We start from the raw sequence: 144,179 nt of genomic DNA, 5'->3' as shown, positions 1-144,179 counted from the left end.
ATGGTTCCTAGATCTCTTCACATCGAGTAAATCTTTCGCCTTTTACTAAAGATTGGAGCGATATCCGATACTCACCATCCTACAATGTCATCTCCTAGCATGATGTCATACGAAGATATTGTCAGAGTCAACAAAGGGGTTGCGCCCTTGGATTTTTCCCCTGGGTCGAGAGACTAGGGGAGGAGCCACCCGGACTACGGTTCGGGTGGCTTAATGAAATCCAAGGTCCAACCCTTTTCAGCCACAACTGCCACTTTGGATCTACCAGATGAAGACTGCCCAGAGCTATACCCAGTCGACACACCTACCATCCAAGTTCGAATCTCCTCCAAAGGCCATCCCAACCTACGGGGTCACGTCCTAAGGCAAATCATAAGCAACGAACAAATCCTGCTCCTTAACTACGGCCGAGCAGACACTTGGTTTTTCTCATCAACAGCTTTTGACGTCACCACGTTTCATAATACACAAAATACACGGCCCATACACACTGCATTCCACTATACACGAAAAAGACATAATAAACGGAACCCTTAGATGGGTCCCCCCCCCCCCCACACTCAACGATCTCACACTCATACAAGCACTACAGCCTTACAGCAATAAAGAGCCAATCATTACCACAATTCCTCACACCAGTAATCGCAACTTCTCCATACACACTGACAATCCAACAAACATCCCTCATTACATTCAAATAAATTACAAAAACAAATCCCTCAACATCCTAGTCACCATAAATGGAAGAAAACAAGCCTGCCAAACCTGCTCGTCAACCCTGCACTGGACCAGTCACTGTCCAAAATCCAATGTACACATGACAGCACCACAGGAACCAGTCACGCATGCACAACAGCAAACAACAGCAGCAAACAACAGAGCCCCCCTAAGCCGACTTCAGATTCAACACCCAACGCACCCCTGACAACATCAAAGGAACCAGCACCAACCACACCGCAGGTCCTAGAACCGATGGAAAACCAGACAACCCTAAACATGACTACAACAAACAGTCAACCAACCAATCCCCACAAGCTGCATAGTAAGCCAACAACCTCCAGTACAAGCATGACGAAATCACCAATCACCAAAACAAATGCTTCAAGAATCCTCATACCAACCTTTGCTGCATCATCCTCGCTGAGACCAAACTCTTTCAAGTTTACAGCGACGCCAACCTCTACAATTAACAACCCCAGCCTAAATGTGGAAATGAGCGACGGCACAAACTCAAAAAGAAAGAAAAAACAGCCCTACAGACGCGAAGCAGTCAAAAAATCTTAAAACCCAAAAGCGGGATATAACAGCAAAAGATGCAGATTTTGCGCCCAGAAATATAAATCAATCGACGATAGGGAAGAATACGAGGATGCAGTACACCAGGAATTGTTAATGTGTCACATATGCAACAACGAGTGTGGATACATGGACATATGCCAGCACTACAAAGAGTACCATCCCGACGAAACGACGTATACCTGCCACCATTGCAGAATATGCCTCCCCCTAAAGGGTATGAAGGTACACACAAAGAATCATCATCCATGAGTTAAATAGATCGCCAAACATAGAGTCTAAAATGAAAACTTAATTAAAACTTAGTAACTTGAGACGTTTTGTATAAGGGAACTTAAATATATAGGTTTTGTATTAGACACATAATAAAACTTGTATGATATGTATATATATTATGTTCATGTAAACCTGCTCTTGCTGCCTACCCTGGCTTGAATAGGAAGCAGCAAGAGAGGAACAATTAAAAAAAAAAACTAGATCAAACGATAACCTTTCCTCTTAATCAACGATGCCATCACAAAAAAAACTTATGCAAATAGTACCAGCAACCCTTGTTTGTTCCCTCTGAGTCGAGAGACCTGGAGAGGAGCCACCTGGACTACGGCTCGGGTGGCCAGACTACGGTTCGGGTGGCCGGACTACGGTTCGGGTGGCCGGACTACGGTTCGGGTGGCTTAATGAAATCCTGGGCCCAATCCATTTCAGCCAAGACGACAGCTATCCTGGATATACCTGAAGAAGAATGCCCAGACCTGTACCCAACACCCACTATTCAAGTTTTGATCACCTCTTGATGTCTACCTAACCTGAGGGGCCACATCTTGAGACAACTAATCAGCAGCCAGCAGATCCTTCTAAATTACGGCAGAGCTGACACTTGGTTTTTCACCTCTCAAGCTTGTGATGTTACAACGCTACACAGCACACACAAAACTCTACGAAACAAACAAAATCAATGGGACCCTTAGATGGGTACCCCCCCCCCCCCCCCCCACACACACAGTTATCTCAGACGTTTTGTAATTTGTAATGCTTAAGTATAATTGAATGCAATGCCATGTATTGTACTATTTTAACATGCAACCTATCCACACACCTAGCTCCTGACTTGAGGGAGTGAACTGTGTGGAAGGAAATCTATTAAAAAAAAAATCGAGATTTTTACAAATCTCGACGATTTACACCTCACTGATACGGAAAAACATAATTTTGCAATCTTGTCCGTATGTCTGTGTGTGTGTGTGTGTGTCTGTCCGTGTGTAAACACGATTACTTGAGTACCGTTACAGCTAGGTTGATGAAATTTCATATATAAGTATTATATCAAAATCGTAGATCCGTATCAACTTTTGAACGATTTCCGACAACCGGAAGTGGTACTTTTTCTACTTTGAATTTTTCAAAAGCCTATAACTTGAGTACTATTTCAGATAGATAAATGATATTTCACATGTAAGTAAAAGATCTAATTCTCTACCTTCTGTAAAATTTTGAGTAATTTACGTTGACTGGAAGTAGTACTTTACGCTACTTCCGATTTCTCAAAAAACTAATGTAAATTTTAAAAGTATTAATAATATTGCGCACTATTATGCGTTTTTTATTTAGCGTTCACTTGGTGTGCAATTAATTTGTCCACGAGATTTTATTCTATTTTTAAAACTTTAAGTATTTAAAATGGATTAAAAATCATTTCTATAGCCCGAGTTCCCATCCCCTGTTATTTTATATAAGAATATTCGAGAAAGTTTAGGGGAGATCACTCCCGGTTTATTTATAAAGTAACTTCCTAATTCATCACCACAAATTGGAACACAAACAAAATCCTGCAGTTTGCTCGGATACATTTTTGAAAGGAAATCTAAAATTAGCAAAAAGTAAAAACAAAAGTCAGACCCAGAGAACACAACTTTTCGCTGAATATTTGAATTCATTTAACATATATTGAATGACTTGATGTTGTGCTTCTAATGTTGTTAAATGTTGCATGTTAAATGTTGCATTTTAAATGTTGCATGTTAAATGTTGCATTTTAAATGTTGCATGTTAAAATCTGCATGTCTAATGTGCTTTTGTTATGAACTGTTACTGACATCTTAACTGTATGTTATATGCTTTGTTGTATGTTGTAAAAAAAAAAACATTAAGCATAGTTTCCATGACCTTGGCATATGACCTTGGCATTTGATGGGATAGAGGTGCTGGTCCTTGTTATATGCTTGTTTTATATTGTCTGCCTTATATTGTCTGTCTTATATTGTTTGTCTGCCTTTTTATATTGTCTGCCTTATATTGTCTGCCTTATATTGTCTGTCTTATATTGTTTGTCTGCCTTTTTATATTGTCTGTCTTATATTGTCTGTCTTATATTGTCTGTCTTATATTGTCTGCCTTATATTGTCTGTCTTATATTGTCTGCCTTATATTGTTTGTCTGCCTTTTTATATTGTCTGCCTTATATTGTCTGCCTTATATTGTCTGCCTTATATTGTCTGCCTTATACTGTCTGTCTTATGTTGTCTGCCTTATATTGTCTGCCTTATATTGTCTGTCTTATGTTGTCTGCCTTATATTGTCTGCCTTATATTGTCTGTCTTATGTTGTCTGCCTTATATTGTTTGCCTTATGTTGTCTGTCTTATATTGTCTGCCTTATATTGTCTGCCTTATATTGTCTGTCTTATATTGTCTGCCTTATATTGTCTGTCTTATATTGTCTGTCTTATATTGTCTGCCTTATATTGTCTGTCTTGTATTGTCTGCCTTATATTGTCTGTTTTATATTGTTTGTCTGATGTTTTCTGCCTTTTTATATTGTCTGCCTTATGTTGTCTGTCTTATATTGTTTGTCTGATGATTTCTGCCTTTTTATATTGTCTGCCTTATGTTGTCTGTCTGATGCCTCTTATGTTTGATGTGTTTAGTGTAAAAAAAAGGTGGCATCAGACAGGTACTAATGGCCCTTTGAGCATTGCCACAGTTACTGGCCACTGGTCAGGTTTGTAGAGTTTGGCCTCCGTCTCTTCCTGCGACTGAGATGGTGTCGTGTGGATTGGCGCGGGCTGGCCTGTGATGCTTAGCAGCTTCAGCTCCAGGGGACCTAACTTGAGATAATCCTGAAGCAAAGTTTGAATTGTCATCGAGGTAAACATCGAGCTGGGGTTAGGGTAAAAAGTTAGGGTTAGATTTAAGTTTAGGTTAGAGTTAGGGTTAGGGTAAAAAGTTAGGGTTAGATTTGAGTTTAGGTTAGAGTTAGGGTTAGGGTTAGGGTAAAAAGTTAGGGTTAGATTTGAGTTTAGGTTAGAGTTATATCAGTTGGGAAGACATTTAATACCAACGTCTTAGCAGGTGAGCCTTTGTTTCAATGATTTGGTCGTTTTGTATTTATAAAAAAACTTTTCACTGTGGATCATTTCATAATAAAATTGAGTTTTAATTTTTGTTGGTGCTCCTTTTCCTCTTAAAGTAGGGTTGGGGTTATGGTTATGGTTAGGGTTATGTTTATGGTTAGGGTTATGGTTAGGGTTGGGGTTATGTTTATGGTTAGGGTTGGGTTTGGGGTTATGGTTATGGTTGGGTTTGGGGTTATGGTTAGGGTTATGATTAGGGTTGGGGTTATGTTTATGGTTAGGGTTGGGATTGGAGTTGGAGTTAATCTCTAATTTTCTTTTTTCTGACGTGTTAAGAGTTGATACTAATAGTGTATCAAACCAAATCGTGACATTTTATTATTTTAATGGATTGGGGTAGAGTAACAAAAAATGTTTAATGCCAAGAAAAATATTTCCTCAAAACTTTGGCATGTATGCCTGAGGGTTGGGATGGCACTTCCAGTGAAATCGAGCTATAGAAACATAGAAGTTATTCAAATTAAGATGAAATGTACTTTGAATATGCTACATGAGAATATAGAAAAATAGAGTGAAGTACCTCTGCTGATTACAGGAAATAGCACAAAAGTTAAAACAAGGTGTTAAACTTCAAGAGTTTTAGGGTTAATATAGGACTACTTTCTCCTCTCTACGAGGTGGATAGCAAAAATATTTTAAAACAATAAGAAATATTTGTATAACAAAAACTATACAATTTGAAAAGTCAGTGGTACTTACATCAAAATTTTCTTCTTCAAAATAATAATTTTCATAGATTCCACTTTCTGTTTCTGATGTTTCATCTAAAACACATGTTAAGTTAGGTAAGTAACTGGGTTAGAGAGTTTGGTGAGGTAAGTGACTGGGTTAGAGAGTTTAGTGAGGTAACTGGGTTAGAGAGTTTAGTGAGGTAAGTGATTGGGTTAGAGAGTTTAGTGAGGTAAGTGATTGGGTTAGAGAGTTTAGTGAGGTAACTGGGTTAGAGAGTTTAGTGAGGTAAGTGACTGGGTTAAAGAGTTTAGTGAGGTAGCTGGGTTAGAGAGTTTAGTGAGGTAAGTGACTGGGTTAAAGAGTTTAGTGAGGTAGCTGGGTTAGAGAGTTTAGTGAGGTAAGTGACTGGGTTAGAGAGTTTAGTGAGGTAAGTGACTGGGTTAGAGAGTTTAGTGAGGTGACTGGGTCAGAGAGTTTAGTGAGGTAAGTGACTGGGTTAAAGAGTTTAGTGAGGTAACTGGGCTAGAGAGTTTAGTGAGGTAACTGGGTTAGAGAGTTTAGTTAGGTAACTGGGTTAGAGAGTTTAGTGAGGTAAGTGACTGGGTTAGAGAGTTTAGTGAGGTAAGTGACTGGGTTAGAGAGTTTAGTGAGGTAAGTGACTGGGTTAGAGAGTTTAGTGAGGTAAGTGACTGGGTTAGAGAGTTTAGTGAGGTAAGTGACTGGGTTAAAGAGTTTAGTGAGGTAACTGGGTTAGAGAGTTTAGTGAGGTAAGTGACTGGGTTAGAGAGTTTAGTGAGGTAAGTGACTGGGTTAGAGAGTTTAGTGAGGTGACTGGGTTAGAGAGTTTAGTGAGGTAAGTGACTGGGTTAAAGAGTTTAGTGAGGTAACTGGGCTAGAGAGTTTAGTGAGGTAACTGGGTTAGAGAGTTTAGTTAGGTAACTGGGTTAGAGAGTTAAGTGAGGTTAGTGACTGGGTTAGAGAGTTTAGTGAGGTAAGTGACTGGGTTAGAGAGTTTAGTGAGGTAAGTGACTGGGTTAGAGAGTTTAGTGAGGTAAGTGACTGGGTTAGAGAGTTTAGAGAGGTAAGTAACTGGGTTAGAGAGTTTAGTGAGGTAAGTGACTGGGTTAAAGAGTTTAGTGAGGTAACTGGGTTAGAGAGTTTAGTGAGGTAAGTGACTGGGTTAGAGAGTATAGTGAGGTAACTGGGTTAGAGAGTTTAGTGAGGTAAGTGACTGGGTTAGATAGTTTAGTTAGGTAAGTAACTGGGTTAGAGAGTTTAGTGAGGTAAGTGACTGGGTTAGAGGGTTTAGTGAGGTAAGTGACTGGGTTAGAGAGTTTAGTGAGGTAAGTGAATGGGTTAGAGACTTTAGTGAGGTAAGTAACTGGGTTAGAGAGTTTAGTTAGGTAAGTAACTGGGTTAGAGAGTTTAGTGAGGTAACTGGGTTAGAGAGTTTAGTGAGGTAAGTGACTGGGTTAGAGAGTTTAGTGAGGTAAGTGACTGGGTTAGAGAGTTTAGTGAGGTAAGTGACTGGGTTAGAGAGTTTAGTGAGGTAACTGGGTTAGAGAGTTTAGTGAGGTAAGTGACTGGGTTAGAGAGTTTATTGAGGTAAGTGACTGGGTTAGAGAGTTTAGTTAGGTAAGTAACTGGGTTAGAGAGTTTAGTGAGGTAAGTAACTGGGTTAGAGAGTTTAGTGAGGTAACTGGGTTAGAGAGTTTAGTGAGGTAACTGGGTTAGAGAGTTTAGTGAGGTAAGTGACTGGGTTAGAGAGTTTAGTGAGGTAAGTGACTGGGTTAGAGAGTTTAGTGAGGTAAGTGACTGGGTTAGAGAGTTTAGTGAGGTAACTGGGTTAGAGAGTTTAGTGAGGTAACTGGGTGAGAGAGTTTAGTTAGGTAAGTGACTGGGTTAGAGAGTTTAGTGAGGTAACTGGGTTAGAGAGTTTAGTGAGGTAACTGGGTTAGAGAGTTTAGTTAGGTAACTGGGTTAGAGAGTTTAGTGAGGTAAGTGACTGGGTTAGAGAGTTTAGTGAGGTAAGTGACTGGGTTAGAGAGTTTAGTGAGGTAAGTGACTGGGTTAGAGAGTTTAGTGAGGTAAGTGACTGGGTTAGAGAGTATAGTGAGGTAACTGGGTTAGAGAGTTTAGTGAGGTAAGTGACTGGGTTAGATAGTTTAGTTAGGTAAGTAACTGGGTTAGAGAGTTTAGTGAGGTAAGTGACTGGGTTAGAGGGTTTAGTGAGGTAAGTGACTGGGTTAGAGAGTTTAGTGAGGTAAGTGACTGGGTTAGAGAGTTTAGTGAGGTAAGTAACTGGGTTAGAGAGTTTAGTTAGGTAAGTAACTGGGTTAGAGAGTTTAGTGAGGTAACTGGGTTAGAGAGTTTAGTGAGGTAAGTGACTGGGTTAGAGAGTTTAGTGAGGTAAGTGACTGGGTTAGAGAGTTTAGTGAGGTAAGTGACTGGGTTAGAGAGTTTAGTGAGGTAACTGGGTTAGAGAGTTTAGTGAGGTAAGTGACTGGGTTAGAGAGTTTATTGAGGTAAGTGACTGGGTTAGAGAGTTTAGTTAGGTAAGTAACTGGGTTAGAGAGTTTAGTGAGGTAAGTAACTGGGTTAGAGAGTTTAGTGAGGTAACTGGGTTAGAGAGTTTAGTGAGGTAACTGGGTTAGAGAGTTTAGTGAGGTAAGTGACTGGGTTAGAGAGTTTAGTGAGGTAAGTGACTGGGTTAGAGAGTTTAGTGAGGTAAGTGACTGGGTTAGAGAGTTTAGTGAGGGAAATGACTGGGTTAGAGAGTTTAGTGAGGTAACTGGGTTAGAGAGTTTAGTGAGGTAAGTGACTGGGTTAGAGAGTTTAGTGAGGTAAGTGACTGGGTTAGAGAGTTTAGTGAGGTAACTGGGTGAGAGAGTTTAGTTAGGTAAGTGACTGGGTTAGAGAGTTTAGTGAGGTAACTGGGTTAGAGAGTTTAGTGAGGTAACTGGGTTAGAGAGTTTAGTGAGGTAACTGGGTTAGAGAGTTTAGTGAGGTAAGTGACTGGGTTAGAGAGTTTAGTGAGGTAAGTGACTGGGTTAGAGAGTTTAGTGAGGTAAGTGACTGGGTTAGAGAGTTTAGTGAGGTAAGTTACTGGGTTAGAGAGTTTAGTGAGGTAAGTAACTGGGCTAGAGAGTTTAGTGAGGTAAGTCACTGGGTTAGAGAGTTTAGTGAGGTAAGTGACTGGGTTAGAGAGTTTAGTTAGGGAAATGACTGGGTTAGAGAGTTTAGTGAGGTAAGTGACTGGGTTAGAGAGTTTAGTGAGGTAAGTGACTGGGTTAGAGAGTTTAGTGAGGTAAGTGACTGGGTTAGAGAGTTTAGTGAGGTAACTGGGTTAGAGAGTTTAGTGAGGTAACTGGGTTAGAGAGTTTAGTGAGGTAAGTGACTGGGTTAGAGAGTTTAGTGAGGTAACTGGGTTAGAGAGTTTAGTGAGGTAACTGGGTTAGAGAGTTTAGTGAGGTAAGTGACTGGGTTAGAGAGTTTAGTGAGGTAACTGGGTTAGAGAGTTTAGTGAGGTAAGTGACTGGGTTAGAGAGTTTAGTGAGGTAAGTGACTGGGTTAGAGAGTTTAGTGAGGTAACTGGGTTAGAGAGTTTAGTGAGGTAACTGGGTTAGAGAGTTTAGTGAGGTAAGTGACTGGGTTAGAGAGTTTAGTGAGGTAAGTGACTGGGTTAGAGAGTTTAGTGAGGTAACTGGGTTAGAGAGTTTAGTGAGTTAAGTGACTGGGTTAGAGAGTTTAGTTAGGGAAATGACTGGGTTAGAGAGTTTAGTGAGGTAACTGGGTTAGAGAGTTTAGTTAGGTAAGTGACTGGGTTAGAGAGTTTAGTGAGGAAAGTGACTGGGTTAGAGAGTTAAGTGAGGTAAGTAACTGGGTTAGAGAGTTTAGTGAGGTAACTGGGTTAGAGAGTTTAGTGAGGTAAGTGACTGGGTTAGAGAGTTTAGTGAGGTAAGTGACTGGTTAGAGAGTTTAGTGAGGTAACTGGGTTAGAGAGTTTAGTTAGGTAAATGACTGGGTTAGAGAGTTTACTGAGGTAAGTGACTGGGTTAGAGAGTTTAGTGAGGTAAGTGACTGGGTTAGAGAGTTTAGTGAGGTAAGTGACTGGGTTAGAGAGTTTAGTGAGGTAAGTGACTGGGTTAGAGAGTTTAGTGAGGTAAGTGACTGGGTTAGAGAGTTTAGTGAGGTAACTGGGTTAGAGAGTTTAGTGAGGTAACTGGGTTAGAGAGTTTAGTTAGGTAAGTGACTGGGTTAGAGAGTTTAGTGAGGCAACTGGCTTAGAGAGTTTAGTGAGGTAACTGGGTTAGAGAGTTTAGTTAGGTAACTGGGTTAGAGAGTTTAGTGAGGTAAGTGACTGGGTTAGAGAGTTTAGTGAGGTAAGTGACTGGGTTAGAGAGTTTAGTGAGGTAAGTGACTGGGTTAGAGAGTTTAGTGAGGTAAGTGACTGGGTTAGAGAGTTTAGTGAGGTAAGTAACTGGGTTAGAGAGTTTAGTGAGGTAAGTCACTGGGTTAGAGAGTTTAGTGAGGTAAGTGACTGGGTTAGAGAGTTTAGTGAGGTAACTGGGTTAGAGAGTTTAGTGAGGTAAGTGACTGGGTTAGAGAGTTTAGTGAGGTAAGTGACTGGGTTAGAGAGTTTAGTGAGGTAACTGGGTTAGAGAGTTTAGTGAGGTAACTGGGTGAGAGAGTTTAGTTAGGTAAGTGACTGGGTTAGAGAGTTTAGTGAGGTAACTGGGTTAGAGAGTTTAGTGAGGTAACTGGGTTAGAGAGTTTAGTTAGGTAACTGGGTTAGAGAGTTTAGTGAGGTAAGTGACTGGGTTAGAGAGTTTAGTGAGGTAAGTGACTGGGTTAGAGAGTTTAGTGAGGTAAGTGACTGGGTTAGAGAGTTTAGTGAGGTAAGTGACTGGGTTAGAGAGTATAGTGAGGTAACTGGGTTAGAGAGTTTAGTGAGGTAAGTGACTGGGTTAGATAGTTTAGTTAGGTAAGTAACTGGGTTAGAGAGTTTAGTGAGGTAAGTGACTGGGTTAGAGGGTTTAGTGAGGTAAGTGACTGGGTTAGAGAGTTTAGTGAGGTAAGTGACTGGGTTAGAGAGTTTAGTGAGGTAAGTAACTGGGTTAGAGAGTTTAGTTAGGTAAGTAACTGGGTTAGAGAGTTTAGTGAGGTAACTGGGTTAGAGAGTTTAGTGAGGTAAGTGACTGGGTTAGAGAGTTTAGTGAGGTAAGTGACTGGGTTAGAGAGTTTAGTGAGGTAAGTGACTGGGTTAGAGAGTTTAGTGAGGTAACTGGGTTAGAGAGTTTAGTGAGGTAAGTGACTGGGTTAGAGAGTTTATTGAGGTAAGTGACTGGGTTAGAGAGTTTAGTTAGGTAAGTAACTGGGTTAGAGAGTTTAGTGAGGTAAGTAACTGGGTTAGAGAGTTTAGTGAGGTAACTGGGTTAGAGAGTTTAGTGAGGTAACTGGGTTAGAGAGTTTAGTGAGGTAAGTGACTGGGTTAGAGAGTTTAGTGAGGTAAGTGACTGGGTTAGAGAGTTTAGTGAGGTAAGTGACTGGGTTAGAGAGTTTAGTGAGGGAAATGACTGGGTTAGAGAGTTTAGTGAGGTAACTGGGTTAGAGAGTTTAGTGAGGTAAGTGACTGGGTTAGAGAGTTTAGTGAGGTAAGTGACTGGGTTAGAGAGTTTAGTGAGGTAACTGGGTGAGAGAGTTTAGTTAGGTAAGTGACTGGGTTAGAGAGTTTAGTGAGGTAACTGGGTTAGAGAGTTTAGTGAGGTAACTGGGTTAGAGAGTTTAGTGAGGTAACTGGGTTAGAGAGTTTAGTGAGGTAAGTGACTGGGTTAGAGAGTTTAGTGAGGTAAGTGACTGGGTTAGAGAGTTTAGTGAGGTAAGTGACTGGGTTAGAGAGTTTAGTGAGGTAAGTTACTGGGTTAGAGAGTTTAGTGAGGTAAGTAACTGGGCTAGAGAGTTTAGTGAGGTAAGTCACTGGGTTAGAGAGTTTAGTGAGGTAAGTGACTGGGTTAGAGAGTTTAGTTAGGGAAATGACTGGGTTAGAGAGTTTAGTGAGGTAAGTGACTGGGTTAGAGAGTTTAGTGAGGTAAGTGACTGGGTTAGAGAGTTTAGTGAGGTAAGTGACTGGGTTAGAGAGTTTAGTGAGGTAACTGGGTTAGAGAGTTTAGTGAGGTAACTGGGTTAGAGAGTTTAGTGAGGTAAGTGACTGGGTTAGAGAGTTTAGTGAGGTAACTGGGTTAGAGAGTTTAGTGAGGTAACTGGGTTAGAGAGTTTAGTGAGGTAAGTGACTGGGTTAGAGAGTTTAGTGAGGTAACTGGGTTAGAGAGTTTAGTGAGGTAAGTGACTGGGTTAGAGAGTTTAGTGAGGTAAGTGACTGGGTTAGAGAGTTTAGTGAGGTAACTGGGTTAGAGAGTTTAGTGAGGTAACTGGGTTAGAGAGTTTAGTGAGGTAAGTGACTGGGTTAGAGAGTTTAGTGAGGTAAGTGACTGGGTTAGAGAGTTTAGTGAGGTAACTGGGTTAGAGAGTTTAGTGAGTTAAGTGACTGGGTTAGAGAGTTTAGTTAGGGAAATGACTGGGTTAGAGAGTTTAGTGAGGTAACTGGGTTAGAGAGTTTAGTTAGGTAAGTGACTGGGTTAGAGAGTTTAGTGAGGAAAGTGACTGGGTTAGAGAGTTAAGTGAGGTAAGTAACTGGGTTAGAGAGTTTAGTGAGGTAACTGGGTTAGAGAGTTTAGTGAGGTAAGTGACTGGGTTAGAGAGTTTAGTGAGGTAAGTGACTGGTTAGAGAGTTTAGTGAGGTAACTGGGTTAGAGAGTTTAGTTAGGTAAATGACTGGGTTAGAGAGTTTACTGAGGTAAGTGACTGGGTTAGAGAGTTTAGTGAGGTAAGTGACTGGGTTAGAGAGTTTAGTGAGGTAAGTGACTGGGTTAGAGAGTTTAGTGAGGTAAGTGACTGGGTTAGAGAGTTTAGTGAGGTAAGTGACTGGGTTAGAGAGTTTAGTGAGGTAACTGGGTTAGAGAGTTTAGTGAGGTAACTGGGTTAGAGAGTTTAGTTAGGTAAGTGACTGGGTTAGAGAGTTTAGTGAGGCAACTGGCTTAGAGAGTTTAGTGAGGTAACTGGGTTAGAGAGTTTAGTTAGGTAACTGGGTTAGAGAGTTTAGTGAGGTAAGTGACTGGGTTAGAGAGTTTAGTGAGGTAAGTGACTGGGTTAGAGAGTTTAGTGAGGTAAGTGACTGGGTTAGAGAGTTTAGTGAGGTAAGTGACTGGGTTAGAGAGTTTAGTGAGGTAAGTAACTGGGTTAGAGAGTTTAGTGAGGTAAGTCACTGGGTTAGAGAGTTTAGTGAGGTAAGTGACTGGGTTAGAGAGTTTAGTGAGGTAACTGGGTTAGAGAGTTTAGTGAGGTAAGTGACTGGGTTAGAGAGTTTAGTGAGGTAAGTGACTGAGTTAGAGAGTTTAGTGAAGTGACTGGGTTAGAGAGTTTAGTGAGGTAACTGGGTTAGAGAGTTTAGTGAGGTAAGTGACTGGGTTAGAGAGTTTAGTGAGGTAACTGGGTTAGAGAGTTTAGTGAGGTAACTGGGTTAGAGAGTTTAGTGAGGTAAGTGACTGGGTTAGAGAGTTTAGTGAGGTAAGTGACTGGGTTAGAGAGTTTAGTGAGGTAAGTAACTGGGTTAGAGAGTTTAGTGAGGTAACTGGGTTAGAGAGTTTAGTGAGGTAAGTAGCTGGGTTAAAGAGTTTAGTGAGGTAACTGGGTTAGAGAGTTTAGTGAGGTAAGTGACTGGGTTAGAGAGTTTAGTGAGGTAAGTGACTGGGTTAGAGAGTTTAGTGAGGTATGTGACTGGGTTAGAGAGTTTAGTTAGGTAAGTGACTAGGTTAGAGAGTTTAGTGAGGTAACTGGGTTAGTGAGTTTAGTTAGGTAAGTGACTGGGTTAGAGAGTTTAGTGAGGTAAGTGACTGGGTTAGAGAGTTTAGTGAGGTAACGGACTGGGTTAGAGAGTTTAGTGAGGTAAGTGACTGGGTTAGAGAGTTTAGTGAGGTAAGTAACTGGGTTAGAGAGTTTAGTGAGGTAAGTCACTGGGTTAGAGAGTTTAGTGAGGTAAGTGACTGGGTTAGAGAGTTTAGTGAGGTAACTGGGTTAGAGAGTTTAGTGAGGTAAGTGACTGGGTTAGAGAGTTTAGTGAGGTAAGTGACTGGGTTAGAGAGTTTAGTGAGGTAACTGGTTTAGAGAGTTTAGTGAGGTAACTGGGTTAGAGAGTTTAGTGAGGTAAGTGACTGGGTTAGAGAGTTTAGTGAGGTAACTGGGTTAGAGAGTTTAGTGAGGTAACTGGGTTAGAGAGTTTAGTGAGGTAAGTGACTGGGTTAGAGAGTTTAGTGAGGTAACTGGGTTAGAGAGTTTAGTGAGGTAAGTGACTGGGTTAGAGAGTTTAGTGAGGTAAGTGACTGGGTTAGAGAGTTTAGTGAGGTAAGTGACTGGGTTAGAGAGTTTAGTGAGGTAACTGGGTTAGAGAGTTTAGTGAGGTAAGTGACTGGGTTAGAGAGTTTAGTGAGGTAAGTAACTGGGTTAGAGAGTTTAGTGAGGTAACTGGGTTAGAGAGTTTAGTGAGGTGACTGGGTTAGAGAGTTTAGTGAGGTAAGTGACTGGGTTAGAGAGTTTAGTGAGGTAAGTGACTGGTTAGAGAGTTTAGTGAGGTAACTGGGTTAGAGAGTTTAGTTAGGTAAGTGACTGGGTTAGAGAGTTTAGTGAGGTAAGTGACTGGGTTAGAGAGTTTAGTGAGGTAAGTGACTGGGTTAGAGAGTTTAGTGAGGTAAGTGGGTTAGAGAGTTTAGTGAGGTAAGTGACTGGGTTAGAGAGTTTAGTGAGGTAAGTGACTGGGTTAGAGAGTTTAGTGAGGTGACTGGGTTAGAGAGTTTAGTGAGGTAAGTGACTGGGATAGAGAGTTTAGTGAGGTAACTGGGCTAGAGAGTTTAGTGAGGTAACTGGGTTAGAGAGTTTAGTTAGGTAACTGGGTTAGAGAGTTTAGTGAGGTTAGTGACTGGGTTAGAGAGTTTAGTGAGGTAAGTGACTGGGTTAGAGAGTTTAGTGAGGTAAGTGACTGGGTTAGAGAGTTTAGTGAGGTAAGTGACTGGGTTAGAGAGTTTAGAGAGGTAAGTAACTGGGTTAGAGAGTTTAGTGAGGTAAGTCACTGGGTTAGAGAGTTTAGTGAGGTAACTGGGTTAGAGAGTTTAGTGAGGTAAGTGACTGGGTTAGAGAGTTTAGTGAGGTAACTGGGTTAGAGAGTTTAGTGAGGTAAGTGACTGGGTTAGAGAGTTTAGTTAGGGAAAAGACTGGGTTAGAGAGTTTAGTGAGGTAACTGGGTTAGAGAGTTTAGTGAGGTAAGTGACTGGGTTAGAGAGTTTAGTGAGGTAAGTGACTGGGTTAGAGAGTTTAGTGAGGTAAGTAACTGGGTTAGAGAGTTTAGTGAGGTAACTGGGTTAGAGAGTTTAGTGAGGTAAGTGACTGGGTTAGAGAGTTTAGTGAGGTAAGTGACTGGGTTAGAGAGTTAAGTGAGGTAAGTGACTGGGTTAGAGAGTTTAGTTAGGGAAATGACTGGGTTAGAGAGTTTAGTGAGGTAACTGGGTTAGAGAGTTTAGTGAGGTAAGTGACTGGGTTAAAGAGTTTAGTGAGGTAACTGGGTTAGAGAGTTTAGTGAGGTAAGTGACTGGGTTAGAGAGTTTAGTGAGGTAAGTGACTGGGTTAGAGAGTTTAGTGAGGTAAGTGACTGGGTTAGATAGTTTAGTGAGGTAACTGGGTTAGTGAGTTTAGTGAGGTAACTGGGTTAGAGAGTTTAGTGAGGTAAGTGACTGGGTTAGAGAGTTTAGTGAGGTAAGTAACTGGGTTAGAGAGTTTAGTGAGGTAAGTGACTGGGTTAGAGAGTTTAGTTAGGGAAATGACTGGGTTAGAGAGTTTAGTGAGGTAACTGGGTTAGAGAGTTTAGTGAGGTAACTGGGTTAGAGAGTTTAGTGAGGTAAGTGACTGGGTTAAAGAGTTTAGTGAGGTAAGTGACTGGGTTAGAGAGTTTAGTGAGGTAAGTGACTGGGTTAGAGAGTTTAGTGAGGTAAGTGACTGGGTTAGAGAGTTTAGTGAGGTAAGTGACTGGGTTAGAGAGTTTAGTGAGGTAAGTGACTGTGTTGGAGAGTTTAGTGAGGTAAGTGACTGGGTTAGAGAGTTTAGTGAGGTAAGTGACTGGGTTAGAGAGTTTAGTGAGGTAAGTGACTAGGTTAGAGAGTTTAGTGAGGTAACTGGGTTAGAGAGTTTAGTGAGGTAAGTCACTGGGTTAGAGAGTTTAGTGAGGCATGTGACTGGGTTAGAGAGTTTAGTGAAGTAAGTGACTGGGTTAGAGAGTTTAGTGAGGTAACTGGGTTAGAGAGTTTAGTTAGGTAAGTGAATGGGTTAGAGAGTTTAGTGAGGTAAGTGACTGGGTTAGAGAGTTTAGTGAGGTAACTGGGTTAGATAGTTTAGTGAGGTAAGTGACTGGGTTAGAGAGTTTAGTGAGGTAAGTGACTGGGGTAGAGAGTTTAGTGAGGTAAGTGACTGGGTTAGAGAGTTTAGTTAGGTAAGTGACTGGGTTAGAGAGTTTAGTGAGGTAAGTGACTGGGTTAGAGAGTTTAGTGAGGTAAGTGACTGGGTTAAAGAGTTTAGTGAGGTAAGTGACTGGGTTAAAGAGTTTAGTGAGGTAACTGGGTTAGAGAGTTTAGTGAGGTAAGTAACTGGGTTAGAGAGTTTAGTGAGGTAACTGGGTTAGAGAGTTTAGTGACTTAATTGACTGGGTTAGAGAGTTTAGTGAGGTAACTGGGTTAGAGAGTTTAGTGAGGTAAGTGACTAGGTTAGAGAGTTTAGTGAGGTAAGTGATTGGGTTAGAGAGTTTAGTGAGGTAAGTGACTGGGTTAGAGAGTTTAGTGAGGTAACTGGGTTAGAGAGTTTAGTGAGGTAAGTGACTAGGTTAGAGAGTTTAGTGAGGTAAGTGATTGGGTTAGAGAGTTTAGTGAGGTAAGTGACTGGGTTAGAGAGTTTAGTGAGGTAAGTGACTGGGTTAGAGAGTTTAGTGAGGTAACTGGGTTAGAGAGTTTAGTGAGGTAAGTGACTAGGTTAGAGAGTTTAGTGAGGTAAGTGATTGGGTTAGAGAGTTTAGTGAGGTAAGTGACTGGGTTAGAGAGTTTAGTGAGGTAAGTGACTGGGTTATAGAGTTTAGTGAGGTAAGTGACTGGGTTAGAGAGTTTAGTGAGGTAAGTGACTGGGTTAGAGAGTTTAGTGAGGTAAGTGACTGGGTTAGAGAGTTTAGTGAGGTAAGTGACTGGGTTAGAGAGTTTAGTGAGGTAAGTGACTGGGTTAGAGAGTTTAGTGAGGTAAGTGACTGGGTTAGAGAGTTTAGTGAGGTAACTGGGTTAGAGAGTTTAGTGAGGTAAGTGACTAGATTAGAGAGTTTAGTGAGGTAACTGGGTTAGAGAGTTTAGTGAGGTAAGTGACTAGGTTAGAGAGTTTAGTGATGTAAGTGATTGGGTTAGAGAGTTTAGTGAGGTAAGTGACTGGGTTAGAGAGTTTAGTGAAGCAAGTGACTGGGTTAGAGAGTTTAGTGAGGTAACTGGGTTAGAGAGTTTAGTGAAGTAAGTAACTGGGTTAGAGAGTTTAGTGAGGTAAGTGACTGGGTTAGAGAGTTTAGTGAGGTAAGTGACTGGGTTAGAGAGTTTAGTTAGGTAACTGGGTTAGAGAGTTTAGTGAGGTAAGTGACTGGGTTAGAGAGTTTAGTGAGGTAAGTGACTGGGTTAGAGAGTTTAGTGAGGTAAGTGACTGGGTTAGAGAGTTTAGTGAGGTAAGTGACTGGGTTAGAGAGTTTAGTGAGGTAAGTGACTGGGTTAGAGAGTTTAGTGAGGTAAGTGACTGGGTTAGAGAGTTTAGTGAGGTAAGTGACTGGGTTAGAGAGTTTAGTGAGGTAACTGGGTTAGAGAGTTTAGTGAGGTAAGTGACTAGGTTAGAGAGTTTAGTGAGGTAAGTGACTGGGTTAGAGAGTTTAGTGAAGCAAGTGACTGGGTTAGAGAGTTTAGTGAGGTAACTGGGTTAGAGAGTTTAGTGAAGTAAGTAACTGGGTTAGAGAGTTTAGTGAGGTAAGTGACTGGGTTAGAGAGTTTAGTGAGGTAAGTGACTGGGTTAGAGAGTTTAGTGAAGCAAGTGACTGGGTTAGAGAGTTTAGTGAGGTAACTGGGTTAGAGAGTTTAGTGAAGTAAGTAACTGGGTTAGAGAGTTTAGTGAGGTAAGTGACTGGGTTAGAGAGTTTAGTGAGGTAAGTGACTGGGTTAGAGAGTTTAGTTAGGTAACTGGGTTAGAGAGTTTAGTGAGGTAAGTGACTGGGTTAGAGAGTTTAGTGACGTAAGTGACTGGGTTAGAGAGTTTAGTGAGGTAAGTGACTGGGTTAGAGAGTTTAGTGAGGTAACTGGGTTAGAGAGTTTAGTGAGGTAAGTGACTAGATTAGAGAGTTTAGTGAGGTAACTGGGTTAGAGAGTTTAGTGAGGTAAGTGACTAGGTTAGAGAGTTTAGTGATGTAAGTGATTGGGTTAGAGAGTTTAGTGAGGTAAGTGACTGGGTTAGAGAGTTTAGTGAAGCAAGTGACTGGGTTAGAGAGTTTAGTGAGGTAACTGGGTTAGAGAGTTTAGTGAAGTAAGTAACTGGGTTAGAGAGTTTAGTGAGGTAAGTGACTGGGTTAGAGAGTTTAGTGAGGTAAGTGACTGGGTTAGAGAGTTTAGTTAGGTAACTGGGTTAGAGAGTTTAGTGAGGTAAGTGACTGGGTTAGAGAGTTTAGTGAGGTAAGTGACTGGGTTAGAGAGTTTAGTGAGGTAAGTGACTGGGTTAGAGAGTTTAGTGAGGTAAGTGACTGGGTTAGAGAGTTTAGTGAGGTAAGTGACTGGGTTAGAGAGTTTAGTGAGGTAAGTGACTGGGTTAGATAGTTTAGTGAGGTAAGTGACTGGGTTAGAGAGTTTAGTGAGGTAACTGGGTTAGAGAGTTTAGTGAGGTAAGTGACTAGGTTAGAGAGTTTAGTGATGTAAGTGATTGGGTTAGAGAGTTTAGTGAGGTAAGTGACTGGGTTAGAGAGTTTAGTGAAGCAAGTGACTGGGTTAGAGAGTTTAGTGAGGTAACTGGGTTAGAGAGTTTAGTGAAGTAAGTAACTGGGTTAGAGAGTTTAGTGAGGTAAGTGACTGGGTTAGAGAGTTTAGTGAGGTAAGTGACTGGGTTAGAGAGTTTAGTTAGGTAACTGGGTTAGAGAGTTTAGTGAGGTAAGTGACTGGGTTAGAGAGTTTAGTGACGTAAGTGACTGGGTTAGAGAGTTTAGTGAGGTAAGTGACTGGGTTAGAGAGTTTATTGAGGTAAGTGACTGGGTTAGAGAGTTTAGTGAGGTAACTGGGTTAGAGAGTTTAGTGAGGTAACTGGGTTAGAGAGTTTAGTGAGGTAACTGGGTTAGAGAGTTTAGTTAGGCAAGTGACTGGGTTAGAGAGTTTAGTTAGGTAAGTGACTGGCTTAGAGAGTTTAGTGAGGTAAGCGACTGGGTTAGAGAGTTTAGTGAGGTAACTAGGTTAGAGAGTTTAGTGAGGTAACTGGGTTAGAGAGTTTAGTGAGGTAAGTGACTGGGTTAGAGAGTTTAGTTAGGTAAGTGACTGGGTTAGAGAGTTTAGTTAGGTAAGTGACTGGGTTAGAGAGTTTAGTGAGGTAACTGGGTTAGAGAGTTTAGTGAGGTAACTGGGTTAGAGAGTTTAGTTAGGCAAGTGACTGGGTTAGAGAGTTTAGTTAGGTAAGTGACTGGGTTAGAGAGTTTAGTGAGGTAAGTGACTGGGTTAGAGAGTTTAGTGAGGTAACTGGGTTAGAGAGTTTAGTGAGGTAAGTGACTGGGTTAGAGAGTTTAGTGAGGTAAGTGACTGGGTTAGAGAGTTTAGTGAGGTAACTGGGTTAGAGAGTTTAGTGAGGTAAGTAACTGGGTTAGAGAGTTTAGTGAGGTAAGTGACTGGATTAGAGAGTTTAGTGAGGTAAGTGACTGGGTTAGAGAGTTTAGTGAGGTAACTGGGTTAGAGAGTTTAGTGAGGTAACTGGGTTAGAGAGTTTAGTGAGGTAAGTGACTGGGTTAGAGAGTTTAGTGAGGTAAGTAACTGGGTTAGAGAGTTTAGTTAGGGAAATGACTGGGTTAGAGAGTTTAGTGAGGTAAGTGACTGGGTTAGAGAGTTTAGTTAGGGAAATGACTGGGTTAGAGAGTTTAGTGAGGTAACTGGGTTAGAGAGTTTAGTGAGGTAAGTGATTGGGTTAAAGAGTTTAGTGAGGTGACTGGGTTAGAGAGTTTAGTGAGGTAAGTGACTGGGTTAGAGAGTTTAGTGAGGTAAGTGACTGGGTTAGAGAGTTTAGTGAGGTAAGTGACTGGGTTAGAGAGTTTAGTGAGGTAAGTGACTGGGTTAGAGAGTTTAGTGAGGTAAGTGACTGGGTTGGAGAGTTTAGTGAGGTAAGTGACTGGGTTAGAGAGTTTAGTGAGGTAAGTGACTGGGTTAGAGAGTTTAGTGAGGTAGGTGACTGGGTTAGAGAGTTTAGTGAGGTAAGTGACTGGGTTAGAGAGTTGAGTGAGGTAAGTGACTGGGTTAGAGAGTTTAGTGAGGTAAGTGACTGGGTTAGAGAGTTTAGTGAGGTAAGTGACTGGGTTAGAGAGTTTATTGAGGTAAGTGACTGGGTTAGAGAGTTTAGTGAGGTAAGTGACTGGGTTAGAGAGTTGAGTGAGGTAAGTGACTGGGTTAGAGAGTTGAGTGAGGTAAGTGACTGGGTTAGAGAGTTTAGTGAGGTAAGTAACTGGGTTAGAGAGTTTAGTGAGGTAAGTGACTGGGTTAGAGAGTTTAGTGAGGTAACTGGGTTAGAGAGTTTAGTGAGGCAAGTGACTGGGTTAGAGAGTTTAGTGAGGTAACTGGGTTAGAGAGTTTAGTGAGGTAAGTGACTGGGTTAGAGAGTTTAGTGAGGTAACTGGGTTAGAGAGTTTAGTGAGGTAAGTGACTGGGTTAGAGAGTTTAGTGAGGTAACTGGGTTAGAGAGTTTAGTGAGGTAAGTGACTGGGTTAGAGAGTTTAGTGAGGTAAGTGACTGGGAGAGTGTGTGCTTTTAATGTTAGCTTGTGTTAAATTATTTAAAATACAGAATGCATGTTGCATGTTTATGTGTGATGTTTTGTTAGGTAAAGTTTAGTTGACTAAAAATACACAAGAGGAGGGTGGGTGTGAGGGGATTGTGGGGGCTGGGGGGTCGTAATGTACCACTTTTTAAATGATGGAAATAGTCAAATTGTTGTGGATTTTTTTTGTGGTGTTTAAAAATCTACTTGTGAAGAGAAACTCCTAAAGATTGAAAGGAAACCGCATGTCTGAGAAAAAAATGGTTTGACACCAACCTTCTGAATCTGTGGCAGCTATCAATGAGAAGACTTTCTCTTCAACAGCTTTCTGTGTAGCACTTTGAGGGCGTCCTAAAATTACAGAAGCAATTCAAATTTCAAACACCAACCATGCAATTTTATTGACACATCTTCCAACACCAAGGATATATAAGTTCAGGTGGTGTCCAACCTCTCCCCCCCCCCCCCACCCCACCCCAAAAAAAAACCTAAAAAATATTTAGGACATTTTTTAAAAATATATTTGCATGTAAGGTGTTCAGTTATTGATATTTCAGAGCTATGTGAATATCTAAGAAATGTGATATATATATATATATATATATATATATATATATATATATATATATATATATATATATATATATATATTTATATATATATATATGTATACATATATAAGCTGGCCGGTAGTGTGTCAGTCGGTCCTTTAGTCATCGCTATACATTTTGGAAACATAAAAATTAACACCACATGCTGTGATTTTACTTTCATCACATTGCCTTATTTGAGGTAATGGAGTAGGGTCTATTTATGTAGCAACTTACATTACTTTGATAGTCGGCAAAGTTTTTACTCTTTTGCATAGGTCAACAAAAGTACAAAAAATATTAAATACACGCACATTGCTAAAACATCAAATGGATCAATGCCAAATAATATTTTCGCATATACTCTTAGAACAAATGGCTTCATTTTAGTAACAGCAGTGTGGAATGTAACTAATCAATTGAAATGTTAAATAATCATGTAAGGGGGGGGGGGGGGAATTTAAAAAGAAATACAACTCATGCTAAATATTGCTAAATTTAAGTAATTCTTTTTTTTTATCCCTACAGTATTGATTATTATGTTAGGGCTCATAATTATAATAGATTATTGTTAAGATTTTTTATATTATTTTCTGATTAGTCTGTAAAGAGTTTTATAGTTGTTTTTTTTTAAATTAATGTTATGATCTCTTAAAATCAGTATTTTTTACAAACTGATATTTAAATTACTTTCTCTGTCTGTCGTCAGTCTGTTGTCACAGATCAAAAAGCTCGAGCAAAATTTCAGGCAAGCCTAACTGACAGATTCGTTTAAGAGCTGGCACGTGGGTCAAGAATTGAAGACAATGCAATATGACATTAAATTTGAATTTAGTAGAGGGCGTAATTAATATTTTATGAATTAATTAAAGTTTTGTCCAAAGTAGTAGGCAGTCTTATCCAACTATTATCCACTATTATATGTGCGTTATCATGTTCATTACTTACGCAATACTTTTTAATCATGCAACTCTATTGTAAATAAAAAAACTTGAAGTACTGAATTTTTTTTCATAAAAAATGTTTTAATAACAAGCATTTATGTATAATGCACTAAAAAGTAGAAAATAAATGGTTTTTTTTATATATATATAATAATACACTACTATTAAAATAACAAATAAAGAAAAGCGCGGGTCTCTTCCTAAATATTAGTAAAGGTATTCGATAGATAATAAATGATTACCTGTGGTGAAGCAGGGGTTAACAGCTAGTATAAATATAGACCTCTATGAATATATATGTATGTGTGTAGATATACATATCCGTATATATATATATATATATATATATATATATATATATATATATATATATATATATATATATATATATATATACATATATATATATATATACATATATATATATATATACATATATATATATATATACATATATATATATATATACATATATATATATATATACATATATATATATATATACATATATATATATATATATATATATATATATATATATATATATATATATATATATATATATATATATATATATATATATATATATATATATATATATATATATATATATATATATATATATATATATACATATATATTTGTATGTATTTAGGTATGAGTATATAAATACATATATATATATATATAGGCATGTGTATATATTTGTGATAAAATGTTTTATGGGTGTATTATTAGCTGCATTCACTATACTGTTATTAAAATGTATCTATTTTTTTCTAAGAATCTACGCCAGAATATTATTTGACATTGATCACTTCAATAGGTTTTAGCAATGTGCATGTATTAAATATTTTCTTTAAGTTTTTTTTTGTTGTTAAATTATGCAAAAGAGTAAAAACTCTGCCAACCATCAAACCATTTTTTTGGCGTTATATAAATAGACCCTACTCTATTACTTGTAATAGGACAATATGATGCAAGTAATGCATGACATGTGGTGTTTCCTTTACATTTCTATAATCTACAGTGATGACTGAATGACACACTACCTACAATTTCAAATTTTATATATCTATATATCTATATCTATATCTATATCTATATATATCTATATATATATATATATATATATATATATATATATATATATATATATATATATATATATATATATATATATATATATATATATATATATATATATATATATACATATGTGTGTGAGTGTGTGTGTGTGTATATATATATATGCCTATAAATATATAAATATGCCTTTATATGTGTGTGTGTGTGTGGGGATACAGGCTGCAAACCTGTGCTTGTCATTGGTGCGAAATTTATCTGATAGCTTCTTAGGCACAACACCATCTCTTTGTTTGAAAACTTGTAAAATACATTTTATTTCATATCTAAAATGCAATAGAGGAAGCAAATAAGGAAAGGATAAATGAACTTCACATAAACCTGCATGATATCATAAACCACACACCCATGATACCATAAACCACACACCCATGACACCACAAACCACATACAGTACAAAGTCAAACCACATACCACCTCCTCCCCAACACTGCACCATATGCCGCCTCACCACACCCACTGATCAACACAGGTCACCCCAACGCACAAACTTCATATTTAAACACACCCCCCACACCATTCATATTTAAACACACACCCCAAACTTCATATTTAAACACACACCCCATAAAATTCATATTTAAACACACCCCACAAACTTCATATTTAAACACACCCCCCACACCATTCATATTTAAACACACACCCCACAAACTTCATATTTAAACACACACCCCACACCGTTCATATTTAAACACACACCCCACAAACTTCATATTTAAACACACACCCCACAAACTTCATATTTAAACACACCCCCCACACCATTCATATTTAAACACACACCCCACAAGCTTTATATTTAAACACACACCCCACACCGTTCATATTTAAACACACACCACAAACTTCATATTTAAACACCCCCCACAAACTTCATATTTAAACACACACCCCACAAACTTCATATTTAAACACACACCCCACAATCTTCATATTTAAACACACACCCCACACCGTTCATATTTAAACACACACCCCACACCGTTCATATTTAAACACACACCCCACAAACTTCATATTTAAACACACACCCCACACTGTTCATATTTAAACACACACACCACAAACTTCATATTTAAACACACACCCCACAAACTTCATATTTAAACACACACCCCACAAACTTCATATTTAAACACACCCCACAAACTTCATATTTAAACACACCCCCCACACCATTCATATTTAAACACACACCCCATAAACTTCATATTTAAACACACCCCACAAACTTCATAATTAAACACACACCCCACAAACTTCATATTTAAACACACACCCCACACCGTTCATATTTAAACACACACCCCAAAAACTTCATATTTAAACACACCCCACAAACTTCATATTTAAACACACCCCCCACACCATTCATATTTAAACACACACCCCACAAACTTCATATTTAAACACACCCCACAAACTTCATATTTAAACACACCCCCCATACCATTCATATTTAAACACACACCCCACAAACTTCATATTTAAACACACCCCACAAACTTCATAATTAAACACACACCCCACAAACTTCATATTTAAACACACACCCCACAATCTTCATATTTAAACACACACCCCACACCATTCATATTTAAACACACACCCCACACCGTTCATATTTAAACACACACCCCACAAACTTCATATTTAAACACACACCCCACAAACTTCATATTTAAACACACACCCCACACCGTTCATATTTAAACACACACCCCACAAACTTCATATTTAAACACACCCCACAAACTTCATAATTAAACACACACCCCACAAACTTCATATTTAAACACACCCCACAAACTTCATATTTAAACACACCCCCCACACCATTCATATTTAAACACACACCCCATAAACTTCATATTTAAACACACCCCACAAACTTCATAATTAAACACACACCCCACAAACTTCATATTTAAACACACACCCCACACTGTTCATATTTAAACACACACACCACATACTTCATATTTAAACACACACCCAACAACCCACATTCCACAGTCCCACACACTTCACATACACCCTCTATATCCTAGAATTCATCAAACTACGTCAAAAACACATTGAGTGAAATGGAATGGAATGGAGTGAAATAAAGTAAAGAGAAATGGAATGAAATAAAGTAAAGAGGAATGGAATGGAGTGAAATAAAGTAAAGAGGAATGGAATGGAGTGAAATAAAGTAAAGAGGAATGGAATGGAGTGAAATAAAGTAAAGAGGAATGGAATGGAGTGAAATAAAGTAAAGAGGAATGGAATGGAGTGAAATAAAGTAAAGAGGAATGGAATGGAGTGAAATAAAGTAAAGAGGAATGGAATGGAGTGAAATAAAGTAAAGAGGAATAGAATGGAGTGAAATAAAGTAAAGAGGAATGGAATGGAGTGAAATAAAGTAGAGGAATGGAATGGAGTGAAATAAAGTAAAGAGGAATGGAATGGAGTTAAATAAAGTAAAGAGGAATGGAATGGAGTGAAATAAAGTAAAGAGGAATGGAATGGAGTGAAATAAAGTAAAGAGGAATGGAATGGAGTGAAATAAAGTAAAGAGGAATGGAATGGAGTGAAATAAAGTAAAGAGGAATGGAATGGAGTGAAATAAAGTAAAGAGGAATAGAATGGAGTGAAATAAAGTAAAGAGGAATGGAATGGAGTGAAATAAAGTAAAGAGGAATGGAATGGAGTGAAATAAAGTAAAGAGGAATGGAATGGAGTGAAATAAAGTAAAGAGGAATGGAATGGAGTGAAATAAAGTAAAGAGGAATGGAATGGAGTGAAATAAAGTAAAGAGGAATGGAATGGAGTGAAATAAAGTAAAGAGGAATGGAATGGAGTGAAATAAAGTAAAGAGGAATGGAATGGAGTGAAATAAAGTAAAGAGGAATGGAATGGAGTGAAATAAAGTAAAGAGGAATGGAATGGAGTGAAATAAAGTAGAGGAATAGAATGGAGTGAAATAAAGTAAAGAGGAATGGAATGGAGTGAAATAAAGTAAAGAGGAATGGAATGGAGTGTGAACAATCGACGTACAACTAACGCTATACTCGCACGGAGTGGGACTGATTTCCGTAAAATGTATTGTGCATCTTATCTTTTTGTTTAAAATACATTTTTCAGAAATTATTTAATCTTTGCATCAAATTACAGAAAGTCAATTCTGTTTTTATTAATAGTTGAAGATAAAACCCTTTTACAGCAATATTTTGGTGTTAAATTATTCTTAACCTTGTTAATTCGATTTTAAAGTAATAGGCAAATGAATAAGAATGGTAACAAATTAACGCATTAATATAATTTTTTAATATATATGCGTTGATGCGTAGATATCTATGTCATACAATACATTTTTATAATGATACTTATCTAGTTTAACAGTATATGGTGAGGTTACTGTAAATTCACATTGTAAAGATCCTTACATGAAAATGAACTTAAACGGTAAAATTAAATTATCCACACATTTCATTCTACACCAACCTGAAGATTAAAATTTTAAGTTTTAAATTTTTTGGGCTTAGTTGAGCAAATTCTTATTTTAAGAAATTTTTTTCTCCTTAAGATTGGATTGTCTAACATTCTATTTCTTGAGTTACTTTTCAACAAAAATCTGAATCTTATACCCCTATAATTAGCTGAAACTTTACCTCTGAAAAATGTCCTACATTTGGCTGAAACTTTACCACTGAAAAATGTCCTACATTTGTCTGAAACTTTACCTCTGAAAAATGTCCTACATTTGGCTCAAACTTTACCTCTGAAAAATGTCCTACATTTGGCTGAAACTTTACCTCTGAAAAATATCCTACATTTGGCTGAAACTTTACCTCTGAAAAATGTCCTACATTTGTCTGAAATTTTACCTCTGAAAATGTCCTACATTTGTCTGAAACTTTACCTCTGAAAAATGTCCTACATTTGTCTGAAACTTTACCTCTGAAAAATGTCCTACATTTGGCTGAAACTTTACCTCTGAAAAATGTCCTACATTTGGCTGAAACTTTACCTCTGAAAAATGTCCTACATTTGTCTGAAACTTTACCTCTGAAAAATGTCCTACATTTGTCTGAAACTTTACCTCTGAAAAATGTCCTACATTTGGCTCAAACTTTACCTCTGAAAAATGTCCTACATTTGGCTGAAACTTTACCTCTGAAAAATGTCCTACATTTGTCTGAAACTTTACCTCTGAAAAATGTCCTACATTTGGCTGAAACTTTACCTCTGAAAAATGTCCTACATTTGGCTGAAACTTTACCTCTGAAAAATGTCCTACATTTGGCTGAAACTTTACCTCTGAAAAATGTCCTACATTTGGCTGAAACTTTACCTCTGAAAAATGTCCTACATTTGTCTGAAACTTTACCTCTGAAAAATGTCCTACATTTGGCTCAAACTTTACCTCTGAAAAATGTCCTACATTTGGCTGAAACTTTACCTCTGAAAAATGTCCTACATTTGGCTGAAACTTTACCTCTGAAAAATGTCCTACATTTGTCTGAAACTTTACCTCTGAAAATGTCCTACATTTGTCTGAAACTTTACCTCTGAAAAATGTCCTACATTTGGCTGAAACTTTACCTCTGAAAAATGTCCTACATTTGTCTGAAACTTTACCTCTGAAAAATTTCCTACATTTGTCTGAAACTTTACCTCTGAAAAATGTCCTACATTTGGCTCAAACTTTACCTCTGAAAAATGTCCTACATTTGGCTGAAACTTTACCTCTGAAAAATGTCCTACATTTGTCTGAAACTTTACCTCTGAAAAATGTCCTACATCTGGCTGAAACTTTACCTCTGAAAAATGTCCTACATTTGGCTCAAACTTTACCTCTGAAAAATGTCCTACATTTGGCTGAAACTTTACCTCTGAAAAATGTCCTACATTTGGCTGAAACTTTACCTCTGAAAAATGTCCTACATTTGTCTGAAACTTTACCTCTGAAAATGTCCTACATTTGTCTGAAACTTTACCTCTGAAAAATGTCCTACATTTGTCTGAAACTTTACCTCTGAAAAATGTCCTACATTTGGCTGAAACTTTACCTCTGAAAAATGTCCTACATTTGGCTGAAACTTTACCTCTGAAAAATGTCCTACATTTGTCTGAAACTTTACCTCTGAAAAATGTCCTACATTTGTCTGAAACTTTACCTCTGAAAAATGTCCTACATTTGGCTCAAACTTTACCTCTGAAAAATGTCCTACATTTGGCTGAAACTTTACCTCTGAAAAATGTCCTACATTTGGCTGAAACTTTACCTCTGAAAAATGTCCTACATTTGGCTGAAACTTTACCTCTGAAAAATGTCCTACATTTGGCTGAAACTTTACCTCTGAAAAATGTCCTACATTTGTCTGAAACTTTACCTCTGAAAAATGTCCTACATTTGGCTGAAACTTTACCTCTGAAAAATGTCCTACATTTGGCTGAAACTTTACCTCTGAAAAATGTCCTACATTTGGCTGAAACTTTACCACTGAAAAATGTCCTACATTTGTCTGAAACTTTACCTCTGAAAAATGTCCTACATTTGGCTGAAACTTTACCTCTGAAAAATGTCCTACATTTGGCTGAAACTTTACCTCTGAAAAATGTCCTACATTTGGCTGAAACTTTACCACTGAAAAATGTCCTACATTTGTCTGAAACTTTACCTCTGAAAAATGTCCTACATTTGGCTGAAACTTTACCTCTGAAAAATGTCCAACATTTGGCTGAAACTTTACCTCTGAAAAATGTCCTACATTTGTCTGAAACTTTACCTCTGAAAAATGTCCTACATTTGTCTGAAACTTTACCTCTGAAAAATGTCCTACATTTGGCTGAAACTTTACCTCTGAAAAATGTCCTACATTTGGCTGAAACTTTACCTCTGAAAAATGTCCTACATTTGGCTGAAACTTTACCTCTGAAAAATGTCCTACATTTGTCTGAAACTTTACTTCTGAAAAATGTCCTACATTTGTCTGAAACTTTACCTCTGAAAAATGTCCTACATTTGGCTCAAACTTTACCTCTGAAAAATGTCCTACATTTGGCTGAAACTTTACCTCTGAAAAATGTCCTACATTTGGCTGAAACTTTACCTCTGAAAAATGTCCTAAATTTGGCTGAAACTTTACCTCTGAAAAATGTCCTACATTTGTCTGAAACTTTACCTCTGAAAAATGTCCTACATTTGGCTCAAACTTTACCTCTGAAAAATGTCCTACATTTGGCTGAAACTTTACCTCTGAAAAATGTCCTACATTTGTCTGAAACTTTACCTCTGAAAAATGTCCTACATTTGGCTGAAACTTTACCTCTGTAAAATGTCCTACATTTGGCTGAATTTTTACCTCTGAAAAATGTCCTACATTTGTCTGAAACTTTACCTCTGAAAAATGTCCTACATTTGTCTGAAACTTTACCTCTGAAAAATGTCCTACATTTGTCTGAAACTTTACCTCTGAAAAATGTCCTACATTTGGCTGAAACTTTACCTCTGAAAAATGTCCTACATTTGGCTGAAACTTTACCTCTGAAAAATGTCCTACATTTGGCTGAAACTTTACCTCTGAAAAATGTCCTACATTTGTCTGAAACTTTACCTCTGAAAAATGTCCTACGTTTGTCTGAAACTTTACCTCTGAAAAATGTCCTACATTTGGCTGAAACTTTACCTCTGAAAAATGTCCTACATTTGGCTGAAACTTTACCTCTGAAAAATGTCCTACATTTGGCTGAAACTTTACCTCTGAAAAATGTCCTACATTTGTCTGAAACTTTACCTCTGAAAAATGTCCTACATTTGTCTGAAACTTTACCTCTGAAAAATGTCCTACGTTTGTCTGAAACTTTACCTCTGAAAAATGTCCTACATTTGGCTGAAACTTTACCTCTGAAAAATGTCCTACATTTGGCTGAAACTTTACCTCTGAAAAATGTCCTACATTTGGCTGAAACTTTACCTCTGAAAGGTTTCCTGACTTGCTCCTCTATCTCATCATCAGATGTGACATTTATTTTAGCAAGGTCAAGCTCCAAAATTCCAGAGTGTTCTAGATTCTCAGTGTCATCTAGCTGAGTCAGATAACATGATCTGGGAATAACCAAGTTTATTGTGTCTAATAACCAAGTTTATTGTGTCTAATAACCAAGTTTATTGTGTCTAATAACCAAGTTTATTGTGTCTAATAACCAAGTTTATTGTGTCTAATAACCAAGTTTATTGTGTCTAATAACCAAGTTAATTGTGTCTAATAACCAAGTTTATTGTGTCTAATAACCAAGTTTATTGTGTCTAATAACCAAGTTAATTGTGTCTAATAACCAAGTTAATTGTGTCTAATAACCAAGTTTATTGTGTCTAATAACCAAGTTTATTGTGTCTAATAACCAAGTTTATTGTGTCTAATAACCAAGTTTATTGTGTCTAATAACCAAGTTAATTGTGTCTAATAACCAAGTTTATTGTGTCTAATAACCAAGTTTATTGTGTCTAATAACCAAGTTTATTGTGTCTAATAACCAAGTTTATTGTGTCTAATAACCAAGTTAATTGTGTCTAATAACTAAGTTTATTGTGTCTAATAACCAAGTTTATTGTGTCTAATAACCAAGTTTATTGTGTCTAATAACCAAGTTTATTGTGTCTAATAACCAAGTTTATTGTGTCTAATAACTAAGTTTATTGTGTCTAATAACCAAGTTAATTGTGTCTAATAACTAAGTTTATTGTGTCTAATAACACTCATCTGAAAATTGCTTTGAGCTAGGGAAAGAACTCTAGTGACCGTGACCCACTTTGATCTAGGGCAACATTTAACTGACCTTGATACCTTAAGATCTTCTACAGAACATTCAAAAAGTTCAGCCATCAGGTGAAGATTTTCTTGTTCCAGTCTTGCCACAACCTCAGAAGCTTTGTTGGTTTCCAAGCGATGAAGAGCCACCTTTAAGATCATACAAGCTGCTAGTAAATATTCCTTTAAGAGCAGTTCAAACTCAATGCCTACCACAATATACGTCAACATTGTAAACAAAATAAAACTGACCTCTTTTCTCAGCCAATCATTGTCGATGACTTCTTGTCTATCTGTTTTGTCAAGCATTGACATGGCCCTCTAACCAAGACATGTACAATATTTTATAACATGTACAATATTTTATAACATGTACAATATTTTATAACATGTACAATATTTTATAACATGTACAATATTTTATAACATGTACAATATTTTATAACATGTACAATATTTTATAACATGTACAATCTTTTATAACATGTGCAATCTTTTGTCAGACATGTACAATTCTTTTATCAATGAGATAAATGACCCGTTGAGGAAGGATACAACGGGAGCTAGGTTGATTGTGTTGTCTCTTTTCTCTAAACCAAAACCAAAAGATTGTACATGTTATAAAAGATTGTACTTGTTATAAAAGATTATATCTATAATAATAGTTTCGCTGTCTGTGTATTTATCTATCTGTCAATAACACTATAGAGAAAACACAAGCAGAGTAAAAACATACATAGTAATTTGAAAAAGGAAACATGACATCACATGGAGCATGTAGTAGAAAATAGTCTCAAGCCGGAGAGTGCACACAGTAATATAAAGTCATTGATTCTCGAGTAAACAATGAATTAAAAAGCCAATTTTGTCTAATCTTAAAAGTGGTTTTCTTGCAGAGTTTCTTTCATGCAATTATTTGGGTAGGGGCAATCCCCCCCCCCCCCCAAAGAACGTTTATGCCCCCCCCCCCCCCCAAAAGAAATATAATCTTTTATAACATGCATAGTCTTCCATAACATGTACCATTGTTTATAATATGCACAATCTTTTATGGGTACAAGGCTAATTACATACCTAATCTATGAAAAGAGAGTTTAAGAAAGAGTAGTTTCCCTTACTTGAGCAGCCAGGTCTTTCTGCTGAGACAAAGCTTCTTGTGTTAGGTTTTCCATCTCAGAGATGGAGCCGTCCTTCTCCCTCACTAAGTGGGCTGTCATCAGAGGGATAGAGGGAGTAGATAAAGGACAACACTGCTAGCATCTTTTTACCACAGTCATTTCCTTTCATTGCAACAATGTTTCAGAAACATTCACCCTTTTTAAAAATAAAGTGGGTGTGATCTCCCATAGACTTTTATATTCTTTTTTAACAGTACCGCCCCAATAAAAATGTTTTTATTAGGCCTATATGATTTTAGTATTTAAATTCTCAAAATAGAGTTCAAGCAAGTAAAAAAAGAACAGTGCATATTGTGTACATAATTGTGCCACCAAAATGTGAACATAATTGCGCCACCAAAATGTGAACATAATTGTGCCACCAAAATGTGAACATAATTGTGCCACCAAAATGCGAACATAATTGTGCCACCAAAATGTGAACATAATTGTGCCACCAAAATGTGAACATAATTGTGCCACCAAAATGTGAACATAATTGTGCCACCAAAATGTGAACATAATTGTGCCACCAAAATGTGAACATAATTGTGCCACCAAAATAAAATCTAAAATATGGCCGCCATCACCATGGCAACGGAGGATTTAACAAAATAAAAAAATATTTTTATGCTTAACCCTTTGAGTACTTAGCCAAAATATTAGACTCGGAAATAAGGAAGTTGGTACTATCAACTGCCCATGCCCTTAAGTTTTTTTACTTTCTCGTATACATAGTATAGAGAAAGTATTGTAATCGTGCGCAAAAATCAAATGAAATTTTGACAGTTTTCAGTTTTACACTTCAGTACTTCATCACACACTGAGTACAGGAGACTTATTTTAATAGGGCGAAAATTCTAAATCCAGATTAATCAAAATTTTGGTGTTTTATGCATATTTGAGTCAGAAAAACTGGGTTTTGCAATTCTGTCCCTGTGTGTGTATGTGTAAACACTATAACTTGAGTACTGTTTCAGCTAGGTTGATGAAATTTCATATATAAGTATTATATCAAATTGTCATTCTGTATCAACTTTTCAGTGATTTCCGATAACCAGAAGTGGGACTTATTCAACTTTTAATTCTTTAAAAGCCTATAACTTGAGCACTGGTTCAGATAAATAAACAAAATTTCACATATAAGTCAAAGATCTAATTTTTTGCCTTCTGTCAAATTTTGAGTAATTTTCTTTGAAAGGGAATAGTAATTTAAGCTATTTCCAATTTAAAAAAAAATGAAAATGAACTTATAAAGTACTAATAATATTCCGCACTATTATACACAGATTGTTTTGGCGTTCACTTGGTGCGCAATTCTTTTTTTCTACGAGATTCTATTTTTAAAAATTTAAGTAATTAAAAATGGATTAAAAATCATGTCTATATCCCGCGTTGTCATTCCCTGTAGTGTTATATAAGAATATTCGAGAAAGTTTATTAAAAATAGATTTGTTAATTATGCTGGTTGTAACCTTAAACAGAGCCTCAAAGTTGAGAGGTTTGCGCACATCCCTGACATTGTGATTAACTCTGACCTTCCATTTCCATGAAGCTGGTTTCTATGTCCCGGATCTCCTGCTCTAAAAGCTTGATGTGCATCTGCTGCTGGTGCTGCCCTGAGTCTCTAAAGGTTCTCCACCAGTTCAAGTCCCTCACAGCATGCGAGACTTCTCTCTCTTTAGCTAGTAATTCATTCTTTAATACTGTAACACATACAATTCTTTCTTTAATTCTGTAACACATACAATTCATTCTTTAATTCTGTAACACATACAATTCTTTCTTTAATTCTGTAACACACTCTTGTGGTAGTGCTGCCCAGTGCTGCCTAGTGCTGCCTAGTGCTGCCCAGTGCTACCTAGTACTGCCTAGTGCTGCCTAGTGCTACCTAGTGCTACCTAGTGCTGCCTAGTGCTGCCTAGTGCTACCTAGTGCTACCTAGTGCTGCCTAGTGCTACCTAGTGCTGCCTAGTGCTGCCTAGTGCTGCCTAGTGCTACCTAGTGCTACCTAGTGCTGCCTAGTGCTACCTAGTGCTACCTAGTGCTACCTAGTGCTAACCATACTTCAGCTTAGCCATCAAATATGTGAGTCCACCTTGAGTGCCATTTAAAAGTAAAATGGGTGCCATAGTGTTGATAGATGAGCCAGGTCATCTGACCACGGTGAGGCTGTATGTGGCCACTGTTACATTTTGATAGTTGAATCAAGTAGTGCCAGCACTGTGCTCTACTTCTAGGGTGCCAGATGACCATTTAGTTATTTAATAGACACCCGTGCCCCTGCTAAAGGCAGCTCTTTCAAACAAATTTAGTCAACCCCAATCCTAACCCTAATCCTAACCTTAACCCCAATCTTAACCCTAATCCTAACCTTAACCCCAATCCTAACCCTAATCCTAACCTTAACCCCAATCCTAACCCTAATCCTAACCTTAACCCCAATCCTAACCCTAATCCTAACCTTAACCCCAATCCTAACCCTAATCCTAACCTTAACCCCAATCCTAACCCTAATCCTAATCTTAACCCCAATCCTAACCCTAACCCCAACCCTAGACCAAGTGACAGAAAGACCTATGGTCAATGAAAATAAAGAAAATGTAGTTACTCTCTATCTCCCTCTCCCTCTCCCTCTGCCTCTGCCATTTGAGCAGCATCTCCTGTGTGACATCCTCTCTAGTTGCACTCTCCTGAGCCAGGCCACCAGCCAGCACTTCACGCTGGCTCTTCAGCAACTGTTGGAGCAACAGACCCTGCTCATCTTTCAGTTTCTCATTCTAAACAAAAATGCAACAACTTTATGGGCAGTACATCTTATGGGCGGTACAGCTTTATGGGCGGTACAGCTTTATGGGTGGTACATCTTATGGGCGGTACAGCTTTATGGGTGGTACATCTTATGGGCGGTACATCTTATGGGCAGTACATCTTATGGGTGGTACATCTTATGGGCGGTACAGCTTTATGGGTGGTACATCTTATGGGCGGTACATCTTATGGGTGGTACATCTTATGGGCGGTACATCTTATGGGTGGTACATCTTATGGGCGTTACCGCTTTATGGATGGTACAGCTTTATGGGTGGTACATCTTATGGGCGGTACATCTTATGGGTGGTACATCTTATGGGCGGTACATCTTATGGGTGGTACATCTTATGGGCGTTACCGCTTTATGGATGGTACAGCTTTATGGGTGGTACATCTTATGGGCAGTACAGCTTTATGGGTGGTACATCTTATGGGCGGTACAGCTTTATGGGTGGTACATCGTATGGGTGGTACATCTTATGGGTGGTACATCTTATGGGTGGTACATCTTATGGGCGGTACATCTTATGGGTGGTACATCTTATGGGCGGTACATCTTATGGGCAGTACAGCTTTATGGGTGGTACATCTTATGGGTGGTACAGCTTTATTGGTGGTACAGCTTTATGGGTGGTACAGCTTTATGGGTGGTACAGCTTTATTGGTGGTACAGCTTTATGGGTGGTACATCTTATGGGTGGTACAGCTTTATGGGTGGTACATCTTATGGGTGGTACATCTTATGGGTGGTACAGCTTTATGGGTGGTACATCTTATGGGCGGTACAGCTTTATGGGTAGTACATCTTATGGGTGGTACATCTTATGGGCGGTACAGCTTTATGGGTGGTACAGCTCTATGGGCGGTACATCTTATGGGTGGTACAGCTTATGGGTGGTACATCTTATGGGCGGTACAGCTTTATGGGTAGTACATCTTATGGGCGGTACAGCTTTATGGGTGGTACATCTTATGGGTGGTACATCTTATGGGTGGTACATCTTATGGGCGGTACAGCTTTATGGGTGGTACATCTTATGGGCGGTACAGCTTTATGGGTGGTACATCTTATGGGTGGTACATCTTATGGGTGGTACATCTTGTGGGTGGTACATCTTATGGGCGGTACAGCTTTATGGGTGTTACTTCTTATGGGCGGTACAGCTTTATGGGTGGTACAGCTTTATGGGTGGTACATCTTATGGGCGGTACATCTTATGGGTGGTACAGCTTTATGGTTGGTACAGCTTTATGGGTGGTACAGCTTTATGGGTGGTACATCTTATGGGTGGTACAGATTATGGGTGGTACATCTTATGGGCGGTACAGCTTTATGGGTGGTACATCTTATGGGCGGTACATCTTATGGGTGGTACAGCTTTATGGGCGGTACATCTTATGGGTGGTACAGCTTTATGGGCGGTACATCTTATGGGTGGTACAGCTTTATGGGAGGTACATCTTATGGGTGGTACATCTTATGGGTGGTACAGCTTTATGGGTGGTACAGCTTTATGGGTGGTACAGCTTTATGGGTGGTGCATCTTATGGGTGGTACATCTTATGGGTGGTACAGCTTTATGGGCAGTACAGCTTTATGGGTGGTACAGCTTTATGGGTGGTACAGCTTTATGGGTGGTACATCTTATGGGTGGTACATCTTATGGGTGGTACAGCTTTATGGGTGGTACAGCTTTATGGGTGGTGCATCTTATGGGTGGTACATCTTATGGGTGGTACAGCTTTATGGGCAGTACAGCTTTATGGGTGGTACAGCTTTATGGGTGGTACAGCTTTGGTGCTTTAAAAATATGTTGACTTACTCGTGCTAAGTTCCTCGCATTTTTTTCCTCCCAGCCACGTATTTCATATGACACATCTTCAAGTTTTTTCTCCACAACATTGATTCTGAAAAAAATATCTTCTTACTTTCAGAGATTTGAACATATCCAACACTTCCAATATCAGAGGTTTAAACATATCTAACTCTTCTGATATAATCTTTCTCTCCTCTAGGTTGTCATGTAATATTCAGACAAAATAAACTTTTAAAACTCTAATCAATAATAATAATTATTCAGTGTAGCTAAACAAATCATGGATATTTCTAAAATTATTGATAAAATAAAAACAACTACAGAAAAATCTAAAGCGTTAGTAATAAAAAAAAAAGTGGGCCTACTGATAAAAATAATTTAAGCTAAAAAAATGTTCATGATTGATAAGATGCCAAAAAAATTACTGATAGGCTAAAATGGCTTCTTGTGGTGTCATCTGAGGGGCCTTGCCACTTTTTTTCTCTTTTCGCTTTCCTTTTTTTCCTTTTTTTCCTTTCTTGCCTTTCTTCCCAGCCATCGTTCAATGCTTAAATCAGCTGCTGAATAAAAGTATATCTTTCAAACTATCCCAGAGAAAAATTGGCTTATTTCATCCACTAGCTTTTTGTTTAGACCTATAGAGTTTCTAAGATATAAACATGTCTTCAAATGCTATTGTATTTAAATTCAAACATTAGAATTTATATTTTTAGAAATGAGTAGATTGTTTTATTATTAAATAATTTGTTTCAAATGCCATATTTATTCTAAATATATATGCTAATATCGTGCGGCGTCAATTCGGCCAATGACGAAACGGCCCCGTCAAAACGACCCAGACAAAACGACCCTGTCAAAATGACCCCGTCAAATGGGCCCCGTCAAAAGGGCTAGCGACATATAGACTCCGTCATATAGGCTCCCGACAAATAGGCTCCCGTCATTTAGGCTACCAACAAATAGGCTCCCGTTATATAGGCTCCCGACAAATAGGCTCCCGTCATTTTGGCTCCCGACATATAGGCTCCCGTCATTTAGTTTTTTCCACAAAACGGCCCCCATCATTACGACTCCCAACAAATAGGCTCCCGCCATTTAGTTTTTCCACAAAACGGCCCCCGTCATTACGACTCCCGACAAATAGGCTAGCGTCATTTTGGCTCACGACAAAAAGGCTCCTATCAATTTGGCTCCAGACAAAAAGACCACTGACAATACCGTTTCTGTAGACTAAGTCGCCCGGCAAAGCGGTCTAATTGAATATGACACCTGCCAGTGGGACCCCTTCATCAACATTCTTTAGAGTTAGCTTATCCAACACTCTTATGTAATACAACCAGGGGCGCAACTACAGTGCCGCCAGACCTTGCAATGTGGGGGGGGGGGGGGCAAGCCCTTTAGGGGCCCACAGCCGACCATAATTAAAAAAAATATATAGTTAAAAAATATAATTTTTTTGCATTTTTAACTTGATGGTTGTTATGTAAAAAGATTACTATAGCTGCGATTGGATTATCTTTTTTCTAAAGACACCACCCCGCGCTCTTGTATTCTTTTTCCGTTTGTTTTTAAACCATTGTGAAATTCGAGTCCTCTTTCTCATACAATCAAACTTATCAAAGATAAGTAAACGTTCAAACCACTTCAATGACTTATTTCCCTTTTTAAAATAGTCAAAAAGGGGTGCACATAAGCTCCTTTAAATAGATTTGCACTAAACAAATTAAAAAGTAATTACTTCTCTTAATAATTATTTTTTATAAAGTACTTACTAAAGAATGACATTGTACAAAAAGGAAATGCATTTAAAATTAATAATATAAATTTAAAAAAAAACATAAAAATAAACAAAACGAGACACCATAACTTATACAAAGCTTTCATGTTTTATATACTTTTGACCGTCTAGGGCAGGAGTCGGCAACCTTTTGAGACGAAAGAGCCAAAAGTTACAATTTACAACATTATCCGATCTAGTACTTACCATGTCGTCATCTCATGTTATTAAAATCAGAGCATTATATATAAAGCCTTGATGAAACTTCACAGAGGACTTCCAATAGAGTTTCAACAAATTGGAAATAGTTATCTGAGGGCAGAATTTCAAGCACACAAATCAGCTCAAGCAGAAAATGCAGAAATATTTGTACGAGAATGGACTAAATACTACGTGACACTGGCAAAACAGTTAGGAGCAGTGAAAAAAAATCAAGAACTTGGGTTGCACCTTTCACCCGAAATGCTAGAAAATTTCTCTGATGAACAGTTAGGGAAACTATTTGAACTTTTTAAGGAAGCAACAAAAACTGCAAACCCTAAAATTATAACTGATAATAAAAAACAACTATAAAAATATATATATATATATATATATATACATATATATATATATATATATATATATATATATATATATATATATATATATATATATATATATATATATATATATATATATATATATATATATATATATATATATATATAATTTAAAATAAATAGCTTTGAATATATGAGATAATCTCATTTGAATTTGTGTTGAGAGGATCTACTTTGTAAGTCAGAGTACTTGCATTTGTTTTGAATAGCTCAAATTTATTTGTGAAAACATCTTTCATTTTATTTATATTAATGCTGAAGTGGTTGTATAGTAGCATTGGTTTCATAACGATATTTTTTTTTCCAGATGTTTCGTAATTAAGTAATTTACCGCTCACAATGTATTCAACAAAAAAAAGTATTTTTTTTTCGAAACAAACCACTTCTTCAAGCAAGACATAGGCTAGATTTTCCTTTCAGTTTTATACTTAGTTGGTTAAGTTTCTTTGTGATATCCACTATGATGTTGAATGTTTCAATTCGGAATGGACAATGTAATATGAAGTAAACTGAGATAGGGAGTAACTAAATATTCTAATAGAGTAGTGAATGTTTTTGTTTATAACTATTGTTATATCGTTTATTACCAAGTGTTGCAGACTAATATTTTTATGAGTTTTGGAAATAAAATAAAATATTATTAATATTTTTGCATGGAGCTGAAGAGCCGCAATTGGACACCAAAAGAGCCGCATGCGGCTCGCGAGCCGCAGGTTGCCGACCCCTGGTCTAGGGATCAAGAGATCTGATAGCAGAGATAAAATAAACTAGATATTCAAAACAGACTATTGCACTTACACACATGACATGTTGTAATTTGCTTAAATTGAAAAAAAAAACAATTATTTTTTCAAAACCCGAACAGGCCAGCAGTGAGAATCCTATGTTCTTATTGTGTGTTGCCCATTTTTTCTAGTTCCGCCATTGAACACAACGTATGCATCTCTTGTTCGGCAGGCCTTATTTTTATATTAGTTTATCTATTATAAAATATAGTATGTTTTAATTTAGGGGTCATCTATCTATGACATCCATAATTGAGTCGATAGGCTCTTCCAACTCAGTGTGTGGGGAGAAGGGTCCACGCTATACCTTCCTACCTGCAGTATGCTTGTAGGTTATCAAAACAAGATGCTGTTATCATGTAAACATCATGTATATCATACATTTACACTTCTGTGCTCGCTTTTAAGCAACAGATCTTTTCTGTTGTAAATTAAACATTATCAAAACTTTAGAATTGGTGGAATTTAGCTGTTAAGGGCTCGATTTGTTTGTGAATTAATGTTGGTTCATGAAAAACAATTTCGTTCGGGCATTCAAAAGAATTTATAGTGGCATTGGAGGTAGGACAAAATGGTTACTTTTATGCCAATAATGGTCATTCATTGGTCTGGAGCCAATATGTCGGGAGTCATTTTGTCAAAAGCCAATATGTCGGGAGCCCAATTGCTTGGAGCCAATATGTCGGGAGCCCATTTGTCGGTAGCCAATATGTCGTGAGCCCATTTGTCGGGAGCCCATTTGTCTTGAGTCCTTATGTCGGGAGCCAATATGTCGGGAGCCGTTTTGTCGGGAGCCAATATGTCCTGAGCCTATTTGTCAGGGGTTAATATGTCGGGAGTCCATTTGTCGGGAGCCTACATGTCGCAAGTCAATATGACAGGAGCCTATTTGACGGGAGCCAATAAGTCGGGGCCCTTTTGACGGGGCTATTTTGACGGGGTCGGTTTGTCGGGAGTCGATTTGACGGGGTCATATTAACGGGGCCGTTTTGACGGGGCCGATTTGTCCCAGGTCGTTTTGACAGGGCACCTGCTAATATATATAACATATATATGATATATAACAAACTAATTACAGCGATGATTATAGATGAGGTTTTGTTTCTTGCTTATCTGTATTTTTATTTTCTGAAATTATTAGACTAATTATTTAGTCTTAAAAGAGGTGCAAGAATAAAACTGTAGAAACAAGAAGAAGGTTGACATGAATATTTAAATCATGCCGGTCATCAAGTGGCTTGGTTAAAATAGTTGTGGACACAAGTCAATAGCTGTAGCTTAAAGTAAAAAAGTAGTCATTTTAGTTTTGGGGGTCCGACCCTGCCTACACCACTGTAGCCGTTATTTGGACACGGCATTAAGTATTTACACACTCATATAACCTGTATTAAAGTTATACTTTCTATGTTTATTTGATTTTTCTTGTGGATTTGCTCATATTTTGTTGTGTTTTATAGTGTTTTTTAAAATAGTTTTGTGGATTTGATAGTGTTAACTCCTTGTATTTCTAATACACCATATTCATTTCTATACACAAAATAATTTAACATTTTATAAACAACATAAGACGTCGTGGTAGAGTGGAGAACGTTGTGCCTCCCCAATCTAGGAAGTTAACGGTTCTAAGCCTAACTAATGGAGGATTTCCCTTTGCTTGTTCCTGGTAGATCTTAAACAGTTTTGTCAGAGAAGATTTGTATTCAACTAAGTTTCTAGTTCTGTCTCGGTAATTGCTTTGTATTGTTTTTTTTTTTAAATTGTTGTTTTTATAGATTCTAACTAGATCTAGATCTATATATATATTCTCCGGATTTAGATTTTTAATAAAAATTTGGCAACAGATTGTGTGTTGCCTATCAAAGACGCTTATTCAAAAATTTTAGGAGGGTGACCTTCTTTGTTAACATTACTTTTTATGATCATTCTCATCCACTTCAATTATTTTTATCTTACTCTTTTACTGATATCATAAGCTTGATCTTAGTGAATTTTCATTAAAAAATACCTGCTATTTAAAAAGTTACAGAGATTTTAGTTCGCATCCAAAAAAGTAGGGAAGCAAAAAATTGAGAAAACCCCATAGTAAAAAAACCCGAAAATTAAATACGTTAAAAATTCATAACTCCGTAACCGTTTGAGCTAAAATTAAAATAAAAGTATCTTTGTTCTTGTCTAAATGAGCTCTATAAACTGGTGCTACTAGTAGTACTACATTATTTATTTTTTTAAAATTGAAATTTCATCCAAGTCCCTAGCCTAGATCTATTTATTATATAGATTTAGATCTAGTAGATCTAGATCTAGAATCTAGATCTAGAATTCTAGAATCTAGAGATCTAGAATTAGATCTAGATTCTAGAATCTAGATCTAGATTCTAGAATCTAGCCTAATTTTATAATAATTTATAAATTAAAATCAGCATGGTTTTTTAAATATTTTAAATGATTGAATTATCACATAGATCTAGATCTAGATCTAGGCATAAACAAACCTTGACTATAAAATGTATTGATGTTTTAATAACTTCATTTTAAAATGTTATTTCTTTCTAGATCTAGATCTATACTTTTTTGCTTGTGACGGCCATTTTGGTAACCAAGTAAGCTATTGACTACTTGAAGTTGGTAAAAAGCGAAATGCGAAACAAAGAATAAATTAAGTTTACCGCACGTTAAAATAAATCTAACGAGCCGTTACGTTAAAAACTTAAAATTCTGACGATAATTACTGAACTTTTTAGGTTAAGTTGATAGTGTCATGAGCAGGGTTTCCTTTTGACATTTTAATTTTTTCCTGAAGGGGGGGGGGGGGGGATAACACTGCATGGTTAGTCTATTTTTTTTCTATTACGTCAGGGGTCTCCAAACTTTTCAGTCCGAGGGCCGCATTAACTATCAAATTTCAGTTCGGGGGCCAGTTTCTTCCAGGCATGTCTTTGATTTTTCTGCGCAAAGTTCCTCATCATCACCAATAAAATATTTTTCCTTGGACAAAAAGATCTCCTCGGGCCGGATGAGAGGACTTCGCGGCCGGCCCGCGGGCCGTAGTTTGGAGACCCCTGTAATTACGTCATTGACACCCCCCTGGCACACTCTTCTTAGAGATGCATGAAAAATATGTTTAAAACTCTTTGCACGGATTATTCTCAGTGAAGTGCCCGCAAGCAATCTAGCTCAGAAATATATTGTTTTTTGTGGGAAGGGCCTGATACTTGGAAAGGTATATATTTTCTATATTATTCTCCCCTCCCCCCCCCCCCCCCCCCATTTTTTTCGCGAGTGAATGGATAAACCGCTAAAAACATGGTGGACGGCCGAGATTACAAGAACTTAAAAAATTGTAAACAGGTTTTCTATATTTAGAACTAGTGTAAACGTCTTAAGTCGATGCTATCTAATCCAACACACAGAGACAAAATTCTATACGGGTTTCTACAACACGTTACGCACATTGTATTATTAGACGATGAAATTGTTTTCTAAATTTGTGTTATTTTAAGTTGTTTAGGTGCGTGTTGTCCACATTACCGATCCGGGCGTCACATTTTCCGGGTGTGGGGGGGGGGGGGCGGGGGCGGGTGCCACTCCTGATTCGGTTTAGTCATAGCATATAGAAACCCGACTCATGTTAAAAAGAATGTGGGTGATCACACTTGAAGCTCGGGCCACTCACCAGGGCGCCGTGCGCCGTGCCTGTTGCAGCTTGACAATTGAATCAAGTACACTTGACCCCTTTGTTGGTGACAACGAATCAATGTACCTCATGTGCAGAGGTAGACACCCAACATTACGACCCTAGTTCGTTTTAGTTATTAATTTCATTAAATCTCTATGTCCGCAGTGAAAGTCACACTTTAAAATGACATTTATAAAATTCAAGCGTACCGTGTTTTAAAAGAAAAGTTGTTATTAAAAAAAAGAGTTCTAAAACATATTTTCAGTATGGAAACTTTAGTTACATCTACGTATTTTACACAAACACATATCATATTTACAAGCTTTTATTTAACTTGCTTCCTGTGTTTTGTGCTTGATTCGTCATCGATCGAAACGGCCGAGCGAAATTTCGATCATTTATTACCAACCGATTTCTCTTAAACTTGGCACGTAGGTCAAAACCAGACGACAATGCAATCTGATTTAAAATTTGACATAATAGGATACTTAATTTACTTTTTAAAAATTAATTAAAATTTCCTAAATAGGGGTCATCCATTAATGACGACAAGCTTTTTTTGACAATTTTAACCTTCCCCCCTCCCCTACGTCAAACATCGTCACAAAAAGCCAGACCCCCCCCCCTCCCTTAAAAATGTCGTCACATCTCAGCCTACAACCCCCCTCAAAATTGCAGTTGAATTTTTTTTTAAAACATCGATATTTTTCCAAAATCTTGTCTGAACTCTGTCAAAATACAAAATAGAGTATTTTAATCAATTCCTATTACAATTTATTAAAACGGGTTTCTAAAACGCGAAATAACGGCTACAATTCTTTTTCTAACATTGTTTTTTTTATAATGCAAAAGTGTGACGTCGCACCTCCCCCTCATCACACACCGTCACAAAATTACGCCCCCCCCCCTCCCCCCTACGAGTGTGACGTCATTTATGGACGACCCCATAAAGTACTATTTACCGCGCTATTTAAGACGCATTTTCATGTTTTTTTGGTGCGCAACAGTTTTTAGTTATGGAACTCTATTGTATTAAAAAATTTAAAGTACTGAAAATAAACCGGGAGTGATCTCCCCTCAACTTTCTCGAATATTCCTATTTAAAACAACAGGGGATGGCAACTCGGGAAATAGACATGATTTTAATCCATTTTTAATTACTTAAACTTTTTAAAATATAATAGAGTCTCGTAGAAATAAACCGGGAGTGATCTCCCCTAAACTTTCTCGAATATTCTTATATAAAACAACAGGGGATGGGAACTCGGGCTATTGACATGATTTTTAATCCATTTTAAATACTTAAAGTTTTAAAAATAGAATAAAATCTCGTAGACAAAATAATTGCACACCAAGTGAACTAGTGAACGCCAAATAAAAAAGTGCACAATAGCGCGCAATATTATTAGTACTTTAAAAATTTACATTAGTTTTTTGAGAAATCGGAAGTAGCGTAAATTACTACTTCCGGTCAACGGAAATTACTCAAAATTTAACAGAAGGTAGAGAATTAGATCTTTTACTTACATGTGAAATTTCATTTATCTATCTGAAATAGTACTCAAGTTATAGGCTTTTGAAAAATTCAAAGTAGGAAAAGTACCACTTCCGGTTATCGGAAATCGCTCAAAAGTTGATACGGATCTACGATTTTGATAAAATACTTATATATGAAATTTCATCAACCTAGCTATAACGGTACTCAAGTAATCGTGTTTACACACGGACACACACAGAGACACACAGACATACGGACAGAATTGCAAAGCTCAGTTTTTCAGACTGGATTACGCATAAAACCTCTTAATTTTGATAAATCTGGATTGATAATTTTTGCCCGATTAAAATAAGTCCTCTATACTTCGGATGTGATGAAGGACTGAGGTGTAATACGGTGAAAATTGTTAAAATTTCAAGTGATTTTTGTGCACGATTACAATACTTTCTCTATACTTCGTATATACGAGAAAGTAAAAAAGTGAACGCAAAACAAAATGTGTATAATAGTGCGGAATATTATTAGTACTTTATAAATACACATGCGATTTTTGAGAAATCGGAAATAGTGAAAAATAACTACTTCAGGCCAACGGAAATTACTCAAAACTTGACAGCAGAGAATTAGATCTTTTACTTACATGTGAAATTTCATTTATCTATCTGAAATCCGGTTATCGGAAACCGCTCTAAAGTTGATACTGATCTACGATTTTGATACAATACTTATATATGAAATTTCATCAACCTAGCTGTAACGGTACACACACACACATACACACACAGACACACGGACAAGATTACAAAACTATGATTTTCCAACTCATGGAGGTGTAAAACTTCGAGATTTACAAAAGTAAAAAATGTATTGAAAAGACGTTTCAATTACGAATTCTTACTGATTTTTTGGAAAATTGGAAATAACATTAATTAAGTCACCAAACATCACTCAAAATTTGACAAATTTCTAACTGAAATGGTACTCAAGTTATCAGTATTTTTAAAAGAAGAACTAGAGTAAAGTACTACTTCCGGTTATCGAATGTCCCTTAAAAATGAAACTAATAGCTGAATCCAGTTATAAGATCATATATTTGTCTGCGAAAGCGAAATAGTAATCTAGTCACCGCGTTTCGACGGAAATTGTGTAAAGGAAAAGCTCCGAAAATCGAACAAAAGTGGAAGAAAAAAAAACCTGCCCATACAAACTAAAACTTACAAATGTAATGTCATTCAACTAATTTAACTGGTACTCAAGTTATCAGCATTTGAGAAACCAAAGTAGAGTTTACAGAGTAACCAGAGTTTCTTCCAGGCATCTCTTCGGGGGGGTCAAAGCCCCCCCGAAAAATTTTTACCGCCCCCCCCCCCCCGAACGAAAATATATCCTTTTAACAGTGTCCGCCCCCCCCCCCCGAAGAAAGTTTACCGCCCCCCCCGAAAATTTCAAGTGCCCCCCCCCCCCCCCCCCGGAGAAAAAAGTCTGGAAGAAACACTGAGAGTAACACACCTACATTGAAACACACAGAGAGACAGACAATATTGTAAGTTCATTTTTTCCAAGTCAGGGAGGTGTAAAATGTCGAGATTTGTCAAAATCTCTATTTCGAAATTTTTCACAATTACAATAGACTTACACATAGTTTCGTATTTTATACAGCTATTTATTTCTCTCGAGATAATTTTTCGGAAGAAGAAAAGGCATGGAGAGTTTGTTGCCAGTTTATGCAGGTGAAAGCTTTCAACAAAAAAAAAACTGAACAAATTATCGGGGATGTGTACAATGTCGGGCAATTAAAGACTCTTTTAATGGGCGCCCTAATGAGGCAGCAACAAACACATCGAGTGAACGGTGTCATCAAGATTAGACACTTCTCGTGCACGGCGTCCAGAGAAAAACATGGGCGGAAGGGGTGGGAAGGGGCGCACAGACACCACCGCTACACCACCTGATTCTCGTGCAACCCGCAAGTCGCCATTTGCGAGGGGAACTCATTCATGATGGACAGACAACTCTTATCGCTAGAAGACAATGTCAGCAACTTGCGAGCATCGCATGATCGCCGTTCAAAAGATTTCTCGTTCGCCCGATCACCGGCAGGGTAAACAGTATTAGCATTGAATATTTGAAGCGACCGCCTCGCCTAATCAGTTCTCCGCCATCTCAAGACTTAATGAGAGCATGGAAATTGCCATATGAACATATTGAGGCGTGATAGCTTTATTTGGAGGCCATCACCATGTCCGATGTCGTCAGTCTATTTGAACTTCCATTCATGACACTGATCAATAGAAATCTCTTTTAATAACTCGATAGTCGGCTAGATGGAAAAAATATTTCCAAGGAAAATAAATTACTGACAGTGAGACAAGATGGTTGGTATCGCTAATTGTTAGCAGCGAGATCAGAAGGTTGGCAATTGGAGTAGATGGTTGGTAACGGAGTTAAATGGTTGGCAATTGGAGTAGATGGTTGGTAACGGAGTTAAATGGTTGGCAATTGGATTAGATGGTTGGCAGTCATTTTACGGGTTTCAAGTGTCAACGTATATGTTTGTGCTAGTTTTCATCTATGGGTTTGTGTTGATGTGTATGCTAGTATGGACAAGAATTATGTGTGGCAGTTTTGATCAATATGCTTGGCGACCTGTGTAGAATGCGTGTACTCAACATTCTATTGTTGAAGTATTTGTTGAGCTGTGCACTTTTGGTTTCATTCTAAAAGATTGTTTGAATGTTTGCAAGCACACGTGTGGCTTGACTGGTCGCTCTACGCTGGCACGTGTGTTGCAATAAACGATCACCAAAGTGCATGCGCGTGTTTTGGTCTGGGTCTAGTGGCCTAACAAAACACAAAGTGTGTCCAAATATTTGTGTTGTTCGGATACTCCATGTGCGACTTACGGGCAAGTTCAATATTGAATGATTCATGAAACAAAAACGTTCGAGTTCGATCAGAGAATTTTAAGAAAGAAAAACGTCAAACAAAAGTGAATTTGTCATCCTATGTGGCATGCCCAGTCCATTGTTCTGGCAAGTTCTAATCAAACATGGCGGGGACACTCGAGTCTTTGGAGAGCCCACTTTACATACCGACATCAATACCTCCACGCCATCGGGATATACTGGCCGTTTATGGATTTTGGAAAACTTGAGTTTCTTAGCGTCCGAATTGATTGGACAATTGAATGATTCGGCCAAAGAAACATTGAAAGATTAAGTAGTTCGGGAAAGGAAACAATGAAAGACTAAATTGTTCGGGAAATGAAACATTGAAAGATTAAGTTGTTCGGGAAATGAAACAATGAAAGATTAAACAGTTCGGGAAATGAAACATTGAAAGATTAAGTTGTTCGGGAAATGAAACAATGCAAACTTGAGTAATTCGGACTATGAAACGGAAAAAAATAGTTAAAAAACGATAGATGAACTTTGAAGGTTTTAAAGTCAAATCGCCGGTATTAGGGTTGTGGTTATTTTTAGGGTTTCTGATTGGGTTTAGGGTTAGCTTGCTTTACAGACTACTTGTCCGTCCCAGAGGCGTCGCGAGGCGGGGGCGGGGGGGTGTGGACCGCACCGGATGACACCATTTACGGGGGTGACACCAACACACAAAAAATAGAAAAATAAAAAGAATAAATATGCATTTTGCCAGTTCAATGTATAGTTAGTTAGAGGTAAAAAGTATTTTAAAAAGTATTTTAAGTACAAATTGAAGATCCCGACAGGGGAAGTGGGGGTGACACCATGACGTAAACACGCAAACTGTAGAAAAAACCAAGCTACATCCAGTTGTAGTAAAAACCGAAACCAGATAGAAATGGTTAGTGTTAACTGCGAACACTAATACCAGGAGGGGGGAGGGGGTGACACCAACTGCAAAATTTATAGATGGATTAAAATAATGTGTGCACAAATTGACACCATTTGGCAAAATCAGAGGCAAGTGTTACCAATAGCAACTATATATAAAGGCCTACGTTGGCATATATATATATATATATATATATATATATATATATATATATATATATATATATATATATATATATATATATATATTACACAATTTTTTCTCTTTGGTGGTGGGGGGGGGGTGACACTTTGAGAAGCCGCACCGGGTGACACCCGACCTAGCGACGCCACTGGTCCATCCATAATCACAAGGAAATGTAAGCTTGTTAGGTTTAGGCCTATCTTGTGGATGGGGGGGGGGGAGGGAGAGGTGGCGGTGGTCCGCCATTTTTTGAGGGGTGGGGCGGTGGTCCAATATCAATCGAAGACTCGTGTCCGCCTCCAGCCAATTGGTCAGATGTTGCCATTGCACTGTCAAACTCCCTCTTAGCTCCGCCCACTCAACTGCCTGTACTCATTGAGATTGACAGCTTTTAATTGACACTTTTAAGAAGCTTCATTTCATAAACAAAAGTGATCTGTTCTATAGAAATAGTCATAATGATTACACACACACACACACACACACACACACACGCGCATACACAAATAAGGCAAAGTCGTCTTAATTTTTTTTTACAGTCCTTGTATAGGCACATGCATAGACATCGTCACTGGGTTAGATGTAGAAGTAGACATAAAGCTGATAAACGAGGCAAAAAGCTTAAAGGGCGACAGAACATAAGGCCGACAGAACATAAGGCCGACTGAGCATAAGGCCGACATATTTATAAACAAACTCCGATCAGGTTTACCTGCCCCAATACAGTCACACATCTTTCCCGTATGCAACTTATTTTTATATCTTCGAACTTTTGGAAACATAATTATTATATCTCCTGTATTTTATTGTGATATATGCTGCGTGTGTGTGCGGGGGAGGGGGGGGGGAGGTGGTATGTATATTGAATATTGACAGGTATATGAAGAAATAATGTTTACTGTTGATGAAGTTTAGTGTTGATTAAGTACGAAATGTGTGTGTAATTAATTATCTTCAAACAATTCGAATTGATGTAACATTTTAATAATTGACCATATGTTCTATTGCCTACACCGTACTTAATCTCTCCCAATAAAATCAAATGTTAAACATTCGAACGGACAATATGGCAGTCTGGTAAAAAATGTGAACACGTTTGAAAAAATCTTGCAGCATTTTATATTAACATCAAGCTTTGACAGATAAAAATAGATCCCACTCAACAATATTGTATTTTATTAAAAATGTATTCAAATTATTAAAAACGAGCGTGCCCGTCCCCGTGCGTTGCCGCGGGATCAAATAAAATTCTGACGAAATAAGTTAAGAGAGTTTCATTAATGCGTAACCAATCCTATATTCCTAGACGTGTGAACTTGTTTTCTAAAACTGAGTTATTTAAATCTAAATAATGTCTGCGTTATATTTCTTGGATCATATTTGTCGGGGCACGGGTTTACCAACACTACCCCAGGGCGTGATGTATGAAAGCCTTGAGTGTACGTTAATCCGTAATAGTGAGGAAGGACACACTTCAGCGACATCACAGGTGTCAGGGACGTAGAGGGGCCCTCTTGGGAGCCCCAGTTACACTACTGTGGGGGTGCGGCGTACCTTCTCTGGCTCATCAAAATGTCGTATGCCGCCTTGTCAATATAGTACGGTGCTCCTTACAACTAACTTAGGCGCCATAGTGCTCACAAGAAAGCGCAGGGCGCCAAGTCTCACCCTGCCGGTGTGCCGGCGGACGCGCCTGGTTATGTTTAGTACTTCTCGGGAGTATTCTCATCAACTCCTCAAAGCTTCATGGCACTCGGATAAACGGTGTTGAACCGTATCCGACTTTTATTTTTTATATACCGTATATAGAGAAAAATCGCACCCTCCCTGTGTGCCACCCTTGCGAAAATAAAAATAAGTTAATTAAAAAAGTCTAGTGACATTTATGCGCAATTTCCTTAAGTTATCTAAAAATAGCTCTGACGTATAATGCTGGGGTGCGTTCAAGCTAGAAGAACGATCGGTTTGTAGGTGTCTATGTAATTTTAAAATTTGTGACCGAACGAGAGGATATTTTTGAAAACTTTCTTCGGCAATATTGTTCTAAATTATGGCAGGAATCGATTGGTACATGTTTCAAGTCGCTAAGTGGTCTGGTTGCCGAGATATGGGCCATAAACTGAATTTTTTCGAAGTTTTTTGGCTTTTCCTGGAAATCCATGAAAGAAACCCGGAATTTTTATGGCCTATGTTCATTCTCGTAACTTGCTTAACATAATTGCTTTTGGAACTAGTCATCGATATTGCTTCGTTGAGGAGGAGATACGACTTAAAGCCCGGACACACATTCATACATCCATACATTCATTCATTCATCCATCCATTCCCAGAAATGACGAGTTAATAAACGCAATTCTCCAGAATGGAAATTGCGCTAAAAAATTGTAGAAAAGTCCCCTTTATGTGTTCTAATCAACTCCCCAAAGTTTCATGACGATCAGATGAAATCTGTCAAACCGCAATCGACTTTTATTTTTTATATACCTTACTTAGAGAAGAATCGAATCGCGCCCTGCTGGGGCGCCACCCCTTCTGAATTTCATTTTTTTTTTCCGCAGATACCTCCCTATGAGTATTCTCAAAAACTTCCCAAAGTTTCATGGCGATCGGATTAAAGGTGTAGTAAGGCATAAAAGACAAACAAACACACACACATACAGAGAGAGAGAGAGAGAGAGAGAGAGGGAGAGAGAGAGAGAGAGAGAGAGAGAGAGAGAGAGAGAGTTGCTTTATATATAGATAGATAATACAGTAAGATCGTGGAATATAAATTCCTAATTTATTATTATTTTTTTAATTAAAAAAACAACAACTACCAAACAAAACTTTTGTCAAACTTGGTATCCAACTAGAATTGGAAAATATGAGTTGTTTATATAACCACAACCTGAGACTATCTTTAACCTTAAACTAGTCCTTGTCCTAGTCCATCTTTGACGAGTCGATTACTCCTAGACACGCTAAAGACAAGCGATTACGCTACTTGTTTCAAGTAGTATTGTTGTCGTTCGCTAAGACGATCAGGAGGAATCGATACCATATTCCATTAAGGCCACCGCACGACTACAGGAATAGATCAATGCTCATTTAGTCAGGCATGCCTTGTTGTCGCACCCCCCCCCCTCCCGCGTGTCACCCCATCGGAAAAATTCCCAGCGTCCCACCTGGTGTTTTCTCATCTATACAGACGGCTGTCATTTTTCCAGAACCAGTAAATTGTTGTGAGACAGACAGTCATGGTGTCACCTGGTCTATGACAGTGAGGCTGTCATCTGGTCTATGACAGTCATGGTGTCATCTGGTCTATGACAGTGAGGCTGTCATCTGGTCTATGACAGTGAGGCTGTCATCTGGTCTATGACAGTGAGGCTGTCATCTGGTCTATGACAGTCATGGTGTCATCTGGTCTATGACAGTGAGGCTGTCATCTGGTCTATGACAGTGAGGCTGTCATCTGGTCTATGACAGTGAGGCTGTCATCTGGTCTATGACAGTCATGGTGTCACCTGGTCTATGACAGTGAGGCTGTTATCTGGTCTATGACAGTCATGGTGTCATCTGGTCTATGACAGTGAGGCTGTCATCTGGTCTATGACAACCATGCTGTCAACTTGTCAAAAACAGTCGCGCTGTCATGTTGCCTGAGACAGTCATGATGTCATCTTGTCTATGACAGGCAGTAAAGCTGTCATGGTGTCCCTAGTGAAAGTTGTGTTTTTTTTTTTTAAATTAATGTAAGTGGTCTGAACCATCGGCACAGCTCAGGACACCTTTTCATCGATTAAGTCTTGCTTGCTTCGTTCCCTCGGCAGATAGAGTGGCGTCAAGGTTCTTAAATGCGTCAACTTCACCCATTGTTTCGCAATTTACCCATATATCAGCCGCTATACCATTTGAGTTGTTGGTCATGATAATTGTCTGGTCGGCGTTAACTTCCAAGCCATAGCATATGTTGTTGATGTCCAATATGTCTAATTATTATTATGGCCTGCTATTGTATCTACGTCATCAGCAAAGTTTAAGTTGATCTGACTGAGCCGACATGGGTCTTCCAAGGCTTCAGCCAAAATCCTTCTTATGTAGATATTGAAAAGGATGGTCGAAAGCCATAAGACTTGCCTGGTGACTATCGTTGTTCTAAACCATTACTGCGCTGGTTGCTCTCTCGTATACATCCGTGATCATGTCTCTGAGGTTAGTACTGGTGCTGTATTTGTGCATGATAGCCCGCACTGTATCATGCTGGACTATGTCGAATGTTAGAAAATGTGGTAAAGATGTTGCTGATATTCTAGATTTTTTTCACAAGGTAACCTAAGATCAAAGATTGCTCAGTTTTGGCTAAAGCCTGCCTGTGCTTTAGCTATGATCTTTTCAGCTTGTGGCTTTAGTCTGTTGAGAATTATCTTTAGCAGTATCTTGCTTGGGTGACTTGTTAGTTTTGCTAGAGTAGTAAGTTGCCTTTTTGGGGATGGTGATGATAAACGTTTGGTCAACAGTTTGGGCCATTCTCCTGTCTGCCAGATGTTGCAGATATTTAGCAGCGCACATTTCATGTTTATCTTTCTGTTATTACGTATTCATCTGGTACGTTATCCATTCCGTCATAGTTCCCCATCTTTAGAGTTTGTACGGTACCTCTGTACGGGGAATTGGGTCTTTGTAAGGAAAAGATTTGTGGAACTAGGAACATTTTTCCTGAGGATTTATTGTTTTACATCACAGAACAATACTAAGTCCACCGTGTTATAATTTCTCGCTCTTCAGTTAGACATTTTCCATTTTGGTCCTGTATATTGGTGGTTCCTGCCATCGGTGTTAGAGCCTTGTCGTGGCTTGGCAGCTTGTGTATCCTGACCACCCCCAGAGCTATACCAGCGGGAGTGTAAACTCCTAGTAGGTTCAGACCAAAGCTAACACCCTGGTCCTCCAGGTTGGGGGTTGAAACATAAGGCTAGCAACCTTATCTCGTAAAAAAAATATACCGCTACAGAAACTGCAAGTACACAAATCCAACACCAACTTGGTCGAGGAGGTTCCTCTCTAGAAGAGCCCATGGTGACTACTAGTGAAAGCCTAACGGAAGCTAGTTTGCTGACAAATCTCCTAACGCCCAAGACTTAAACCAGATTAGGGACCTGGAACATCAGAACCCTAAATGAAAGCAGCAGATCAGCCCAGGTCGCCAAAGAAATGAGGAGGTATAAATTAAAAGTCCTAGGATTAAGTGAGACATGATGGAACGGCAGTGGCCAAACTAGGTTGGTCTCGGGAGAGACTGTCATCTACTCAGGCAACGAGGACGAAGATCATGAACACACGCAAGGTGTAGCCATAATGATGTCTCCAGAAGCAACAAATGCTTTGATTGCATGGGAACCAGTCTCGCCACGACTCATAGCAGCTCGTTTCAATGCCAAGGGAAGGAAAACAACTTTAATCCAGTGCTATGCACCCACAAATGCTGCAACAGATGAAGAGAAAGAGGACTTCTACAGCGCCCTGCAAGCTCAAATTGACAAATCACCAAAAAGAGATATAAAGATAGTGATTGGAGACATGAATGCCAAAGTTGGAACAGAAAATAAAGAACGGGAGCTCACAATGGCGAAAAATGGAAAAGGCATAATAAACGAAAACGGGGAACTCTTTGCTGATTTCTGCGCATTTAATGATCTAATTATAGGGGGGACAATTTTCTCTCATAAAGATATACATAAGACCACCTGGACGTCACCGGATGGTAAAACAAAGAGAAGCAAATTGATCACATCACAGTTTCCAGAAAGTGGAGAAGAAGTTGAATGGATGTTAGGGAGAAACGAGGTGAAGATGCAGCCTCAGACCACCAACTCGTGATTGCAACACTAAAATCAAAACTAAAATCCTACAGGGATGAAGCTGATTAACCGCACTTTAAATTCAATACAACATATCTTAGGAGTCCAAAAATAAAGGAAGACTAACTGCGCAGTAAAAAAATAAGTATGAAGCACTCTCCAGCCTGGCAGAGGATACAGTAGAGCAAAAATGGCTAGGAATACAGGGATTATGAAAGTCAACATGCACTGACATATTGAGAAGAAGAAAAAATGAACAAAAAGAATGGATCACAACAGAGACATGGGCGAAAATTGAAGATAGAAAAGAGATAAAGCAAAAGATGAACAAATGTAAGGACGAAAAAGAGAAAATAAACCTCAGAACACATTATTGTGAAGTAAATAGCATGGTCAGGAAAAGTGTAAAAGAAGACAAACGACTGTTCATACAAGAGATGATAGCGGAGGCAGAAAGTGCAGCACGACAAGGAAAAATGAAGAGGCTCTATGAAGTAACCAGGACCCTATCAGGCAAACGTATTAATTCCAACAAACCAGTAACGGATAAAGTAGGAAATATCTTAACAAGTAACACAGAACAGAGAGACAGATGGGTACAGCACTTTGATGAGATTTTAAACCATCCTCTCTCATCAAACACCCCTAATATACTACCTGCAAACCACCTACTAAATGTGTGTACAGATCCACCCACAAAGTTAGAATCAATAAGAGCAAAAAAGAACATGAAAAATGGCAAAGCAGCTGGCCCGGACGGCATCCCACCCAGAGGCACTAAAAGCAGACCCAGCCATATCAGCAGACATACTACATCCTCTACTTAAGCAGATATGGGAAGAAGAGATGATTCCATCTGACTGGAAACTGGGATACCTGATAAAACTGCCAAAGAAGGGAGACCTGACACAATGCAACAACTAGAGAGGGATAATGCTTCTTTCAGTCCCAAGTAAGGTGCTGACAAGAATCATCCTAGAGAGACTTAGAGATGCCTTGGACAAAAAGCTGAGACAAGAACAAGCTGGTTTTCGTCAAGACAGGCCATGTACTGACCACATTGCCACGCTGCGCATCTTTATTGAACAGTCCCTTGAGTGGCAATCCCCCTTATACATGACTTTTGTCGACTTCGAAAAGGCGTTTGACAGTGTGAATAGAGATGCTATCTCGAGGTTAATGAGCCACTATGGAATAACCAAAAAAATTATATCTATCACACAGAAACTATATGAAGACTCCATCAGTCAGGTAATACACAAGGGAAAACTAACAAAACCATTCACGGTGAGTAAGATAGGGATTTATGCTATCGCCAATGATATTCTTGATGGTAATCGACTGGATCATGCTGAAAACCACAAAAAAACAACAACACAGGAATCCAGTGGAGTTTCACCAAAAGGCTGGAGGATCTTGATTTTGCCGATGACATCTGCCAACTATCTCACAAGCATCAACATGCACAAGCCAAACTAAATCGGCTATGTGAAGAAGCCATCAAAGTTGGACTAAAAATAAATAAAAATAAAACAGAGGTCATCAGAATCAATAACAGCCAGGACCTGCCCATACAGCTAAATGGAGAAGATTTACATGAAACAAACACATTCACATATCTGGGAAGCGTGATCAACAAGGACAGGGTAGCAGACGAGGACATAAAATGCCGTATCAACAAGGCTAGATGTGCCTTCAACTCACTGCGCCCGATGTGGAGGTCCACGGCCCTGTCACTCCGGAGCAAAATTGGGATTTTCAACACAAATGTCCAGGCAGTGCTTCTCTATGGCTCGGAGACCTGGAGGGTTACGAAGACAAATACTGATAAGCTACAGGCATTCGTAAACAAATGCTTACGACATATACTTAAAATAAGATGGCCAGACAAAATATCAAACAAATACCTGTGGCGAACTTTAAAGCAACAGCCAATAGAGACATATATCAAGGCCCGTAAATGGGGATGGATCGGACACACATTAAGAAAAGAAAAAGAAAACATCGCAAAACATGCTTTGGAATGGAATCCCCCGGGAAAAAGGAGGGTGGGCCGGCAAAGGAAGACATGGAGAAGAAAGTTTGAAGAAGAGGCGAAAACAGCTGGGCTCACATGGGCACAAATAAAGGGGGCAGCCCAAAACCGAGTCCGCTGGAGATGTGTGGTTGCAGCCCTTTGCTCCCCATGGGCTACAAAGGAATGATGATGATGATAATATTGGCGGTTGTCATTTCCTGTATAAATGATGGTGGTCTTAAATTTATCAATGAATTTCTCGATGTTGTAGTGGTTGCTGTGAATTTGTTCTCTACTGTTGTTCTGAAGATTTCTGTCATTTTGGGGTCCTTCCGTTTTTCAAGTTTGAATCCCAGTCTTACTGCTCGACGATATTCTAATGTAAACGTTAGCTCATCGTGACAAGGTCGTGATCGCTTTCCACGTCAACACCTGGAAAGTTCCTGTCTTGGTAATCTGTACACCAGACCTGTCTTGGTAATCTGTACACCAGACCTGTCTTGGCTGTTCTTCTTCCGTCAAGTCCCGCATGGTAGTTGCTGGTAGAACTTGATAGTCTTTTTATGTCCCGTATCTAGGACTAGGCATCACACGGCGGCGCCTATCCCACCCCGTTCCACCCCATCCCACCCAATGCCTGAACACATCTGATATCATACTTATCAGTTGTCGAATTTCGTCAACCTAACTGAAACGGTACTCTAGTGATCGTATCTGCACACGCACACGCAGGCACGCACACACATACACTTATACATACATAGAAATACAAACAATATTGAAAAAAAAATTTAATCTTTTTATTTGTCTAAATCTCATTTGAATTTTTTACCAGTCACTGTCAATTACATTTTTACTTTCACGTTTTACATCCCCTGAGTCGGAAAAACATAGTTTTGCAATCTTGTCCGTATGTCTGTGTGAGTGTATGCGTGTGTGTGTGTGTGTGTGTATGTGTGTGTGTCTGTAAACACGATAACTTGAGTACCGATACAGCTAGGTTGATGAAATTTCTCATATAAGTATTTTATCAAATTTGTAGTTCTGTATCAACTTTTCAGCGATTTCCGGTAACCGGAAGTGGAACTTTTTCTACTTTCAATTTTTCAAAAGCCTATAACTTGAGTACTGTTTCAGATAGATGAACGAAATTTCACATAAAAGTAAAAGATCTACTTTTCTTGCTTCTTTCAGATTTTGAGTTATTTCCGTTGAACGGAAGTAGTAATTTACTTTATTTCCCATTTCTCAAAAAAACGCATGGGAATTTATAAAGTACTAATTATATGCCGCACTTTTATACACAGATTGTTTGGCGTTCACTTGGTGCGCAGTTCTTTTTTTTTTACGAGATTCTATTCCATTTTAAAAAGTTTAAGTAAATAAAAATGGATTAAAAATATTGTCTATATCCCGAGTTGCCATCCCCCGTAGTGTTATACAAGAATATTCGAGAAAGTTTAGAGTTCACTCCCAGTTCATTTTTTTATATTTTGGTGAGGAATAAAAACTGTTAAATCAGTTCGTAAAGTTAATTTTCTTAACTGTGTAGATTGTTCAGTAATATTGGTCGGAACCGTTTTTTTTTTTAAACATTTTTTTCTACCCCATTCGACACATCCTTAGGTTCTCAGCGGTTGATGAATAACATTTCTGAAAAGTTGCGTTCGTTACCGGAAGTCATTTTTTCTGTAGCATGACCAGCATGGTCAAAGGTTATGACAGAAAGAAATTAGCGTTAGAACTTTATACCAAGTTGTGGTACATTAAGTTTGATGTCTGCATGCAGCCACTCAAACACACACCTAGACACACACATAGACACACACACACAGACACAAACACACACACACAGCTGACGAAAACAGGCGCACACGAGTCACAAGTAGCAGTCAGGAAAAATTGATTCCAATGTCTATACAAGAAGCGACATCAACTGACGGCAGCAGTGCTAGCCGATTGTTAACCAATCAATAGGACTGACAGAATTGCCGAGACAGGCACCAAGCTAAAGGACGCCCCGCCCACAGACTTAACACTGTCTGTCTAGACACGTTTCCCCTCCTCCATGTCAGGAACCTTAACTCCAAGACTTTGAGATCGATGAATGGGCGGGCCAAGCGCAAGTCTTTAAGTTGCTTCTGCCAAAGGAGAATTAAAAGTCGAGGCTTCTTAGCTAATATAGAGACGTTCAAAACTTTGAAATCATCAACATATTTCAGCTTACATCGAAGCGAAACGTCGAACGGAAACCACAAAGAACACTTACCTAAATAAGATAAAAATCAAGCAAAAAACTCAGACGGTATCTTCACAGTCACAATGGCAGCCACGCAAAGAATACCTGCCAAAAGTAAGTTTCGTTTTTTAAGTGTTTTAATTGTATTTTAATAGATTATTAATATGGCATTTTGATTTCGTGGTGGTGTAGATTTTTTAAATGTTAATTTAATTTTTATCTTATCAAATTCCAGCGTTATTTAATTATGTTGTACGTAATGTGTTAGTTTTGTTGTATTACATAATTCATTCAATACAATTTTGTGTAATCATCCCTGTATTTGCAAAATGAGCAGAAACAAGTTTGAGTTGGTTTAGAGTGAGTTGAGAGAAACACGTCATGTATTTAACCTGCTACCCCTGCGCTGTATCAAACACCGACTATAGAGAATAATCATAGCTGTTGTGCACAGTCTATCTCTATCAAACTTGGGAGGGGGGGGGTGACACCAAGTGAAAATTTAGCATTGTTTACAGATTTAAAAATTGAGTATTTTTGTCGTCCAACGACAAAAAAGGAGAGTCAACTTCTAATAATTTACTAGGAAAACCTTTTTTTTTTCACTTGATTTAACAACTGCTTCAGCTGAAAGCCCCTTCACTTAAATTAATAAACACAATTTTATTAATCAACGCCATTCGATATAAAAAGAGGGGGAAGGGAAGTGACATTAATTGCAACTTTTACAGAACTAACAATGCATTTTCAAACTGATCAGGGAAGTGACATTAATTGCAACTTTTACACAACTAACAATGCATTTTCAAACTGATCAGGGAAGTGACATTAATTGCAACTTTTACACAACTAACAATGCATTTTCAAACTGATCAGGGAAGTGACATTAATTGCAACTTTTACAGAACTAACAATGCATTTTCAAACTGATCAGGGAAGTGACAATAATTGCAACTTTTACACAACTAACAATGCATTTTCAAACTGATCAGGGAAGTGACATTAATTGCAACTTTTACAGAACTAACAATGCATTTTCAAACTGATCAGGGAAGTGACAATAATTGCAACTTTTACACAACTAACAATGCATTTTCAAACTGATCAGGGAAGTGACAATAATTGCAACTTTTACAGAACTAACAATACATTTTCAAACTGATCAGGGAAGTGACAATAATTGCAGCTTTTACAGAACTAACAATGCATTTTCAAACTGATCACAACGACGGGATTGGGTGACACGTTATTGCATCATTGCAAATCCGCTAAGATCTAATTACTAACTTATCTACGCTAAGCTCTGTATCAAGCAAATTATTATTTAAATACCCCCGAGTGTGGCGGAGTTTTATGAGCGCATCTGTGTGTGTGTATGTGTGTGTGTATGTGTGGAGGATGCTGACACTAGTAAAACAATAATTATAAATTTTACTTTTTGTCTTCAGTAAATTCGCCTTTTATCGATAGAGTAGATTTTGTATTTTTTTGTTATGCATCATTTATAATATGATTAAAGAGCTTTTTTCAATCGACATTAAACGTTTGGTCTGACAGAATGTATGTTGACACAGTATCAATTGTTTGATGTCTTTTTACTTTCTCGTATATACGTAGTATAGAGAAAGTATTGTAATCGTGCAAAAAAAAAAAATCGAGATTTTTACAAATCTCGACGTTTTACACCTCACTGATACGGAAAAACATAATTTTGCAATCTTGTCCGTATGTCTGTGTGTGTGTCTGTGTGTCTGTGTGTCTGTGTGTCCGTGTGTAAACACGATAACTTGAGTACCGTTACAGCTAGGTTGATGAAATTTCATATATAAGTATTATATCAAAATCGTAGATCAGTATCAACTTTTGAGCGATTTCCGACAACCGGAAGTGGTACTTTTTCTACTTTGAATTTTTCAAAAGCCTATAACTTGAGTACTATTTCAGATAGATACATGAAATTTCACATGTAAGTAAAAGATCTAATTCTCTACCTTCTGTTAAATTTTGAGTAATTTCCGTTGACCGGAAGTAGTAATTTACGCTACTTCCGATTTCTCAAAAAACTAATGTAAATTTTAAAAGTACTAATAATATTGCGCACTATTATGCGCTTTTTTATTTCGCGTTCACTTGGTGTGCAATTAATTTGTCTACGAGATTTTATTCTATTTTTAAAAATTTTAAGTATTTAAAATGGATTAAAAATCATGTCTATAGCCCGAGTTCCCATCCCCTGTTATTTTATATAAAAATATTCGAGAAAGTTTAGGGGAGATCACTCCCGGTTTATTTAACATTGAAATTAAAAGCAAAATCTCTATTTTAGAATCTGCTCTAATTATCTCTCAATGTAATCAATAAAACTTAATAACTTCTTAAGCCGTTTTTTTTAAATGAAGGAGGATTTCTAAAAGTTATACATTCACTGTTTATTTCTTAATATCGCAAGGATTCCAGATTGTAATTACTGTAGTGACATGTTGTAAGCTCGTATCATTTAAGACTTGGGATAGATTTTTTGTACATTAATGAACATTTGTTATCAGGAAAAATATGGTGTCAATTTTTACTCTCTCGTATACAGTGTAAGGGCCTATAGAGGAATTATTGTTCTCGTGCACAAAAATTAAATGGAAATTTGACAGTTTTCACCGTTTTATTTCTCAGTACTTCATCATACTAAGAGTATAGGGGACTTATTTTAATCGAGCAAAAATTCTAAATCCAGATTTATCAACACTTCGCCGTTTTTAGTAGCATACTTAATTGAATATAATTTATAATTATAATCAGAGTAAGAATCATTCCAATACAAAATAATGTGTTCGTATTTCTAAGTGCCTGTCAAAATAGAGCTGACACATTGACAGTTTGACTTTTTGCGTCATTCATCGTGTACTCAATTCTAAATGTACTTTAATTCATGCCCTATATCAGTGTTAATGAGCTAAACTGGTTATAGTCTGATTAAAATTTTGTATACCCAGAAAGGTAAAGAGCTTTTAGGGATGTCAACGTAAGATCAAACTCTTTGGTCGCTATAAAATTCATTTTCCTACTGTTAGAAATTTTTTTAAATTTAGCCCAAAAGTGCACACAATATATCATTATACGCATACATACACGTTTATGGCATATATTTAAATATATTTACGTTTATATATCAGTATATATATATATATATATATATATATATATATATATATATATATATATATATATATCCTTTTTCCATCCTTCCGTCATCGGTATAGTCATTTGGTTAATTGTCAAACTGCGGTCGTGCTTGGAGGAGTCTCTCTCTCTCTCTCTCTCTCTCTCTCTCTCTCTCTCTGCTTTATTGAGCATTGAGCATACCGTAATTGGCTACTCCGATACACAAGTGTCCCAGGCGTTCAACTGTGTCTTTACTAAATGGAAAAACAAAAAAATTGTAAATGGTTTTATCCGGCTTGAGAAACGCAATCCAACCAGATCAACAACGTACTGCACCTAAAAAGTTGATCAACAACGTACTGCACCTAAAAAGTTGATCAACAACGTAATGCACCTAAAAAGTTGATCAACAACGTACTGCACCTAAAAAGTTGATCAACAACGTACTGCACCTAAAAGGTTGATCAGCAACGTACTGCACCTAAAAAGTTGATCAACAACGTACTGCACCTAAAAAGTTGATCAACAACGTACTGCACCTAAAAAGTTGATCAACAACGTACTGCACCTAAAAAGTTGATCAACAACGTACTGCACCTAAGAAGTTAATCAACAACGTACTGCACCTAAAAAGTTGATCAAAAACGTACTGCACCTAAAAAGTTGATCAGCAACGTACTGCACCTAAAAAGTTGATCAAAAACGTACTGCACCTAAAAAGTTGATCAACAACGTACTGCACCTAAAAAGTTGATCAACAACGTACTGCACCTAAAAAGTTGATCAACAACGTACTGCACCTAAAAAGTTGATCAACAACGTACTGCACCTAAAAAGTTGATCAACAACGTACTGCACCTAAAAAGTTGATCAACAACGTACTGCACCTAAAAAGTTGATCAACAACGTACTGCACCTAAAAAGTTGATCAACAAGTACTGCACCTAAAAAGTTGATCAACAACGTACTGCACCTAAAAAGCTGATCAACAACGTACTGCACCTAAAAAGTTGATCAACAACGTACTGCACCTAAAAAGCTGCAGTTGTCACATTTTTGCTTGCACCAAGTTCTTCTTACAAGTTTTTTTTATATGATTTTCTCCTTTTTGGTACATTATAACATAAAAGCTTGTTATTGAAACTGTTTTTGTTTGTTTCCTTTTTACTAGCTTTTTATTTAACTTGTTTCCTCGTACTGTCTGTCTGTCTTTCTGTCTAGATTGAAACGAGTGATCAAAATTTCGAGTAACTCCAACTGACCAATACGTTTCAAAGTTGGCAAGTGGATCAACACTTGAAGACGAAGCTATCGGACATCAAATTTTACTCAGTTGGAAGCCTGATTAATTTTTCATGAATTAATTAAAATTTTCAGAAAATAGTAAGGTGTCCCGCTACTACTATGCCGTACTATTATTCGCGCATTATCATGTTCATTTAGTTTTTAGTCATGAAACTCTATTGTATTAAAAAATTTATTTTTATAAAAACGAAACTACACATTTTTAGTTGAAACAGTAATGAAAGTATCAAGCAAAATTATGTAAAATACAACTTCCGTCTACATGAAATCGCTCCTAATATGAAAGAAATGTGTGCGCATATGATGGCTTTTATGGTGACCAGAAAGATGCGTAACAGAAAAAAAGCGCAACGGAAAAAGTGCAAACAGAAATTTGCGCACACAGAAAAATGCACAATGAGAAAAATGCACAAACAGAAAAATGAGCAAACAGAACAATGCAAACACAGAAAAATGCGCACGCAGAAAAAAAAGCGCATACAGAAAACAATTGTGAGCGTGACAATGTTTGTATATATATATATATGTGTGTGTGTGTGTGTGTGTGTGTGTGTGTGTGTGTGTGTGTGTGTGTGTGTGTGTGTGTGTGTGTGTGTGTGTGTGTGTGTGTGTGTGTGTGTGTGTGTGTGTGTGTGTGTGTGTGTGTGTGTGTGTGTGTGTGTGTGTGTGTGTGTGTGTGTGTGTGTGTGTGTGTGTGTGTGTGTGTGTGTGTGTGTGTGTGTGTGTGTGTGTGTGTGTGTGTGTGTGTGTGTGTGTGTGTGTGTGTGTGTGTGTGTGTGTGTGTGTGTGTGTGTGTGTGTGTGTGTGTGTGTGTGTGTGTGTGTGTGTGTGTGTGTGTGTGTGTGTGTGTGTGTGTGTGTGTGTGTGTGTGTGTGTGTGTGTGTGTGTGTGTGTGTGTGTGTGTGTGTGTGTGTGTGTGTGTGTGTGTGTGTGTGTGTGTGTGTGTGTGTGTGTGTGTGTGTGTGTGTGTGTGTGTGTGTGTGTGTGTGTGTGTGTGTGTGTGTGTGTGTGTGTGTGTGTGTGTGTGTGTGTGTGTGTGTGTGTGTGTGTGTGTGTGTGTGTGTGTGTGTAGCAGAACGAACAATATTTTTTCGCCCCAAGAATTGCATCACAGACTGCGGTCTCTAGAACACTGAAGTCACCCATTAGTAACGGTCCCTGCTAGTTATTACATGAGCTAACCATCCGCCCAACCAGCCTATTTTTCGACGTATTCAAATGGAGGTACTGATATTTTTGCGTGCAATAGCACATCTCTCCTTTAGTTTACCGAAAACTGTTATTTCAATGACAATAGAATTTACATGATATTTAGATGTATGGACGGACAGATAGGTAGCCAAGGTGAATGGATGAGAATTCTGTCCGTTGGCAGGCGGTAGATGTTGGTGTAGTTGTAGTTGTAAATGTAGGTATATATGTAAGTGTAGGTACAGGTGTAGGCTTAGATATGCAAATCACCAATAGTCAAATAACCTGTGATCAACACCCGCGGTGAACAAACTGCCTGTGGTCAACCCTTGGCTGTGGTCAAACAACATGTGGGCTTAGCACCTTTGATTAAAAATCATCTATAATTGGAAAATCTATTTAAATATACAGACTTTGAAATAAAATATTTCTGTCTATGTATGCACATAGGCACGTGCAAACTCAAACATGCACGCACACACATGTCCATAATCTTCATTGTTCGGCGATCTGCACGTAGTTTTCTGTGTGCGCAAATTTTTATTCGGATGTTTTCTGTGTGCGCAAATTTTTATTTGGATGTTTTCTGTGTGAACACTTTTATCTTTGCACATTTTTCTGAGTCGGTACTTTTCTCTTTGCGCATTTTTCTGTGTGCGCATTTCTGTTTATGCTTTTTTTCTGTATGCGCATTTTTCTCTTTGCTTATTTTTCTGTGTGCGCTAATTTCTGTTTGCGCTTTTTTTCTGTTTGCGCCTTTTTTTTCCGTTGCGCATATTTTTTTACGTTTTTTCCCGTTGCGCATCTTTCTGGGAACCGGCATTTCTATGTGAAATTTCGTCCAACTACTTTGAACGGTACTCAAGTTATTGGCTTTTCAGAAACCAGAATTAGAGTAAGTACAACTTACGGTTAATAGAAATTTTTCAAAAGCTAACATACTAACTATATACGAAATTTTGCCACTAAAACGGTACTTAAATTATCGTGTAGAAAAAATTCGCAAAATTAAGTTTTCCTACTCGAGAAGTATAAAGCGATTTTGATTTTCTGCACAATTACAATACTTCCTCCATAGACTTACTTAGAATACGAGAAAGTAAAAAAAAAACGTTTTAATAAAAAGCTTTATGTAATAATGCAATAAAAAGGAGAAAATAAATGTTCTTTAAATATACAATAATACAAATAAGCGCACTTTTCTTGTTAGGTCTTTATTAAGTAGTTCATTATCATACATTTAAAGAAAATAATTTTTTTTCTCCTCTTTATTACAAGCTTTTATTTTAACTCACTTCCTCTGTCGTCCGTGAGTCTAGATTGAAACGCCCGAGCGAAATTACTGGCACTTCTAATCGACAAATACGGTTCGTAGTTGGAACGTGGGTCAAGACATGAAGACAATGCAACATGACATGAAATTTGACTTAATTGGATGCCTAATTAATTTTTTATGAATTAATTAAAATTCTGACCAAATTAGTAGGCAGTTCTATCCAACTACTCCACACGCGTCATCACGTTCAATACCGCATTTTCACGTTCAATAGGCGCGCAATAGTTTTTAGTCATGTAACTATATTGTAAATAAAAACATGTAAAGTACTATAAAGAAAAGCGTTGGTCTCTTCCTAAACATTAGTAAAGGTATCCAATAGATACTAAAGTGGCCCACGCTTTTCTTTATAGTAATTTAAATAGTAGTGTATAATTTATTAGTTAATTTTTTAATAAAACTTTGTTATTAAAACATTTTTTATGAATGTTTTTATAGAATAGTGGGCAAATTACTGCATCTTGCCTGGTGCAAACTTGTTTGTTTGTAAGCAGCGGCGTAGCTACTGCATTGCATAGTGTAGACACTTGGCTTGCTCTGGTCTGGTCCGGTCTTGTAGTGTCAAACTGTAACTTGAACTTGGAGTCTTTTGTGTGATGTGGGATAATATTTAGTACAAGTGCATTTAAATGCGCGCCTTTAAACCTCACCTGAACGGGAAATTCCCTCACCCACCCTACCAGACACACACGCGTTGACACGGTCTCAAAAGAAAGCAAGACGAAATAAATTTAGAGAACTTCATCAATATATTATCAATCCTTTTTAACTTTCTCGTGTATACGAAGTATAGAGAAAGTATAGTAATCGTACAAAAAAAATCGAGATCTCGACGTTTTACACCTCCCTGAGTCGGAAAACATAGTTTTGCAATCTTGTCCGTATGTCTGTCTGTGTGTGTATATGTGTGTGTGTCTGTGTGTGTGTCTCTAAACACGATAACTTGAGCACCGTTATAGCTAGGTTGATGAAATTTCATATATAAGTATTATATCAAAATCGTAGATCATTATCAACTTATGAGCGATTTGCGATAACCGGAAGTGAAACTTTTTCTACTTTCAAATTTTCAAAAGCCTATAACTTGAGTAGACCTACTATTTCGGATAGATAAATGACATTTCACATGTAAGTAAAAGATCTAACTCTGCTTTCTATTAAATATTGAGTAATTTCCGTTGACAGGAAGTAGTAATTTTCGCCATTTCATATTTCTCAAAAAACGCATGTGAATTTATAACGTACTAATAATATTCCGCACTATTATGCACATTTTATTTGGCGTTCACTTGGTGTGCAATTCTTTTTTCTACGAGATTCTATTCTATTTTAAAAAGTTTAAGTAATTAAAAATGGATTAAAAGTCATGTATATTTCCCGAGTTGCCATCCCATTTTGTTATATATAAGAATATTCGAGAGAGTTTAGAGGAGATCACTCCCGTTTTATTCTTAAACGTGTGACCTTTTTTTTTTCTAGAACTGAGTTATTTTTAATGTAAACCAGGCCTGCGCTATATTTTATGGATCATATTTGTCGGGGCACGGGTTTGCCCACACAACCGCCCAGCACACCCCAAGCCGTTAATCACTCTCTGTAATAGTGAGGTAGAATACATTTCAGGAGACCCGAATTACACTGCTGCAAGGGCGCCACGTACGGCTCCTGGCTCAGTTTAATTATCGAATGTCGTGTGCCACCGTGTCAATAATGTAGGATACTCTTTAAAACGAACTTGGCGCCCTAGTGCTCACAGAAATCCCGAGGCGTCAATTAGCGCCATGCGGGATGCACCTGATTCTATATAGTTAACGATTATTGTTGCCCATTTTTTTTTTTTGCGTATAGCCTTTTAAAAAAAAAAAAAAACGAACGTAGACACCATAGCGCTCAGGGGAGAGCCGAGAGCACTTCGGTTATGCAATCGCCTGTGCGCCGGCGGCTCAGAGGCGTAGCGACCGATTCCGGCGCCCGGGGCGGAATGTAAATTTTTGAGCCCCTTCCTCACATTCTATTTATAGTTATTCCTGTCTTTGAAAAAGCGTCCCACCCCTTTTGAAAAATCGTCCCACCCCCACCCCCCCCCCCCCCCACCTCCAAAGTAAATAAATAAATAAATTGGAAAGGTTTGTGAAGCTTCTTACCAGTTAGATTTTCTATTTCGGTGCCACAAAATTGATATAGAAAACAGTTAAGTCCATGTGAAACGCCTTGAAGTCGTTTATTTTCGTAATTTTGTCTATATATATTTTAATACTTCAGCTTAAATGAGCCTAAAATAAGCTTTTAAATTAAATTTTCTACCACTCTTAGCGCCCCCTTAGGGTTGGCGCCCGGGGCGGCCGCTCCACCCGACCTCCCCTAGCTACGCCACTGCGGCGGCTGCGCCTGTTTTACCGCTGAATATAATAGTACCCATTACCCACTACGCAAGACGCAGTAGCGTACGCAGGGGGGAGCAGGGGGAGCGGCCCCTCCCCCTCTGGCATTTGGCGCCTTTTTTGGAAACTTTTTAAACTCAAAGTTTTAAACAATGATGTTTGTAAAAAAAATATTTTTGGTCGGAACATCTATGTAAATCACAAGATTTCTTTTCATGGAGCAATTAAGCTTTATTGTACTAGTCTAGTAGTGTCTACGTTTACAACACATATTAACAGCTGCATCAGTTTGCCATTCTAAAAATAACCATTACGCTGCAATGCGATGTTTAAAAAAACATCTACGGGTGGTATCACTTGACAAGAGGGGTGTTAAGTTTAAATCCACGGTATAGTGTATTTTGTTTACGAATAATTGAATTAGAAAATGTTATACATAAAACTTCACACATAATTACTTTATATATACAGTTTGAATAGTGTGATTAATTTTTTAAAAATTACAATACAGAGATGCCTGGAAGAAACTCTGGATCTGGTACGTGCATTACTTGAGTTTGGTCCTTGTCAACCAGGCATCAAAGATAGTTATAAAGATTTTCCCAAAAAATTAAGTGGTCGGCACTTTTGTGTCAGTTGGCACAAGAAAAAAAAACCATACGAAATGTGGTCGGGAAATAATACGACACTGGCTTGTATATTCGCCCAAGGCAAATTATATGATTTGTTTTGCTTGTTGGCTCTTTAAACACAAGTCAGCTCTTTAAACACAAGTCAGCTCTTTAAACACAAGTCAGCTCTTTAAACACAAGTCAGCTCTTTAAACACAAGTCAGCTCTTTAAACACAAGTCAGCTCTTTAAACACAAGTCAGCTCTTTAAACACAAGTCAGCTCTTTAAACACAAGTCAGCTCTTTAAACACAAGTCAGACACTTGGGGCGATCCAAAATTGGGTTCTATGAACTTTGCAAAAGGTCCCGACAAAATTAACAAACATGAAAACTCTGAAAGTCACAAGATTGCAGAGAGAGAACTTTTAATTACAAAATTCCGACTTTACAAAGACAGAACCCCGAGGTTTTGGAGAAGCTACATTAAATGAAGGCAACTTTTTGGAACTCATTAAACTCATTTCTAAGAAAGATGATTTGCTAAATCAACATTTACTTTTCAGTGACAGAGAGGCAACATGCTTCAGTCCGGGTATGCAAAACGACTTAATTAAGTCTATATCAGCCCAAATTTTAAAGAAGATAGCTAGGTATTTCGATGTGATTGTAGATTCAACTATCGACATTAGTAGAATGGATCAATTTTCTTTGTCAATCATATATGTGACTGAACACAGAGACGCCATCGAAAGATGTATTCAATTTTGTGAGCTTCCTGAAGCTAGTGCAGAGGATGTTTTAAAACGCTTCTTACAGCAGTCACATATTTAGGGCTGTCAATGACAATGTGCTGTGGTCAGTCCTACGATGGAGCAAACACCATGTCTGGTGAAATATCAGGTCTACAAAAACGAGTTAGAGCAATAGCTTCACATGCACTCTTCACACACTGCTGTGCTCAAAATTTAAATTTAATTCTCATAGATGCTGTTTCATCTAATATTCAAACACAGCTGTTGTTTTTTTTTGGAGTTCTGGAAAGCATTTATACTTTTTAGCGCAATTTCCATACTGGCAATTGCGTTTAATAATGCGTCTTTTCTGGATGGATGGAAGGATGGATGGATGGATGGATGGATGGATGTGTGTCCGCAGCTTTAAGTCGTATCTCCTCCTCAACGAAGCAATATCGAGGACTAGTTCCAAAAGCAAATATGTTAAGCAAGTTCCAAGGATGATTGTGGGCCAAAAAAATTCCCGGAATTCCTTCCTGGATTTCCCGGAAAAGCCAAAAAACCTCGAACAAATGCAGTTTTTGGTCCATATCTCGGCAACCAGACCACTTAGCGGCTTGAAACGTTTACCAATCGATTCCTGCCAAAATTTAGACCAATATTGCCGAAGAAAGTTTTCAAAAATATCCTTTCGTTCGGTCACAAAAAATTAATTAAGAACATTTAAACTGAGCATCGTGTAGGCCTAGGATGATATTTACTACTCTTTTAAACTGAGCATCTTGTAGGCCTACTCGTTAAAATAAAACTATTTCCGTTGATATAGGTTAATATAGTTGTCTTTTTTTTACTTGTTAATTCAAACGTTATTTTTGAACCCTATTAATTTATTTATAATTTATATGAGAGTGATAGGGATTTACAATTACAAGGTTTTGTTTCGCTAGGCCTAATCATTTTTTCACATTTGTTTTAAAATTAATTAAGGAAATTGCGCTTAAATTGTCACTAGACTTTTTATTAACTTGTTTTACTGGAAGTCTACTCGGATGTTGTTGACAGTGTAACTGAAGTAGTGCAGGAATTTGTATAAATTAGAACATTTAACCAAGAAGTTTTTAGTGTAAGCGGTGTAAACAAGGGAGTTTCAACTGAAAGGAGCCTCTGGAAATAGCGGTGACAGTAAACAACATTCTGAAATTCATTATAGCTAATGACTTGTGTTCCATGTATCCAAACCTGTCCACGTTGTATCGTATATTTTTGACTTTACCATCAATAAGCAGTGCCGGAGCAGAAAGATCCTTCAGCCATCTTAAACTCCTGAAAACATACATCCGTTCTACTATGACAGAAGACAGGTTGTCCAGCTTAGCCATGATTACAATTAAACGGCAATTAGCTTCTGATGTTGATTTAAAAGAAGTAATTGATCATTTGCTAAGATAAAACTTCGACGAAAAAGGATGTTGTAGTTCTAACAGAAGTTCTAGAGTACAGTATAAAACAAAATTGCTATCAAACGTGTAACATAGGCCTTAGTAAATTATTGTTGTTTCTTTTTGAATTTCAAATGAATACCGTTTTGTAAAACTGATTAAGCAATAAAAATATCTTCATTTACGCATCTTATGCATTCCAATATGCATTCCAATTTTTAGAAGACATATTGCTATTATAAAGTAAATTGTACGAGGATGCAAAAAACAGACTATATTATATATATATATATATATATATATATATATATATATATATATATATATATATATATATATATATATATATATATATATATATATATATATATATGTATATATTAACGGATACCAAATGCTAAGATAGCCGCTCTGGAACTCTGAGAACCAAATCATATACTGTCGTATACTGTCGTATACTGTCGTATATTGTCAACAATTGTATCCTCCAGAGTCGCTGCCCTTGCAAAATTATTATTATTATTATTTTTTATAGAAACCTCCCATGGAGTATTTCTCAATTCTGTTGCGATCGTATGAAAGTGTCAAAAGGGTGTCAAAACTTGTAGTTGTATAAACCATATATAGCGAAGAATAAAATCTCACCCAGCTGGGTCGCCGCCCTTATAAAATTTAGTTGTTTTTTTTGTTTGTTTGTTTCGTGCATGAACCTCTACAGGAGTATTCCTAAATATTAGCATAAGTATCCAATACATATTATCGCGACCCACACTTTCTTTATAGTTATTTAAATTGTAGCATATTATTATAGATTTCAAGAAAATCATTTATTTCCCCCTTTTAGTTCATTATTAAACAAAAGCCTGTTAATAAAACTTTTTAATGCATTTTTTACTTTCTCGTATATACGTAGTATAGAGAAAGTATTGTAATCGTGCAAAAAAAATCGAGATTTTTACAAATCTCGACGTTTTACACCTCACTGATACGGAAAAACATAATTTTGCAATCTTGTCCGTATGTCTGTGTGTGTGTGTGTGTGTGTGTCTGTCTGTCTGTGTGTAAACACGATTACTTGAGTACCGTTACAGCTAGGTTGATGAAATTTCATATATAAGTATTATATCAAAATCGTAGATCCGTATCAACTTTTGAGCGATTTCCGATAACCGGAAGTGGTACTTTTTCTACTTTGAATTTTTCAAAAGCCTATAACTTGAGTACTAATTCAGATAGATAAATGAAATTTCACATGTAAGTAAAAGATCTAATTTTCTACCTTCTATCAAATTTTGAGTAATTTCCGTTGACCGGAAGTACTAATTTACGCTATTTCCGATTTCTCAAAAAACGCATGTAAATTTATAAAGTACTAATAATATTGCGCACTATTACGCACATTTGGTTTTGGTGCTCGCTTGGTGCGCAATTTTTTTTCTACTAGATTTTATTCTATTTTTAAAAGTTTAAGTAAACAAAAATCATGTCTATATTCCGAGTTGACATCCCACGTAGTGTTATATTAGAATATTCGAGAAAGTTTAGGGGAGATCACTCCCGGTTTATTTTACCACATCCCAATAAATTATGAAGTTATTTCAAATATGTTCAATGTTCCACATTTCATTCAGTTCATACAAACAGTCGACTGTAAAATGTGGACGACATCTACCCACACCCTCCTGCCCCTCCACCCTGCTAATAATGCCAAGCCCCTACGTGTGAGCTAACTAACGTTTTCTTAATGAGGGTGACGTCATTTGCTGTTGCAATGTCTTGTCAAGAGGGCTGCCTCTAAATGTCTGTCGTCGCCTCTAACTGTTCCAGTCAGCTGTCTCCCGACTGACAGACTTGTCATCGGCTGGCCTTGAAAACGCTACGGCTTTAAACTTCGACAAACTAGCGTCAATCATCACCCTTTGTGATGCACCAATCATCATTTGACCGTGACGGCAAGTGCCGCTTGTTTCAGGGTGCGTCTCTCAGACATTTTCCTAGCAAATTGATTTCAAGTCACGTGCTCTGAAACTATACCTGGCATCTGGTTGTTAGAGCAAGAATAGGCTTGAAAAGCTGGTTCCAAATTTTTGTTGCCAAAAAGCGTATTTGGTAACCAAAATTAAAAATCTTCTAACATTTGTGTAAAGTACATAAGGACTTCCGGTTTTATTAATGCTAGAAATAGTCAAACAAATAATTACTAGTAATATAATAATAATTCAGCAAACGCTTTTGTTTTTAATTTGGATTAGTAGAGTAAGGGTGTTGTGGTGATTGGGGATGTTATATTATTTAATATAAATACAAAAATGCGCTATACACCATAGACCGCTATTGTGTATTTTATCATGGAAAACAATTGTTCTGACTTTCATTGTTTTGCTATCTCTGGCCGTTCCGGTTGACTTCAAGAAGAGGTTGAGTGCAGTTTTTTTTTTTTTTTTAAATATTTGAATCGAAAAAATAATTCAAAACGGCTTTTCAACGACTAATATTCAATACAAAAATATGAAAATGAGGTGTAATTGTAATCGATGGTTCCCAAAGTTTTCAAAATGTAACTATAATTTTATTGCTTGCCATATTTTTAAAAATATTTTAAAAACATTTAGTATGATTACAAAGACTTTTGAAAACTATCGTGTACATTATACTTATACATTTTTACTTTACTGTATTGTGCAGGTGTCAAAGTAACAGATTTCCGATTGTAAACGATCGAAAACGATTTAAATCAAGAAATTCGAATTATAAAGTTGATGTGAAACCTTGAGCGATAAAATTATTTGATTGTTTTAAAAAATTAAAATTAGAAAATTAAAAAGCCCAAAAATAGGTAAAAACATTTAAATCGATCTTTTCTACCCTTTGACACGGCTGTTCTACCCTTTGACACGGCTGTTCTACCCTTTGACACGGCTGTTCTACCCTTTGACACGGCTGTTCTACCCTTTGACACGGCTGTTCTACCCATTGACACGGCTGTTCTACCCTTTGATACGGCTGTTCTTCTATTCGACACGGCTGTTCTTTCTTGAGACGATGGTTCCTATTTGTTAGGATTTCACTTGGTTAAACACGTTGAACATAGAACTATTGACCGAGGGCAAGAGATATTGACCATCCGGCATTAATTATTGACCTCTGGTCGTCTAACGAACGGCGCTCATTTACATTGTCGTCGTCTGCTCGTGTCTCATCTCAACTAGATCAGCACAAGGAATCGATTACCGGCTGACTAAAGAAATATGGCCGTCCATCAAGGAATCGATTACTAAAGAAATAAGGCCGTCTATTTTACGGGGTACACAATCAACCTTCTTTAGTGTAAGGGAAACAATTAGCCCTGGTGTTTTCGATTTCTTACGCCTCCCCATCCCCACCCTAGCGCTATCTTCCCTTGAGCGCCACTTCCACCTCGGCCGTTGGTTGGAACTTGATTATTGAGTAACGCTCTCCCACAGCTCTGCTTTGTCTCCCTCTTGTGCCGAGCGAAAGTTGACGGGAAGACAAATATTGGCCTCTCCGATCAATTGTAGCTTAATGGCGCAAGGATCGCCCCGGGGGTACCACAGGTGATTCCCGCTCCACGGCCGCTCTAAGTAGAGGTCCACTCTACTACCCCATCCTATTGATAGCTGGAACAAACGTCGTGACAATCTATTGGAGCTCAATGGCTCGATCAAATCATGTATAAACGGTAGTATGTAGTTAGACAACAAGGAGTCTTGCTGTGGTGAGTTTTTTTATTGAAACCAGTTGGATGGGAGCTGTAATGACGCCGTTTTATAGGGAAACCCAAATATCTAGGGGTTGATTTGACTGTATGAATTATTACAATCTCCGCCTCACAACTACACCTCCATCTCCCCCGCCACCCCCACCACAAATCCACACCTAAAACCACACAACTTAAATAATCACAGACACCCGTAAACCCAGACATTTACCACACAACTTAAATAATCACAGACACCCGTAAACCCAGACATTTTTAAAAGCCCGTCGTTAGCACACATCACACGTATTTTCATTCAAGTTTGCAATCAAGAATAGAAAAGCGAATGAATTATTCAAGAGGACATTGTTTACATCTAAATTATTATAGTCTAGTTCTAATTGAGTGACCTGTGCATGCGTCTTACTGGTTGATGAGGTTTGTATGCGGAAAGGTTTGTGTGTTTGTGTGTGATAAGGTTTGTGTGTGGTAAAGTTTGTAAACAAATACACACACTATCAAACACAGAAACAGAAACATACAAAAGCATCTTCTATTCTAAGATGCAATTTGTTTTATTTTTCTTATTTTCATTGCTTTTAAAAGCGTGTTTCTTAAACAAATAAACCGGGAGTGATCTCCCCTTAACTTTCTCGAATATTCTTATAAAAAACAACAGGGGATGGGAATTCCATTTTGAATGCTTAAAGTTTTTAAAATAGAATAAAATCTCGTAGAATAAACCCGGAGTGATCTCCCCTAAACTTTCTCGTATATTCTTATATAAAAAAAACAGGGGATGGGAACTCGGGATATAGACATGAATTTCAATCCGTTTTAAATACTTAAAATTAAAAATTTTAATTAAAATAGAATAACATCTCGTAGAACTAAGAATTGCACACCAGTGAACGCCAAATAAAATGTGCATATTAGTGCGCAATATTATTAGTACTTTATAAATTTATATGAGTGTTGTGATAGATTGGAATCACTGACGAGAAGCCACATTGATTGTTAACAGTAGTTTATTCACACCATGAGGAAAGAGAGAGGGAGGGCGGAAGTGACGAGAGACTTATATACATAACATGTAAGGGACATCACTCAAGATAACAATATAAATATAATACTAATACAGAAGAGTGAGTTCCCTTGACCTCACAATTATCTCAATCTATTACATCCCTTTACCCTTAGAACACAATAACACATCTCTCAATAGAACAATTGATAGTATCCTAAAATCACCAATTATATTGTAACATGAACACTATGGTAGATTACATCCTTACAAACAATGCACAATATGTTACAACACCATTAAAATACAAACAATGATGTCAAAGTCCTTTTGACCTTTAAAATCATAGGTCTAACTTATTTGGGACTTTGATTGTCCTGTTTGACCTTCTCAGTGGCTTTTGATTTGGTGACTCAATATTCTGACCATTTGGATTCTCTATCTCAGGAGGTCTAGGATTTAAATCATTAACTCCAGAATTTACATTTTCTGACTCTAGACAACTTGGTTCACTCATATCAACAGAACTTGGTTGTGGAACAAACTGAGTTGGTGTGAACTGTTCAGATTTGGTGGGATTGACAGATTCACACTTATTATCTGCACAAGTTATTTTTAACTGGTCTGCATGTCTACGGACAATAAGTCCATCATTTGTTTTTACTTTATAAGACACAGGTCCTGTACATTGAACAATTTGACCTGGTATCCATTTTTCCTTTCTCCCATAGTTTCTTAGATACACATTCTCATTAACACCAAATTCTCTTTCAATGGATGATTTGTCATGATTTACTTTTTGTGTATGTTGATGTTGGGAAACAGACCTTTGAACAGTTGGATGTACTAGATCAAGGTGGGTTTTAATTTTCCTACCACATAGCAATTCACATGGTGCAACATCTGTTGTTATATGAGGAGTTGTGCGGTATTTGGCTAATAACCTGTTTACTCTTTCATTGTCACATTTAGCGTCTTCTTTTGATGTTACCCTTTTAGTTTCTGTAAGTGCTAATGATGTTAGCAAAGTTGTTTGATGATCACATTCCTTCTTACTAATGTATTCTCTTTAAAAGCATTTGAAATTGCCATATCACCATAATCATTTATTAAGTTACAAATACTTTGTTTAGGCAACTCTGACTGATAATGGACTGCATCTTCTCCATCTTTTATATTATCTTCACAAAGGTTTTTATTTCTTATTTTATATGGCCTTAAGTCATCATTCACAGACTCTTCAGGCCAACCATTCTTACAGTACTCATATACTTTTATTAAGCACTCATCTTTTTGTGTTTCTCTTTTAATATCATTCACATTTATATTGGAGTTATCCATGATAGTGAAGAGAACAAATACATCTTCTGGTACATAGCTAAGGCTTTGGTTTTTTAAAGGTAATCTACTAAGACTATCTGCACTATTCTCAGATCCAGGTTTGTATCTCAATTCATAATTGTATGCAGTTAGTGTGATAGCCCATCTTTGAATTCTTGGTGAGGCATGCTCAGGTAGGGTTTTGTTTTTTCCAAATAAACCTAGCAATGGTTTATGATCTGTAAAGATGGTGAACTTCCTACCAAACAGAAACTTATGAAATTTCTTAACAACAAAAATGATGCCTAAGCCTTCCCTATCTAACTGAGAATAATTTTTCTCAGCCTGGTTCAAAGATCTACTGGCAAAAGCAATGGGTCTGTCACCCTTCTCATCCATGTGGGACAAGACTGCTCCTACACCATCTGGTGAAGCATCACATGTTAATATAAGTCTTTTCCCTGGGTCATAGTGAGTTAGTAAGGTGTCAGAAGACAAAGCCTCTTTTGCTGTATTAAAAGCAGTATCTTGTTGTTTACCCCAGTGCCAAGTTGCATTTTTCTGTAGCAGCTTGTACAGTGGTGATAGTTTACCAGACAGATTCCCTATGAACTTTGCATAGTAATTTATCAAGCCCAAAAAAGCTCTTAGTTGTTGGGTATTTTCAGGTTTGGGTGCTTCTTTAATGGCTTTTGTTTTCTCAGGTTGAGGTCTGATGCCTTGTTTGCTCAATATTTAACCAAGAAAACTAATTTCTGTCAACATGAATTGACATTTATCTTTGTTTATCTTTAAACCTTTTTCACCAACTACTTTCAATACTTTATCAAGTGTTTTAAGATGTTCAGTGTCATTCTTACCAGTTATGTACACATTGTCAAAGTAAACACAAACATTTGGAATATCCTTAAAAATACTGTCCATGACAGCTTGGAAAATTCCAGGGCTAGATGATATGCCAAAACATAGTCTTTCATATTGGTAGAGTCCTTTATGTGTGTTTATTGTCGTATAGACTTTTGAATCTGGATGCAGTTCTAGTTGAGTGTAAGCATGACTAAAGTCTAATTCAGTGAATTTGTCTCCTCCTGCCAAATTCAAAGAAATTTCCTCAATGTTAGGAATAGGGTACCTATTTAGCTCTATTTGCTTATTCAGTGTGGCTTTGTAGTCTCCACAAATTCTTACAGAACCATCCTTCTTTAACACAGGCACAATGGGCGTTGCCCAATCGGAATAGTCTACCTTCTTTATGATGCCATTAGATTCCAATCTACTTAGCTCATTTTCAATTTTATTCCTCATTGCATAAGGTGGAACTCTAGCTTTGCAGTATCTTGGATTTGTGTCTTTAATGCTTATCTTCACTGTTCTATCATTTAGTAATCCAGGATTACCAAAAACACATTTATTTTCAGATATTACTTTATCTATTGAAGTAAGACTAGATTCTCTTGCATTGATCAATGAACATATACTCTCCCAATTTAACTTAAGATCACTTAACCAGTTCCTACCTAGTAATGGTGGTCCATTTCCTTCAACCACAAGAAGAGGAAGTTTAACACTTTGACCATTATAACTTACATGAACCATACACTCTCCTATTACCGGAACATTGTCACCAGTGTATGTTGTTAGACACTTGTGACATGGTTGTAGAGGCACTGATCCTCCTGTGACAGCGTCAAAGTCCTTCTTTGTGATGACTGTTAGAGATGCTCCAGTGTCAAGTTGGAAGCTGATGCTCTTACCGTTGATATTAACTAGTACATTGATGGGAGCATGACTTATTGATTTCACAGAGAACAGGTTGAAATCCGGCTGCGAATCAGTTTGAGCATTTTCACAGGTAGAGTGGTTCATTGGTTGGGTTAGGTAGTCTTGGTGAGAGTTAACATAGTGCTGCCTTTGGTTGCGGTACTGTCTTGACTGGCTAGATTTAGCAACAGACGAAGACTTTGCAAAGCAGGCCTTGGCAATGTGACCTTGCTTACTGCACTTATAACAAGTTGCAGACTTGAACTTGCACCGATGAGATGCATGGGGACCTTTGCATCGATGACATTTTTGATAATTATTACTAGATTTAGATCTAGGCTTTGAACGTGCAGGCTGTTTAGCATAAGTTGGAATGCTCTGATGGGGTTGGTGTTTGTTGACTAACCTGCTGTTTACTGCATGGATCTCTGAAGGCGTTAGAGATTTCGCCGCCTCGGATGACTGCTGGAATGAAGTTGCTAGTTGTATTGCTTTTTCTAATGTTAGATCTGACTCGAGCAGCAACTTTCTTTGAACATCAGGACTGTTTACACCTGTCACAAACTTTTCACATAGTCTGTCAGACAGCGTGTCTCCAAATTCACTTAAATGACGTAAAGCAGCAACATATTCTGATATTGACTCGTTTGGTTGACGAGTCCTACTGTCAAATCTAGCTCGACATAGAAACTTTGATGGGGTAGGCGCATGGTGGTCTGTTAGCAATTTGCTCAGCTCATTAAAGCTCTTGGTAGTTAGACTAGCTGGTGCGCATAAGTCTTTTAGTAGCCTAAATTGTTGAGGCCCTATGACTGTTAACAAAACATCTCTCTTTTTGGCTTCTATCGTCACGTCGTTAGCTTCAAGGTAAAAGCTTAATCTATCTAGGTAATCCTGAATGATTTCATCATTCGAATCAAATTCTTTTATTTGGCCATACAGCGCCATTATTCTAGAAATACTTAGCTAATATGGTCTAGCAAACCTCTTTTTTGCGTAAGTAGGTGCTCTTTCTAGTGGATTATTTATCCTTCGTCGCCAATGTGATAGATTGGAATCACTGACGAGAAGCCACATTGATTGTTAACAGTAGTTTATTCACACCATGAGGAAAGAGAGAGGGAGGGCGGAAGTGACGAGAGACTTATATACATAACATGTAAGGGACATCACTCAAGATAACAATATAAATATAATACTAATACAGAAGAGTGAGTTCCCTTGACCTCACAATTATCTCAATCTATTACAAGTGTTTTTGAGAAATTGGAAATAGTAGAAAATAAATTATAGACTACTATTTAAATAACTATAAAGAAAAGCGTGGATCTCTTCCTAAACATAAGTAAAGGTATCTAATTGATACTGAAGTGACCCACGCTTTTCTTTATACTTATTTCAGTAGTAGTTTATAATTTATTTTCTACTTTTTAGTACATTAGTACATAAAAGCTTGTTATTAAAACGTTTTTTTATGAATTTTTTTTCAGTACTTTACATGTTTTATTTACAATATAGTTCATGACTAAAAACCATTGCGCGCCTATTGAACGTGATGGCGCAGCTATTGAACGTGATGACGCGTGTGGTGTGGTAGGATAGACATGCCTACTAATTCGGTCCAAATTTTCATTAATAGAAAAAATTAATTAGGCATCCAATTAAGTCAAATTTAATTTCAAATTGCATTGTCTTCATGTCTTGATCCACGTGCCAACTGTGAACCGTATCGGTCAAGTAGAAGAGTCCGAATTTTCGCTCCGGTGTTTCGATATAGACTGACGAGGAAGTGAGTTAAATAAAAGCTTGTAAAAATTTTTCATAAAAAACGTTTTAATAACAAGCTTTTATGTATTAATCATTACTAATGCACTAAAAAGTACAAAAGAATATATAGACTACTATTTAAATAACTATAAAGAAAAGCGTGGGTCACTTTAGTATCTATTGGATACCTTTATTAATGTTAAGGAAAAGATCCACGCTTTTCTTTATAGTTTTTTTAAATAGTAGTCTATAATTTGTTTTCTACTTTTTAGTGCATTAAATTACATAATAGCTTGTTATTAAAACGATTTTCAGGAAAAAAATTTTTAGTACATTACATGTTTTTATTTACAATAGAGTTTCATGACTAAAAACCATTGCGCGCCTATTGAACGTGATGGCGCAGCTATTGAACGTGATGACTGCTTGTGGTGTGGTTTGATAGACATGCCTACTAATTCGGTACAAATTTTAATTAATTCATAAAAAATTAACTAGGCATCCAATTAAGTCAAATTTAATTTCAGATTGCATAGTCTTCATGTCTTGACCCACGTGCCAACTGTGAACCGTATGTGGAAAGTAGAAGTGTCCCAATTTCTGCTCGAGCGTTTCGATCTAGACTGACGACAGAGGAAGCGAGTTTAAAAAATTCATTTAAAAAACGTTTTAATAACAAGCTTTTATGTACTAATGCACTAAAAGTAGAAAATAAATTATACACTACTATTTAAATTACTATAAAGAAAAGCGTGGGTCACTTTAGTACTTTAGTACCTATTGGATACCTTTACTAATATTTGAGAAGAGACCCACGCTTTTCTTTATAGTAATTTAAATAGTAGTGTATAATTTATTTTCTACTTTTTAGTGCATTAGTACATAAAAGCTTGTTATTAAAACGTTTTTTTTAATGCATTTTTTTCAGTACTTTACATGTTTTATTTACAATAGTGTTACAATGACAAAAAACCATTGCGCGTCTATCGAGCGTGATGGCGCAGCTATTGAACTTTATGGCGCAGCTATTGAACGTGATGACGCGTGTGGTGTGGTTGGATAGACATGCCTACTAATTCGGTCCAAATTTAAATTAATTCATAAAAAATTAATTAGACATCCAATTAAGTCAAATTTAGTTTCAAATTGCATTGCATGTCTTGACCCACGTGCCAACTGTGAATCGTATCGGTCAAGTAGAACTGTCCGAATTTTTTCTCCGGCGTTTCGATCTAGACAGATAGATAGACAGACAGAGGAAGTGAGTTAAATAAAAGCTTGTAATAAAAGCTTGTAAAAAGCTTGTAAAAATGTCATTTCGTCACGTTTTAGATTCGCTTGTTTCTAAACTTTGGACCTGAATTCCAGCGACATTGGCACTTTTGTGAGCAGATCAAACACTATTTAAAAGTTGAAGAAATCACATCCAAACTAAATATCATTTAATCTGTATAGTATATATTCCTGCGGGCATATGGGTGGATTTATGGCTATATGTCTCAACTCTACTGCTGCATAAAGTGATCCTAAAGATAGTTAACTCGTCTGGTGTTGGTTATGTTGGTGGTGGGGTAGGTTGGTGGTGGAGTAGGTTGGTGGTTGTGTGAAGGTAATGGGGAGAGAGTGGTGTAACGTTCTAGTCCTTAATTATCGGAAGATCAAAGACCAGTTCTATAAATAGATTGTAATCAATCTTAAGCAGCTCTGTGTTGTCTAAACTAAGAATTTATCTTTCGTGTATTTGGAGTCAGTATCGATTCCTCAATGGATTGGCGTAAAAAGTCAAGAAAGGATCGATACCTAAGCCAGAGAGGTCGCCATCTCCTGTAATACACGAACAATTTAATGGCCGGCAGGTGGCGCGCAGCTCCAAAGTTCACACGACATCTCAGCAGGAGGGGGAAATTATTTTTTTAAGATCCTCTTGTGTTTGTTTTGACTGTTGGTTCCAATCATTTCAAGTTGACATTCAAGGAATCTATTTGAAATTAACATTTGAAAATGTATTTTAAATGGATATTTGGAAATTGTATTTAAAGTTACCATTTGAAAATTGTATTTGAAGTTAACATTTGAAAATGTATTTGAAATTAACATTTGAAAATTGTATTTGAAGTTAACAGTGTAGTTAGGATTGTATTTAAAGCTAGTTATGTTCTTAAGACAAAAACCTAAATATATCCCTACACATTTCTACTCAACATCTACCAAAATGTCACAAAAATATCCCCAGAAATGTCCCATGAAATCCCCATAAAAATTTGGCTGTTCCATCTTATTTTGGGTGGGTTAAGTCCTCTAATTTGGGTGGGTTAAGTCCTCTAATTTGGGTAGGTTAATTCCTCTAATTTGGGTAAAGTCCTCTAATTTGGGTAGGTAAAGTCCTCTAATTTGGGTAAAGTCCTCTAATTTGGGTAGGTTAAGTCCTCTAATTTGGGTGGGTTAAGTGGTCTAATTTGGGTGGGTTAAGTCCTCTAATTTGGGTGGGTTAAGTCCTCAAATTTGGGTGGGTTAAGTCCTCTAATTTGGGTGGGTTAAGTCCTCTAATTTGGGTGGGTTGAATCCACTAATTTTGGTGGGTTTAGTCTTCTAATTTGGGTGGGTTAAGTCCTCTAATTTGGGTGGGTTAAATCCTCTAATTTGGGTGGGTTAAGTCCTCTAATTTGGGTGGGTTAAATCCTCTAATTTGGGTGGGTTAAGTCCTCTAATTTGGGTGGGTTGAGTCCTCTAATTTTGGTGGGTTTAGTCTTCTAATTAGGGTGGGTTAAGTCCTCTAATTTTGGTGGGTTAAGTCCTCTAATTAGGGTGGGTTAAGTCCTATATTCCTAACTAAACAACGATAAATGCGTCTTGTTTTGGCTCTTTATCTCCAGCACGCAACAAGCTGAAATGTTTGCGTTAGTCTGTGAGATCTGCTCTTATATGGCCTTGAAAAAGTAATCGGCTATGACATGCGTTCGACTGCAATGGGGACCCTTGAACGGGTGGGCGTTGACACTTTTTAGTGAAGCGGTGAGGAGAAATGATTGAGTGCAGGCGGGAAAACATTTCAAAGGGTAATGACTCATTGAAAATTTCCCAATTACGACACCCCTGGCCCACCCCTCTTTCCTCTAGCCATTACCACAAAAACCTTTTTGCGATGCTAAGACTCGGCTCTGGCAATCTGGTGGCCCCACTCTGGGATGTCCAGTATTCTCGCTCACAGCGTGGCCGATGTGGACACCAGAAAATTACAAAATGACCGTTTTTAGCCGCTGGCCGTGGGCTTTTTGTAGTGTGGCCTCACGCAGCTCGACATAATCTCACGGCTCCTGCAGCTCTCACGGCTCCTGCAGCTCACGCGGCTCCAGGATTCGCTGGCCAAAACTCGCCCGCGGGAAAAAAAAAGAGAAAATAGCCGAGCTGGGGTGAGAGGGGTGTCCGCGAGTTAGCGACAAGAAATCGTTGGGCCGCCCCACTCGCCTTGTCGCGCTAAAAAGTTGCTCGGCGCTGAGAACAAGTTGTCTGCCAGATTTCTTTTCATTCTCGAGTGGCCAGTTTGTCAGTGAGTGTAGATCGTTACGTCATCATTTGCTCCCAGCAGTCATCAGTTTGCCCCAGTCTCCAAAGTTGTTCAACCAAAGATTCACACGTAGAAGGGAGGGGGAGGGGTGGAGCCACATTGAAAATGACGTCACATTCCAATTTTTATTAAACAAACACACAAGTCTCCTCCGCACACACACACACACACACACACACACACAAGGCCCTCTTAGTGCACACAACTGTTCAACTCACACAAGATATCATCTTGCTCCTTACACAAGATACGTATCTACACCCACAAGATATCTAGCTCCACCCACAATATATCATCTTGCTCCTCCCTCAAGATACGTAGCTCCACCCACAAGATATCTAGCTCCTCCCACAATATATCTTGCTCCTCCCACAAGATGCGTATCTCCTCCCACAACATATCATCTTGCTCCTTCCACAAGATATCTAGCTCCTCCCACAATATACTAGGCTCCCCCCACAAGATATTATCTTGCTCCCCCCACAAGATATCATCTTGCTCTTTCCACAAGATATTATATTGCTCCCCTCCCCCACAAGATACTTAGCTCCACCCACAAGATACGTAGCTCCTCCCATAAGATATCATCTAGCTCCCCCCACAAGATATCATCTTGCTCCCCCCACAAGATATCATATTGCTCCTCCCATTGATTACTATTTCTTTAATGACATGTTTCTAGCTAGATCTTATTTTGACATTAATGTTTTTGCACAACAAATAAAACAAAATCATAACATTTTGATGTTATGTGATTGTGAAGGAACACCAACATTTGGATGGTATGTGAAGTTACCATAAGAGAGTGGTTCTTAACTTGGTTTCGATCAAACATTGGGGGTTCTTGTGCCCGACAACTTAGCTCTGCCCGACAAGTTAGCTCTGCCCGACGACTTAGCTCTGTCCTACAACTTAGCTCTGCCTTACAACTAAGTTCTGCCCTAAAACTTAGCTCCGCCCTACAACCTAGCTCTGCCCTATAACCTAGCTCTGCCCTACAACTTAGCACTGCCCTACAACCTAGCTCTGCCCTATAACCTAGCTCTGCCCTACAACTTAGCACTGCCTTACAACTAAGCTCTGCCCTACAACTAAGCTCCGCCCTACAACCTAGCTCTGCCCTAAAACTTAGCTCTGCCCTACAACCTAGCTCTGCCCTAAAACTTAGCTCTGCCCTACAACTAAGCTCTGCCCTACAACCTAGCTCTGCCCTACAACTAAGCTCTGCCCTACAACCTAGCTCTGCCCTAAAACTTAGCTCTGCCCTACAACTAAGCTCTGCCCTACAACCTAGCTCTGCCCTAAACTTAGCTCTGCCCTACAACTAAGCTCTGTCCTACAACTAAGCTCTGCCCTAAAACTTAGCTTCGCCCTACAACTTAGCTCTGACCTACAACTAAGCTCTGCCCTAAAACTTAGCTCCGCCCTACAACCTAGCTCTGCCCTAAAACTTAGCTCTGCCCTACAACTAAGCTCTGCCCTACAACCTAGCTCTGCCCTAAAATTAGCTATGTCCTACAACTAAGTTCTGCCCTATAACTTAGCTCTGCCCTACAACTAAGCTCTGCCCTACAACTAAGCTCTGCCCTAAAACTTAGCTCCGCCCTACAACCTAGCTCTGCCCTAAAACTAAGCTCTGTCCTACAACTAAGCTCTGTCCTACAACCTAGCTCTGCCCTAAACTTAGCTCTGCCCTACAACTAAGCTCTGTCCTACAACTAAGCTCTGCCCTAAAACTTAGCTTCGCCCTACAACCTAGCTCTGCCCTAAAACTTAGCTCTGCCCTACAACTAAGCTCTGCCCTACAACCTAGCTCTGCCCTAAAATTAGCTCTGCCCTACAACTAAGTTCTGCCCTACAACTAAGCTCTACCCTACAACTAAGCTCTGCCCTAAAACTTAGCTCCGCCCTACAACCTAGCTCTGCACTAAAACTTAGCTCTGCCCTACAACTAAGCTCTGTCCTACAACTAAGCTCTGCCCTAAAACTTAGCATCGCCCTACAACCTAGCTCTGCCCTAAAACTTAGCTCTGCCCTACAACTAAGCTCTGCCCTACAACCTAGCTCTGCCCTAAAATTAGCTCTGCCCTACAACTAAGCTCTGCCCTACAACTAAGCTCTGCCCTAAAACTTAGCTCTGCCCTACAACTAAGCTCTGCCCTACAACCTAACTCTGCCCTAAAATTAGCTCTGCCCTACAACTAAGCTCTTGATGTATGTGCTCCACAGGCGATAGACTCCTGGACATCCCTTGTAAAGTCTGTGGGGACAGAAGCTCGGGCAAACATTATGGGATTTACAGCTGTGATGGTAAGTCCGCTGGTCACTAGCTGACCACTCCATCTTTAAACTGACATGTCAATATTTGAGCTGACCACTCCATCTTTAAACTGGCATGTCAATATTTGAGCTGACCACTCCATCTTTAAACTGGCATGTCATTATTTGAGCTGACCACTCCATCTTTAAACTGACATGTCAATATTTGAGCTGACCACTCCATCTTTAAACTGGCATGTCAATATTTGAGCTGACCACTCCATCTTTAAACTGGCATGTCAATATTTGAGCTGACCATTCAACCGTTAAACTAACATGTCAATAGTTGAGCTGACCATTCATTCTTTATAAATTAATGCGCTTACCTTTTTTAGGATGTTCTGGTTTCTTCAAGAGAAGCATCCACAAAAACCGCGCTTACACGTGCAAGGCGCAGGGGCCGCTCAAAGGTCGGTGCCCAGTCGATAAGACCCATCGCAACCAGTGCCGTGCATGTAGACTGACCAAATGCTTTGACGCCGAGATGAACAAAGAAGGTAAAGGTAGATCACTCTCATTGCGTCTCGTCTGCTACGTCTTCCCGCCCAGAGCTAGCCGCACGTGCTGATTGGAAAAAATGGCTTCAGTGTCTACTGTTGTTACAGTTATTGGTCGAACTCAAATGATTTCATAAATTTTTACTTCCGTTCGTTGCTGTTGTACCTTGGTGTACGTCAGATAGAAACGCGCCAGATAACCCTGACCCAGACCCTAACCCTGACCCTAACCCTGACCTTAACATTTTCTAGTGTAGTCAATAATGTTTGTGAACTAACCCTTAAGCCTAACCATACTCGCTGTGTTGTAAACTGAACTTGGCCCTACGCTTAACCACATTCGATATTAGATTTGTTGACTGACCTTGACCCTAACTATGTTCTATGAACAGCCGTTCAACACGAGAGAGGTCCACGAAAACCAAAAGCCAAACCTGGCCAATTGCTGATAGAGCCACGCGGCCAGAATTCACAGGAGCGCCCAATTGACTTGAGTGTGGCGCCCCCGTGCCGACTCACGCCCCTTCAGTACCCACATGACGTCACCATGGCACCATCCACCATTTACCAGGAACCCCAGCTCTTCATGCTTGGCTACGTCAACAGATGCAGTGACGTCACTCGCCTACAGGTGAACGAATATAGGACGATATTTTTACGATTTAAAGACAGTCATCCCTTATGTCTCTTTTTACAAGCTTTTATTTAGTTCGCAACGCCTGTTTGTTGTTTTTTTGGTTTTTTGCGGGATTGTGGCAAATCTTGTAACTCACTTTTGACACACTTCCAAAGCAGAGATTTCGTTCAAACTTTCCAGATACAATCCACTTGGATGACAACACAAGTCTATTTTTTAATTCAATTAGATTTTTAATTAATCATTAAAAATTAATTAAGCGGTTTCAAAAGTAAGGGGAGATAACACAATTAAATCATTCGATAGATTACTATATTTAATAACAGAGGGGGAGATAACTAGCTAGAGGCGTTCACCCTGACAGCCTGCTGAGCTGTGGTTCACGAGAATGTGTACAATCGAAAAGCCGGTCGATCTAGTGAAGGATATTAGCATATAATTTCTTTTTAAATTATTTGAGACTAAGGAGAACTAGTTGGATTAAGAACTACGAGCTGACCCGCGACGTAGTATACGCCGCCATCTAGTTGTTTTATTTTCTGCTTATCAGCAATTTATAATTTGTGAATTCAACACTACCCGCTCCCTACCCTCCCCCCTCCCTCCCAGTGAAAGCAGCCGTTTACAGACAAATAAAAGATCAATCAGAAATTGTTACCTCCCCTTCGTTTCAAACCGTTTAATACTAAATTATCTGGCACTAATAGCCGTCACTAACCCGGCTCAACGATTGTAAACATTCGGGGTGAACCACAGCTCACCTGACAGGTGGGGATGAGGGTGGTGGCTAAGCTGCGTGGTGTTTTCTATGGTCTCCATAAAGAGAATTATATATAACGAGCCGACCCGCGGCATATCATACGCCGCTATTTAGTTGTTTTATCTTCTACTTTTCAGTAATTCTTAATTTGTGAATTCGACAGGACCAATGCCGCCACTGAAAATATTTGCTTTGAAACACTATCAGTAGGTCGTTAAGGACGATACTACCCCACCCTCCTTTCCCCCAACCCCTACCCTACCCTACACCCCCCCCCCCCCCCCCCCGTGAAAGCAGCCTCCTCTTAGTTACCTCCCCTAAGTTTAAAATCGTCTCAAACTAATTATCTGCCCCTAATAACCGTCATTAAACCCGGCTCTACGAATGTAAACATTTAGCGTGAACCACTGCTCACCAGACCATGTAGGAGTGGGGTGGTAGGGAGCGCGCTTACACTTGTTTTCTAATGTCTCCCAGAAGAGAATTTTATATATATATATATATATATATATATATATATATATATATATATATATATATATATATATATATATATATATAATAATAGTTTCGCTGTCTGTCTGACAAGAACGCTCTGTCTGTCTGACAAGAACGCTCTGTCTATAATAATAGTTTCGCTGTCTGTCTGACAAGAACGCTCTGTCTGACAAGAACGCTCTGTCTGACAAGAACGCTCTAGAGAAAACACAAGCAATTTAAAAACATGCACAGTAATTCGAAAAACGAAATATGACGTCGACACATTTAGCGTAGAGTAGAACATAATCTCAAACCAGAGAGTGCACACAGTAATGTAATGACGTCATTGATTCTCGCGTAAACATTGAAAAAAAGAAAATGTCTAATCTAAATGGTTTGCGTGAAGAGTTTCTTGCATACAATTCTTCGGGTAGGGGCGAAGCCCCACCCCCCGCGTAAGAACGTCTGAGCCCCCCCCCCCCCTCCCCAACTCAAAAGAAATTTCCTCATCGATACTCTATAATAAAATTACCGCCTAATTAATGTGTCTAATCTAAAAAGTGGTTTTCTTGCAATGGGACGGTAGACATGTTTTTTTTTTTGGGGGGGGGGGGGGGGGTGGAGGGGTGGGGGGGGGGGGGGGTGGGGTGGTGTGTGGGGGGGGGGGGAGGGGGGTGGGGGGTGGTGTGTGGGGGGTGGTGTGTGGGGGGTGGGTTGGTTTCAGTGTTTCTTTCAGACTTTTTCCTCCCCGGAGAGGGGTGGGGGTACTTGAAATTTTCGGGGGCGGGGGTAGAATTTTCTGGGAGGGGGCGGACACTGGAAAAAGTATATAATTATATTTCGTCGAATGGGACGGTAGACATGTTTTTTTGGGGGTGGGGGGTGGTGGAGGGGTGTAGGGGGGGTGGTGTGTGGGGTTGGGGGTGGGGGGTGGTGTGGGGGGGGTGGGGTGGGGGGGTGGGGGGGTGTGTGTGGGGGGGGTGGGTTGGTTTCAGTGTTTCTTTCAGACTTTTTCCTCCCCGGAGAGGGGTGGGGGTACTTGAAATTTTCGGGGGCGGGGGTAGAATTTTCTGGGAGGGGGCGGACACTGGAAAAAGTATATAATTATATTTCGTTGAATGGGACGGTAGACATGTTTTTTTTGGGGGGGGCGGTGTGTGGAGGGGGTGGTGTGTGGGGGTGAGGGGTGGGGGTGGGGGTGGTGTGTGGTGGGGGGGTGGGGGTGGGGGTGGTGTGTGGGGGTGGGGAGGGGGGTGGGGGGGGTGTGGGGGGGTGGGTTGGTTTTAGTTTAGAGAAAAGAGACAGCACTATCAGCCTAGCGCCCGTTGTACCCTTCCTCAACGGGCCATTTTTCTCGTATATATATATATATATATATATATATATATATATATATATATATATATATATATATATATATATATATATATATATACACGCAGAGACGTCACAATAGGTGCAGAAAGTGAGGACCGCACCGGTAGAAAACAACTAGGGGTGTGGTACCAAAGCAAAATTTTGCAAAATACATAGGGGAAAAATTGTTCCCGGTTCAATCAATGATAAGTTAATTATGTCCGTATATCTGTGTGTGTGCGTGTGTGCGTACATACGTGGGTGGGTGTTTATGCATGTGTGTGTGTGTGTTTGGGTGTGTGTATGAATGTTTGTGTGAACCCGATAACTTGAGTATCTTTACAGCTTGATGAAAATTCACATTATATCGAATTTTTAGTTCTGTATAACTTTTCAGCGATTTCCGGTAACCAGAGGTCGAACGTATTCTCTTTTCGGTTTTTCAAAAGACTATAACTTGAGTACTGTTTCAGATAGACGAAATTTCACAAAAAAGTAAAAGATCTAATTTTCTTAAATTCTAATGATTGATTTCCAGTGACCGGAAGTAGTTATTTGTGCTATTTTGGATACCTAAAAAAAGACTATGAATTCAGAAAGTGTTAATGTTCCGCACTACCATACACACATTTTTTGCTGTTCACCTGGTGCGCTATTATTTTTTCCACTATTTTCTACTAATTTTTAAAAGTTTAACCATGTAAAAGTTGATTAAAAGGCATGTCTATATCATAACATCCCCGGTTGTAAGATTGCATTGTTATCGGGTCTTGACCCACGTGCCAAGTTTGAGACGAATCTTTCCGTTAGATGTGATCGAAATTTCGCTCGGCAGTTTCGATCAATGCCGAGAAAAACATGACAGACAGATGATTAACAGACAGACAGACAGACAGAGAAAGCAAGTTAAATAAAAGCTTGTTAATTAGAATTGCTCATCAAAATTGTTAAAAAATATCAATTCTTATGGTTTAATGAGCAATAAAAAAAGCGTAAATACTACTTTCCTTCACCAGAAATCGTTACAGGAATTTCGATAATAAGATCTTATACCTATGTTTGAAATTTCGTTAACGCAACTGAAATGCCAATTTTGTTATCGGTACTTTAGAAACCGGGAATAGAGTGCAGAGTTACTCAAAATTTGAGTGAATTCCAGGTATAAGATTTGAAACTTATTTCAAATTTCGTCATCCGAACTGGACCAGTAATCTTTTTGTTGTGTTCCCACAGTGTACTTCTAGTGACGGGAAATCCTTCAAAATTTCATAGAAACCTATGCATACAGCCTGAAATTTAAATTTGAAATTTCGTCCACCTAACTTCAACGATATGCAAGTTAAAAGCTCTTGAGACCCGTACTAGTGGCACTTCAGGTTATAAAACTTATATTAGAAATGTCGTCAATCTTAATTTACCGGTATTTCAGATGTCGTATTTATACACAAATACACACATACACTAATACACATGCACGCAGAAAGAAACACACACACATACACATACAGACGGACAGGAATGCAAAAGTCACGTTTTCCGGCTCCGTAATGGTTTTTTGCACTTTGAGCTTTAAATGAACATGCATCCTTTATATTCCGTATACGACAATGTAGGGATGAGTAAAACTGCGAAATCTGTCAAAATTTAATATGTGTGCAGGATGACAATAGAGTCCTTTCATATGACGTCACGTCCGTTCGTGATACCTACGTCCGCCGCCACGGTGGTGTACACCAGACGTAAACACAATCAGCTGTTCGCCAGCACTGGACGCGTTCACTGTATGTAAAGAACCGCACCCGCGAAAAAGGAAAAAAAACGTTAAAAAACTTGAAATCTTTGAAATTGAAGATCCTTATACTGTTATTGACAGTTTCGTGGATAGTATAAATATGTGGCCAACATTTCTAAATAAAAATACTGTTAGTAATACTGTTTGCGTTTAGAGTTTAAGTAGACGAATCTGATCAAATGCAGTTCTCGATACTTTGTTTCAGGTAAGGACAGTAAAATAATAAACTTCATTTTAATTATAAAAGATAACGATTAATAAAACAAATATGCTCGACCTTCACAAATACTAATAGTAAAAGACAAAGGCAAAAGTAATAATAAGAATAATAAGATCTAATAGTAGGCCTAATAATAGTGTTTTAATATCTAGATCTAGAATCTAGCTCTAAACATGGCGTAAACAAAATTCGAACCACAGATCTAGATTCTGGATTTAGGGTGACTGGCTCCGCTGGGTAGACATAGAATCTAGAATCTACTTCTTTACTTAAATTTAATTACAAAATTTAGATCTACATTCGATTCAAAATACACCCATAATAAATCAAAAGTAGTCATAGTAGGCCTAACAATAATAAAGCATATAATTGTCTCTAAGATCTAAAATCTCGCTCTACAATCTAATCATTTTTTTAGCAAACGAAATTTTCTGAAATTGAAATAGATTGTATGACTAGACTTAGATCTAGAATCTGCTACTTAAATTAAATTTTAAAATTTTTATACAAGCATGTAATTGATATTATTGTAGTAGAAGGCTTTAATAAATTACTAAGGCCTACCTACTTTGTGTCTTTTTTACAGCAATAGGTATCTGATACTGGACTGAGTTTAATTAAATTAAAATGCATATCTAGTAATTAGTCTATTAAGTTTATGTAGCCTAGTAGTAGAATCTAGATCATACCAGCCAACAACAAATAACCACATTATTATTATTTGGTTAATGATTAGGCTAATTTTTTTCAATCCACTGTTTATAAAAGAAACAAATCAAGCTAGAAACATTATTATAAGACTGAGATGGTTTAGAATAATAACAATGGACCCAGTCTACAATTGATACAATTGCAGGTCTACATAGGGTCTACAGTCTAGTAGTTTACAGTAGACACCTAGTGTGTCGCTAGTATACTAGTGTGTAGCTGTCCAGAGTTAAGATTCTTTCCCCTGATAAGCCGTGTGTGCTATAAATGACATAACATGACATCGAGGTGAGAAATGTTGAGGGGAGAGCAGTGGGACTTTCCCCTTTGTTCTCCCTGCTGGGCCCTGAGGGTATCACGGAGGTGAGAAATTTTCAGGGGAGGGCAGTGGTACTGACTCCTCTTTGGTTTTATTGTGGGCTAAAAAAGGTGGGGCTGGCCATCATGAGGGTTGAACATCAGTATTAATGTGTCTGTTCACTTCTCTGCTGGATTACAAGGGTCTTAAATTGTATAACATGCTACCCAGATTGCCCGAGATCTAAGAACAGCAGTGGTTATTACCCATGAATTATATTAGCCGTTGTAGTGTGGGTTTTGTAGGAGTTAAGTGGTCTCAAGTTTGCTACAGTAGTGTGGTTGTACTAGATCTATTGCTACTAAATCTTGTACTTAACAGAGAATCTATAATCTACATTAACCAGATTTAGATAACCTATAATATACCTACTTAAACTCTAAACGCAAACAGTATTACTAACAGAATATTTATTTAGAAATTTCGGCCAGATATTTATATTATCCACGAAACTGTCAATAACAGTATAAGGATCTTCAATTTCAAAGATTTCAAGTTTTTTAACGTATTTTTCCTTTTTCGCGGGGGCGGTTCTTTACATACAGTGAACGCGTCCAGCGCTGGTGAACAGCTGATTGTGTTTACGTCCGGTGTACACCACTGTGGCGGCGGACGCAGGTATCACGTGATTTAGGTCACGTGTTTGCAAGGACTCTATACATCCTCTATATTTGACACGTGAAAGTCAAATAAAACAAGTGAAGTTAATCCTTGTAACAGTAAAAGAATAAATCAAGTTCCATGAAAACTCACAGAACTAACACTAAGAGGAGTGATGGCGCAATATTTCTACTGCACTCCTTTAAAAATAAACCGGGAGTGATCTCCTCTAAACTTTCTCGAATATTCTTATATAACACTACGGAGGATGGCAACTCGGGATATTGACATGATTTTAAATTAATTACTTAAACTTTTTTATAATAGAATAGAATCTCGTAGAAAAAAGAATTGCCTAGCAACTAAACGCCAAATAAAATGTGTATAATAGTGCGGAATATTATTAGTACTTTATAAATTCACATGCGTTTTTTGAGAAATCGGAAATAGCCTAGATTACTACTTCCGGACAACGGAAGTTACTCAAAATTTGACAGAAGGCAGAGATTTACATCTTTTATTTATACGTGAAATTTCATTTATCTATCTGAAATAGTACTCAAGTTATAGGCTTTTGAAAAATTGAAAGTAGAAAAAGTTCTACTTCCGGTTATCGGAAATCGCTGAAAAGTTGATACAGAACTACAAATTTGATATAATACTTATATATGAAATTTCATCAACCTAGCTGTAAAGGTACTTAAGTTATCGTGTTTACAGACACACATACACACACACACACACACAGACATACGGACAAAATTGCAAAACTATGTTTTTCCGACTCAGGGAGGTGTAAAACGTCGAGATTTTTTAAATCTCTTTTTTTTTTTTTGCACCATTACAATACTTCCTATATACTTAGTATACGTGAAAGTAAAAACACGATTCAACATAAGACAGCGACATTGTCACAGAATAGGTGTTGATCATTCTCATACACATAAGGTGTTGATTATTCTCATAAAGCAATGCTGACTTTCAAATTCCAGGGACCTTCGGCGTTTACCCCCAGCCCCCTGACCCAGCCACTGATGACGTCATTTCACCAGGATCTGCTGCAGGAAGTGATGGCCCGGCTCTTGTTTACTGTCGTCACCTGGGTCAGACACATCCCTGCGTTTGTCACACTCACCCCAAATGATCAGGTGAGACAGACGGGTGTGTGAAGACAGCTGATACATGGTGTGTGAAGACAGCTGATACATGGTGTTTGAAGACAGCTGATACATGGTGTGTGAAGACAGCTGAGACAGACGGGTGTGTGAAGACAGCTGAGACAGCATGGTGTGTGAAGACAGCTGAGACAGACGGGTGAAGACAGCTGAGACAGCATGGTGTGTGAAGACAGCTGAGACAGACGGGTGTGGGAAGACAGCTGAGACAGCATGGTGTGTGAAGACAGCTGAGACAGACGGGTGTGGGAAGACAGCTGAGACAGACTTGTGTAACAGGTTAAATTATACAGGTTTAAAAAAACACAATGACTCCCATTTCATTTGTAATTTTAATCTGCTAGTGGGCAGATACACCCAGAACGTAGTTGCAATACTAAATTAACTGGGAGTTATCTCCCCTAAACTTTCTTGAATATTCTTATATAACACTAAGGGGGATGGCAAATCGGGATATGGACAATATTTTAAATCCATTTTTAATTACTTAAACTTTTTAAAATGGAATAGAATCTCGTAAAAAAAAAGAATTGCACACCAACTAAACGCCAAATAAAATGTGTATAATAGTGTGGAATATTATTAGTACTTTATAAATTCACATGCATTTTTTTGAGAAATCTGAAATAGCCTAGATTACTACTTCCGGACAACGGAAGTTACTCAAAATTTGACAGAGAATTACATCTTTTACTTATACGTGAAATTTCATTTATCTACCTGAAATAGTACTCAAGTTATGGGCTTTTGAAAAATTGAAAGTAGAAAAAGTTCCACTTCCGGTTATTGGAAATCGCTGAAAAGTTGAGATGGATCTACAAATATTATATAATACTTATATAAGAAATTTTATCAACCTAGCTCTAACGGTACTTAAGTTATCGTGTTTACAGACACATACACACACACACACACAGACATACGGACAAGATTGCAAAACTATGTTTTTCCGACCCAGTGAGGTGTAAAACGTCGAGATTTGCAAAAAGCTCGATTTTTTTTTGGCACTATTACTATACTTTCTCTATACTTCGTAGACGAGTTAAGTAAAAATGTACCAAAAAAACTATTAGTGAGACTTAGACCTACAGATGCCAAATTTGGTACCAGAATAGCTTACATGTTCTTTTATATGGCAAATGTAAAGAATAAGTTTATTAATGAAGTAAAGAGGTTTTGAGTTTTAGCACATCTCAACAATTTTCATCAGAAACATTACAAGAACCAACATTTTCTAAATTAATAATAAAATTTTTACCATGTTATACACGGACACAAATCCAATGTTTATGGCAAATCGTTAAGTATCTTGATCATATTGTGCTGTATTTGACTTGTAAGTTCTAACTCTATACATTACCTGTACAATATGTATACTAGCATTCTTATTACTAACACCAGAATCAATATGTAAAGTTTAATCTTTATTTTTATAGTAGCAACAAAGAAGTGCAATATATTAGGATTTATTAGCCTATAGTTAATCATCATAGTCTAATTGCGCTGTACCATATTCAAGTTCACTATTAATAGTTTTCCTCTAGCTATGTTTATTTTACTTGCATGTTTTTATTTTTTACATGCTCTAGTCCTAATATATAAAGTTTCATGATGGTATATGGAATAGCAACCTAGCTGTGCAGTCTGGAAATCCTCTTATGACAGTCACTATAGAACAGTGCCACACCCCTTAATTTAACTTCATTATTTCTAGTTACATCTTTTCTGATTTTTATTTTATTTGTAGACTTCTATTGCCTATATCATTGAGTACAAATGTGCAAAGTTTTATCATTATATCTTTAATAGCAACATTGGTATGCAAGTTAAAAGCCAATCACACGTCTCGAATGCAGGTTACAATGAAACATAACAACTTAACAAGTTAAACACATAACTTTGAAAATTTATATAAAAAAAAACTATTAAGCCTAGAATGATAAATTTGGTATTTTTATCATATACTATAGGATTAATCTGTGTCCATTTTATCATTCTATGCATTGATAATTATTAATTAGGAAAAATTTCCCAATAGGCAGTAAAGACTTAGTATTTCTCTCTAACTTGGATGCGTGGTCGGTTGCTAACAACAATATGGCGCCCGGACCGGACGTCTGATTTCCGGTGATTTTTCGGCCAAATTCCAGAGACCTTCAACTAATTACATTTAAAAATGTTTACCACGCGCAAAATGGTGGGATTTCCGTGTCATAACAACAAACCATAAGTGGCAGGGTTAGATATGCCAGAAAAGCATTTTAAAATTTGGTTTGGAGAACGGAGGCTAAATTCAAAAGTTGGTTTCATTAAAATTAATAGAATTTAAAAAATATCAACAGTGTAGGTACAGAAATGAGCGAGAACGTAAAGCATTATTAGTTTTATCAGTCTATGAAAAAAGAAATCAAATATTGTGAGCTGTTTTTTTATAAGACCGGCGTCCGTATCACAACCAATTTATTTTTATTTTTTAAAAACCACGTGACCGCTATTTGGTGATCACTAGTGAGGAACTCTTGTGCATGGAGTCTAACCTGATTTGTGGTTTTCTTTAGCTTCAAGCTTAAGAAGAGTTGTCATGGAGAGATGTGTTGGACATGGTAGTGATTGACAATAAATATTAAATTAACTAATTTAGTTCAAAACGAACTAAAAACTCCAAAGTTAGTGCCTAATGGATTAAATATGGATGTCTATTATTCAGTGGTCATGTTTAAGTTGATAATCGCGTAAATTCTAGATTTAGTGAGAAAAACTAAGTAAAGTAAATAGTCAAATAGTAATAATTAGTAAATTAGTAAATTACTAATACTAGCCGAGGTCAAATTTACGTACTTAAAACGATAGATTACCCAATCTTTTATGCTTAGAATACTTACTTTCTATACTAATACTAGATCTAGTATAGTACCTTAGTACCTCAAAACAGCGACGACGGATAATAATAAACCAAAAATTGATTGAAATGTGTCATCATTTCATTTCAAGAACAATAATATAAATATTTAATAGGAAGTACCTTGAAGTAGGGAGTAGTGAATTATTCTAATAGTTAAGGGAGTGTTTATTGTTTACATTTATTATTGTATCGTTCATTACCTAGTGTTGTAAAAGGCATGCCGTCCGACATTTTCACCATTTTTTACATTCTGACGGACTACCCCTACCCACTTTAGAAGCTAATAACTAAAAAAACTACTTCACTCAGTCCAAATTAATGTATACAGACGGATAGAGGAATGAATTCTGAATAAAATAACATTCACCATTTAACAATATTCGGAAGAAAAAAAAACGTTTTTTTTTCGATTATTCTGGGTGTATATGCCCCCTGCCCAACCAATGTTATATGAGTGTTAAACCAATGTTATATGAGTGTAAAACCAATGTTATATGATTGTCCAACCAATGTTATATGAGTGTAAAACTAATGTTATACGAGTGTAAAACCAATGTTATATGAGTGTAAAACCAATGTTATATGATTGTCCAACCAATGTTATATGAGTGTCCATCTAATTTGAAACCGACAGATTCTGCTGATGGCGTCAGGCTGGAAAGAGTTGTTCCTCCTAAGTATTGTTCAGTGGTCGCTGCCCATAGAGCACCTCCTGGCTAGAGATGACCTTGCGTCAAGCAGTGCTGACCTTGAAGAAGGCATCAACGTTTGCGAGATGATTGCTAGGCTGCGCGAAGTTTCGCTCGACCCTACGGAGGTCACTTTTCTCAAGGCCATAGCACTCTTCAAACCAGGTCAGAAACCGGGAGGGTGGGGGGTATGTATGTCAGATTCTTGATAGGGAAGTTTACAGGGTTCCTTTCCGACATTTTTTCAGGGGTGGGGGGTGGGGGGCACTAGGAGCTTGGGGTGGGGTTGAGAGTTGAAAAGTTGATGTATAAGTGTGGGGGCGGCAGAGGCGTAATAACCGGCAGATCCCATTTAGGGGGCCCAAATTCCGACCAACAACAACAAAGTAATTTTTTTGCACCTTGATAGACTAGTAGTTTTGTAAATTTAAAACAGCGTGTCTACTAAAGCAGTGATTTGTTCTACAATAAGGAAGACACACTATTGTATAGACAAATCAATTTTATGTGCTGCAGTGTGAAAGATGGGCAAACCTTCAAACAACTTCCTTTACTTATTGCTCTTCACTGCTATAAAAAGAAATCTATCCTAAACTATTAATATAAATGCAAAAAAAAAAAAAAAAACACGGAAAACCGGTTCCCAGAAAGATGCGCAACGGAAAAAGCGCAACAGAAAAGGCGCACAAAAAAAAGCGCAAACAGAAAAATGCACAACCAGTAAAAAAAGCGAAAATAGAAATGCGCACACAGAAAAAAAAGCGCAAACAGAAATTTGCTCAGACAGAAAAATGCCAACTTAAAATGCGCAAACCAAAAATTGCGCTGAGAGAAAAATGCGCACACAGAAAAATTCGCAAGGAGAAAATTGCGCAAAGAGAAAGATTATTTCATCATAATTTTACAAACTTTTTTTTTCTGGTCGCGCTTTTTTCTGGTTGCGCTTTTTTCCGTAGAGCATTTTTCTGGGAAACCATACCACACGTGAAACCTCAGTTGTTATATAATTTTGACCGGCATGTCAATTACGAAGTTATGATTTTCACATTTTACGACGGCTATAAATGAAATAACGTTATAAAACACAATTATACCTGTCCTGCAAGAGTCAGCGCATATTTTTTGTTCTCTCACGTTGGATGTATATTTTGTAATAAAATAGGTTCATTTACTAAATTAGGAAAAAGGTTAAATAATTAATTTAACATAAACACACACACACACACACACACATATATATATATATATATATATATATATATATATATATATATATATATATATATATATTGCGGGGGGGGGGGGGGTTCAACTTCCGCCATTGGGAGTGTGTGATATAAACTTGATGTTGGCGTAAGCAGGGAATAACGTGTCTTAAGACGTGTTAGATGTATCAAACTAATGCTGTTTTAGAGATGGTTTTATTCTAACCCTAAGACTAACCCTATGAGCGACTAGATGTGATTGCTGGAACTTTAAATGGGAGCTAACCCTCCAAACAGAAATCACTGCGATAGACTGAGTTTCGTCCCTTATGTCCCCAGACGTGAGTGAGCTCCACGACCCCCGCCATGTTCAGACGGTCCAGGAGCAGGCCCAGCTCATGCTCAGCAAGCACGTGCAGCTGACCTACCCGCGTCAGATGATTCGGTTTGGTCGTCTGCTCATGCTGCTCTCACGGGTGCAGACGGTCAGTCCAGCCCTGGTCGAGAGGATTTTCTTCAGAGGTCTCCTAGCCACGCCCACCATCGAGAAACTCATCGGCAGCGTTTTACAGGGAGATTTTTTATGACTCAACCAACTAAAGTCGTATGACTCAACCAACTTAAGTCGTATGACTCAACCAACTTAAGTCGTATGACTCAACCAACTAAAGTCAATATATATCAAATAAGATATTTGTTAATAGGAATGTACACGTTAAAGTTTAGATATAAATATAAAAATATGTGTGTATATATCTGTCTATATATATATATATATATATATATATATATATATATATATATATATATATATATATATATATATATATATATATATATATATATATATATATATATATATATATATATATATATATATATATATATATATATATATATATGTGTGTGTGTGTGTGTAAATATATATATATATATGTGTGTGTAAGTATGTATGTGTGTTAGTGTGTGTATTTGTGTGTATGTGTTCCTGTTGAGCTTACACCAAACTTGTGACATGGCAGCAATTGGTGTGTGGCACGTTCAATTTGTGACAGATAAAACGTTTGAAGTAATGTCAGTGTGTGGCCAAGGTTTGTGTCAGTGTGTGGCCGAGGTTTGTGTCAGTGTGTGGCCAAGGTTTGTGTCAGTGTGTAGCCAAGGTTTGTGTCAGTGTGTGTCAGTGTGTGTCAGTGTGTGGCCAATATTTTTGTGTCAGTGTGTGTGTCAGTGTGTGGCCAAGGTTTGTGTCAGTGTGTAGCCAAGGTTTGTGTCAGTGTGTGTGTCAGTGTGTGGCCAAGGTTTGTGTCAGTGTGTGGCCAAGGTTTGTGTCAGTGTGTGTGTCAGTGTGTTGCCAAGGTTTGTGTCAGTGTGTGGCCAAGGTTTGTGTCAGTGTGTGTGTCAGTGTGTGTGTCAGTGTGTGGCCAAGGTTTGTGTCAGTGTGTGGCCAAGGTTTGTGTCAGTGTGTGGCCAAGGTTTGTGTCAGTGTGTGTGTCAGTGAGTGGCCAAGGTTTGTGTCAGTGTGTGTGTCAGTGAGTGGCCAAGGTTTGTGTCAGTGAGTGGCCAAGGTTTGTGTCAGTGTGTGTGTCAGTGTGTGGCCAAGGTTTGTGTCAGTGTGTGTGTCAGTGAGTGGCCAAGGTTTGTGTCAGTGTGTAGCCAAGGTTTGTGTCAGTGTGTGTGTCAGTGAGTGGCCAAGGTTTGTGTCAGTGTGTGGCCAAGGTTTGTGTCAGTGTGTGTCAGTGTGTGGCCAAGGTTTGTGTCAGTGTGTGTGTCAGTGTGTGGCCAAGGTTTGTGTCAGTGTGTGGCCAAGGTTTGTGTCAGTGTGTGTCAGTGTGTGGCCAAGGTTTGTGTCAGTGTGTGTGTCAGTGTGTGGCCAAGGTTTAAGTCAGTGTGTGGCCAAGGTTTGTGTCAGTGTGTGGCCAAGGTTTGTGTCAGTGTGTGTGTCAGTGAGTGGCCAAGGTTTGTGTCAGTGTGTAGCGAAGTTTGTGTCAGTGTGTGGCCAAGGTTTGTGTCAGTGTGTAGCCAAGGTTTGTGTCAGTGTGTGTGTCAGTGTGTGGCCAAGGTTTGTGTCAGTGTGTGTGTCAGTGTGTAGCCAAGGTTTGTATCAGTGTGTGTCAGTGTGTGGCCAAGGTTTGTGTCAGTGTGTGGCCAAGGTTTGTGTCAGTGTGTGGCCCAGGTTTGTGTCAGTGTGTGGCCAAGGTTTGTGTCAGTGTGTGGCCAAGGTTTGTGTCAGTGTGTGGCCAAGGTTTGTGTCAGTGTGTGTCAGTGTGTAGCCAAGGTTTGTGGCAGTGTGTAGCCAAGGTTTGTGTCAGTGTGTGTGTCAGTGTGTAGCCAAGGTTTGTGTCAGTGTGTGTGTCAGTGTGTGGCAAGGTTTGTGTCAGTGTGTGTGTCAGTGTGTGGCCAAGGTTTGTGTCAGTGTGTGTGTCAGTGAGTGGCCAAGGTTTGTGTCAGTGTGTGTGTCAGTGTGTGGCAAGGTTTGTGTCAGTGTGTGTGTCAGTGTGTGGCCAAGGTTTGTGTCAGTGTGTGTGTCAGTGAGTGGCCAAGGTTTGTGTCAGTGTGTGTGTCAGTGTGTGGCCAAGGTTTGTGTCAGTGTGTGCGTCAGTGTGTGGCCAAGGTTTGTGTCAGTGTGTGTGTCAGTGAGTGGCCAAGGTTTGTGTCAGTGTGTGGCCAAGGTTTGTGTCAGTGTGTGTGTCAGTGTGTGACCAAGGTTTGTGTCAGTGTGTGTGTCAGTGTGTGGCGAAGGTTTGTGTCAGTGTGTGGCCAAGGTTTGTGTCAGTGTGTGGCCAAGGTTTGTGTCAGTGTGTGGCCAAGGTTTGTGTCAGTGTGTGGCCAAGGTTTGTGTCAGTGTGTGTGTCAGTGTGTGGCCAAGGTTTGTGTCAGTGTGTGGCCAAGGTTTGTGTCAGTGTGTGTGTCAGTGTGTGGCCAAGGTTTGTGTCAGTGTGTGTGTCAGTGTGTGGCCAAGGTTTGTGTCAGTGTGTGTGTCAGTGTGTGGCCAAGGTTTGTGTCAGTGTGTGTCAGTGTGTGGCCAAGGTTTGTGTCAGTGTGTGGCCAAGGTTTGTGTCAGTGTGTGTGTCAGTGTGTGGCCAAGGTTTGAGTCAGTGTGTGTGTCAGTGTGTGTGTCAGTGTGTGGCCAAGGTTTGTGTCAGTGTGTGGCCAAGGTTTGTGTCAGTGTGTGTCAGTGTGTAGCCAAGGTTTGTGTCAGTGTGTGTCAGTGTGTAGCCAAGGTTTGTGTGAGTGTGTGGCCAAGGTTTGTGTCAGTGTGTGGCGAAGGTTTGTGTCAGTGTGTGGCGAAGGTTTGTGTCAGTGTGTGTGTCAGTGTGTGGCCAAGGTTTGTGTCAGTGTGTGGCCAAGGTTTGTGTCAGTGTGTAGCCAAGGTTTGTGTCAGTGTGTGTGTCAGTGAGTGGCCAAGGTTTGTGTCAGTGTGTGGCGAAGGTTTGTGTCAGTGTGTGGCCAAGGTTTGTGTCAGTGTGTGTGTCAGTGTGTGGCCAAGGTTTGTGTCAGTGTGTGTGTCAGTGTGTGGCCAAGGTTTGTGTCAGTGTGTGTCAGTGTGTGGCCAAGGTTTGTGTCAGTGTGTGTCGAAGGTTTGTGTCAGTGTGTGTGTCAGTGTGTGGCCAAGGTTTGTGTCAGTGTGTGGCCAAGGTTTGTGTCAGTGTGTGGCCAAGGTTTGTGTGGCCAAGGTTTGTGTGTAGGTTGTGTGTCAGTGTACCTAGCCACATATTTGTTTTATTTGGGTTTGAATGTCCTTTTTTATCTTTTTGCAGCGTTTTATTTTAGAGAACAATTTAGTGCTCATAGGCATAGTCAAGACTTCGACATTTTATTTTGGTCGCAAAATTGCATGCACTAAAGTCGTAATGTTATTAGACCATATTTTATTAGTATGTGTTCAGCTTTGGAAAACATTTTGTTTTAGGGGGTCATCCGTTCATGACAACACTTTTTGACAACTCTTAACACCCCCCCCCCCCCCCTCCCCCATGGGTATAGTGTATGTAAAATAAAAACGAGTCAACTACAGCAAATATTTTTTTTTAAATAAAATAAAAACCAAGGCAAAATACATGAAATTAACATTGTATTTTTAAAATTATATTTTTAATAAAGCTCAGCTGTGAGCACCTGCCCTTCCCTCTGGGTTTAGCGACTTGGTAGTTATGCCTCTAAGACCAGCAGGTCGAAAAAGGCAAATATGTACATAGCCTATTATTAAGGTCTAATAAGCATATTTGTAGTTTTTTTAAATATATATCTATATAAAGATATGCGTGTTTGTATGTTTATTCATATGTAGGTATACATGTCTTAGTTTATCAAATGTATATAATGTATCAGCTTTAATTTCTCAAATGTATATAATGTATCAGCTTTAATTTCTAAGACAAAGAGAGCACTGAAGACGTGTCTGTTAACTTTAAGCGTATGTGTGCGTGTTAAATTTAGATGTGTTTTCTCCAATGGTCCCGCACTAGGAAGCAGTTGATGGTGCACCCAACTATCTGTGTTAGTTCCTTCTATAGCTGACTAAACGGTTGCTAGACTGTAGATGGTTAGCCACTGGTAAGTTCATGTCAAGTACATAACGAAGGTTCAGTGTTCTTTCACTCGGAGAAATGTGTATGACGTCACCACAACTGTAGGTCTACCCCCATAATGTCAACAAGTGGCTATGTTGTATGGCTATCGTTGTTAAAAACAACGGGAAAGTATTCTGGGATGTATGAAACAACAAAATGTCGTTTATTTATTTTTTTATTGTAGCTATAGACATGTCAAAAAGGTTGTTTTTTTTCTATACAAATAGATTTCAAATTGTAAAAGCACCATGATAAACATAATAAAAGTCAAATCACAAAATAAGGCAAACTCTGATACCAACTTGTAACCCGCACCTAATTATGTCTAACTCTAACCCACATGAATAGCTTTGTATTTCTGTCTAACCCTAACTTGGTCCCATATGAATAGCTTTGTATTTCTGTCTAACCCTAACTTGGTCCCATATGAATAGCTTTGTATTTCTGTCTAACCCTAACTTGGTCCCATATGAATAGCTTTGTATTTCTGTCTAACCCTAACTTGGTCCCATATGAATAGCTTTGTATTTCTGTCTAACCCTAACTTGGTCCCATATGAATAGCTTTGTATTTCTGTCTAACCCTAACTTGGTCCCATATGAATAGCTTTGTATTTCTGTCTAACCCTAACTTGGTCCCATATGAATAGCTTTGTATTTCTGTCTAACCCTAACTTGGTCCCATATGAATAGCTTTGTATTTCTGTCTAACCCTAACTTGGTCCCATATGAATAGCTTTGTATTTCTGTCTAACCCTAACTTGGTCCCATATGAATAGCTTTGTATTTCTGTCTAACCCTAACTTGGTCCCATATGAATAGCTTTGTGTTTCTGTCTAATCCTAACTTGGTCCCATATGAATAGCTTTGTATTTCTGTCTAACCCTAACTTGGTCCCACACAAACAGCTTTGTATTTCTGTCTAACCCTAACTTGGTCCCACACAAACAGCTTTGTGTTTCTGTCTAACCCTAACTTGGTCCCATATGAATAGCTTTGTATTTCTGTCTAACCCTAACTTGGTCCCACACAAACAGCTTTGTATTTCTGTCTAACCCTAACTTGGTCCCACACAAACAGCTTTGTGTTTCTGTCTAACCCTAACTTGGTCCCACACAAACAGCTTTGTGTTTCTGTCTAACCCTAACTTGGTCCCACACAAATAGCTTTGTATTTCTGTCTAACCCTAACTTGGTCCCACACAAACAGCTTTGTGTTTCTAGTTACTTGATAAAATAGCTTTAAATCTGACCAGTGCCCAGCTGATATTAAAAGCAAGGAGTGACAAAGGCATGAAGTGACACATGAAGTGACACATGAAGTATTGCTTGAGAGGACAGAGAGCCTATCACATCTTGTATTGGTCCATTGTAAAAACAAACATGTACATACTGATATGATGAGACACACACACACACACAAGGTCAGTCATCGGGTGGTGAGTGGAACAACCTTGTGTGCATTATTTGATCAGTCAAACAAAGACATTGGTATTTGAATGAAACATGAGAAGGGGGAGGGGAGAGGTCAAATGATGTAGATTGTATAGAGTAGATAAATAAAGCACTGGTCTAGTCAACAATAGCCCGTGTCTTGCCGAAGTTCTGTCCCGCCTGGGACGCGCCTTTGTTGGAGCCCATCTGGAGGCCGATGATGTTCTGGCCGGCCTTCAGTTGCTCCTCTGTCCACTCGTGGGACTGACCTTTGGACTCGGCTTTACCAAATCCTTCTCGGCCTTGGGACAACATCTACACCAAGAAAAAATAATCAGAGGTCAAATCAGAGAAAAATAACAGTACCATCAGACAAAGATTATGGCTAACAACAGTTACAGTTGTATGTAATGAATGTGTAATGAATGAGCATAGACTTACAGCTGTGTGTAATGAATGAGCATAGACTTACAGCGCGCCCCAAAGCTTCGATTGTGATGATGACTGCACACATGTTCACCTTCTCATACAAATCGACTGTCTGAAAAGTTTCCGTTTTTTTCACGGGTCCGCCGTTGGCCTCATCGATACACTGGAGAAACAAACCAATCAGCTCCATCTGTTTGAAGGCCAAAGATGGCGCTTTCCCCATCTTTGTGGCAGCAATACTACCAGGCTTTACCCAATTAGCTAACCTACAAAAACAATGGGATTTGTTAGGCTAATTTACAAAAACAATGGGATTTGTAAGGCTAACCTACAAAGACAATGGGATTTGTTAGGCTAATTTACAAAAACAATGGGATTTGTTAGGCTAACCTGCAAAAACAATGGGATTTGTTAGGCTAACCTACAAAAACAATGGGATTTGTTAGGCTAACCTACAAAAACAATGGGATTTGTTAGGCTAACCTACAAGAGAACTGTGTACGGACTACCCACATAAAACATTATCGAATTGAATGAATTTGATCTACAGAACTCGTTTTCTGTATCAGAACAAACACAGCAGGTTCGTGTTTCTCCCCCCCCCCCCCACCCCTACAGTGTATAGTTAAATGGGACAGAATAGATCTCGCTGTTAATACAACGGTTGCTTGTGCGACTATCAATAGATTTTTGATTCACTTCTGCGGAACTTGTTTACAAGTTTGTACCGTTTCTTTTTGGACCTTCTGGAACTTTCAGCATCATCAGACGCAGATGAACACAGACAGGGTACTAACCCCCCCCCCCCCCCCCCCCCAACTGTATCATAGCCAGACGGCCAACAAAAAGTTTGGTCTACAGCCCCACCCATCTCTCCCCACCCACCCACCCACCCATCTCTCCCCACCCAGCTGTCCATACAAGAAAAAAAATATTTCCTGACTACCTGCAACCAGAGTTTCTTCCAGGCATCTCTTCGGGGGGGGGGGGGGGGGGGGGGCGCAAAGCCCCCCGAAATTTTTTTACCGCCCCCCCCCCTCCCCCCACCCCGAACGAAATGAAATTTATATAATTTATATAGAAAATATATACTTTTAACAGTGTCTCCCCCCCCCCCCGAAGAAAGTTTACCGCCGCCACCCCCCCCCCCCCCCCCCGCCCCGAAGAAAAAAGTCTGATTAACTTGATGAAAAATTGGATAATGTCGGGTGGTAGGCCTATACAGTGTCCATGTGATATCACACTTTCAACATATAACAATATTCAAAATTCGCAGTACATGCACACAGACACAAAAAGTTGACAAGCTGTAGACCCCCCCCCCCCCAACCCCCGAATGACGTAGTAGCTATGTTAAAACAGTTTAGATCCCTGTTCTCCTGCTCCCATTCATTCGTACAGCTTCTATCTAACACGCTGTCATTCGTACAGCTTCTAACACGCTGTCATTCGTACAGCTTCTAACACGCTGTCATTCGTACAGCTTCTAACACGCTGTCATTCGTACAGCTTCTAACACGCTGTCATTCGTACAGCTTCTAACACGCTGTCATTCGTACAGCTTCTAACACGCTATCATTCGTACAGCTTCTATCTAACACGCTGTCATTCGTACAGCTTCTATCTAACACGCTGTCATTCGTACAGCTTCTAACACGCTGTCATTCGTACAGCTTCTAACACGCTGTCATTCGTACAGCTTCTATCTAACACGCTGTCATTCGTACAGCTTCTATCTAACACGCTATCATTTGTACAGCTTCTATCTAACACGCTGTCATTCGTACAGCTTCTATCTAACACGCTGTCATTCGTACAGCTTCTAACACGCTGTCATTCGTACAGCTTCTATCTAACACGCTGTCATTCGTACAGCTTCTATCTAACACGCTGTCATTCGTACAGCTTCTAACACGCTGTCATTCGTACAGCCTCTAACACTATTGCACATTTCTAATGCACCATATCCGAATGAATGCGATCCTCACTTTGCTAAAACCATCCCATCTTTTAAAATTCTGTGGACATCTTCTGTTGTGCCGTCAGTAGAGATTGCTTCTCCGATGCGCTCGCCAATCCACCTCAAGGCGGTTCTGGCTCTCTCGACATCCCACTTGCTGTCCATCTGTAAAGACAAGCTCATTGGCTTAAGGTTGCATAAAGGGGTTTGGGAAGTCCAGAAAAGGTGATACACACACATACATATGTATTTATAGTCTTATTTATAACATTAAACAACCCACGTTCAGGAAATTTTCATGGTTTTATTGGTTCATTGATACAACGACTTCACTGCCAAAACATCGCCATTTTCTTCCCGCTCTCTCTTCCTTGCTTCCTTTTTTAGCGCATGCGCATACCCACACTATATTTTGGATTTATATCGCCTTTTTATGAAACATATTCGAAAGATACATTCACCTTCCATTCGACTGTTACATGTATATATACATATATATATATATATATATGTATATATACATATATACACATGTATATACATACATACATATATATATATATATATATATATATATATATATATATATATATATATATATATATATATATATATATATATATATATATGTATATACATATAGGCCTATATATATATATATATATATATATATATATACAGAGAGAGAGAGAGAGAGAGAGAGAGAGAGAGAGAGAGAGAGAGAGAGAGAGAGAGAGAGAGATCGTTCTATTTTAATTAATGCTACTTCCTGAACTACATTTTTATTACAGCCAATGTAGGCCCCTCTAAGCATCTTTAAAACCTTTGAAACTCACATTTTTGTGTTTATAAATATGGAAAGCTTATGATATGAGCATTAAAAATCCATTCATATTGCGATCAGTGGGTCTATACCTGTTTCTATTATGTTTTATAACGCTATATTGGACGAGGCCTACCACTAGCCTAATTGGCCTTTTTTCCCACGTTTTCTTTAACTTGCTTTCGTCTCTGTTTGTTTGTCTTTCCAATCAAATCTTGCGATCGAAATTTCTGGCACTTCCCAGTTAGCTAGCGCGCTGAAATTTTCAGGGAAGCTTTGTTTTGGATGACCATTGAATATGCAATTGTTATTATTACTAAATTGATCCATGGAAACATTTTATTGAGCATTTTAGACCGCTATATAATCTATATATATAATTCTCCTCTGCGAGCCATTAGAAAACAAGCTGCAAGCGCCTCCTTACAGTCCCCTCTCTTTCTCTCTATCACTATCACTACCACCCTACCCCACCCCCACATGGTCTGCTGAGCTGTGGTCACGTTAATGTTTACAAACCGTACAGCCAGGTTTAGTGACGGCTATTAGGGGCAGATAATTTAGTTTGAACCGACTTTAAACTTACAGGAGGTAACTAAGAGGAGGCTGCTTTCACGGGGGGGGGGGGGGGTGTAGGGTCGGGGTTAGGGGAAAGGAGGGGGGTTAGTGTTTTAAAGCAAATATTTTCAGTGGCAGCATTGGTACTGTCGAATTCACAAATTATGAATTACTGAAAAGTAGAAAATAAATCAACTAAATAGCGGCGTATGATACGCCGCGGGTCGGCTCGTTGTAGTAAAAACGTGGGGAAAAAGGGACATAACCCAGTAACTGTAATTTGTGTACAAACAACCGTAACAACTGGTGGCCAGTATGAGGGAGACGATATGGTCGAGTGGTTGGGCACACGATTGCTATCCCACTCGACACGGGTTCAAATCTATGTGTTCTAGTCAGTAACGTATTCACACAACGTGTTTTTACGAGTTGTCTTTTTACGAGTTGTCTTTTTACGAGTTGTCTTCGTTTACCCAAAAAAAAAGTGAAAAGATAAAATCGATAGCAAGATTTTAATGCAAACAAACAGACAAAGACTAAAAAGTAGAAAATAATAATCATTAAAAAAGTTTTTAAAAACCCACGTTTTCTGATTGAACTAAAAAGTAGAAAATAAATGCTATACATCACAATTATGCAAGCGATCACTCTACTATAAGCGATCAAAAACGTGGGGCGCCGTGATTTTCTTACAGTTTCTAATACTGTTGACTCTCTACAAGCTCACTAATAAAAGTCAATAGTATTATCTAATCAATAGTAATATAACTTTTACTTCGGCGCCCCACGTTTTTCATCGCTTATAGTAGAGTGATCGCTTGCATTATTGTGATGTATAGCATTTATTTTATACTTTTTAGTTCAATCAGAAAACGTGGGTTTTTTAAAACTTTTTTAATGATTATTATTTAAAAAAAACAATTAGACGGATAAGTCATAAACACAAGGGTCAGAGTTTAACAAGTTTTTCGAGTCTGTTTTGTTCTGTTACTTTAGGGGGCGCCATTTTGTTCTGTTACTTTAGGGGGCGCCATTTTAGGTAAATAGTTTCTGGAGAGAAAGCGATGACAGCTAATATTAATACTGTTGTGAACACACGGATACGCCTTTACGTGTGATCCAGTGAGTAACGCAACATTTAAGACGAGAAACCACAAACGGGTTACAAAACACACAACTGAATACAACAAGGGCTCGTTACCACTAAACACAGTTTAAAACTACCTACTTTATCTGCACAAATACAAGCTATTCTAAATATAACAAACTAGTATACAAACTACGATGCCGGGATTACATGACTGATACAACTCACCGCACGAGGACTGAACAAGGGCGAACGGGACACATTACAACATACATACAACATTCACCCCCATTCACTACATTTTAGAGGGAGGTCAGGCAGATTTTTGGAGCTATTTTCCTTTAAATATAAAGCCATTAGTTGGAAATCAGTTGTTGTTTTAACTCAGAAATCAACCTAGTTTTGCGTCATAAACAAATGCTGGTCTGGACTATAGGGCTGGTAAGTAGGTTGGTGACCTACTTACCAGCCCTTTAATATTATATGGAGCGGCGGTTTTAACTAAACAAGTTCTTTGTATGAGGTGATGACAGCTTATACTTATAATAGAGGGTTTATACCTGTTTCATATTTTGATAGAAAAGTAAATAAACCGGGAGTGATCTCCCCTAAACTTTCTCGAATATTCTAATATTACACTACGGGGGATGGCAACTCGGGACATAAACAATATTTTTAATCCATTTATAATTTCTTAAACTTTTTATAATAGAATAGAATCTCGTAAAAAAAAAAGAATTGCACACCAAGTGAGCGCCAATAAAATGTGCATAATAGTGCGGGATATTATTAGTACTTTATAAATTCACATGCGTTTTTTTTTGTTGAGAAATCGGAAATAGCGTAAATCACTACTTCCGGTGTTTACACACACACAGACAAGATTCCAACTCAGGGAGCCCTAAAACGTCGAGATTTGCAAAAATCTCGACTTTTTTTTTTTCTTTTACTCTCTCTTTTATACGAGGTATAGAGAAAGTCTTGTAATCGTACAAAAATAAATAAATCGAGATTTGTAAAATCTCGACGTTTTACACCTCACTGATACGGAAAAACATAATTTTGCAATCTTGTCCGTAGGTCTGTGTGTGTGTAAACACGATAACTTGAGTACCGTTACAGCTAGGTTGATGAAATTTCATACATAAGTATTTTATCAAAATCGTATCAACGTTTGAACGATTTCCGATAACCGGAAGTGGTACTTTTTCTACTTTGAATTTTTCAAAAGCCTATAACTTGAGTACTGTTTCAGATAGATAAATGAAATTTCACATGTAAATAAAAGACCTAATTCTCTAACTTCTGTCAAATTTTGAGTAATTTCCGTTGACCGGAAGTACTAATTTACGCTATTTTTGATTTCTTAATAAAAAAAACGCATGTAAATTTATAAAGTGCTAATAATATTGCGCACTATTATGCACATTTCATTTGGCGTTCACCTGGTGTGCAATTCTTTTTTTCTACGAGATTTTATTCTATTTTAAAAACTTTAAGTATTTAAAATGGAGTTACCATCCCCTGTTGTTTTATATAAGAATATTCGAGAATGTTTAGGGGAGATCACTCCCGGTTTATTTTGTTCACGATTACAAGACTTTCTCTATACTTCGTATATATGAGAAAGTAAAAATAACAATTACTCGTAAAGTGAAGTTTCACTATGGTTTGCACGAAAAAAATTGAGGGCCCCTAAAATCGGGGGGCCGTTTGCAGCTGCCCTCTCAGCCCCCCCCCCCCCCCCCCCAATCCGCTACTGCATAATTATGTTCATGTATTCACATGTTTTATTATATTTTTCAATGTTTATTATATTAAAGAAATTTCGTTTTAAAATTATATATTTTTTATAGAATAGTTATTTGCAATATATTGAATAAACTATTACAAACTCCTTCAAAATTAAACATAATATTATGCTATTTGCATATAATAAAAAACCATGAAGCAAGTTCATGAAAACTAAATTGGTATAAGAACTCGCATGAATGTGTTTAGAATATACTTCGATCATGTGGCGTCTTTCGTGGAGGAAAGTAGGAAAACGAATTAATTGTAATCAAGCATCGATTGAAGTTAGCTATCTAACACGGTCTGAACTGACATGACCCCTCCCTAATCCTAGCCTTAGCTAAACTGGTCAATTCTGAGGAGGGGGGAGCGCTACGTGGGTAAGAACACAAGCAGCAGAGACGCCCAGTGGCACGCGGACCGCTCGAGTCCTTATAAGGACAATATGTCGCCGTTGGACTTACAGCGAATTAGGTCACACGGCCGATGACTCATAGCGCAGATCTCACTAGGAAAAAACCTGACTTGGCCACTAACTATTGCGGTGTGTGTACGTAGACTGTGGGTCGATTTTTTAAAAAGATTCTCAGACTAAATGGGTGGGTTCGGCAAATATTTACACCTGCAAGTCATTTGACTTATTATTGAAACATTTTTTTTTACAGTCGCAGAGCTCAACTAAAATGTAGCCCCTTATCCTGTAAATGTGGCCCCTTATCCTGAAAATGTGGCCCCTTATCCTGAAAATGTGGCCCCTTATCCTGTAAATGTGGCCCCTTATCCTGAAAATGTGGCCCCTTATCCTGAAAATGTGGCCCCTTATCCTGAAAATGTGGCCCAATGTAGCCCCTATAGCTCATGTTTACAAGGGACAAAGCACTTAATGGTTAAAGGTCAGACAAGACCTCCAACTTCACGTTGTCATGGCAACACATTGTTTGACTTTGATAGGTCACGAGTAAACAATCGTCATAGTCAGGACATCAGAAGATGAGTGTGTACAGAGTATACAAAGAAAACGGTGTATGCACACATTGGGGTGGGGGTGGCCACCATTAGGATCGTGAAGGTGTATGTACATTCGAGGGGGGGGGGCGGCTTCTCTAAGGATCGTGCACGGTGGTTAGATTGAAGAATGATTCAAATGAAAGAAACCCCTTCTGTCTGTCATGTCAGTCACCCTCCAGCTTGAACATTATGACAAATGACAATTGGTAATGAGACAGCTTTAGATACCCCATCCCATCCCTTTTGGTGTTTCGATTTATCCAGCCTCATAAAGTATCGACCAACCATCCGCCATTCCCTCACCCATATTTGCGCTCAATGTTTGATCCAGGTAAACGGAGTATCGGGTGAAATATGTGCTGTGTCATTATGTCATGTCGTGTGCTGTAGTATGGGGTGAAATATGTGCTGTGTCATTATGTCATGCCGTGTGCTGTTACTGTGGCCTAGGGCACCACAGACTTTTAGCAAGGTAGATACCAAACCTTACGTTGGCGCTCATTTAGAGAACTTTCGCTCACAAGTAATGTTTCAGATAAGCGGGAGAAATTACAGACGTAGATTTATTATTCTATCTCACCATTTGAGCGATTACCGGTAACCGGAAGATGTATTTTCCGATTTTTCGAAAATCTTCAAACTTTGCTAATTTTATTTGATACTCTCATTGAAATATCCTAAGAACTTTACGCCTTTGTTCTGTCACAAACTTCAATGTTTGTATAGTCCAATTAAAGCTGTATAAGAATATTAGCTTACCCGTGGCAGAAGAAATTCAATGACACTCCATATGATAATATTCAATTGATACAAATGATGTATTTGTAAACGCATGACCTAATTTTCTGCGGGGAGCTCTCGGGTCGGTAAGAAAGTGCTAAAGACCAAAATGACGAAACATTTTATAAGGTTACATTGTCAATCGCGTGTCCTTATTTCTTCATGCATCTTACACATTCTTAGATGTTACGGGGTGGGTTTGTCTACACTCCCGCCCACAAGCCCCTGTGCATGCTGTATAAATGCTATTAGTGTAAGCTAATCACCAAGGAACAGTGCTATAAGAGTCGTATTAAAAGTATCAATTTTCACGCTATCGTCAGCAATATATATATATATATATATATATATATATATGTAGATATGTAGATATATATATATATATATATATATATATATATATATATATATATATATATATATATATATATATATATATATATATATGTAGATATGTAGATATATATATATATATATATATATATATATATATATATATATATATATATATATATATATATATATATATATATATATATGTAGATATGTAGATATATATATATATATATATATATATATATATATATATATATATATATATATATATATATATATATATATATATATATATATATATATATATGTATATGTATATATATATATATATCTACATATCTACATATCTACATATCTACATATATATATATATATATATATATATATATATATATATATATATATATATATATGTATATATATATATATATATATATATATATATATATATATATATATATATATATATATATATATATGTCGATTCAAAGGGGCGCCAAACGCAGTAGATAATAATATAAAAAGTTCATTACTGAATCATAGACAGTCGAAATAAAGAATGTTGACTGCTACTTGGCATTATTTAATTGTTTTCTACATCAATTGCTTGACACTAAAATAAAAAGGCAAAATGGCTGGTAAAAAGCGCCCCGAAATTTCCTAGTGAGGGAGGTTGGTGGCGCATTTTCACCAACGCGAATAACTATATTTAGACCTAAGTTGAAGAAGGTGCGCAAATAGATCGCCACGCCTTTTTATTTCACCCTAAAGTTTAAATAATGTAATCAAAGTTATTCATTATTAGGTACTTTTTATTATTGGAGATTACACATTTTTGAGCCCCCCTTCCCCTATGGATAGCGCCGACCCTGGGAAGTTGCACAATCAGCGAGTGGAAATCAACAATTATTCGAACCTTATCAAATGTTTTATGGGTAAAGACCTCTCATTTGTACTCAAAATGATGCCGCTCATTTAAGGTGGTTTTTACTACATATCTTTACAAGGTATTTATATGTGAGTAAATGTTCTAGTTGCAAGAACGACTGTTAAGATACTAAGAGTAAAAATACAAGACTAACGTGTTTATCTATTTATATCGTAAGCTATACTAAAGTGCCATAATTTAATTTTTGTCCATTATTTACTATTGCACTAAAACTTGGTGTCGAAATCTTGAATGCCTGTCTGTATTTTGTTATTGTCAGCTCGACTATAAATATCTGCATTTTTTTAATAACATGTTTTTAATATTTACTATTTTGTTGTTGTCAGCTTGACTATAAATAGGCCTATCTTAGTTGTTTTTAATTACATTTTTTTTTAAATTGTACTATTTTTGTATCGAACTATGAACGTGTTATAAAGGTAAGTGTTTTAGTTGTATAGTTACTTCAACTGAAAGAACCAATTCCCTACATTTTGCTATAATTATCGCGTATTATTTTTTATCAGAGAATTTCGGTCGATTTTTTTTTCTTGAGGTTTGAGAAACGGATTAATTTGGTCCAGAAATCTAGTTGTCTCATGTGTAGTCCTGAGTGTGATAATATAACTGTAGGACATGTAAAATAATTGTAGGACACGGTTCATGTAGAGCATTATGTGATATAACTGTAGGACATTATTTATGTAGGTCAATATGTAATATAAATGTGGGACATTATTTATGTAGGACCATATGCCCTACGACTGTAGGACATTATGTAGGACCATATATCATACTACTGTAGGACATTATGTAGGACCATATGCCCTACGACTGTAGGACATTATGTAGGACCATATGCCATACTACTGTAGGACATTATGTAGGACCATATGCCCTACGACTGTAGGACATTATGTAGGACCATATGCCATACTACTATAGGACATTATGTTGGACGATATGCCATACGACTGTAGGACATTATGTAGGACCATATGCCATACCACTGTAGGACATTATGTAGGACCATATGCCATACCACTGTAGGACATTATGTAGGACCATATGCCATACCACTGTAGGACATTGTGTATATAGGAGGATATGTGTAGAACTGAAGACTGCTCAACGAGTGAAAAATAGTGTGTTAAGTCTGCTATCAATACCAAACATAAAGCCACACCAGCACATCATTGATAAGCTAACACGACAGGTGTGCAGAGGGGTATGTTGAGGTGAAGAAACACACTTCATAAATAGCTTTTCATTTGACAGTAAGTGGAAAACTGGCATGACACGGCTGTTGACTGACGGACACAGATTAAGCCACCGTGACGGGTTCAAGTACAGGACAATACGTTATTACATAGTACCCAGCATTGGCCTGTCTTACAAACAGCAAGGATTGGCTAGTCTTAAATTGTTGACGACACGTCTCAGGGTAGGCACTTTGTGGCTCTTTGGAGTGGGAATGTGGCTTTTTTAATAAACAAAATAATGAGCTAAAAGATACAAGGCTTGGGTAGGACGTTCAGGGTTTAAACCACGGACAACAAAGCGGCCAAAAGCTTCACCGACAAATTTAAGGGAACGGACAATCGGACATAATGTTTAAGTTTAGGGGATGGGTGTAAATCTGTAAATGTGTCAGTGTTCGAATTCCCCACAATAATGAACTCTTCTTAAAAAGGGGTGTTGATTAACTAGATCTAAATAATACTAAATATAAACATGACTCTCTAATCAACTCTAATGTAAGAACTATACTTATTTACACAATTAGATCTTAGATCTAATTAATTATATCTAATTAATTATATCAATATTCTATAATTTATGGAAGAGAGTGAAGAGACTATTATCGCACATCAGTGATAGTGAGTGATACCACAACTAGAGACTAGATCTATCTGGTTTCATTTTTTGTTATCTTTAAGTCTATAGGTCAAGGGGAACTTTTACGGAACCAACCATTCTGCGGTTAGTTCTATTTATAGAAATGATTTCACATTTAAAATGGATGTAGAATCTATAGGCCTACGCTTGTTTGACCGGCGCGGCTGGTCTCGCGATGAAAACAAACAGAATGTTGAACATACCTTTTGCTGAGCCTCTAGGGCGATCCCACTCTTAGCTGCACGGTGTGACATTGTGGAATTAGATTTTATTAGCGAATTTCACACTTTAATCAATGCTAGTGTCCAGGATCCACACGACGAATGGTATTTTCCTGGTCGTGTCAGCTCGTTTTGAAACCAGACGATTTGCGTCGGCGACTCGCCTTGTTGACACTCAACGGCCGCGCGGGAAGAGTGCATGACGTCATCGGTTCGCTGCGGATTGGCTGCTGTGTTCGGAGGTGTAACCTTATTGACGAAAAAAGAGGGTTTTCGTTGTGAACAATGAACGCCCAGCTAGGCCTAACTTAGTTCAAACGTTTCTTCTTTTAATATTTGGACGAGGAATGGTGTTTATTTTTAGCTTAAGAAAAGAGACAGTTTAGAATAAATAATGCTGCTTGCGCATAGCTTAATGGTTCTCAATATAACTCAATATAAAGCAAACACTGAGCAGAACTCAGTCTCATACATTTAGAACCGCTGCTTTGGGGGTGTGTGTACACATCAGTGTGTAGCCAGCACTAGAGTGTAGTACTTAATCTCACAAATTTAGAACCATTGTATTAGGGTATAGTCCGCACTATAGTGTAGAAGTCTCACAAATTTAGAACCGTTGTATTAGGGTGTAGTAGTCTCACAAATTTAGAACCGTTGTATTAGGGTGTAGGAGTCTCACAAATTTAGAACAGTTGTATTAGGGTGCAGTAGTCTCACAAATTTAGAACCGTTGTATTAGGGTGTAGCTCGCACTAGAGTGTAGTACTTAGTCTCACAAATTTAGAACCATTGGATAAGGGTGTAGTAGTCTCACAAATTTAGAACCGTTGTATTAGGGTGTAGTAGTCTCACAAATTTAGAACCGTTGTATTAGGGTGTAGTAGTCTCACAAATTTAGAGCCGTTGTATTAGGGTGTAGCTTCTATTTACATGGGTTAAACATTCCTCGAGTTGCGCTACCCAATCCCAGAAGTCCACTGAACTTCCTTATATGGATGTGCCAAACGTTCCACCTGTAGACCTTCATTCACAGATCTCTGACCCACTCATCCTGTGGTGTTTTAACGGTGTTTTAACGCTTGCTTGTGTGGTCTTAGCTTCAATACTAAATCGTCCTCCATATAGAGGATCACCAGTAGAGGACCCTAAGTAGAGGACAGTAGAGGACCACCAATAGAGGACCACAAGTAGAGGACCGCCAAAATCTGATCGTCTGCTGTCAGCTCCACCTTAGCGCTACACGACACATTCAGCACTTGACCTACATTCGTCTCGCCCAACGGTTCAAAGTTCAACTGGAATAGTGGCTAGACACCAGCAACCATTGTTTATATTATGACGTCAGTCATGGGCGCCTGGGGCACACCAACTTCAGGAGTTACTCACACACAAACACGCCATACTCACACACAAACACGCTAAATTATACTTAACACACACCCTCCTATACAACACACACACACACATTAAAAATACGTAATACAAGCCACACCCAAGCGGAATTTTAGTTGGATTCTGTGGCCTAGCCAGATGATTGTAGGAAAAAAAGTCACAGGAAAAAAAAACACAGGAAAAAAAAACACAGAAAAAAAGTCACAGGAAAAAAAGTCACAGGAAAAAAAGTCACAGGAAAAAAAGTCACAAATATATATTTGCATGATATTTGTTAATACTTTTATGTATTAAATATTTTGAGAGTGCAAATTAACTTAGGATTAATTAAATGTAATGTAATGTGTGTAGGCTGTATACACATAGGAATGTTTATAATTCATCTTAAAATATTTATTATGAAGTATGTAGATTGTAATTATTTTAAACTTAAGATTAGTAGCATTTAATAGAATGCTCCAAAGTCCAAGGTTTTCATCGTGTTTTTTTTTTAAATACCAATATTAAATTACAGTGAACTGGTAAGTTCATCTGACTTGCTGCCCTCAACTCATCGCAACAATAGTTATGTTTAGTTCAACCACCTTTACTGCCCACATTTATCACGCTCATTACATAACAAAACTTAGGATCAAAACAGAAAGCCGACAAGGTTCAAAGGCTGTCATTGACGCGTAACGTCAACAACACAAAATATGTTCGGACAATGCCTACTGAGGAGAGGCCGACCAGAGAATAGCCTACGGCAAAATCTGCCTAAATTTCTTTTATAATTAACTTTTCTACCGCGTATTTAAATAAATACGTAACAAGTTGAGATTGTTGTGTAAATTATCTTAGAGTATTTTTACTTACAATTGTTATAAATCATAATGCTTTTAACGTCTATAAATAATTTATGCTATCAAAAAATACAACCCACAACAATAAACATACAAAATTTTACAATTCTTAACAAATTAATAAAAATATTTCTAAAAAGATTTTTGTGACTTTTTTTCTGTGACTTTATTTCTGTGACTTTTTTTCCGATAAAATTTTTCCACTGTGACTTTTTTTCTGTGACTTTTTTTCCTAGCAAAAACTGTGACTTTTTTTCTGTGTTTTTTTTTCCTGTGACTTTTTTTCCGTTTACCAGCCAGATAGGCCTACTGATCTTTTTTTTCAATTGTGTTTAGTGGATTTTGAGAGCGTAAGATTGTTAGCATACATGACATTTAATTTCAAATTTGAAGACAATGACCATCAAAGGTGTTCAACCAAATAAATGAAGCATTTTTCATTTTTACTTTCTCGTATATACGAAGTATAGAGAAAGTATTGTAATCGTGCACAAAAATCACTTGAAATTTTAACAATTTTCACCGTATTACACCTCAGTCCTTCATCACATCCGAAGTATAGAGGACTTATTTAAACCGGGCAAAAAATATCAATCCAGATTTATTAAAATAAAGAGGTTTTATGCGTAATCCAGTCTGAAAAACACTATTATGCACTTTTTACTTTCTCGTATATACGAAGTATAGAGAAAGTATTGTAATCGTGCACAAAAATAACATGAAATTTTGACAGTTTTCACCGTTTTACTCCTCAGTCCTTCAACACATCCGGAGTATAGAGGACTTATTTTAATCGGGCAAAAATTATCAATCCAGATTTATCAAAATTAAGAGGTTTTAGGCGTAATCCAGTCTGAAAAACTGGGCTTTGCAATTCTGTCCGTTTTCTGTGTGTCTGTCTGTGTGTGTGTGTAAACACGATAACTTGAGTACCGTTACAGCTAGGTTGATGAAATTTTATATATAAGTATTTTATCAAAATCGTAGATCCGTATCAACTTTTGAGCGATTTCCGATAACCGGAAGTGGTATTTTTTCTACTTTGAATTTTTTATTTGGCGTTCACTTGGTGTACAATTCTTTTGTCTACGAGATTTTATTATATTTTTAAAACTTTAAGTATTTAAAATGGATTAAAAATCATGTCTATAGCCCGAGTTCCAATCCCCTGTTGTTTTATATAAGAATATTCGAGAAAGTTTGGGGAAAATCACTCCCGGTTTATTACTACAAGCTTTTAATTTATATAACTTGCTTCCTATGTTACTACAAGCTTTTAATTTGTACTAGACTTACCCGGTCATCCCTTGGATAACTGTTGGTTTCGGGGGGGGGGGGGGGTCATCCATAAATGACATCACGTCTGTCAATTATCATCACAAAATAACCAGACCCCATATTCAAAAAGACGTTTTTTATCTTTTAAAAACACCGATTTCGGCTGAGCATAGGTCTGACCACACTATCCCTTCATATACGACGTCACAGGTGACCATCTCAACTCTACTTCACCTGCCCAGGGTCCCGCCAAGTCTCAGACCACATGTTTTTATCGTTTAAAAAACGATTCCGACCGAGCATGTCTCTGAGCACACTATCCCTTCATATGCTTAGGACAAAGAAACAGATGAACTCTACTTCATCTGCCCTGTATCCCGCCAAGTTCAGATAGTCAAATTTATCATCCACATCTAAAAAAATTGAAAAAAAAAATAACATTGACGTGATATGTCTAGAACACGTGCCACCCGCATAAAAGCCTATTACACTAACACTTAACTGTCTAGACCCGTGACGTCACTTATGCTTTTTGTGGTATAACTTAATACTATAAGTCTCTTTATGCAACTTGATTTACGCGCATAGGCTCTATCTAGATCTAGATCTAAGTCTAGTAATTATCAAATTAAATTTTATCTTAAATTCGCCAATTGCATAGCTAAACAAACAAAGATTTATAAAAAATAATGAAGGTCTGAAATAGATTCTATATCTAGATGTAAAATTAACATTAAGTCTAGATCTAGAATTTACGTTATGTCTAGTGACCTAGATCTAGATTCATAACTTTTTTCTTCCTTCGACAGCTGATCTGTAGATCTAGAGAAATTTATTGTAAAGTTAAATGAAAAAGACATTTGAAAATTGATATAAGTACTGGAACGTAATAAATACAGCAAACGGACGTATTGTGAAAGTTATAGCCGACAGAAAATTAGCTTTAGAATGCGTTAAACATTGGAATGGGAACTCAATCTTCTTCGATAGAAGCCGCCATTGATTGTACTAAAAAGTGAACAAATCATGAGACGTTACTATTCCGTCAAAGTAAAGCCATTGTTTGAAACTTTTAAAATTAATGTGGTTAATCTACCAATAAACTAATTAACGTCTTTAAATAAATTAGTGATTAACAGTCTGTCTAAAAACAAAAATTGTTCTCTACCTACATACTATTTTACAGCTCTACACATAGTGCAGATTCTCTCCAGTAGCCAATCAGACAAACAAATAAATATTCAAACATGTAAGCAAACTTAAGTTTTAGTAGTATAAAGATAACTTGCTTCCTATGTCCGGTGTGCGTTTGTCTTTCTGTCGAAACGGGAGAGCGAAATTTCGAGCACTTCTCACTGATCGATTTGTCTCAAAGTTGGCGAGATCGTTATTACAGTTCTAACCATGAGTGCATATATTAATGATCAGTGCACATGTATTTGCACTTTGCAGTCAGCTGGCAATAAACTCTTATTAGAGTCTACGGGGAAAAACCGTGTTACATCCTCTAAATTATGTCGACGGTTTATGGTGGTTATTGATTACATAGTTTACAGATTATAGTTGTGAAGAACGACTGTCAAGAGAAGGAGGATGAGAATGCAAGACTAGCATGGTTATCTATTTAGCCTACGTAGTGAATTTACTAAGCAACTGTATTTTGTTAAATACACAGTTATAACACATAGGCACACTGACTGAGGCATTCTAAATACATGTTTTTACTTTTAAATGCACTACTGGTTCTAGAGACTAATAATTATTTCGACAAAAAAAATTTCTTTATCATAAAGTTTATGGGACCCTAGCACTAGTACAGCCACCATTTGATCATAAATTAATAAGTAAAGACTGCTTACTTGCTCAGAGCTATGGTTATTCTGTATTTCAATATAGCCAGCAGATCTACTGTAGGTGTCATAATTTATTTTTTTACATTCTCGTATACGAAGTACATCTATAGTGGAAGTATTGTAATCGAGCAAAAAAAAAAAATTCACTGATCTCGGCGTTTTACACCTGAGTCGGAAAAACATAGTTTTGCAATTTTGTCCGTATGTCTCTCTCTCTCTCTCTCTCTCTCTCTCTCTCTCTCTCTCTCTCTCTCTCTCTCTGTGTGTGTGTGAACACAATAACTTGAGTACCGTTACAGCTAGGTTGATGAAATTTCATGTATTAGTATTTTACCAAATTTAGTTCTGTATCAACTTTTCAACGATTTCCGGTAACTGGAAGTGGAGCTTATTCTACTTTCAATTTTCTAAAAGCCTCTAATTTGAGTACTGTTTCAGATACATATTTGAAATTTCATATATAAGTAGAAGATCTAATTGTCTGCCTTCTGCCAAATTTTGAGTAATTTACACTATTTCCGATTTATCAAAAAAACACATGGGAATTTATGAAGTACTACTAATATTCCGCACTATTATACGCTTTTTGTGTGGTGTTCACTAGGTGCGTAATTCTTTTTTTTTTTTTGGTACGAGATTCTATTATATTTTTACAAGCTTTTATTTAACTCACTTCCTCGTCAGTCGTCAGTCGTCAGTCTAGACCGAAACGCAGGAGTGAAAATTCGGAAACTTCTACTTGACCGATACGATTCACATTTGGCACGTGGGTCAAGACATGAAGACAATGCAATCTGAAACTAAATTGGACTTAATTGGATGCCTAATTAATTTTTTATGAATTAATTAAAATTTGGACCGAATTAGTAGGCATGTCTAGCCAACCACACCACACGCGTCATCACGTTCAATAGCTGCGCCATCACGGTACGTTCAATAGCTGCGCCATCACGTTCAGTAGGCGCGCAATGGTTTTTAGTCATGTAACTCTTTTGTAAATAAAACATGTAAAGTACTGACAAAAAAATTCATAAAAAACGTTTTAGTAACAAGCTTTTATGTAATGATGCACTAAAAAGTAGAAAATAAATTATACACTACTATTTAAATTACTATAAAGAAAAGCGTGGGTCACTTTAGTACTTTAGTACCTATTGGATACCTTTACTAATATTTAAATAGTAGTTTATAATTTATTTTCTACTTTTTAGTGCATTATTACATAAAAGCTTGTTATTAAAACGTTTTTTATGAATTTTTTACAAGCTTTTATTTAACTCACTTCCTCTGTCGTCAGTCATCAGTCTGTCTAGATCAAGCGCCGGAGCAAAATTGCAGGCACTTCTACTTGACAGATACGGTTTGTAATTGGTACGTGGGTCAAGACATGAAGACAATGTATTTTGACATTAAATTTGACTTAATTGGATGCCTAATTAATTTTTTATGAATTATATAAAATTTTGACCGAATTAGTAGGCATTTCTATCCATCTACTCCACACGCTTCATCACGTTCAATAGCGCGTCATCAAGTTCAATAGGCACGCAATGGTTTTTAGTCATGAAACTCTGTTGTAAATAAAAACATGTAAAGTACTAAGAGATCCAATAGATACTAAAGTGACCCACACTTTTGTTTATAGTTATTTAAATAGTATTTTATAATTTTTACAAGCTTTTATTTAACTCACTTCCTCTATCTGTCGTCAGCAAAATTGCAGGCACTTCTACTTGACAGATACGGTTCGTAGTTGGAACTTGGGTCAAGACGTGAAGACAATGCATTATGACATTAAATTTGACTTATTTGAATGCTTAATTAATTTTTTATGAATTAATTAAAATTTTGACCAAATTAGTAGGCAGTTCTATCCAGCTACTCCCCAGGCGTCATCACGTTCAATAGCGCGTCGTCAAGTTGAAAAGGGTCACAATGGTTTTTAGTCATGTAACTCTATTGTAAATAAAACATGTAAATTACTTTTAAAAAAATCATAAAGTAAACGTTTTAATAACAAGCTTTTATGTAATTACTAGACTACCCGTTATCTAGTTAGATAACTGTGGTTTTCGGGGGTCATCCATAAATGACATCACGTCTGTCACTTATCAGCACAAAATAACCAGACCCCACTTTAAAAAGACGATTTTTATCTTTTTAAAACACCGATTTTGGCTGAGCATGGGTCCGACCACACTATCCCTTCATATATTGACGTCACAGGTGACCTACTCAGGGCTACTTCACCTGCCCAGTGTCCCGCCAAGTTTCAAACAACATGTTTTTATCGTTTAAAAAATCGATTCCTGCCGAGCATGTCTCTGATTATACTATCCCTTCATATGCTGAGGAAAAAGAAACAGGTGAGCTCTACTTCACCTGCCCTGTGTCCCGCGAGGTCCCGATAGGTAACTTCATCATTCACGTTTAAAAAACAAAAATTGGAAAAATAATAATTTTGTCAGGATGTATCTCGAACCCGTAGCCAATACACTACCCTCTTAGCACTGACTAATGTAGAATTAGTCCTATAATGTACTGCAAAGTAAGAAACCAGTTACGCGAATAGGTCCTACTATTTTTAATTAAATTAGGGGCCTATATTCAAAATTAGCCAATTCCATAGCTAAACAGAGATTTATATAAAATAATTAAGGCCTGAAATAGTTTAGTATATAGATTCTAGTTCTAGATGTAGCATTTACGTTAAGTCTAGTTCTAGAATTTAAGTCTAGATTCTAGTTTTTGCAGTAACTCTAAATCTAGAACCTAGATAAATAAATCCCATGCATTCTCGAATTAGATGATCACAGACATGCCTACCCCTGTCAGACAAAAGTAGGAACAGTTATGCCTAAAAAGAGGAATTTGAAGCCAAAAAGAGGAACATACGCGCGGACGCAACTTTACTAAGTCAAAAATAAAAATAAATAATTAAAAATTACTCTAATGACATTAGTAGGCTTCTCTTCCTATATAACTAGTCTCTAGGATACATTTAAATACTGCTTAATGTCAGCTTACATTTTGAAAAAAAATTAACCAGTAACCTGAGACACACACCCCCCCCCCCCCCCCCGAAAAAAAATCATAGCTTTGACTTAACAATATTGATTTGATTATTTATGTCTTGCTATGTTCTAGGCTATATGAATAACAAATTCTGAAGGCTCATCATATGTAATATATAATATAAGTTATGAAAAAAGACCCTTGATCTACCTAGTAAAACTCCTAGTTACTACTTACTAAGTTCTTCATAATAGTAGTTACTAGTTAAGTTAAACTTACAAGTACAAGATTGATCAGTATTCAATATTTCAGTATCTACTAGTAGATCTAGTTACAATTCTAGATCTAGTAGTAGTAGATATACTACTAACTAGATCTAGAATTAGATGATACTTGTAGATATTGTAAGTAAACTAGGAAACAGAAACGTGTGTCAAAGGGAGATAATCGCTTTTTCCTGCTTTTTGTTCAATTTACATTATTACCTCTCTTTATTAAAAAAAATTTTCAAAAAAATCGGAACCAACTGAGTCAAATTCGGAATGACGGAACAAAATTTTTTAGGTGAAAAAGCGGGACGGTTCCGATTTTGGCGGGACGGTAGGCATGTCTGTGATCATTGAAGCTAAACAAAGATTTAAATAAAATAATTTTAGCCTTTATAGATTTCAGATGAAGAATTTACATTAAGTCTAGATATAGAATTTACGTTAAGTCTAGTGACCTAGATCTATCTTGATTCATAACTTTTTCTTCTTTCTACAGCTGATCTGTAGATCTAGAGAAATGTATATGCCTACTAAAATAAAAAGAACTGTTAAAAAATTGATAATAGTGTTGAAACCTTATAAAAATAGCAAACGGACGCATCGTTAAAGCTAGAGCCGTCAGAAAATTAGCTATATAATGCGCTATAGTTTCGAATCGGCACCAAAATCTTCGATGGACCCGCCATTGTTGTTTTAAAAAGTAAATAAATCATGTGCCGTCACTATTCACTCTTAGTAAAGTCAATGTTCTGAACTTTTATAACTAATGTGGTTAATCTACCAATGAATAAATCAATAAATTAATTAACGTCTTTAAATTAATTTGTGATTAACAGCCTGTCTGAAAAAGAAAATTGTTCTCTACCTACATACTATTTTACAGCTCTGCACATAGTGCAGATTCTCTCCTGTAACCAAACGGACAAACAAACAAAAAAAAAAAAAAAAAAACAACATGTAAACAAACCTGAGTTTTCGTAGTAGAATCTATGTAGATGCACTAAAAAGTAGAAAATAAATTATAGACTACTATTTAAATAGGAAGTGGCTATTGGGACCCGGGTCCGTATAGCGTCGGCCGCTATACGGACCCGGGTCCTTATAGCGGCCGACGCTATTGGGACCCGGTATAATATTAAAATAATATTAGTTGTTATTAGTTGTAACTAATGTGTACCTAATAGGCCAAATAACTATAATTATACCGGGTCCCAATAGCGGCCGACGCTATTGGGACCCGGGTCCGAATAGACGCATCCATTTAAATAACTATAAAGAAAAGCGTGGGTCTCTTCTCAAATATTAGTAAAGGTATCCAATAGGTACTAAAGTGACCCACGCTTTTCTTTACAGTTATTTAAATAGTAGTGTATAATTTATTTTCTACTTTTTAGTGCATAATTACATAAAAGCTTGTTATTAAAACGGTTTTTAAAGAATTGATTTAAAAAGTTTAAGTAATTTGAAATGGATTTAAAATATTGTCTACGTGCCGACCCGCAGCGTATCATACGACGCTATTTAGTAGTTTTATTTTCTACTTTTCAGTAATTCACTGTAAATATGTAGAATTGAATAGCCTTAAAGGGATACTAAACAAATAAAATGCATAATAGACAAAATATTTAAAATGATAAAAAAAAACTAAGAAATTTGAAAATTACCATGTGATTCTATCATCGCATACATTTTTATTAGCATATTCAGAAAGGTGGTCCTTTTTTCTGTTAAAACACTTATTTTGTTTATCCTTTCTGAGCATGGTCAAAAAAGGCAGAGCTCGACAAAACACACTATAGCGATCATTAAAATAGCTCTTGGCCCGGTCGAAGAAAATGGCCGTTTTCTTTGTTAACAACGCACAACCAAGCTTTTCTAAATTGATGTTACCAAGTCTTAGAGGCTTGATAGTACAGTAAAATAAATAAAAACATGTAGCTACTTAATAAACAAGTTTGTGAGTCTAGTTTTTATAGTTTATTTCTTCAGTATATTTTTATTATTAAAGCTATAACGCCGTTCAATGATTAGACTTCCACGTTATTTTTCAGCTTCGTCCGATGAGCTAGACCCCACTTCACTTTGTATCGGAGTCTAATTTTTTTCTGATTGCTTAGTTCAAATATTTTTGTCTTTTCTGACAAAGGGTACTTTGAAAATTAATTGCAACATATTTTTCTAATCTTTTTAGAACAGCTGAATATTTTTTTCTGTTAAATGTAAAAGGTCACGTGATCGTACATTTTGTCACCAGTGTCAACAATATATGGGTATAGTTTAAAGTAGAAAACTCTGCAAATTTCATGGATGTTTGGGTTTTAGCGATCATTTTAAACTAAATAGTACATGATGTGTAGCTTGAAGTACTTTACATTACCAAAGAAATCGATTTTTTAGTGTGTTCTTTTATTTCAAGATATAACCTCTCAAACATGGCACTTTTTAAGGTGTTGAAAAAAAAAAGTTAAAAATCATTTTTTTTAAAACGTCGTAAATTTTTTACTACTTGAGATATATGAACAAATTTAGTGCACACTATCTTAGGTTCTTGAGTTCTTGACATAGCAACTTTCAAAAAAGCTCTGGGACCGTTTTAAAAAAATCAGTTTGACACCCCTATTATAAAGTGATTTTGTTGACATTCAGTGAATGATTCACTAGATAGCCCTTTTGAATGGCTTCCATACATAATTATGCTGAAATTCATTTTGGTAACCTCTGAAGGCATTCGTACATTGATTAAAAATACATTGTTTATTTTTTTGAAGTGATATCATTTAGAATATTTATGACGATATTGGTTTTTAAATGTTGAGATTCCATAAAAAAAATTTCAAGTCAATACCGTTTCTATACATTGATCATTTCTTTTAAAGCCGCGAGCATGCCGTCGGGAATAAATGAGATGTAGTTGCCTGTCACTTGGTCAGATCTTAGGTTTTGGCATACAATATCAAGAGATTTTAAATGCAGAGATACCATTTACCTCGCCCACCAACCTCAAAGTTTTAACATACATTGAGTCTTTGATTAGTGAGCCCGTGGCTGTTTATGGGTGTTGGTAATTTGCGAGACGCGAAACGACGAGGTGGTAATTGGGAGAAGAAAAAAATGCAAGACAAACCTGAAGAATAAATAATAGCGAGACCAATTTGCGAGACACTTGCAAGTGTATAAATTGAGTACTGTTTATGACACGAAAATTAGCCTATAGGTAAAAGATCTAATTCTCAGTTTTCTGGCACATTTAGTTTTAGAGTAATTTCCAGTTACTGGAAGTAATACTTTATTTATAAAGTACTAACGTTCCGTACTATTATACACACAGTGTTTGCTGTTCATTTGGAGCGCAATTCTTTTTTTCTATGAGATTCTATGCTATTTTTAAAAAGTTATAGCATTTAAAAAAACAGATTAAAAATCATGTCTATATCTTGAGTTGCCATCTCCTGTAGTGTTATATAAGAACTAGCTGCATACCCATGCTCCGCCAAGGTGAATTTGTAAAATGTACCACTTTGGGAACAGTACAAAACTAAACACAAAAGAAAACAAACACAATGCAAATGAAAAAAAACCACAAATGAAAACGCAATACTCATAACATAAACACATAGTGCTCAGAGTCAAGCCCGGAGTACCCAATCGCACACTGCCCAGGAGCTGGCGGACGCGCCGGATTAAATTTAGTGAACGATTATACGCAGCTTGTCCCTAAATCGAAAGATAGAGGTAAACATAGGACATTTAGACATCAGAAGTAAACATAGAGGACATTTAGACATAAGAAGTAAACTTAGAGGACATTTAGACATCAAGAACAGAGGACATTTAGACATATCAGAAGTAAACAGAGGACATTTAGACATATCAGAAGTAAACATAGAGGACATTTAGACACATCAGAAGTAAACATAGAGGACATTTAGACATCAAGAGCAGAGGACATTTAGACATCAGAAGTAAACATAGAGGTCATTTAGACACATCAGAAGTAAACATAGAGGACATTTAGACATCAAGAACAGAGGACATTTAGACATCAGAAGTAAACATAGAGGACATTTAGACATATCAGAAGTAAACAGAGGACATTTAGACATATCAGAAGTAAACAGAGGACATTTAGACATATCAGAAGTAAACATAGGGGACATTTAGACATATCAGAAGTAAACATAGAGGACATTTAGACATATCAGAAGTAAACAGAGGACATTTAGACATATCAGAAGTAAACAGAGGACATTTAGACACATCAGAAGTAAACATAGAGGTCATTTAGACACATCAGAAGTAAACATAGAGGACATTTAGACATCAAGAACAGAGGACATTTAGACATCAGAAGTAAACATAGAGGACATTTAGACATATCAGAAGTAAACAGAGGACATTTAGACATATCAGAAGTAAACATAGGACATTTAGACATCAGAAGTAAACATAGGGGACATTTAGACATATCAGAAGTAAACATAGGACATTTAGACATCAGAAGTAAACATAGAGGACATTTAGACATATCAGAAGTAAACAGAGGACATTTAGACATATCAGAAGTAAACATAGAGGACATTTAGACACATCAGAAGTAAACATAGAGGACATTTAGACATATCAGAAGTAAACAGAGGACATTTAGACATATCAGAAGTAAACATAGAGGACATTTAGACACATCAGAAGTAAACATAGAGGACATTTAGACATATCAGAAGTAAACAGAGGACATTTAGACATATCAGAAGTAAACATAGGACATTTAGACATCAGAAGTAAACATAGGACATTTAGACATCAGAAGTAAACTTAGAGGACATTTAGACACATCAGAAGTAAACATAGAGGACATTTAGACATCAAGAGCAGAGGACATTTAGACATCAGAAGTAAACATAGAGGACATTTAGACACATCAGAAGTAAACATAGAGGACATTTAGACATCAAGAGCAGAGGACATTTAGACATCAGAAGTAAACATAAAGGACATTTAGACATATCAGAAGTAAACATAGAGGACATTTAGACATATCAGAAGTAAACATAGGGGACATTTAGTAGGTATTCTAAATGAGCCGAAAAATTTAAGCCGGTTTTAAAAATTTTTGGTCGCGTTGCGGCATCGCGCGGCGGTCCGACCCCATAATACATACGCAATTAGAAACCACTGATTTAGAAAGAAGAATGGTAGCTCTGTAAGATGGTATAACTTTGCCAGCTGTATAATATAATTAAATGCTAAAAATGTTCAATTTAAAATTTTAAAATGATTTTTTTCCATGAAAAAATAATTTTACAGCCGCCAAAGTTGTATATTCCGAAAGGGCATCCAATTTGCCATAAAACTGTTACGATTTAATGAACACTCCATGTATGGGGTCGGACCGCAGTAAATGAAACCAATGTATACAAATCGCGACGACCCGCATCTAAATTTCGCCGGCTCGAGTCAAGATTGTGTTGAATTCCGGAACACCCGACCTCGGTTCAGAGCAAGATTTTGTGTTTATTCGTTGATTACAGTGGATTTAAAAACACGTGCAGGTAAGTTGAATGCATATTATATTACTAGCTATATTCTATTTATTTATGATTAACTGCTGCTTTAATACATTTGAATATTAGTGTCCGCTTATCGGTAATTGCTCCACGCTTAAAAATTTTTTTTCCAAAAAATTATCTAGCCTTTTTTAAAAGTCAGTTGTATTTAATTTATGGTCACTGAAATAAAAAAGGAATGCGCAATTAAATCAAAAAGATGTTTAAAAGGATGATAGAATTTAATTTGTTTTAGTAAATTATGTTAGTTAATAACATCGGCCGATTAAACTATCAATATTTTGTCGATATTTCAAGCCGATTGTCCGCCATGTTTTTTTTTTACTTTCTCGTAGTGTTGGGTTCAACTATTATATTACCGCAGCGGTTAACAGCATACTTTCAATTTATTGTAGCATTGTTTTCTTTTTGTCTTTCCTAGTTTCATAGTTAACTATTCTATATATGTGCAGTAGTTACATTAAATTTTAGAATATTACGATCTTTTACATTTTTTATCTCTAGATTTATTGTAAAGACGACTTAAAATAAAATGTAGCCCCCCTTCCATAATAGTTTAGTCCAAAGTTGTTTCTTGATTTAGTCTAGATCTACTTAGATTAGTTAGATTCACTATTGCTTTCATGTTAATATTTAGATCTAGTAGTATAACTATCTATAGTGCTTACATTTAATATCTAAAAAGCATTGAGCAGCCTTACTTTTAATATTATTATTATTATTCTATTTACAGAGTAAGATATTAGCATGAAAGAAAGGGGAAACTCATTGGCCTACCAAAAATTTTGTATTGTTGTGAAAGCAACAACAGGACTCCTGAATACTTTTGAAGGAAACCATATGTCAAATGTTAGTATTGTATGCACTTTGCTTATTATTTATAATGATGTAATGTTACATGATTGATATTTAAGTTGGTATAAAGATATACAGGCCTGTTATATAAGTCAGTATATTTGAAATGCTAATTAATTGTTTTTATTCACAGACATTTTCTATACTCTGGACCAATGGAAGGATCCCTTACTAGATTCCATAATTTGATCTGTAACCTTGAAGAGGACAAACTCAACCAGGATATTGACTATTAATTACAATGCTACCCAACCTCATAAAGAAATTTCCCAATCAGGATATTGACCTGTCTTTTTGAACCTGCTCTAAGATTTCTGATAATTGTATAAGTTAGGACCTAGACATTTCCAGAAGTTGACTTTGATCAATAACTAACTAGAAGAAATAAATATACTAGTAACAAGTAAATTTATGCTAAACAAGTCATGATTAGGAACCAGAGTAACAAAACTAGATAAACATCACAACTCTATTAGGGTAATTTAAAAAGAATTTCAGTTTAATTAGTTATCTTACTTCGTCAGTTTTTAAAATGCATGGAATTTCTTCTTATTATAGTATATAAGTAAAGAAGTAGTACAGTTATTTAGTTTTTTATAACAAAGTAATGCTAACATGTTTCCTACACAATTTATATTACTTTCTTAAAAGTAAGAACACTTTTTGCAAGATGTTAGGTAATGAAAATTCTTGATTTTGGGCGTTAAGGAAGGATGCCTTGTATTGCTTTGCAGAATGATTATTTTATGTCTCTGTGTTTATTATATATTAAGAACATCATGTGCTTTAAGTTGGTGTAAAATTTATTAAGATACCTTACTTAAATATTTTTAAATAATTTTTTGAAAAAGGATGAAATTTCTAATTTTTATAAACTGACCTTGCTGAATCTGGTCTCGCTAATTACTTTCTTTATTAATTCTTTACCTGCTTATTTTATATTAACATGGTTTGAATTTCCTTTCTTAGAACATTTATATTATTAATGTGGCTTAATTAGTTGATTTTCTATGATTTTTTAAAAATGACTGTAAATTGACTTTTTGTCTCCCTTTTCGTACTTTAGTAAAATTGTGCTTTGGCTCATTTTTATGTGAATAAATTTTCCATTTATATCTGTCTGACTACCTTGAAAAATATTGGGTCTGCTATTTGTATTACTGGCTGTGTGTGCAAGAAATTTGAGAGTTCTAACTTAGTTATTTTAGAAGTTAGTAGGGGTCTCAAATAGACCCTTTACTGTTCAAAAAGCGAACGCATTTTTTAAGTTTTAAAAAATTCATAACTTTTTTAAAAATGGACATACATCAATAAATTTGGTGTTTCTGTTCTGATGAAAACAGTCTCTATCAGGTGGAAGTGTTAAATTTTATTTAATTTCATTATAAAAATTTCATTTTGAATACCTACATTTAGACATATCAGAAGTAAACATAGAGGACATTTAGACATCAAGAACAGAGGACATTTAGACATCAGAAGTAAACATAGGACATTTAGACATATCAGAAGTAAACATAGGACATTTAGACATATCAGAAGTAAACATAGAGGACATTTAGACACATCAGAAGTAAACATAGGACATTTAGACATATCAGAAGTAAACATAGAGGACATTTAGACACATCAGAAGTAAACATAGGACATTTAGACATATCAGAAGTAAACATAGAGGACATTTAGACACATCAGAAGTAAACATAGAGGACATTTAGACACATCAGAAGTAAACATAGGACATTTAGACATATCAGAAGTAAACATAGAGGACATTTAGACACATCAGAAGTAAACATAGAGGACATTTAGACATATCAGAAGTAAACATAGGACATTTAGACATATCAGAAGTAAACAGAGGACATTTAGACATATCAGAAGTAAACATAGAGGACATTTAGACACATCAGAAGTAAACATAGAGGACATTTAGACATCAAGAACAGAGGACATTTAGACATCAGAAGTAAACATAGAGGACATTTAGACATCCGAAGTAAACAGAGGACATTTAGACATATCAGAAGTAAACATAGGACATTTAGACATCAGAAGTAAACATAGGACATTTAGACATCAGAAGTAAACATAGAGGACATTTAGACATATCAGAAGTAAACAGAGGACATTTAGACATATCAGAAGTAAACAGAGGACATTTAGACATCAGAAGTAAACATAGGGGACATTTAGACATAAGAAGTAAACATAGGACATTTAGACATATCAGAAGTAAACATAGAGGACATTTAGACATTGGTCGGCACAAAAAAAAAATCTAATTTTTTTTTTGCGGAAATTTTTTTTCTTAAACGGAAAAAGCACAAATCCAGAAAAAGCGCAAATCCAGAAAAAGCGGAAAGTTACATCTCAGTATGTAACTCTCACATAGACTTTGTCACAAGTCAAACAAAAACCAACGGTTTAACAACTTTTATTGACATTAAAAGCCAAAAAATATTTGAATCAAGTCTGATTAATGATGAGAATGATGGGTAGCTTCAGTTCTTACATGTAGCCAAAGCTCACATAAGGTACATAGAATTGGTGCAGGATAGTTTGGCCAACATACGCCTACAACAGATTGGCCAACATTCACCTACAACAGTTTGGCCAACATAGGCCTACAACAGTTTGGCCAACATTCACCTACAACAGTTTGGCCAACATACGCCTACAACAGTTTGGCCAACATACGCCTACAAAAGATTTGCCAATGTCTAGCCATCAGGAAACTTCCCTCTTGTTTTGTTCAAGATAAAAGATAAAGGTTAACACACATACGTGGGGTGATGGAGACAACAGCTTGTTTAACTTAATAGTTTTAGTTCATTCAATTAAAAAACAAATGTTTCATCAAAGTGAAAATGATTAAAAAAACAAAATAACTACTAAAAATAGATTTGCTTGGCCAATTAACAACCATTGAAAAAAATCTGTTTAACATTTGACTGGTGCAAGTCTTCTCAGGGGCAGAGAATTCCACAGGTGACCTTTGACAGGTGACCTTTCACAGATTGGCAGGTTTACCCTGAACAAAACAAAAAATGACTTGTTGGACATGACAAGTATGTTGGACATGACATGTGTGTTGGGTGTATGTTAGAGATAACTTGTATGTTGGACATGACATGTATGTTGGATGTATGTTAGACATGACATGTATGTTGGACATGACTTGTATGTTGGATGTATGTTGGACATGACTTGTATGTTGGACATGACATGTATGTTGGATGTATGTTAGACATGACATGTATGTTGGACATGACTTGTATGTTGGATGTATGTTGGACATGACTTGTATGTTGGACATGACATGTATGTTGGACGAATGTTAGACATGACATGTATGTTGGACATGACAAGTATGTTGGGTGTATGTTAGAGATAACTTGTATGTTGGACATGACTTGTATGTTGGACGAATGTTAGACATGACTCGTATGTTGGACATGACTTGTATGTTGGACATGACATGTATGTTGGACGTATGTTAGACATGACATGTATGTTAGACATGACAAGTATGTTGGGTGTATGTTAGAGATAACTTGTATGTTGGACATGACTTGTATGTTGGACGAATGTTAGACATGACTTGTATGTTGGACATGACATGAATGTTGGATGTGACATGTATGTTGTACATGTATGTTGTACACGTATGTTGGACGTGACATGTGTGTTGGACATGTATGTTGGACGTGACATGTGTGTTGGACATGTATGTTGTACATGTATGTTGGACATGACATGTATGTTGGACATGTATGTTGTACATGTATGTTGGACATGACATGTATGTTGGATGTGACATGTTTGTTGTACATGTATGTTGTACACGTATGTTGGACGTGACATGTATGTTGTACATGTATGTTGGACGTGACATGTATGTTGTACATGTATGTTGTACACGTATGTTGGACGTGACATGTATGTTGTACATGTATGTTGGACGTGACATGTATGTCGTACATGTATGTTGTACACGTATGTTGGACGTGACGTGTGTTGTACATGTATGTTGGACGTGACATGCATGTCGTACATGTATGTTGGACGTGACATGTATGTTGTACATGACATGTATGTTGGACGTGACATGTATAATGTACATGTATGTTGGACATGTATGTTGTACATGTATGTTGTACATGTATGTTGTACATGTATGTTGGACGTGACATGTATGTCGTACATGTATGTTGTACACGTATGTTGGACATGACATGTGTGTTGTACATGTATGTTGGACGTGACATGTATGTTGTACATGTATGTTGGACGTGACATGTATGTTGTACATGTATGTTGGACGTGACATGTATGTTATACATGTATGTTGTACATGTATGTTGTACATGTATGTTGGACATGTATGTTGGACATGTATGTTGTACATGTATGTTGGACATGTATGTTGTACATGTATGTTGGACGTGACATGTGTGTTGGACATGTATTTGGACGTGACATGTATGTTGTACACGTATGTTGGACGTGTCATGTGTGTTGGACATGTATGTTGGACGTGACATGTGTGTTGGACATGTATGTTGTACATGTATGTTGTACATGTATGTTGGACATGTATGTTGGACATGTATGTTGTACATGTATGTTGGACATGTATGTTGGACATGTATGTTGGACATGTATGTTGGACGTGACATGTATGTTGGACGTGACATGTATGTTGTACATGTATGTTGGACGTGACATGTATGTTGGACGTGACATGTGTGTTGGACATGTATGTTGGACGTGACATGTATGTTGTACATGTATGTTGGACATGTATGTTGTACATGTATGTTGTACATGTATGTTGGACATGTATGTTGGACATGTATGTTGGGCGTGACATGTATGTTGGACGTGACATGTATGTTGTACATGTATGTTGGACGTGACATGTATGTTGTACATGTATGTTGTACACGTATGTTGGACGTGACGTGTGTTGTACATGTATGTTGGACGTGACATGCATGTTGTACATGTATGTTGGACGTGACATGTAAGTTGTACATGTATGTTGGACGTGACATGTATGTTGGACGTGACATGTATAATGTACATGTATGTTGTACATGTATGTTGGACATGTATGTCGTACATGTATGTTGGACGTGACATGTATGTCGTACATGTATGTTGTACACGTATGTTGGACATGACATGTGTGTTGTACATGTATGTTGGACGTGACATGTATGTTGTACATGTATGTTGGACGTGACATGTATGTTGTACATGTATGTTGGACGTGACATGTATGTTGGACGTGACATGTATGTTATACATGTATGTTGTACACGTATGTTGGACGTGACATGTGTGTTGGACATGTATGTTGGACATGTATGTTGGACATGTATGTTGGACGTGACATGTATGTTGTACATGTATGTTGGACATGTATGTTGTACATGTATGTTGGACGAGACTTGTTTTGAAACTCACAGCTCCAGCTTGCCCTAAACCCTGACTTATCCTCCGCCCAAACTCTGGGTCCACCTGTGTAAAGTTGCTGACTGCACGTTTCTGGATGAAGTCTTGAGCTTCCTTCAGGTGCCCGACAATGTTCTCTACTAGACGTGTGCGTTCTGCTGCTGTTAACACCTGCAAGTATCACCAACTGTCACTACTGACATTCTGTACCCCTCTCCCTCACTCCCTACACCCTGTGACATTCTGTACCCCCCCCTCCCTACACCCACTGACATTCTGTACCCCCTCCCTCCCTCCACTGACATTCTGTACCCCTCTCCCTCACTCCACTGACATTCTGTACCCCTCTCCCTCCCTCCACTGACATTCTGTACCCCTCTCCCTCACTCCACTGACATTCTGTACCCCTCTCCCCCCCTCCACTGACATTCTGTACCCCTCTCCCTCACTCCACTGACATTCTGTACCCCTCTCCCTCACTCCCTACACCCTGTGACATTCTGTACCCCACTCCCTACAGCCACTGACATTCTGTAACCCCCCCTCCCCCCACTGACATTCTGTAACCCCCCCTCCACCCACTGACATTCTGTACCCCCCTCCCTCACTCCCTCCCCCCACTGACATTCTGTACCCCTCTCCCTCACTCCCTACACCCTGTGACATTCTGTACCCCACTCCCTACACCCACTGACATTCTGTAACCCCCCCTCCCCCCACTGACATTCTGTAACCCCCCCTCCACCCACTGACATTCTGTACCCCCCTCCCTCACTCCCTCCCCCCACTGACATTCTGTAACCCCCCCCTTCCTACACCCACTGACATTCTGTCCCCCCTCCCTCCCTCCCCCCACTGACATTCTATAACCCCCCCCCCCCCCCCCCCTTCCTACACCCACTGACCCTCAGAAGACAAAAACCAATTACATTGTTCCAGAAGGAAGCTGCCTGTGTAAAGTTGTCCTCATCAGCTGTGTTGTACCTCTGGACATCACCACTGACTGGGAAGGTGCACTCCACACATGAGCTCAGGTCCTGGGGCCCCCCAAAACTGTTGGGGAAATAGTTGGGGGCTCCCTCTTGAAGAAATCAACAAATAAATGAAGAAACAAAGAAACAAATAAATGAAGAAACAAAGAAACAAATGAAGAAAAAAATGAAAAACAAATGAACAAAAAACAAACAAATTAATAAACAAACAAATAAACAAACAAATGTGTAAGAGCAGATGTGGCTAAAGTACCTAATAATTTATAACTTTGATTAGATTACATTAACTATATACAAAGGTGTAGCAATCTATTTAGGTGCCCAGGACAAACTATCAATTTTGCGGCCTATCTTCAAATTAAACCTATATATTAGTATTTGCATTAGTGAAAATGGCCCCCACCACCCTTATTTGAAAAGGTCGGAGCACTTTTTAACCGTCTTTTTCTTCCAGACTTTTTTCTCCAGGAGGGGATGGGGGGGAATTGAAATTTTGGGAAGGGGGAAGGACGACTATAATTTCAGGAGGGGGGGGGGGGGGGGGGGACGACCACACACCACTGTATAAATTCCATTTCGTTTGGGGAGCAGTAGACTCTGCCTTTTTACTTTATCATATACAGAGTATAGAGGAAATATTGTAACGTGCATTTTACTGGGTTGTCATGCTTTACCTTGGTTGTCATGCTTTACCTGGGTTGTCATGCTTTACCTGGGTTGTCATGCTTTACCTGGGTTGTCATGCTTTACCTGGGTTGTCATGCTTTACCTGGGTTGTCATGCTTTACCTGGGTTGTCATGCTTTACCTTGGTTGTCATGCTTTACCTGGGGTTGTCATGCTTTACCTGGGTTGTCATGCTTTACCTTGGTTGTCATGCTCTACCTGGGTTGTCATGCTTTACCTTGGTTGTCATGCTTTACCTTGGTTGTCATGCTTTACCTGGGGTTGTCATGCTTTACCTGGGTTGTCATGCTTTACCTTGGTTGTCATGCTTTACCTGGGTTGTCATGCTTTACCTGGGTTGTCATGCTTTACCTGGGTTGTCATGCTTTACCTGGGTTGTCATGCTTTACCTGGGTTGTCATGCTTTACCTGGGTTGTCATGCTTTACCTGGGTTGTCATGCTTTACCTGGGTTGTCATGCTTTACCTGGGGTGTCATGCTTTACCTTGGTTGTCTGTGACACACTGTGGACCATCACGCTGGTAGTTTTTGACCTTTGAACTGTAAGGACAGTTGACTGGTATCTGAAGGTAGTTGGATCCCAGGCGATGGCGGTGGGTGTCAGTGTATGAGTACAGACGGCCCTAGAGGAGGACATGAAATTATGGGGACATTGGATGGTTTTCTTGTGCAACTGGGGACATTGGATGGTTTTCTTGTGCAACTGGGGACATTGGATGGTTTTCTTGTGCAGCTGGGGACATTGGATGGTTTTCTTGTGCAACTGGGGACATTGGATGGTTTTCTTGTGCAACTGGGGACATTGGATGGTTTTCTTGTGCAACTGGGGACATTGGATGGTTTTCTTGTGCAACTGGGGACATTGGATGGTTTTCTTGTGCAGCTGGGGACATTGGATGGTTTTCTTGTGCAACTGGGGACATTGGATGGTTTTCTTGTGCAGCTGGGGACATTGGATGGTTTTCTTGTGCAACTGGGGACATTGGATGGTTTTCTTGTGCAACTGGGGACATTGGATGGTTTTCTTGTGCAACTGGGGACATTGGATGGTTTTCTTGTGCAACTGGGGACATTGGATGGTTTTCTTGTGCAGCTGGGGACATTGGATGGTTTTCTTGTGCAACTGGGGACATTGGATGGTTTTCTTGTGCAACTGGGGACATTGGATGGTTTTCTTGTGCAGCTGGGGACATTGGATGGTTTTCTTGTGCAACTGGGGACATTGGATGGTTTTCTTGTGCAACTGGGGACATTGGATGGTTTTCTTGTGCAGCTGGGGACATTGGATGGTTTTCTTGTGCAACTGGGGACATTGGATGGTTTTCTTGTGCAACTGGGGACATTGGATGGTTTTCTTGTGCAACTGGGGACATTGGATGGTTTTCTTGTGCAACTGGGGACATTGGATGGTTTTCTTGTGCAACTGGGGACATTGGATGGTTTTCTTGTGCAGCTGGGGACATTGGATGGTTTTCTTGTGCAACTGGGGACATTGGATGGTTTTCTTGTGCAACTGGGGACATTGGATGGTTTTCTTGTGCAGCTGGGGACATTGGATGGTTTTCTTGTGCAACTGGGGACATTGGATGGTTTTCTTGTGCAACTGGGGACATTGGATGGTTTTCTTGTGCAGCTGGGGACATTGGATGGTTTTCTTGTGCAACTGGGGACATTGGATGGTTTTCTTGTGCAACTGGGGACATTGGATGGTTTTCTTGTGCAGCTGGGGACATTGGATGGTTTTCTTGTGCAACTGGGGACATTGGATGGTTTTCTTGTGCAACTGGGGACATTGGATGGTTTTCTTGTGCAACTGGGGACATTGGATGGTTTTCTTGTGCAGCTGGGGACATTGGATGGTTTTCTTGTGCAACTGGGGACATTGGATGGTTTTCTTGTGCAACTGGGGACATTGGATGGTTTTCTTGTGCAACTGGGGACATTGGATGGTTTTCTTGTGCAACTGGGGACATTGGATGGTTTTCTTGTGCAGCTGGGGACATTGGATGGTTTTCTTGTGCAACTGGGGACATTGGATGGTTTTCTTGTGCAGCTAGCTAGGACAAATCTCACCTGTAACATTTTGTCTGGGCTAGGCTCAATGCCTGGCACCATGTGGGCAGGTGAGAAAGCAATTTGTTCCACCTGAGCATGGTAGTTCTTGGGGTTACGGTTCAAGACCATCTTCCCAACTGGTATTAGCGGGAACTCCTTGTGAGGCCATACCTGCAGGAAGAAAATCTTTGGTCAGTCACAGGTGACAAACTGTAACAATCATAGCACCAACATACTGCACTTAATCAATTGAATTATCCCCTGTGTCTGACACCACTGGGCAGGTTAATTTCCTTCAGTGAAACCAACAAGAATGACAAAACACCTTCTATTATTTATATGTGTTTTCTTCAATTTTGTGTTCAGTGGCCGACTGATCTTACCTTGGTGAGGTCAAATGGATTCCACCTGAACTTTTCAGCCTGGTCAAAGGTCATGACCTGGATGTACAAGGTCCATGAAGGAAAGTCCCCATCAGCGATGGCGTTGTAGAGATCTCTGGTGGAGTAGTCTGGGTCAGTGCCTTGAAGGTCTGCTGCTCTGTCTGCCATCAGGTTCTTGATGCCTTGGTCAGTCTGTCAAACACAACAATGGCTGGCTGTCATACACTGTAATGCTATAAGAGACAGGTAGGGCGTGGTCTAGTGCTAAAGTGCTAGACTCCCAAAAGTCTCAAGTTCGAATATGGGTTGAAGTCAGTAAAACGTCCCTGAGTCCACCCAGCTCTGATGGGTCAATAACTATTGTTAGGGAAGTAAAGGTGGCTGGGCTAAGTGCTGACCGCATTATCCCTACATATGCTCCAAAGAACATAGGTTAAAAAATGGAACTTGAATAAATTAGACAGAGCTTAATGTTATAATAAATTAGACAGAGCTTAATATTATAAAAAAATTAGACAGCTTAATGTTACAATAAATTAGGCAGAGCTTCTATATAATTAATTCTCTTCATGGGGACCATACAAAACACCACTCAGCTTAGCCACCACTCTCATCCCCACCTGTCAGGTGAGCTGTGGTTCACCCGAATGTTTACAACAGTAGAGCCGGTTTGAATAAGTGACGGCTATTAGGGGCAGATAATTTAGTTTTTAAACGATTTGAAACTAAGGGGAGATAAAAATAAGTTCTGCTTGATATTTTCATTGTCGTCTGTAAACGGCTGCTTTCACTGGGCGGGGTGGGGTGGAAGGCAGGGGGTGGGGTAGTGTCGAATTCACAAATTATGAATTGTTGATAAGTAGAAAATAAAACAACTAGATAGTGGCGTATGCTAAGTCGCGGGTCAGCTCGTAATGTTATAATAAATTAAACAGAGCTTAATGTTAAAATAAATTAGACAGAGCTTAGTGCTATATTAAACTAGAGTTAAATACTGTAACTAAAAGGTCAAGATAACATATTAAATTAGAGTTTAATGCTTTAATTAATAGGCCGAGATACCATCAAAAGAGCTAGTTTTATCTGGATTACATGACAATAATTTTGACCTTGAAATGAAACTTGCAGTAATGCGCTTGACCACTCTTGTTGACCAGCTTAAAAGTGTGGCTGCCATAGCCGTTCATGTGTCTGTATCCATCAGGTGTCCCACGGTCAGAGAACAAGAAGCACACCTGGTGTGTCGTTTCAGGTCTCAGGGTGAAGAAGTCCCAGACCATATCTGCATCCTGGTGGTGGTGGGCAGACAGTGGTGACAAGGGCAGACAGTGGTGACAAGGGCAGACAGTGGTGACAAGGGCAGACAATGGTGACAAGGGCAGACAGTGGTGACAAGGGCAGACAGTGGTGACAAGGGCAGACAGTGGTGACAAGGGCAGACAGTGGTGACAAGGGCAGACAGTGGT

General features: G+C 37.9%; 4 protein-coding genes and 1 long non-coding RNA gene across 6 annotated transcripts in view; 2 read left to right on the top strand and 3 right to left on the bottom strand.

The window, feature by feature from the left end:
- Positions 1-3,189: 3,189 nt before the first annotated feature.
- On the bottom strand, positions 3,190-42,601 carry LOC131931246 (coiled-coil domain-containing protein 83). Of its 2 annotated transcripts, none has more exons than XM_059287980.1 (12): positions 42,460-42,601; positions 37,229-37,363; positions 36,810-36,894; positions 34,784-34,952; positions 33,711-33,878; positions 32,134-32,225; positions 31,268-31,336; positions 31,044-31,165; positions 30,182-30,312; positions 20,810-20,884; positions 5,405-5,469; positions 3,190-4,411 (listed from the first exon to the last, which is right to left on the bottom strand). In XM_059287980.1, the coding sequence occupies exons 2-12, from the start codon at positions 37,339-37,341 to the stop codon at positions 4,238-4,240; spliced, it is 1,263 nt and encodes a 420-aa protein (XP_059143963.1). In that variant the 5' UTR covers positions 37,342-37,363; positions 42,460-42,601; the 3' UTR covers positions 3,190-4,237. The 2 variants fall into 2 exon arrangements, with proteins under 2 accessions (XP_059143963.1, XP_059143955.1); XM_059287972.1 differs by having other exon boundaries at positions 37,229-37,360; positions 42,460-42,594.
- A 16,660-nt stretch (positions 42,602-59,261) lies between these two features.
- Positions 59,262-100,827, top strand: LOC131931142 (protein dissatisfaction). The gene is made up of 7 exons (XM_059287847.1): positions 59,262-59,347; positions 86,772-86,852; positions 87,197-87,358; positions 87,751-87,989; positions 95,262-95,417; positions 98,981-99,200; positions 100,580-100,827. Exons 1-7 carry the CDS (start codon positions 59,317-59,319, stop codon positions 100,825-100,827), a joined length of 1,137 nt encoding a protein of 378 aa, XP_059143830.1. The 5' UTR covers positions 59,262-59,316.
- Positions 100,828-104,972: 4,145 nt separating this feature from the next.
- On the bottom strand, positions 104,973-118,264 carry LOC131931234 (myophilin). The gene is made up of 4 exons (XM_059287967.1): positions 118,049-118,264; positions 108,661-108,797; positions 106,716-106,938; positions 104,973-106,558 (listed from the first exon to the last, which is right to left on the bottom strand). Exons 1-4 carry the CDS (start codon positions 118,097-118,099, stop codon positions 106,382-106,384), a joined length of 588 nt encoding a protein of 195 aa, XP_059143950.1. The 5' UTR covers positions 118,100-118,264; the 3' UTR covers positions 104,973-106,381.
- Positions 118,265-131,797: 13,533 nt separating this feature from the next.
- On the top strand, positions 131,798-134,186 carry LOC131931291 (uncharacterized). Its single transcript, XR_009384269.1, has 3 exons — positions 131,798-132,264; positions 133,013-133,128; positions 133,268-134,186. It is a non-coding gene; the product is annotated as an uncharacterized LOC131931291 (long non-coding RNA).
- Positions 134,187-135,555: 1,369 nt separating this feature from the next.
- LOC131931170 (catalase) overlaps positions 135,556-144,179 on the bottom strand; it is an 18,296-nt gene continuing 9,672 nt past the window's right edge. Inside the window, exons 6-12 of the mRNA XM_059287877.1 lie at positions 143,823-144,002; positions 142,714-142,905; positions 142,349-142,501; positions 140,760-140,898; positions 139,527-139,678; positions 138,610-138,768; positions 135,556-136,168 (exon numbers count right to left, since the gene is read on the bottom strand). Of these exons, the coding sequence (XP_059143860.1) occupies positions 136,148-136,168; positions 138,610-138,768; positions 139,527-139,678; positions 140,760-140,898; positions 142,349-142,501; positions 142,714-142,905; positions 143,823-144,002 (996 nt within the window). The 3' untranslated portion in view covers positions 135,556-136,147. The remainder of the gene's footprint in view (positions 136,169-138,609; positions 138,769-139,526; positions 139,679-140,759; positions 140,899-142,348; positions 142,502-142,713; positions 142,906-143,822; positions 144,003-144,179) is intronic.

The sequence above is a fragment of the Physella acuta genome, unplaced genomic scaffold, assembly GCF_028476545.2.
Source record: "Physella acuta isolate Inbredline_101_S28 unplaced genomic scaffold, ASM2847654v3 ptg000103l, whole genome shotgun sequence".
In the NCBI taxonomy this organism is placed as follows: domain Eukaryota; kingdom Metazoa; phylum Mollusca; class Gastropoda; family Physidae; genus Physella; species Physella acuta.
This window is presented reverse-complemented; position numbering and strand designations above follow the sequence as displayed.

Coding starts and splice junctions, on each gene's coding strand:
- LOC131931142 (XM_059287847.1), top strand. CDS start 59,317: ATGGCAGCCACGCAAAGAATACCTGCCAAAA. Junction 86,853..87,196: donor TGGGATTTACAGCTGTGATG/GTAAGTCCGCTG, acceptor TACCTTTTTTAG/GATGTTCTGGTTTCTTCAAG. Junction 95,418..98,980: donor CACTCACCCCAAATGATCAG/GTGAGACAGACG, acceptor TGAAACCGACAG/ATTCTGCTGATGGCGTCAGG.
- LOC131931246 (XM_059287980.1), bottom strand. CDS start 37,341: ATGGCTGGGAAGAAAGGCAAGAAAGGAAAAAAAGGAAAAAAAGGAAAG. Junction 34,953..36,809: donor ATGCGAGGAACTTAGCACGA/GTAAGTCAACAT, acceptor ATTTTTGTTTAG/AATGAGAAACTGAAAGATGA. Junction 4,412..5,404: donor TTGAAGAAGAAAATTTTGAT/GTAAGTACCACT, acceptor ACTTTGCTTCAG/GATTATCTCAAGTTAGGTCC.
- LOC131931234 (XM_059287967.1), bottom strand. CDS start 118,099: ATGTCACACCGTGCAGCTAAGAGTGGGATCGCCCTAGAGGCTCAGCAA. Junction 106,939..108,660: donor GATGGGATGGTTTTAGCAAA/GTGAGGATCGCA, acceptor TTGTTTTTGTAG/GTTAGCTAATTGGGTAAAGC. Junction 106,559..106,715: donor TCGAAGCTTTGGGGCGCGCT/GTAAGTCTATGC, acceptor TTCTTGGTGTAG/ATGTTGTCCCAAGGCCGAGA.